At 45.1% G+C, this 144,179-nt stretch overlaps 3 protein-coding genes across 4 annotated transcripts; 2 read left to right on the forward strand and 1 right to left on the reverse strand.

Annotated features, from left to right (window-relative positions):
* Positions 1–3,628: 3,628 nt before the first annotated feature.
* On the reverse strand, positions 3,629–13,938 carry LOC118206670 (protein kish-A). Its single transcript, XM_035379634.1, has 4 exons — positions 13,854–13,938; positions 10,695–10,804; positions 6,601–6,635; positions 3,629–5,565 (listed from the first exon to the last, which is right to left on the reverse strand). The coding sequence occupies exons 1-4, from the start codon at positions 13,854–13,856 to the stop codon at positions 5,498–5,500; spliced, it is 216 nt and encodes a 71-aa protein (XP_035235525.1). The 5' UTR covers positions 13,857–13,938; the 3' UTR covers positions 3,629–5,497.
* Positions 13,939–14,027: 89 nt separating this feature from the next.
* LOC118206666 (DNA repair protein XRCC4-like) lies at positions 14,028–84,173 on the forward strand. Of its 2 annotated transcripts, none has more exons than XM_035379625.1 (8): positions 14,028–14,094; positions 21,073–21,236; positions 23,439–23,632; positions 53,500–53,666; positions 55,427–55,576; positions 57,799–57,908; positions 65,128–65,269; positions 83,452–84,173. In XM_035379625.1, exons 2-8 carry the CDS (start codon positions 21,098–21,100, stop codon positions 83,558–83,560), a joined length of 1,011 nt encoding a protein of 336 aa, XP_035235516.1. In that variant the 5' UTR covers positions 14,028–14,094; positions 21,073–21,097; the 3' UTR covers positions 83,561–84,173. The 2 variants fall into 2 exon arrangements, with proteins under 2 accessions (XP_035235516.1, XP_035235517.1); XM_035379626.1 differs by having other exon boundaries at positions 57,802–57,908.
* A 33,016-nt stretch (positions 84,174–117,189) lies between these two features.
* Positions 117,190–119,871, forward strand: LOC118237147. The gene is made up of 3 exons (XM_035435610.1): positions 117,190–117,918; positions 119,344–119,654; positions 119,860–119,871. Exons 1-3 carry the CDS (start codon positions 117,270–117,272, stop codon positions 119,869–119,871), a joined length of 972 nt encoding a protein of 323 aa, XP_035291501.1. The 5' UTR covers positions 117,190–117,269.
* Positions 119,872–144,179: the final 24,308 nt, after the last annotated feature.

Below are 144,179 nucleotides of genomic sequence, written 5' to 3' on the forward strand. Positions count from 1 at the left end.
TTAAAACAACCATGAAATTAACTATTTTCAGTTTCTTTAAGAAGAGAGGTCTGTTCATTTTAAGTTCTTCCAAGATTAGGCCCACTACTCTTGTTCTAGCTTTATAATCCTCTTCCATGTTTGTGTCACATCTAATTAGTACAAAGACAGTAACACGGTCCACTTTGGAGCAGATAGACCTGACAGGAGGACGAGTCTGCATCTTGTGTCTTCAGCCAGTATCTTCCCTCTTTAAGATAGAGGCCAACATCGGCCCCAGTGAACCTGTGAGATTCGGTATGCTGGGGGGTGGGGGGCTGTTTGTATCTGTGGCTGACTGATAATTGATGCATTAACCACAGGGCTTTGGTGATTGGTTATCTTGCAGGAATGTGACAATCTGGCCACGTTCAAAAATGGATGCAAACTTCTACATGAGTGACAATGTCAGTTACTGACAGAGGCAGAGTCAGGGTAACTCACCTTGATAGCCAACTGCAGGTTCTCGCCTTCACATGATTTATGATTCAAGCTGCATTTCACGTTAAGAAACAGAACTGGGCTGCTTTGCTTTCTCTGTTCATTAAAGAGCATCCTGTCCAGTTTTCCTCAGTGTTATCGGTAAGAGTGAATGGTACATCACTGTACAAGAAAGTACCCTTTTATCTCTTTAACAATGCCATTCTCAAGGATGCCATCTTGTCTGAAGACAGCTGTTGAGTGTTGATCTTCTTGGCGCTGAAAGAATTCCCATGCAGATAACCCTGGGCTCTACGAAAGCTCAGGAACATTACCTTAAAGGAATCCTACGGAAGCATCCGGATTGCAGAACAAAACCCCTCGACTCCTGCTTGTTAAGCACATCGAGTAGCTGCGGCGCATCACGCTGTCCTTTAAGTAAACGAACATTAAGAGCGGGAACGGCGGGGTTTCTCATCAACCGCCAGACTGTTGTTCCGGCCAAGAGCCCTGACTGGAAGCCATGATACACACCGAGTGATAACTCGACTGTGTAACTGCTGCCGAGGAAGCCCCTTGGCCCACATTTTTGTTTCCAGCGAATAAAATGTTCTCTGTATCCCGTGGAGAACATGGTTATTCTCACTGTCAGTAATCTGCCTGAGTTCTTTGCCTGTCTACTTCCTTTCTGCAATGACGGGTTGGTTTCCTACCAGGCTAAATACCTACCAGGTCTGGTAGTGAGATTCATTTTGGTTTTTCCTGCCCTGTAAATGGCAATGTTTGCATAAAAACTGCTTACTTGGTTGCACATAGCAGAAAAACAAAAATTAATATACAATTCATTCTTAAAAAATCCTAAACTCATTGTTAGTGATGCAACAAGTTCAACATACTACCTCCAGATCGTTCAGCTGTTATTCTACTGTATGGGAACACGAAAACTTAACTTTCATCTGCTGTCACACCGCTGTCACACTACTGCCCTCCGAGCAGTTAATATGCAAACAGTTATACTGGATTGGCACTCACAGAATTTAACTGAATTTGAATGAACTGTTCTACCACACTAACAATGGCATCCAACAGTTTAATTCTGTCATCACCATAGAATAAATGGGAAACAGATTTGAGTAGCTCACACAAGAGGACCATGGGAATGATTCCTTTCACTCCAGGCCATACGCCTGTACACAAGCATCATTGTTTCATCAGGACATCCAAGGCCAAGATTCAGTCAACATTCATCCTTAAATTTGATGTTGAACATTAAACTCAAGTTTTTTTATTTATATGAAAACCCATTATGTTGAAACAGAACAAAAAGCTAACTCCTGCAAACACTCAAGAGTTACAGACAGATGTTGCCTGCTGTATCCAGGCCAAAATCTGAGCCAGCAAAAATTTTAGTTGTATCGTTACCATCCCTTGCATTCTGAGGCACTTCCATCCAAAAGTATCCATTTGCTTCGATCACACCCTCATCCTGGATAAATTATATTCTCCATAGTAGTAATCTACACAGCTGTGCGCTTTACTGAGGCAATATAAATGAAGAACCTGACTCAAGGGTACAACTATAGCGGCCTATCAAGGATTCAAACCTGCAGTCCCTTGTGACTCCTGCAGTTTCACTTCCTTTAGCCTTTCAGACGCGTCTTGGGGACCTCGGTTCTGGCTGGGGAAGACTCCGTTTCTGCTTAATCATCGCGGCCCATTTCTAGATTTATGTCCAATGACGTCAGATCTCCTAACGTCCTTGCTGCGTTGTCTTCGGTGGCCGCTGTTCCCTGCCAAGATGGACAAATTCAATCTCCCTGGCAGGCTCTGGGCCACGTGTTAGCGAGAGAGCGGGCTCCCCGGGGGTCACGCAAATGGATTAAGGCCAAGAGCCGAGAGGGAAGAGGAGAGGACTGGAGAAGATTCTGTAATTCAATATAACCGGTGAAAGTGGGGTGGGGGGGGGTCGATGAAAACTCATAGAATTTACAGTCGCCTGCACCTTACAGAAAATGAAGTCATATAGCACATTTGCACGAATGTGACACTTTGCCAGTATGATGTTGGTGGAATTTTCATTTTCCGCCATTTTAGTCTCTGCTGTCCTTTTGTTTGACCTGGGGAGCCAGCCCGTGATCTTGTCGCAGCCTTCGCAACACCAATTTTAAAAAACCCATGGCGTCGGCCATGTTGGCTCCGCCCCTCGGACTAGTTTCCGCAGCCGAGATCCTGGGTGTCGACCCCACGCTCAGAAAGGCTGGAGCGGTTTCCACTGTACGAGCGCCCCACGAAGTTCCCGCCCTCCCTACGCGCCCTTGGCCTTTTCTTCACAATGGATCTCACTGTCACCGGACCATTCCCTCAGCCAGCTCACGAACGCTACACACAAAAGATGCCCTGATACTCTTTCCTGACCTTATGTCACCCCAACACCCCCATGATGGTGAGGGTGAGGAACCAGAATGGAACCAAACTGATCCCAGGTTTTCTTATGTCGCCCAAACCCAAACCCCTGACCCGCAACCACCTGTTTGGACTCACTCACACTGGGGGGAGGGGAGGGGGGGGGGGGGCAGGTGTACCGCGTCTGTGACCGCACACTAATTTACACCCTGTGCTCTGCAGTAAATCTGTTGTTGGCAGAAAGGAGTCGTTCGCACGGGGAGTGATTAGACAGACCTACGAGCGGCGGAGTATTCTCCACAGAAACGCTCCTGCGGCGCGGGTGTGCTTGAGCAAAGAAAGCAGCGAGGCAGTCTGACTCGCCCTCCAAGGCACCCGTTAACGGGCTTTAGTTTTAGGTGCTCCCTCCGGACATAACAGAGCTAGCTATCAAAAATGCTAAATCTGCAAAAAGGAACCAAAAACAGGTTAAGAAAAATGCAAACTAACGCCGTCCTGCCGAACACCTTCATATGCAAGTGACACGGCCACAATATAAAACTGAATCTCCCTGCAGTCTTCCGTCAGTTTTCATTATCAGACACAGAAACACTTGAGAACCAGAAAATGAAAGTATGTTCTTTCAATAAAGGATTCAGTTATCAGTGCAGAACTGTCATATTACTGTAATGATGGCAAAATATAACAATTCATATAAAGCAATTAAACTGATGCGTTTCAAAATATAATTGCTATTAATTATTTAAATAAACTTCTCCCTAGTACAGAAAACAAAGGATTAACTGAATGGTGATAAAAAAAGACCTTTATTAATAAATAAAGTTGACAACATTTTAAAAAGCACCCCGTTTTATACAGAAACATTGCTTTTCTCAAGAAAATCTGCTCAGTTTCTTTTTATAAAGGGCCTTGTTGTTTGAAACAGTTGCCAAAAATGGTCTTTCAAAATAAGCTTTTCATTTGTATATATCTTTATGGATACCACACAATAACAGATTAAAATTAGACGCAAACATACACTGTCAATGACAATGTTCCAGATTATATTTTTATGGCTCTTCTTATTTTAAAAGGCATAGACATCAGTAAGCTGTCTTAACATCTGTCTTCTGAGAACAGAACCTAAATGTACAAGCCTGTAAAAGCCAATTACAAAGCAGCTTCTGCTGTTTAAACCCCCCCCCCCCCCCAAAAAAAAAAACAACAACTAAGAAATAAACACATACAGATCATTAAATACAAAGATTCTCTTGTGTTCCCGGGCCAGATTTTCAAAAGAAAATAATCAAGCACTGGCATTAGCCTTTTGGGTTTCTCTCTTGTAAAAAATGTGTTTATACATCAGGCTTTAAATGACCCTCAGGGAAGTCCAACTGTGGGGTATGAAACATATGAAACAAATGTGCAAAGCATTCTGGGATTAAAGACTTGGACAACCAATCATTTTACAGTATGCATTACAAAAATGCCAAAAACGACGGACAGACACAGCAATACCTGAAGTGTTGTGGGTGTTGAAAAGACACACCCCACTCAAACACACTTAACCCTTTAAGGTGCAAGACCATAAATACACCGATCAGCCACAACATTAAAACCGCCTGCCTAATATTGTGTAGGTCCCCCTCGTGCCGCCAAAACAGCTCTGACCCATCGAGGCATGGGCTCCACAAGACCTCTGAAGGTCTCCTCTGATATCTAGCACCAAGACGTTAGCAGCAGATGCTTTAAGTCCTGTAAGTTGTGAGGTGGGGCCTCCATGGATCGGACTTGTTTTTCCAGCACATCCCACGGATGCTCGATCGGATTGAGATCTGGGGAATTTGGAGGCCAACGTAACACCTTGAACTCTTTGTCATGTTCCTCAAACCATTCCTGAACAATTTTTGCAGTGTGGCAGGGCGCATTACCCTGCTGAAAGAGGCCACTGCCACCAGGGAATACCGTTTCCATGAAGGGGTGTACTTGGTCTGCAACCATGTTTAGGTAGGTGGTACGGGTCAAAGTAGCATCCACATGAATGCCGTTTTGGTGATGCTCTGACCAGTCATCTAGCCATCACAATTTGGCCCTTGTCAAAGTCGCTCAGATCTTTACACTTGCCCATTTTTCCTGCTTCCAACACATCAACTTCAAGAACTAACTGTTCACTTGCTGCCTAATATATCCCACCCCTTGGCAGGTGCCGTTGTAACGAGATAATCAATGTTATTCACTTCACCTGTCAGTGGTTTTAATGTTGTGGCTGATCGGTGCATGTGGACAGAATGCTGACGTAACAATCACTACTGGTCAAAAGCAGTGAGGTTCTAGCATTAACATTGACTTGGAATTTAGAAAAAAAAAACCTTACAAAAAACCGACTCTTCAAATGGTAAGATGGACGATAATGTGAACGAGGGAGTGAGGCGAAACAGAGACGGAGATGGAAAACGCGGCCCCGCGTTTGGAGACGCGATCACCGAGGAACCCGTCGATGGACGCCACGCAGAGTACCCGACGCGCTGCCGGTCCGCGGCGCGTTGCCCCGGCGACGGCTCCGACGGTGACGCGCGGCGGAATGAGAAGCGCTCGCTCGACGGCGACGGTTTACATTTTTTCAGTCTCCGAGTTGGAAGTCTTCCGCTCGCACCGCCAAAGCGCTAGGCGCCCGTTGCTACGCGAACAAGATGCTGAACGCCATGATGATGCAGCAGCAGGCCACATACGGGCTTTTCCTTTCACCTGAAAAGGGGGGGGGTGGGGGGGGGGGCGGGGCGGGGGGGGGAGAAGCATTAATACACAGCACAACCGACCAACCAAAACGTCCGTATAATGTTTAATGATGTATTAGCACATGATATAGGCGAGTAAGCTTAAACTGAACATATGGTCGCTCCAAGAAGGGGAAAAAAAAAAAAAGTTTGCTTGGATATGCCAGGCGTTCATAAATCTACCTTGAGAGGACCGTTTAACTTATTATGTGTTGGCAGCGGCTGATCATGTATTTTCCCTCGGGCTCGTGTTTAAACATTTTCTTGACTCGTTTCCAGAGAACAAGAAATATAAATCCGAGCTCTTGAGTAGACACACGCTGTTAATGACAACGGCAGGACGAACTAGGGTTACTTTCCAGGACGCGGGGAAGCTGGGGGCTTTTTAAAAGCGCGGGTGGCGGGGAGGCGCATTTTCACACCGGGCCCCCGGGGGGCGCTCTGACTCCCCGCGTTCTGTTAAATGTCCGCGTTCCGAGTCGCGCAGCTTTCCCAGAGGAGTCGCTGCTCACGGCTTGGCACCCGGCTCAAACAGGGCCAGAGACACATCGGGGGCCTCTTGAACTTCACCGCAACGAGCGCTTAGCGCTTAGCGCACCGCAGCGAGACTCCTTCACGGAAAAACGTTGCCAATTGTTATTTCGCAAAATGTTCACTTTTATTATTTCCTGTGAGCAGGAGTATCTGGTAGAAGTAAACGAGCCGGCACACTGGCGGTAATTTTCACCAGCGAGCTTTCACAGACGGATCTGGACGACGAATTAGGAAAGACCCCACACGTACGCAATTCAAGACCGACATGGACACAGCGCGTGGATGTGCTGTGTGCAAGTGCATCATTTTTTGTGGTAAAAAATACAATGTATTCATTTTAAAAAAACATTTTTTTTAAAAATCTCAAAATGAAAAAAATAAAAAATCGACATGGGAGTGGTCAGTCGGCCACAGGTAGGAGGCCCGCGTCGCGCGGAAGTGACGCCGTCGCCGGGCAAACGGCGCGTCTTACCTATTCTGGCACATTTCCAGAAAATCCCCAGAACTCTGAAAAAGAGAGAGAGACAGTGAGAGAGAGAGAGAGAGAGAGACATGAGCATCCTAGATCAGCGCTTCTGCTCTGGGGAGCGTTGCAAACGCAGGCTCCAGCACGCCACATTTCACAGGGAGTCTCCAGGTATCGATGCTCAACGGCCGTTTTGATTTTATTGGCTCCTTTTCCGACGCCCCACTGCGCGCTGAATCACCACATTAAATGAGGCCCCGAGGGGCCCGGGGCTGCGTTCCCCCGCACTCCCATCAGCCCTTTGAGTCACGCCCCGAGGAGATGAGACCCCTCTCTCCGTCAGACCGTGCGCAGAGGGAGAGAGGGCTCAATTAAGCCCAGCAGAAGGCTGCTGTCAGAGTTAAACTGACTGGCCTTTCGCAGAACACCTCCTCTCAGTTACCGGAGTTACCGTCTGGGACGGGCTCTGCTCTTCAAGGAGGGATGAGCTAAGTGTGGATGAGGAAGAGTTTGCATTCACTCACTCGCACACATACCCACTCACCCACTTCCGCGCACACTCACTCACTCATACTCACTCACTCGCACACACACTCAAACACTCACACACACGCACTCACTCATTTGCACACACACTTACTCGTGCACACACTCACTTGCACACACGCACTCAATCACTTGCACACACACACACTCACTCACACACTCACGCGCGCACACACTCACTTGCGAGCACACACACACACACAAACTCACTCACACACACACTCAGTCACTCATTCACTCAGTCACACACACATACACTCACTTGCACGCTCACACTACCATGTATTCAAGCTGTATTTTTCCATAAGAAAGCAGCTGAGAAATCCCCGGCCCAAAGATGGTGCTTGTTGCTCTGTCACACGTCTGGGCTGAGGGGGGGGGGGGCAGCCTGGCCAGAGGGGGATGGTGGAGGGCTTTAAAAATAACCAGGTGTGGGAGAAGGGGCGGTGAAGGAGGAAGTGGCAGCAGCCTCCGCCAGGGCTCCATGGTCTGATAATGGATAGAAGGGGTCAAGGGGGAGAGAGAAAACTGGCCCGCAGGGGTCAGTATGGATAGGGCAGAAGGTGACCAGGGCCTGAGGAGAGCACTGGAACATACCTTATACAGCCCTCCAATTAACAACCAAGAATTTACTAAGTTCAGTCAACCTTTCTCCTTAACTTTAACTAAAAAACAAATGCATTTGCTGCTTTTTAAATGCCAAGCACAATTTTTATGAAGGCTAAACTTCCAAACTTACTTACTGAGATTCAAAGTTAAAGACAAATGGCCGATTCCTATGAGTCTGCTTGCATGATGCAAGTTAATGATATTGGTCTTTTGTGTTCAAATTTTGTAAAAATTATTTTTGTAAATGCATTCATCTTAAGAATAACTTTCATTTTCTTTCTTCCTTCAAAAATTCTTTGCCAGCTTAATGGGCAAGATATGGGCATTGTTGATGGTAAACACGTTTCCCTATTTACATAGTGTAATTTTGGCTGGCGATTTCATAACCATTATATGTTCAAAGCTGATCTGGTGATATGTGTTCAATGGTCTAATGCCATAGTAGGAGGGTAAATTCCTCTAGATGAGATAGGTGGATGGATAGATACATAGATAGAGACAGGCAGCCAGGCAGACAAACAGCAGTGGAAGGCTTTGTTATAAAATAGAGCAGTGATTAGCACCAATAAACTGTCTGTTTCTGGCAATGCTAGGCCATTATTCCTAAACGATCCAGACTCAAGCCAGAAGACTGCGACGTTCCCGGGAAGTGGCCGGGAAGCTCCTGCCCGGCCCCACGAGACGAGCAGACCGGAAAAGCCTTTGCTAGGCGCCGCATGTAAAAGGGACTATTTAAAGGGTTGCAGGAGAGAAAGGGCGGGTCTGCAAATAGACTCCTCCCACACGCGCTCGGTTGGCAGAGCTAAACGGCCACATTGTGCGTGTGCTGCTAGCGTGGGTACGCTACATTACATACACGAGCTGGGCCTGTCGGGCAGGGGGTTCAGCGGCTCGAGGGAGGGATTTGGGGGGCGGAGCAGTGCAGGAGGGGGTTTTGGGGGGGCACAGGGGGGAGGAGCAGTGCAGAAGGGGGTTTGGGGGGGGCACAGGGGGGAGGAGCAGTGCAGGAGGGGGTTTGGGGGGGGGGCACAGGGGGGAGGAGCAGTGCAGGGGGGGTTTGGGGGGGCACAGGGGGGAGGAGCAGTGCAGGAGGGGGTTTTGGGGGGGCACAGGGGGGAGGAGCAGTGCAGGAGGGGGTTTGGGGGGGGGGCACAGGGGGGAGGAGCAGTGCAGGGGGGGTTTGGGGGGGCGCAGGGGGGAGGAGCAGTGCAGGAGGGGGTTTGGGGAGGGCACAGGGGGGAGGAGCAGTGCAGGGGGGGTTTGGGGGGGTGCACAGGGGGGAGGAGCAGTGTAGGAGGGGTTTGGGGGGGCACAGGGGGGAGGAGCAGTGCAGGAGGGGGCTTTGGGGGGGCACAGGGGGGAGGAGCAGTGCAGGGGGGGTTTGGGGGGGCACAGGGGGGAGGAGCAGTGCAGGAGGGGGTTTGGGGGGGGCACAGGGGGGAGGAGCAGTGCAGGAGGGAAGCAGAGTGAGTGAGGAGGGGGCGGACAGCACAGCTGAAAGGGAAGCCCCCCCCCCCCCGGGTCCAGAGCTCCCGGATGAAGCCGAAGCAACAGACGACGCGCGCCCCCCCCCCCCCCCCTCCTCCTCCCCAGGACGCGCGCGCACGGCTCCCACATCCTGCCAGGCTGGCGGAGCGTGACGCGCACATCTGGAAAGCTCTCCTCGGCCGCAATTCAAACCCAGAAAGCTTTATTGTCCATTAAGTGGAACATCAGCTGTCAATCCAGGTGCCCGACAAAAAAAAAAAAACAGCGTTCAGGAGCTAAAACATTTTCCAATACCACCTGAACTACATTACAGCCTTGTAGCTTTGTCTCATTTTATTCCTTTTTCTTTTGATGTGATGCTAAACTGTTCTCACATAAAACCCTTGTATAAGCACAGGCTTTTGCCCCCTTACGAAGATTTAGCATACTCTCTAGATAGCAAACAGATGGCTCTAAATTCCCATAGTTATGCAATACAAGCATCACTTGGGTCTCCCAAGAAAATTCACTGAACATTCTCAACGTCTCCTCGGTACTTTTCAGAACACGTGACGTTGAGTAATGACTATAGTTTTGAATTTTTATTTTATTTTTTTATATTTCACGATGAGGGGTCTAAAAGCCATGTTTGAAACATTTTGCAATAAAGCTCGACAAGCTGCAACCCTCTCACACATGCGAACACTTTAGAAACATGGTACAAACGGACAAGAGCACAGTGACTGCGTGAGGGTTCTGCGTTTGGTCAGTGGGAGTCTTGCGCTGAATGTGCTGAGCTGTCAAATTCCACGGTGGAAGGGGGGTGAGGAACGATTTGTGTGTGCATGTGCACATGCATGTGTGTGTGTGTGCGCGTGCGTGTATGTGTGCATGGGGAGGGAAGGCATCCGTTGCAATTATGTAATACCCGTGATGTCACATGCTAAAGACGCGCTTCACAGCAGGGATGAGCAGGCATGACTCAAACTAGTCTGGAGCTACGGAGGTCATCGATACGGAGGTTTCTGCTTCTTTAACAGCACAGCGGCGGCGCTCGTTAGCATTATCGCGGCCAAACAGAACGAGACAAAATAAGAGCGCGAAAACGGCGCGCAAAATTAGCAGTTGCAGCTGACCGCTAGGTTACATTACATTACATTACAGGCATTTAGCAGACGCTCTTATCCAGAGCGACTTACACAACTTTTACATAGCATTTTACATTGTATCCATTTATACAGCTGGATATATACTGAAGCAGTGCAGGTTAAGTACCTTGCTCAAGGGTACAACGGCAGTGTCCTTACCAGGGAATCGAACCTACGACCTTTTGGTTACAAGCCCAGTTCCTTACCCACTGTGCTACACTCCGTCCTACCAGCTGGTCCCTGAAAAACGGCCCGTGCTCTACCGCGGCTCAGGCCAGCTCGCCTCTGGTTGCGGGTGTGGTGCGGGTGGCCTCTCGCGGCCGTACGTACCCTGTCTTGTTCTTGTCCAGCAGGCTGGGGGCCAGGGATCGGAGGTAGGCGCACGTGCAGATGAGGAGCAGGATAACCGTCAGCAGGCTCTGGAAGTTGAAAATGGCAGACTGCGAAAGAAGAAGAAGAAGAAGAAAACAAAAACACGTCATGTACGACAACAAAAAAAAAAAAAAAGAAGAGAAACCTTCCTTGGTACTTTCACTTAAGGCTGCGCATCTGAAAAGTCTGATCACAGCATTTCCTATGCAGGCCTAAGTGAAGTCAGCACTAAATTTGGTGATGCGATGCAGACCAAAGAAGTAAAAGTACCTCGTTGCCCATTTAAGCTGATCAAGGACAATCTCCCTACTGTGATCTCAAACCCGAACCTTCACCCGTATGCCAGAAAATAATGTCTTTGCGACACTGAGCTCATTAAAAAAGGCAACACATCCAAACTGCAAACTCGCACAAAGCGCTGATGGAGGCATAAAAGTGCATGCGATCTCTACAGTATGCACTCTGCCAAATTCGGTCCCCCTCCCCACAGAATACCCAGGTCAGCCATACTGGGACTAGATGAGGCAGTTTCCAGGGTATATTCAGGCTCCTAGGAGATGAAAGGGACTAGAGAACTACAGAACGAAACGTTTGGCTCTCTCGTTGTCTATGGTCGTCCCACCACCCACGTTAGTCTCACATGTAGCACGTGCAAAGTGAACCCACTCGTGACGGGATTGGGGGGTGGGGGGTATCTTTTCTGCTGACTTTACAGAATCTTTCTTCAGGTTTAGACCCACCAACTGCAAAGGCCATCACACGAAACGTCTCACGCAGCAACAGAACATCGGTGAGCGCTCCACTGACAGTTTACAGGATTGAATGTCTTTACGCTCTATATACACAAATCCGAGCAGCTGCAAAATGAATTAAGGGCCAGCAGAGTAGGTTAAAGCTTTTCTTTGCGTTGAGCGGTTTGAATTGATAGGTACATATTTAACCTCCATCGTCTCTCCAGCTTCGGGGGAACTGACATGTCACAGATGCAGATGGCAAACTGCAAATTCTGTTTCATATGTTCTCTATCTCTCTCTCTCTCCCTTCACGCTTTCCAGATGTTCTCCCTGGTGTTTGGATTGGATGACGCTGGCAGAGATGCAGCCTACAGCGACCGCTCACCGGGGGGGGTATGGGGTTGATGCTACCGACCTGCGTCACCGAGACCGCGTTGCAAACTCCAGGCTGACTTATGCATTCTTTACGACCAGAGTACAGGCGAGAGGAGCGAACGTTGCGTGAAAGGAGCGAGAGCTCGCGCGTCTCGGAGGGTGACGTCAGGCCCGCGAGGATTCGCAGAGACGGCTCTGAACTCGAAGAACGACGTGCTAAGTCACGACGGCAAGGGAGACACACAGCTGCTAATGGTAACGGCGAGAGAGGTGAAAGGTGGACTCCGTTTTCCCACATGGCAAACGGAGAGCATAAAATGCTAACTGCTAATGTCCAAGCTGCGGTTTCAGAAGAGCAGCCGGATTTGTAATTAGCCGCCCTTCTACCATATGTACAATTCATGTTACGTTGTATTCATAGGAAGGAAACTGTTGCGAACTCTGAATCGGGCAACACTAAATGTATGGTTGCAAAGCACTGAATTATCAACACTTTGTGGTAGGGTCACCTATTAGAGTCAATGGTATCGTTTCTATTAGTGGTTGGAGTTATGGTTCCTTTCAGGGACACAAATCATTTGACTCAGTTGCCTAAAAGGATTAATTCATGGATTTGTTCACCAGTTCCTTCACTGCTGTTGACCAGCCTCATGCGAACAAGAATGAGTTATACAGTTACTGGTTCTGACTTCAGCCCATTTCCAATACGAAGCCATTAGGGAGAAGGGAAAGTGAAAGCTTTATTGGAACAGAATCAGTTGAGAAATGCATACTGAAAACATAAACTGGTTCACATTTTATTTTGGCTACATTATGTCACACAATCAAAGAGTTGGACAAAGCTGTAAACCAATTGCTTTCAAACTGACTCAGACAAGCGTTCGTCACTGCGGGCGGCAGTGTAGTACAGTGGGTACAGGGCTTGTAACCTGAAGGTCATAGGTTCGATTCCCGGATTGGACACAGCCGTTGTATCCTTAAGCAATGTACTTGAAATGCATTGATGCGATATATATCCAGCTGTACAAATGGATGCTATGTAAATGCTATGTAAAATGCAAGTCGCGGATAAGACCGTCTGCTAAATGACTGTAATGTAATGCAATACGAAGACATTAGGGGGAGAAAGAGTGGTAGAACTGCAGCAAGTGCGGAACTCATCGCAAACCCAGTTCCTTACCGGACTCGTTCACCCCTGCAAACCGCAAAGGAACGAATCAAAAGATGGAGGCGAGTTAGTTTTTTTCGTCACTAACGAAGGCACATCCCTATTCTTTCAATGGAACCAATCGCATTGTCTTCTTGTATAGGGAATTTAGACAAAAAACAACAATCCAATGTTGCACAATACAGAACTTATGGTAAAAAATGATTAGCTATCAAATTGCTTCGCTAAGTTACCTATCCTGACAAATGAACATGTTAAGTAAACTTTGTAATACGAACACGAATAGCTAGCAAATGCCTTTGCTAGTTGCATGACATTAGCCATAGCTATATCCCTTCTAGCTATAGAATTTTATGTCGCAAGGTAGTTAACGTTAACGAACTACATAACCAGCAAAAAACCAGACAGGCAAACTTAGATATAGTGAGAAGAACTGGTTAGTTAGCACATAGTTAGTAACTACGTGTAACGGTTAGCTAGCAAGCTAATGGGATAGTTAGCTTACTCACTCTAAACTAAGACTAAAATCCATAGCTGGAGGGGCACAATGCAGAGTCTGCAATAATAAAATGAAAGTTTGCAGAATAAACAAACGGCAAACATACTAGCTAGATATAAAATACAAGTTTGAGCAAATGTTTGCTAGCTTGCTACTGCAGGAAAACGCATTCGATTCAGCTATAATTTACGACTTGGAAAGTTAACTATCTTTCCAACCGAAGATATTTACGATAATACACATTATGCTAGTTATTGGCGGGACATAACGCAGATAACCCAAAAGATGCAAATGCAGAACACCCGAGATAAAAACTGCAAATTGCTGTCAATTAATCTTACCATTGTTGTTGCACTTCTTCCTACAGCCACATCACATTTCCTGTTTGTCCCTGGAAATGACGCAAGAGCACTTCGGTCTATGATTGGTTTGTTTAGAGTACGCGCTAAAGAGACAATGACGAATCCATAGCTATTGCTATGCAATGTGACGAATTATATCCATAAAATTAATTGGTCGATTTTATTTAACGACGACACCTTTAGACTTTTTCAGGAATGCGGAAGCGCGTGCTGTTTTAAGGTAGGATAAATAATGTAACTGTTGGACAATCAATAGAAAAATGCAAAAATAAGCGATATGTACATTATACATTTATTAATTGTACAAATAGTTTATTATACACATGTAGCACCAAACAAACAACGTGCTAGTAGCTTCGTAGCTAATATCAAATATTAAATCAGGGTTAGCAACGACAGGAGGCTTGATACATGGAATTGTCATGACAGTACATTTAGTTTTTTTGGCGAGCTACGCTTATTACCGACAAGCATATACTGTAGCTCGAGTACTTGTTTATGACCAGGCAAGCTATCTAGCTAAGTGCAGAGGAACTTCAGTCTTTGATAAAAAAAAAAATAAAAAAAATTTACGCGCCCCCTCTCTTAGTTTATAAACACGTTGCACTCCATGCAACTGACACTGCAAAACATTTGGCAATAAAATGATAAATAATGTAGCAAAATACGATAAATAGAACAACAACAACAAATAATAATAATAAGAGGCAATACTTTTATTTTTTGTTTCGATTAAATTATGTGGACACCCATACTGCACATAATGTCAGTTTATTACTTTAATATTAGTTAATGTTTTCTAAAATGTGGCATGTATATAAACTAAAGGTACTTTTCTTCAGATACTTGAAACTTTTAAATCAGGCCGTTTTGGGTCCATTGTGGCTAAGGCGTTACGGAAAAACTTTCAATCAGATAACCAGACTCCAGACTCTTTTGTGCCCCATACACAGAAGGCATTCTTGTTATAATACAGAATGTTGGTAAAATGTTTTGAGCACTCTGGATTTTAATAATTACAAATAAATCGGTACTTTGTAAGGATCGTGGCCTTACACTTTGCCCGAACGGACTTTAAAAGCAGTCTGGGGAGGAAATGCTGTCTTGAGACTCCTCCAGATACAGTATGTACAGTATAATCTCACACTCCTTAAGTGCTTATGAACTGGGAGCTGTGAACACATTTGTGTTAATGTACTAAATCTCTGATGTATGCTTGAAGAAAAGTTTTCAGTTGACTGAGTTTTAGTTTATGAAGTGATCTTGTGAGTAACAAAACAGTACATTTTAAATGTAGTTTTTTTAAATAGGAAAACTTTAAATGTTAATAGGCAAAGAAAAAAAAGGATTTATTCTCCTCTACAGTCCAAGGAACAGCTAAATTTTAATCGAAAGGTATTAAAAACTTTTTTTTTTTTGCAGATTTAGCCTCCCATTGTTTGTGTCATGAAGACAGCAATGCTGTAAACTTGAAAGTGTTACATTTGTGCATTTCTAAATTGTAATGTCCACTTAAAGTGGGAGGAAAAGACTATTGCCATCCATCTCGTCCTGAGTGGCTCTGCTTCTTAACGTGCTTACTGCAAGGGCAGACAAAGCTCTACACCCTACACGTTTCTCAGTGAAGCTTGTGGTGTGTCATTATCTGACTCATACGGAGTCTACGGCAGTGGGACACGTTTGTCTTCAGACCTCTTATAAAGGGTTGACTTGGGTCAGCCAGGTCACTGCTCCTTGGTCACTGCTGAAAAACGCCCCCTAGCTGTTCATCAGGAGCCTACAGGCTACCATGTCAGCCAGAAGCAGGCCTCTTCATAGTGGTCATATGCTGTGTTATTTGTAGTGTGGAAAACAATCATTGGCTCAGGAGGAGAGCATCAGCACATCGTTTTGAGTCTAAATGAGTGAAAAAAGGTGGAGTGGGGTAAAACATTTTTCTAAAATGTCATCCTCCCAACATTTAAATTTCAATGAATATTAAAAAAAAAAAAAATCTGTATACTTTATTGTATATGCACTTATTTAGAGCAGCCAAATTTGTTAGCCTAATGCAAATTTAGCCCAATAGGTGCAATTGACAGAATTGGTAAGTAATGAAGTAATGTTCTGGAGACCATACGTGTGGAAATGTAGGTTTGTAGTTATTTTAATTTGAAGAGAACATAAGGTTTTTTCTTGCTGGTAATTGCAAATAATACATCCAGAACAGTCAGTGGTGGTTAAGGCCTGAGAGGATGAAGTTGTTGGATCTCACACAGCATTGGATGCCTAGCATATGAGTTACACACGGTAAGCAACGCCCACTCAGTGTCAGACCTGGGTTAAATACGTATTTGGATTCAAATAGCCTACTTTTCTGTGTTTTGTTGATCTGGCCTGGTGTAATTGAGCCTGCCAATATGACCAGAAGGTGGGGTTTGACACGTTTTGATTGGTTCCAGTACACCAGACAAGATCAGTAAAGTGTAGAAAAGTATTTGAATTCAAAACAAGTATGTATTTGACCCAGGTCTGCTCAGTATCAAAACCCCTCATCTTACTCACACTGGCTCTTCCTGAGAATGGCCTGGTAATGGCATGCAGCCAGTTCTTGAAATCATTAGAAAAACAAAAAAACATTGCTGGCATTAGGACTGCATGTGGCTCACTTGATGTCAGGATTGATGGCCTGTGTGCTTTAGCAAAGCGGGGGAGAGCCCAGGAAAAACACAATCATGTATAATTTACGGGGCAAACTGGAAAGCACTCAGTGAGATGATGTGAAAATGGACAGCTCATGCTGTGGGTAGAGTCTGGGTGTTGGTTTTAGTGATGATGTAATTCCTCGCGACAGAGAGACAGAGACAGGCGGGTTGTTATACGCACACAAGCGCATGCTGCGACAGGAACTGAGGGACCGAAGCATCCCGATATATCAAGAGGAACCAGCGCCGACATCTTGTTCTGAATGTTGAGTTTATTTTGTACGCGCGCTACGGGTACAGGGGTTTTAAAGTCTTTCCTCAGTACTTTTGATAGATGGTTCTACTTTGCCTCTAAAAAAACAAACTTTCTGTGAAGTGTCCAAATTTAGTGCCTTCTGAGTTCTTTTGCTGCCTTCAGATGAAATGTCTTCTTCCGTAGTAATCCGTATGTGCTATAGAACCTTAAAATTAAGCAAGTCTAATGCAATAAAATTAGGACTAATTAAGTAATGAAGAATAACACAGGGGGTAGGCCTCATCTTTTGCAACGAATTGGCCTTCTCTAGTGTGTTTAATTAGCTCACTACTACCCAGCTGTTATAATAATGGTTATTTTGTGGTCAGTCATGGAACTCAGCAGAGATCAAAGCTAACAGTAAGGAAAATTGGTGGGAGGTACCCATTATTGGCAATCGGGACTGTGTTGCCCCTGACGATGATGATGTATTGTGCTCTCTATGATGTCATCATTCTGCACTGAACTTTCTTCAGGTTCAGAAATGTTTAGAAGGTCCACATGGGCCTAATTGAGCTAGAATTACACAAGGAGTGGTAATGAAACCCCATGGTGTGTAATTATTCATTTGTGAATTGAAGATAACACAGAAACTGGGTTTAGCTTTTTAGCTGCAATTTAATAAATAAAAATAAACTAGCTTTGTAAACACGGTTATCTTACCCTTGTCGTGATTGCACATAAAAGGCTGCAGATTCTCTCCCGTACGTTCCTTGTAATTAGCCTAATTGGTTTGTGATTCGGTAAAAAGAGGTTTTATACTTACTCCATACTAAGTAAGTCCATACTTACTTAGCATGGAGCGGAATCAGAAGATATCGCCCGACAGGTATAGCTAACATGTTTCAGTGACGGGGCTATTAACTTCTAAGTGTCCCGGTTTTAAACGTGGTACTTGTTAAGCTCGGTACTTTGATGGCTGTCCCTTTCTCTGATGTCTCTGCCCACAGGCGAGTCACAGTTTATGAGGGTGAAGCATGCTGGGAATGCTTCTTAATTACTCCGCCATAGTCGCCACCCAGCGGAGGCCGCACCTATTATTAGGGAACCCGCAATCTCTGGAAACTCTGAATTAGTGGCCAGTGCTACTTATGGACTGACCAGAGTTTCTCACAGGTGTAAATCTTCCCTGTCGAGGCTGACCACTTGTTGAAGACCTGGCTCAATACGGAGGCCATCGCAGACAGGGATCCCCTGTAATTTGGGGGAATGTAAGCTTCCCCCCCCCCCCCACGAAATGGTGGCACTGTGGTCTGATTAATGTCGCGTAAGTGCAAGTGCTTTCCTTGATTGATTGATTTCATCAGTTAAAAATTTAATAAAATCCTTTTAACTGACAGAGGAATAATGCACCAACTTTGAAGGCTAAAATTGGGACTTCATTGTGCCTGAAGAGATGCCTGTCAGAGCGTGTCTCTGGCAGATAAAAGACAAAATGGGTGCGAGGAAAGTGGGTAAGGGGACGGTTTTAGCTGTGCCTAATCCGGGGAGTATGGCCTAATCTGGTCAGTGAGATACAACACGCCCCCCCTCCTGCTGATTCGTTATCTCTGTGCTGACCTCACAGGCCCAATTTAGAAGGTGGTGTTGCACCTTTCCTTATACTGTCACTTTTTTCTGCTTCACTCCCCTCCCCAAATCCTGAGACCTGACAGAAAGACAGTGGAGGCATGGAGATATCAGTAACCCCCCCCGCCCCCCCCCCCCCCCCCCCCCCCCCCCCCCCAAGCAAAAGTCTTCCCCCTGGGAAATGACACCTGTATGAAGGGGACAAGGTATAAGCCGTATTTGTGTTGTGGCAACAAATGGCTTTTTACCCATGCACTCCTCAGGCGTTGGAGGTGCCTGTGCCTGCAGGCGTTCCCGCGTCTGCGTCGCCGTCCGAGTTTACCCGAAGCCTGTCGTCAGGTCGGTGATTTACTCTCCGGGGCCTAATTCAGCAGTGGGGTAAATCAGCGCTCGCTGTGTCAGGTCCCCTGTCTGTTCTCAATGGGGCCAGCCTTTTCCCGCCCTTTTTCCCCACGGCTTGCTGTAGTGCACGGAGCTGTTTGTGCTGCTCGTATTGACCTGGTGGAAAAGGACAGCGGCCGCTGCAGCGCCCCCTTCCGGCGCCTGATCGATTCCGCTTTCTCTGAAGTGATCGGATTTGACGAGGTATGCCGCCATTGGTATGTCTTCAGTAATCTCAGCAATATCACTCCAGAGAAATTTTTACACAACCCCCTCAAAAAAAGACTCTGTTCTTATTGGAATGATAAAGCGAGAGTGAAATAAATATATGATGCATGCACACATGTGTTTGTACATATGTGTGGTAGTAGGAGTGGGGGGCCATAGAATGCAGGTGAGGAGCACAGGTGATTGAATAACCGTTCCCGCCTCCCCCCAACCCCAGGAGGACAGGACACCCCTCTAGACAGGACACCACGGGATTGCTTCGATTGACTTTGAAGCTGGCCCGTACCCCTCTCGAATGGGAATATCAGTTTAATTGGGGGCGAGCGTCTGTCATTACGGAGGGGTCACCATCCCGTGTGCAGATGTTAGAGCAGTTAATGAATAGGTCTGCTCTTTTATGGGGTCAGAGTTCAACCCCCCTCCCCCCTTCACCTCCACACCCATAGAGGGTCAGGTTTAATTTTCACGCGGGATGCCTGTCACTCCCGAATGATGCACGGAGCTCATTTTGAGTCACCTTGCCGTCCCCCTGTCTCTCTGATAGAGGTGACTTTCAGTTCGGAGTCTTAGCTGCTCTTACAGCTGGAATGGTTCATTTGAAGCCCCCCCTCCAACTGAGAATGGCTCAATTTAGGACCCCCCCCCCCGCCTCCCCCGTGTCCAGATGGTCCACTTTAGCTGTATGCCTTGGCTTCGTGGAATCACCTTGGTTTCATCATGCACTAATCCAAATAAAAGAGTGATTCATCTGTCCCCAGAGCAAATATTAATTGCACCATTTAATACAATTCACCTGCAAGTTGCATTTCAGTTATATTTCTTTTCAGCATATTGAAAATGCTATTTTTGGTATGTTGATGACAGGCTGTATTTATGTGTTAAATTGTTAGCATTGTCGTTTGTTAAACTACTATCAATGGGGGCATCATCCAGCTAAATAAGCTTCTGACCACAAGATTGAGTGCACTGGAACAGAAACATGTCCAGCTAGGTTTATTGCAAGATACAAAACTCCAGGCAAGGGGCCTGTAGAGAACTGCAGATTTTTATATGCACTCATTTGCTGATAGTTTTAAAGTTTTCACTCGGTGACGGTTTTTAGTGGAGACAAATTGTTCTCCGTGTGGGACTGCATGGGTCAGGATGCACTGTAATATCCCGATGGCCACGCTGTAATGTCCTGACAGCCGGCTATGATATCCCGACGGCTGGCTGTAATATCCCGACGGCCAGCTGGCTGCTTCCTGGAGGTATCTGATAAACCAGACTTGTATGTCCTGCATGTCCTGTAAGACTTTCTTTACCTGATCCACACTGCATGGCACTGCATTTAACACCAATCCTGTATGCCTGTGGGCTTGCTCTTACAATAAAATGTTTCTTTTTTCAAATGAAACGTTGTGTTCAATAAGCATCAAACCACTGGGAGTGAACTTCCCTTCATTTGTATTTTTCGCAATTTTTTTCCTGCGTCGTTTGTGCTCACTTTGTTTCAGCTGGTTATTTGCTTGGTTGATTTGTGTGCGGTCATGTGCATTCCTTTCCAGTTTCATTTTTTATAATTCGCTGATGAATATTTCTACTGATGGTCATAAACCTGAAACGAGTGAAAGGCTATGACACGCAGGTACACTGAGGTGGAGCTGTTTGCAGGTTTGGTTAAGCGCTGTGTCACGGGGTGTTCCGTTCACGTCTTCTCTTTTTCTGAAAAGGTCGCTGACCTGTGTATCCAAACATTCGCCAACACCAGCAAACGCTCCCATTAGGAACATATAAACCAGTCCACATATTGTTGGTTAGAACGCCGGTGTAGGGTACATGTTCTTCCATCCAGTATACAAGCCATTGTTCAGCGGTACTGTTAAAGGCAAGAAGGCGGATTAGAGGTTTTTTAATTAGCCTATAAAAGTGTACTATATTGTTAAATGCCAGTTATTGATGTATTGAAGACATATGCCTCATTGGAAGACGTGTTGCTTCAGTTCATCTTGAATGTTCCTTGACTGTGTGTGTGCGCGTGTGTTTGTGTTTCATGCTGCAGGTGAGCTGTCGGTGCATCGGGAGGGATGAGTGTAAGCGTGACACAGATCAGCGTGTCCTCAGAGTCCGGCGGAACCTTCTTCCTGAAGGTGGACTGGGTGGAGGATCTGGGGGCGGGTTTCACAGTCGCGCTCTGCGATGGCGAGTCAGCCTGGATGGGAGAAGGTGAGCTTGGCTGAGCTGCGGTTCTCCTGCTACACAGACCCAGTGTTCAAGAAAATGAATGCCAGTGCAGTTGATATCAGACTTAACCTGCAACTGCCAAGTACAGTCTGAAAGCCATACTAGTCACTGGGCTGGTTGTGAAGTGCTGTGTGACAACTTGTGTGATGTGTCCAAAATCAATCCCAGCTGAGCGTCTGTGTGTGTGTATGTGCACGTACGCATTTGTCTGTGTCTGTTTGTGTCTTATTGTGTGTGTGTGTGTGTGTGTGTATTTGTCTGTATATGTTCATCATATGTATAGCATGTATAGGTATGCATGCTGTGTGTTTAGTATGTTGTACCAAATGCTTTCCCTTGGTTTCATTTTCTAATCCTTACCTAAAGGTCAAGGGGTTGCAGGACTAATCTCCTGCTCCCGCCGCTATATAAAGATGTAACAGCTTCAGCTGTGGCTGAGGCTTTGCATGGGGGCCTTTTATCTGTGCTACCTGTAGCTCGCAGGTGCACGCGCGCCGCGGCTCGGCTGCGTGTTAGCAGGTGCTTAAATAGACACCTGGCCAGGGTAATCTGCCCGGTTCATCATCCCTGAAGAGGGGAGAGAGTGAGAGAGAGACCCTGATTCATGAGCTCTGTTCACTCTGGTGCTGGGGCCTACAGGTGTATTCACTGCTGCCACAGCACAGCACAGGGCTTTGTGTTTTAGAGCAGGGCTGGTAGGGGAGAGGAGTGCAGAGAGAAGGCAGCAGTGTGTGTGTGTGTGTGTGTGTGTGTGTGTGTGTGTGTCTGTGTCTGTCTCTGTCTGTCTGTGTGCATGCGTGCATGTGTGTGTTTCTGTCGGTCTGTGTGCGTGCGTGCATATGTGTGTGTGTGTGTGTGTGTGTGTTTGTGTGTGTGTGTTTCTGTCTGTCTGTCACTGTCTGTCTCTGAATACGTGCATGTGTGTGTGTGTGTGAGAGAACGAGGGATGGGCAAACTGATAAAAAGCCTAATCACAGGTCATGACATGTGCAGCCAGTACAAGACCATTTAAAAAATTTACAGCTGATTTGACCATATTTCTAATGGGCTGATTACACAGTTCTCTGAAGGATAATGACAGGTCTGTCATAGGACCCAGAGATCTGTGACTGTGCGTGAGGGCAAAGCTCACAGGTGCAGTGCTTGTGATTGGGGCAGAGCCATCACTCACACACACTTGAAACACCTGCGCGCATGCTAATCTCTGATTGGACGCTGATTGAGGACCACCTGTTCATCAATAGCGCTGGGCGTGCAGTTAATTTAGAGATTATTGGGAGCCCGAAGAGCAGCCTTGTGTGAATGGCTGCTATCAGGCCCAGATTTCCAGCATTGTTGCCATTGGCTTACTGCCATTGGTTGAGAGCTGCCTGCCAAAGTTGTTGTGTTGCAGCGCGCAGTAAACATACTCTGCTTTCAGGTTTGAGTCAACACTTGCACAAAATCATTTTTGAATATATTTGTCTCTGACTAATAATGTTTAATATGCTATGTGCTGGCTGTCTGGTATTTTATAACGGTTTGCATACTTGATCGCACAATTTTTTCCCCACACTAAGGACAATATCTTTCTACAGTATATGTAACATTCATATGTCACCTGGTGCACTCAGAAGTCATCAAACAGATGTCAAGGTGTATTCTCCCTGTTTTACTATTATCATGCAGTGGTGTTTGAACACAGAGTTGCAGGTACCACAATAGAAAACAGAATAATTCTTTAAATCAGTATTGCAGTATTTTCTCTGCAGCGCCTTTTACAATGAAAACAGGCTGTCACAGAGACTCTTAACAATAAAAAATGTCCAACTGTGCCTCCCAACAGTTATCCTCCCACCCCTTAAAATGGAATCTGTCTGAACAGGAAAATGGTGTGATGGAGCAATGACAGCTCAGAAAGCAAAAATATTGGGGGAAAATCAGGCCAGGGTTTGTGCTTCATCACAGGCTCTGTTTTGGGAGTGGGATAGTGTGTGTTGGGTGTGAAGAAGCATGTGTTGGGTATGAGGTAGCGTGTGTTTGGTGTGGGGTAGTATGTGTTTGGTGTGGGGTAACGTGATTTGGGTATGGGGTAGTGGCTATGGTTTGTCCATCACCGTGGGCTCTGTGTTGGGTATGGGGTAGTATAATTTGGGTATGGGGTATGGTTTGTCCTTCATCGTGGGCTCTGTTGGGATGGGGTAGTGTCGGAGGAGGAGGTGCAGCAGGAGGCAGAGGAGCTGGAGATGAGGAAGGAGAGCTACGTGAAGGAGCTGCAGCTGGCCCTGACTGGGGTGGGGCGGCCGGGCGGGGACTACATCTTCCAGCTCTCCCCCAGGAGCGCCCAGCGGGACCGCACCCGCCGTCTGACCTATGAGAAGGTGCAGCAGGACATCTCGGTGAGTGGCAGGGTCCCGTGGGCAAGGGATGGGCTTTGTGACCTCATCTCAGCTCAGAGGGCGGAGTCAATCATCACATTAAACCTCTGTGGTAATTAAATCTGTCACATTCACGTTCGTGAGAATCAAGTGACTCGGGAGGTGAAGTCACTCTGTGGTCCTGTGGTCACGGGTTTGTGCCTCAGGATCAGGCCACATTCCCCACAGTGGCCTTAATTTCACATTCATTCATCTCAACGACACAGCAAGTGCCCACACTGTACAAGAAACAACACTTGACAAGTGTTTTAGTCTTGTATTCAGACTTAAAATTGTATTTTTTTAAATTTTAAGTAGAAAATATTGCTTTGTTTAAAGTCACTTTTTGCTTGACTGGTGAAATTGTCTAACCTCATTGAGAAATCTGGAAATGAGTCAAACTGTCTCACCACTTTAGCCACCATTTTATGTTGTTCATCAAAAATGCAATAGAAATAAAATGTATAGTTTAAATATGAGATTAAAATAGTTGTAAAGACTGACTTACTTATTGGTTTGTGCAATACATGTTACCGTTATTAAGAGATGTCTATTTCATACACTTCAGCAGCTGTGCTCTTAATAATAACTGATAATTCCATATTCAGAAGTGTATGCGGATGAAAGAAGTGGCTTATTTGTCACGTGTGATGTGCAATCTTGCATGTGCTCCAAACGCACAGCTGAACTGAGCGCCACTGATGCAGTCTGGGAACTGCGCAAAAACTGATTCTCCAGAATCTAACAAAACACACGTTAATCTCTATTGCTTTAGTTTGTTTTCATTGATATTATCCTTTCCTGAATGTCTCTGGCATGCGCAGTAAGGAGAGGCCTGTTAAGTGACTATTAATAAAAGAGGAAACTCAAATTTAAGGGATCTTTTTGAAGGATTGCTTGGCAGATAACAGATACGGTTCTTTTTTTTTTTATTGGGTTCCCACAATAGCAACTCTTGGTCAAAACCCCCCTCCAGGGCCATTTTAAAGGAGGCCCAGATAAAGATCAGCTTTTGCTTCCTAGCTGGCTGATTTGAGCGGAGCCAGCTTTCGGCCTGGAGCCTGTGAGCGAGGAAACGGATCTCTGATCCGCTGTCTGGCCGGTGGACCTTGTTTCTGGTCATCACCTTTTGTTGAGTTTCTCCCTGAGCCTCCTTCAGCTTGGCAGTCGGTCTTCAGCAACATTTAGGCTAGGCCTGGATGCAAGAAATATTCGCTTTTAAGTCAGACTGAAAATAAATGCTAGCGTTAGTTTTCTTCACTATTTTTGAAGTTTTGACCAACAACTAAGTTCTAAAATTTTTTTTTTAAGTTTTCTTTTTAAAAAAAACTATCAGGACACAGCTTGCTTGTGTCCGTAAGTCAGACATAAGGACAAAGGTTGATTGGATGGAGGCTTTTTCGGCTTTGTGATTGCTGTTGATTTCACCATTAAGGCTTGTCCCTCTCTTTTCAACTTGTTCGGTTTGTAACATCCAAGTTTTCAGTGTTTTTTTTCTTTGTGTTGTCTCCATGCGTCCGCTGAACGGTGCAGATGAACAGAAAGCAGACTTTATAGCTATTCTGGCCAGCTTACAGCCTGAGGTGGAATTGCAGTCAATGATGCTTTTAATGAATAGAGGTGTCAGTGTATCATAGTGGTCAGGGAACTGGACTTAAAACTCAAAGCCTACTCTGCCTGCTCTGTATATGAACTTTTGCTAAGCGCTGAGGTATAAATGTTAATGGCGGGTACAATCCGAGAGCGTGTGTCAGAGACTCACTGGAGAGTCGCCGGGAAATATTCATAAAACTTTTTACGGCCGCACTCAGCCTAACACCTGCTTTCCTCCGTCTTTCCTCCTCTCCTGATGGAGAACATCACAAGGAAGCGGAGGAGTGGAACATAACCTGACAGAATGCTAATTCCAGGGTAGGAGAGGTGCTGACATAAAGTGAGCTTCCTCTGGACGAGAACACAAAGGGGAAAAAAGCAGGTGGGCCAGCTAAACCCGACATTAAAGTTTTATGAATACGACCACAGGCGTTGCGTTAGTCTACACAGTGCGTGCTTAAGTTCCGCAAGCTCAATAAGCAGGTGTTTAAGAACTCTTTCCTACAGGACCTTACTCATATGTCCAACAAATGTAACTGACTTTGGGTGAAGAGTTTTGATTTTAGTGCTTGGTTCTGTTCAGGGTTTAGGTCTGGTCTGACCGAATGTAAAGAAATTCAATGCAAAGGAATAATATATTGCGACTTCAGAGATATTAATTTTCAGTACTCTTATTCAGTTAGTTTTGCAGTTTCAGTGTGATGTCTTTAACCAGTTTGGTAATCTTTCTCACATGACACATATGATCTATTTCTAAAAGGAAAAAGACCCTTTTCCAGGCTAAACAAAATTATTATTTTTATTAGTAGTAGTTACTATAGCAGTAATTTAATCAACACTTGACTTAACTTTGACTAAATTAAATGCAGGTTTTAGACAAATGTCCTTAACTTTGAAACAATCACCAAAATGAACACTGAAAACTTCATTAATGAAAGAAAGAAATTCTTGGAGTCAAAATTAAGGAAAAATGTTGGTATTTTATATTTCATCACGATTAATGTTTTTAAGCTGTTTACATCGTATCTTTTCACATTTTATCTGTTTTCTCTGGCCCATTAAACAAAGAAAGCTCAGCAAACTCCAGAGCTCAGGCTTGTGTTTCTGCACTGGTAGTATGGAACTAGTAGTATGGCAGTGTGCACTGGAGTGCTCCTCATCTGTGATCAGCATGCTGTTCAGTCTCTGTGTGGAAGGCTTCCTCAGCTGTGATCAGCATGCATTTCCTCTGCCTCTGTGCTTCTGTCTGCTTCTGTGCTTCTGTCTGTAGGATAAGAGGTTTGGGATCCGCACAGTTCGGCTCCCGCAACGGGGGTGACGATAAAGAGGCTGGTGTCAGCAAATTTTCATGTGATGGACAGGCTGTGGGAGGGGGGGTGGGGGGTGGGGGGTAGGGGGCCAGTATTTGAGAGAGTCCTTTCTCCTGTGTCACCTGGGTGTGCGGTGGGGGGGGCAGGGGGTTGGGGGCAGCCCAACCAGTGTTTGAGAGAGTCCTTTCTCCTGTGTCACCTGGGTGTGCGTGGGGGGGGGGGGGGGGGGGGGTTGGGGGCAGCCCAACCAGTGTTTGAAGGAGCCCTTTCTCCTGTGTCACCTGGGTGGGGGTGGGGGGTGGGGGAGTGTAGTCCAGCCAGTATTTGAGAGAGCCCTTTCTCCTGTGTCACCTGGGTTGGGGGCAGCCAGCCAGAGTTTGACAGAGTCCTTTATTGTGTGTCACCTGGACACCGAGGACGGGATCCCGCCACCTGTCAGACATACAGGGCCCATTATGCCACCTGGAGAAGGAAACGCCCCTTCATTTTGGGATCCCACATCAGCGCTCCTTATCACAGACAATATACGGCTCCACATCTGCCAATCACCCAATTAGAGTATGTTAAGATGGATCCATTGGTTTGAGAACCATGAACCTTGTGTTTATTGTCCCCCAAAGTCCTGATTTAGCACAATTTTAAGGTCACAGATTTAGTGACCTTAATCCTGACACTGTACTATGGACATAAGCTCTTGTACTGATCTGGGATCAGTTTCTCTGATTATCTCCTAAGTATCCAGTTTTATTTCGTTTTCATTTTGTTGGGGAAATGGGCGCATTCACGTTGGTGAATGGACAACAGCACGCTGTACACATGACAATAGCATAGCCAAATGGCTGTGAGGAGCCATAAAGTTTTGTGTAAAAATAGCCACCTCTACAAAGGGCCTAGATAGGAGAGTGTGTCTGGATCAGACGGGGTAAGACCACCCCACAGGACCCTCAAGTGATAGCCCCCCCCCAAAGGGATATGCTTTTGTATCTAGCGAACAACTCCCCCACTGATTACCACCCATGGTCTGACTTCCATTTTAGAACTGGAACTACACGGAACTACCCTCACCCAAAATGAACCTCTGCCTCATTCTCTGCAGTTATTAAGAGAGGCACAAAACAGGACATTGGCGATTCTCGGGCCCTCATGTCAATGGGTCTTTGCAGTGAGGATTACAGCGGCTTCACGTTCCTGGTCCTCTCAGCTCGACCGTGGAGCGGAAGGACTCGGCTGTTCCCGCCTCCAGCGCTTCTTCCAATGGCTACCAGCCTCAGAAGTTCCCAGCCCGCATTCACCCAATCAGAAAACTGGCTCTGAGTGGAGTCCTTCCCACACCCGAATCTGGGTTTGTCTCGGAGAGCATAGCGACTTTAGTGGTTCCCTGAAAAACCTTGACCTGAGCAATTTCAAACCACTACCCCATCTGCCATTTTACATAATTACCCACTATTTCTCTTCCCCTTTCAGAATTTCTTTTGGAGAGCATGGTCAACAGTTGTAAACACTGCCATCAAAAAACATCAGCACTAGTGTACTTAAATAACAAAAGCTAGCTGAAATTGCAGTTACAATAAAAGCAAAGCAATAAAATAGCACAGAAAAACAACATAATAAAGAAACCAATACAGAAGAATACAAATGGCTGTGACAAATGGCATTTTGGTTTTATGGACGAAAGCAAAACAGCTGGGAGGGGACTAGGCCTTAACCACCACCACCACCACCACCACCACCATTATCATCTTGGTATCCACGGAGGCCCAGTAAGACCACCCTACTTCTGGGTGAGGTGTAAATTGAGGCCTTAGGCTTCTGGGTGTCCCAGGATGAATCTGCACTCACATTAACAGCCCACTGGAAATGCAGGATGCAGTACCCAGAGTTCTCTCTGAGATGCCATGGAAACAAACCTCAGTTGATTTGGTGGTTGTCTCCGTTTTCTTTTGTGAGTAAATTCAACCATAAAACCCTGCAGGCCTGTGTGTATGTATATATGTATGTGTTTGTGTTTGTGTGTTTGTGTGTGGTTGTGGGTGTGGGTGTGGGTGTGTGTGAGAAAGTTGTGCTTGTAGGAGCAACTAGTAAATTGCGTACTCCAGTTCTCTAGAGGGAAAGGCGACCTTGTAAAAAGTCTAATCACTAACAGGTCATGACGTACAAAGCAGCTACGAGAGCATTTTTATAATTCACTGCCGATTTGACCTTGTTCCTAAAGGGCTTATTACAATTTTCTCTGGTAATTAAAAGCAGATATGTCACATCTGTGCAATGTCCGTGAGCTATAAAATACATCATCATTTCTATAAAAATGAAATCTTTTGTCTCCTGGATCTTAAATGTCAGCCAAAAACTAAACAAAACCAAACAGAAAGAAGAAGAGAACAGAACCTGTGTTAATAATACGCTAAGTTGTGCTTGCTGTACCAGTGAAACCCTCTGACCCCAGGGTTGCGTATGGCTGTGTGATGCTCGTAACTGTGTACGGTTCCTGCACGTCACCAGTTCTTAGCGTTCCGACACAGTGCCACAGACCTCATTGCAATGAATGCGGGTTCCGCTTTGGCAGGGTTCACAGTGCAGTACATGCTGACGACATTAGGCAGGGCCCATTGGGGAATTAATTTTGGTGGAGATTCAGCTTGGTATGTAGAACCCACCCTGGGTGCTTTTCCAGCTGCTCTTGTACCCAGCTGTGTTGGCCTGTAGGGCAATTTGTTGTTGTTGTTGATGTCAGCGTATTCAAAGACAGGGATCTTCTCGCACTGCTGACTGTTGTCATTCTTGTTGTGGCCTGTGCTGGCCCCGAGGGCGCCACTGAGCAACATTGTGAATTCAGTGTTATACTCATTGGCCACAGCATATTAAATATGTGTCGTGTGCGTGTGTGAGAGCGAATAATATTGAATTTTGTTATTTTAGACTTAAGTATAATGAAAAGAAACATGTTCAGTCAAATGTGAATGTTCAGAAACTGGGAAAATAGGGTGCACGATAAAAATTTTTACTTTCTTGGGCACTGTTAGTGGAAAAAAACAGCAAAGACATTTGATAAATAAGTATATACGATAATCCAAATGTGTGTGCTTATTCCCTTTTCTGAGAGCTACATAAGCCATCCAGATCATCCTCTCTGATGCCCGGTATATTCAGTCCTCTTTAGAGCTGATGTCGATCGAGTCTCGGAGCCTAATCCGGATACTGTGGCCACTGAGAGACTTTTGTGAGCTAATGGTCCGTGTTTCTCCATCCTGCTGGCATCTGGCAGGGTGTCTGTGCAAATGCTACACAAATAAAGCCTGTGGGCCAACTGACAGTCCATCTTAGCCCCACGCAGGCCCTCAAAGAAACAGTGCAGCTGATGGCCATATCAGCCTCGAACCGAGGTCCTGACTCGTTGTGGTCATTAAGATCCCGTGGTGCTTATTGCAGTCAGAATGGGGAGGGGGCATCTCCAGTGTGCTGGCTCAATTCCAAACCAGATCAGTCTCAATCTGGCCACCTAATCATCTCCTAGTTTAATTGGCTTAATAACTCTTAATAACTCTCTCTCTCTCTCGCTCTCTCTCTCTCTATCTCTCTCTCTCTCTCCTCCTAGTGCAAAATATGACTGTTCTGCATTGCCCAGGTGGGCTCTACACACCTGTGGCAGCTGAGGTCATCCTCACCGTAAATGTCTTTTATATTGTGGAAGGTGCTATAAATCCATCATCATTAGACAAAATAAACAGAAAAATAGGGAATCATTTCATATCAAATGTTGCAGGTTTTAATTGCTGGATTGAGCAAGATTAATTGAGCAATTAATTACCTCAGTAAATATATAGCCATGGATGCAATATGTAAAATGCAAGCTTGTGTAAATCACTAAAATATGTATTTGTATGCACACAGACACATAGACACACACACAGAGCTAGAGTTTAGAGTCTATACAGAGAGGATTGTATGTGCACTAGAAGGCAGCAGAGAGAAAAAGACTGGGTTTTCACATCTTGTTGTTATAGACTAGTCCTTCAATGACCAGTCAGTCAGTCATATGATCCAGTCAGACTCCTCAGATGAGCACCTCTCCTGGTATTCTTGTATGGTGGTAGGGGTGCACATGCTGTAGCTTAGTGTTTAACAGGGGAGCCAAGACTAGATGAACACCTCTCCTGGTATTCTTGTATAGTGGTAGGGGTACACACACTGTGGCTTAGTATGTAACATGGGAGCCAAGACTCAGATGAGCACCTCTCCTGGTATTCTTGCATTGTTGTAGGGATTCACACGCTGTAGCTTAGTGTTTAACAGGGGAGCCAAGACTAGATGAACACCTCTCCTGGTATTCTTGTGTTGTGGTAGGGTTGCACACGCTGTAGCTTAGTGTGTTACAGGGGAGCCAAGAATCCTTCATCTCGGTCTCAGAGGGCATCGTGCCGTCTAATGCCAGGGCTTTCTTGTGCCAGGAAGCCCCCAGTTTGCTAGGACCGCACTGCCTGCAGAGACCAACCAGCCTGGTTCCTCCGCATTGTAAGATATCGCCCATTTACTGTAACTGAGCTTGGGCTAAACAACGAAGCCATAGAAACCAAAGACAAAAACGGAAACTCGAGAGGCAGAATTTTAAAAAATCATGAATATTTTTAGCACAGTTTCATCTCGGGACAAAACCATATTGCGAAGCAACGGTACCGTGATTTTCTTTCTCCTTGTTGGCGGTGAGCGGTGGTGGAAAACAGAAGGGCCGTGGGAGAAACTGCCAGTGTTTTGCCGACCCCAGCCCCTGTAAAAGTGGGCCCACATGCAGCCCACAGACTCATCCCCATTGGCTCTCTGGATGCGCTATAACGTCTCATCCACAATAGCAAATTGCTACCCTTATCTCACAATGTTAAATGCGCCCAAAGGCTGTAATGACTTCAGAATCAGAATATATGAGCAGAGGGCACCACTGCGTTAAATTTCACAGTTCAGCTCAAATCTTTAACAAGATTTGAAGTGCCGTTATTAACCGATTCAGAAAGTAATGTGCAGTAGGGGTTCTGATTTTACTGATTGCAGTTATCAGTGCTACAGGTGTTCATCTAAAGCAGAGCTACTCAGCTCCAGGTTTGCTCCACCTGAGGGTACACCGAACCAGATTGTTTCTCTGCACATCACATATCCCAATGGGAAACCCCGCCCACCCTCAGAGAAAAAAGAAGGCTAAAAACAGCTGTTGTATGTACCTCCTTCCTCCTGCGAAGCCGTCAGGAACGCCACAGGGCTCTTGGGGGGGGGGGGGGGGGGGTGAAAAGCATTAATGACGGCTTATGCTTATGTCGTTTAATTATGTTTATGGTCTCTGGTAGTTCAAATGAGACGTACCCTGGAGTGGAATGCTGCAGTGAATGGAAACCCGCCTTACCAGGTGGTGTCCGTGGTACATTGAGGTGAGAGGGAGGCATGTGAACACCCAGCATGCACTGCGGCAGGTTTTTCCCAGGAAGAGGTCAGGAAGTTAATGCCCAGCCACAATCCTTGGGATGCCGTCAGCTCCCAGTCACAAGATGCAAGCATGGAGGGCTGGGGTGTCTGCCGGTTTTTGTTTCCACCAATTACCCTCACTAAATTAGCTAATTGGCTCTGTACACCAACACTGGTTCACTCATAGATTAGATCACAGTAAAATGTTTCATATAGGGACACAAGAACAGTCTTTGGCTGTCATTCATGCGCTTATCCAGAAGTAGCTAAAATGTCAGATGGTGTGAACGCTAGGGCTAATTAAATAATTAATGCCAGAAGTTGGCATGATTTCCAAAAACGAATATGACTCTCGTTGCCTACCTCTGCTGTAGACAATGTAGAAACGTTTTAACGATCACTTCTAGTGAATGAAAATGTTATGAAATTAGTTTTTATCCAGTGAGCCAATCCGTTGTCCCCCAGGAACAGCAGCTCCGAGTATTTCATCCGTTCCGTTTGACTAAACTTCCCAGAATCCTCGGAGTCTCTGAAGAGAGAGCAGCTTCTAGCTCAACTGTCAGGCCCTTGTGTTTGATTTTGTCGTGAGTTGCTAAGTTACCGAGCAGGGAACATCGCTTCTGAAATGTACAATGAGCTTTTTAATAATTTAAGGACAGATTAACAGTCTTCGTAATGACATAATGACAAAATTGCCCATGCCAGAAAATGTAATAATAAAAATAAAAGAGACCACTGCATATTTTTGATATGAACCACATTCTTCTGGGAAATGTAGTTGATTGAGAAATAATCATCCGGAAATCGCCCTTTCAATGAATCATTAAGCAATTGGCACACATGCATTTAAACCACTGTTCAGGAAAATAGTACAATTAAATGTCTCAGTTTGTAAGCATAATAATCCATTGGATTAGGCCTTTCCTGAGATACGCAGTGACCCCAAATAGTACTTGTGGGAAATCAGTTTAATTTAGTCACAGCATAGAAGTCCCTTTGCTGGAATATTGCCTTCAAGCTTTGCAGGAGAAAGCTATGCACGGAGATTAGATTTCAAACATGATGGATGTGTTGTGTTGTTATTTTGACCCTTCCTACACTAGGAATGTGTTATTGCATGATATGTGCTGTTATTTGGATATATATAGAGCTGTTTTATTGCATTACCGGAGTCTTGTTTTCCTGGGAAAAAGGATATTATTTTTCCTGAGACATATGCAATATGACAAGTGTATATATATACTGTACACTGTAAGAGGGTTCCGTGTGCCTGAACTCCTCCATTATTGTAACCAATGAGAAGCTAACTGGGTTTTTAGCATCTGTAGAACAGTGCCTTCAGGCACGGTTTTGTCATTGTAATGCCAGCTCATGATTCTCCACTTTCTCCTCCAGTCCTACTTCTGTTCTTACTCACCGTGGACACGCACCTAAATCCGGGGCCTCCGTTGGTTGTGAATATCAGCCCACGAACAACGACGTGCTAAAAAGCACAGCATGCGTGCGGCAGGGCTGTTTCTGGGAGCCCTCCCACCCCTGGCGCGGCAACGATCAAAACTCGATGCAGATGTGGGCGGCTGCGTCGCCGTGGAAACGGCAGCGGTGGGGCGGCGGCGAGGGCTTCGCTTTCCTGCTCCCTCTCTCTCTCTCCGGCAGGGTGCCGTCTTGCTGCGTCTTGCGCCTCCGATTTCCCCGGCCGCCGCGGCCAATCGGAAGCCGGCTCTCTCCTTCCGCCTCCCGCCGGCGCGCTTTCCCTCAGACCCTCGCCCTCTCCTGTTCGCTGCGCTCTGAGCTGTTCTTTGCGTCTCCCTGACGTTTCTGACCCACTTTCTGCCGGGAGATCAGAAACGCGCCGTCGTGTCTGTAGACCTGTCCCCCCGGCACTGTGACGTCCTCTGTCGGTTTGCTCTCTCAGCAGTGTGGTCTGCTGCATTACATCATTATGCAGTTGGCCAGTCCCAGCGCTCCTTCTTAGTGCACTAGTTTCCCCCTTTTTAGCTTCACCCGTATATCCCATCCGTAGTGAGCTACTGCAGAGCTTAGCCTCTAATCCAAGGGTGTCCAGTCTTATATGAAAAGGGTCTGTGCAGGTTTTTTGGTTAACCCCAGCACTAAGGCACCTGATTCTACTTATCAAGGTTCTACTTGATTTAAGACCGTGATTGGTTAATTAACAGAATCAGGTGTCCTAACACTAACTGTTGGAGGAGGAAGTGGGTGACAGGGCAGGCCCTTGGGCCTTTGAATAAGAGTGAGAGAAGGTATTGGGTGTGAGGGCGTGCCCTTTGACCTTTGAATAAGGGTGAGAGGGGGAAGCTGTTTCCAGGGTGTGGCCTTTGAATAAGAGTGAGAAAAACGTACTGTTGACCTCACACACACACACACACACACACTGTAGCAGAGTGATGGAATTTATATTAGGAGGAAAGAGCTGGAAAAATGTGACCATTTCTCATCCGCAAATGATCTCCCGCAGCGGAGCCGGATGCCAGCGCCGCGTGACTTACCGCCAGGTTCTCTGCAGAATCCACCCCGAACTCCTGTTCAGATAAATATCCTCTCCGTCCGGGGCCTTTCATGGGCGAAACGTAGCCAAGACCTAATCACGCCGAAGCGGTCTGGAACATGTTCGCCCCCGCGTGGGTTCTTTATGATGTCACGCTAACGTACAGGGTGAGAACTCACACTCCTGTTTCACATCACGTCGATTTTTCTTCCCTCTTTGGTTTTGGGATGTATTGCAGTATAAAGCTCAGAATGTCTCTCATTTTTAGAAGGGCCCGCTGCTGTTTAAGGAGGCTCGCTAGCACGGCTCGGCCAGCAATGAGCACTGGCTTTTCACCCGGGGTGCATGGATCAACAGTCACATGGGGCACTTTGAGAGATCTTTGGATATAACCCATAACTCTTGTTGAGGGAGAGATGCTGCCAGGATGGGGTGGGGGGGAGGGGGGGCATATTTCTGGGTGATCTGATGTGACTCACCCCCCCCCCCCCCGCATCCTCTTCAACCCTCCTGACCCACAAGATTAGCGGCTCCTGGGCTGAGTTTCCAGTCTATCGCCACGACGCCTCTGCTGACGGCCTCCTGGATGGTTTCCTGGAACTGGCGGGTGCGAGTGGAAATTTTTTGGTCACGCATGGCATCCTGTACGTGTATCCACCGCTCAGAAGAGAGGATACATGCATATATACATGCACACACTTGTACGCGCATGGACGCAGGTGCACACACACTCATCCACACACACACACTCCTCAACACACTGCACGGCAGGGCAGCGATACATTACCAGCAGACTTTCTCCTGGGAAACTGAGGGTACCTTTTGAGGAGCTATCAAGTTTTCCTCAGAAGATTCATGGTGAAAGACTGAGATAGCCAACCTCCCGCTTTTCTCTACATTGCTGCCAGCAGCTCAAAGATACTAACAAAACCTTGTCCAACGGACTTTGTTTGATTTCCCCAAGAGCTTTTTCTTAAGATCCACACATCTCCTGGGGCAGCCTGGTCATAATCTCGCTTTCAGTTTAAAATCAATGGAACCCTTTTTCTTCTGAAGTGAGTGTACCTTGGCAGACTGCTGGTTGAAATGATGTCATAAGCTTGGTGCATTGTGGGTTTTTTGTCATTGTCGGCCTCCTGGGCAGGTAGCAAAAGCTGGATTGCTTCTGCCAGAAACAAGTGAAGGAGTGTAGAACCGGCATTGCAGCTCTGAAAATGCGATCATACGTTTCCTTCCCGTGAAAGTCTTTTTTATCCTTCTTCATATTTCTCGCTTTTTTTCCCTGATCACCGATATGCTAACACAGCAGTATGACCTCACGGAAGGTTATGGTGACCAGACAGGTTTATCACTGAATTTAATGGGGGCAGTCTGTGGTTGAGGAGTGACACTCCTTCAGTTAAATGCTAAAAGGGACTGTAAATATTTTAACAACAAAAGGCTTCATTTCTCTGTAATACAAATATTTTAAAGACACCGCAGCCTCAAAGCAGTTCTGAGTCCTATTTCTGCCTTGTTCTGTTGTGTGAGAAGAGAAAAGGGAGTCTTGTGCGAAAGCAATCCGCTGCCATTTTATATGTGAACTTTCAGCAAGAGCCTTGCGATGGTAATTTCAGTCAAAGAATGCCACACAGTTTACAGCAGCTAAGGAGGCCTTTCAGAGCCTCATTCCTTCCAGTGCCCACTATATCCTACAGAAAGAACAACTGTCTTTATTTTTCACACCTACCCCCCCCCCCCCCCCCCCCTCCCAGAAGCTGACCTTAAAGCCCCTGCCATGAATCTGCCCAGTGTCCCAGAAAGGCTCCACATCCTCCCCGATAAGGTGCCGCCTCAAATCTTGTTTCGGCTGTCGGAATGGCGTGGGACGCCCGTCCAACAAGTGACGCGGAGAGCAGGGCGGTCCTTTCGCACTTTCCCAGGAACCATGCTTCTTTCCCCTGCCAGTAACTACAGAACCTCCACCAGAGCGTAGGCGCCGTCCGTCGCTCGTTCTTTTCTAAACCCCGACCTTCAAGACGTGCGTCTTGTACTTCGTAGAGCAGTGGTAACCAACCATGTTCCTGGAGATCTACTGTCCTGTAGCACCAATCCTAACAAAGCACAGCTAGCGATCTCCTTGAGCTGCTGTTTAGTAGAATCAGGTGCGCCAAATTAGGGTTGAAATGAGAACCTACAGGGTGGTACATCTCCAGGAACAGGGCCGGTTATCACTGTCGTAGACTGACAGGCCAAAGTTGGCTTGCAGAGGGTCACGCATTCTCGCTTTAGTGTGATAAAAGAGAAAGAGAGGAATTTTCCTCCTGCTTCTCTGTGGATTTGCTGCCTCCTCTTCACGCTAATCTTAAACTGAGAGGTTTGCTGTTGCGCCGATGTAGCTGAAGGCAACTGGAGAAGGGTTGCGAAGTGGAAGCCTCGCGCTTTGACTTTAGCCACGGTGGCGCCCGACCCCTACCGCTCCTCATCTTTTCGGACGTTTTAAAGGGGGCTTATCTCACGCGAGGGTGTAGAGATGGAAGGGTCGCCACAGGCGGGTGACGCAGTGGGTTCTGATCACAAAAGGCCTGACGGTGGACCTCCTGTGCTTCGATTAGCGGAGCGTGCTCACGCTCAGTACCGTTTTTAACACACCGACGCACCGTGCTTCCCTGGTTTGTCCTTTTCCTCAGCAGAATGCATTGCAAACGGAGTACCCGGACGTGACCTTTCCTGTCGTTTGGCTGGCAAACCATAACCTGGATAAAGCGGCCTCATTAAAATCAAGGCAATAATAGCTGTATTTATATGTTCTAATAAGGAAATGCTAATGGTATTTGATTAGCTCATTTCACACTAAGCGTGACTAACCTTGAATTTGTGACTGTGCCTTTTTGCTAGTCAGATCATTTATAAGGATGGCTAATTAGATGGCTATGGAGATAAGTGATGAATGTAACAATGTACTGAGCTTATGTTGATGCTAATGGTCAGCCGAGTAGCATACCTCATTGTCTCACTGTGTAGATTTGACCCAACCTTAGGTGGCTTGTATGAAGTCCCAATCATTATCATAACCCCATCATTATGTGTGTTTTGCCCATCTACTGATTGGGCCCAGTGAATATTTTCTTCAGGCCATGTATTAACTCTTTAAGGTGTGAGATCACAGATATGTGATTAGAATGTTCTTAACTGAACATTCTAATGCTGATGTAACAATCACTACTGGTAATTGAATGCAACCGAGTTCTAGAACACTGACTTTTGAAAAACATTCCAAAAATCCTTCAAAGGGTTTATCGCCAGGCCAACCTCTTCATTTCTTGTAACCGATCACAGGGGCGAGTACACGAGGGGAAGAACAGATCCTCAAATCTTTTTGACCTCGAGGACACTGTGTCTTAAGCTGTTGGTGTCCCCCGAGGTTTAATGCCTGGCAATGATGCGATGGCGGCAGAACGGATGGTTGGCGGATCGGCGTGCTGGCGTCCTGCTCGCTGGCCAGCCATCGCCCACGTCTCGAAGGGATCTGACCTTTGATTTTATCAAACGGGAATGAGTCAAACGGGAAAGAAAGCAGAAAATCAGAGAGAGTTCTCTGTTTTCCCACAGCTCTTTTTGAACTTGCTCATCTGTTATCTGCACAGACATGACACGTTTAATGAGAAGCTTTCATCAAGACGCCTGTTTGCTTCTTCTCTGAGAAAACAAACGTGATGAAAGTGGGACAGAGAGAGTCAGAGGTCTCTCAATGGATTTGACCGACACATTGCCTTTTGCTGTGGGGAAACGTTGAAAGCTTTTGATCGGTTCAAACAAATCAGTGATTGGCACGCATACCTTAGTATTGTCAGCTTGGCGAGTGGTGGCGGGATGTATTTCCATTTGCACAGAGCTACCAGTGTGCCTCGTGATATTTTAAAATGTGATCGCTTTATGTGAGTTAGCATTATTAATGAATCTAGATCATATACGATAGATCACGCACCATGCATTCCCAGCTTTCATGTTTCCTGGCTTTGTATCACATTAATTATCCTGTGTTTTGCATGAAAAAAGCCTCCATTTAAAAAGGAAAAAAAACAGAATAATCTTGCGTTCAATTCATGCTTGATTATGAAATTTGGATAAGAGCATGAGATGTTATCCAGGTGATTGATTTTCACTCTTAATGCATCTGTATTGCACAATATATTTGTATTTGAAGTATGTGTATGTGTATTTGAAGCATTTGTATTTGAAGCATTTGAATTTGTATTTGAAGCATTTGCATTTGTATTTGAAGTATTTGTATATGTATTTTATGAGTGCAAATTCTGCAAGTACACAGAGAGTGGAACTCAGAGGGGAAACTGGGCTTGGGGCCACCTTAAGTTCTGGTATTGATTTAGGAGAGCCAGTGCTGGGCATACGCCCACATCAGCAAGAGGGGTGATGATGCACGCAGATGTGAACAGAGAAAGACATAACCGAGACTTTATCAAGTATGAAACGGCGTGAGTGTGATATTTCTGAACGCTGATAATCTCAGAGTGCAACTCACGCTTTGATCCGAGCCGTTTTGTTTCAAATAGGTTCAGCGTGTGTGAAACCGCACGTGGGCTTCAGGGCTTTGTTTTGTTTCGTGGCCTGATGCGATTGTTATGATATCGTTATTCCCTCCATAAACCGTCCCCCACAGCACTAATGACTTGAACCAATACATGAACCAAGAGGCCCTGTTTCAGGTTGACTCTGGCAGGCAGTAGTGTTGTGGCTGAAGGCTTCTTCCAGCAAAACATTAGGCAGAATTGCCTAATTGTCACATTTGTCTGTTGTGAAATATCAGTAGCAGAGAGGAGATTGCAGACAAATATGACACTTTTGCACTTTTTTCAGGATTAAGCAAGAGGTATATATCCTCATGCACTTGTTCACTCAAACTCACCCCCCACCCTCCACCCAGCCCACCCCTGCTCAACCTCCCTGAATTTGATTACAAACCCCCCACTGAGACCATAATTACTGTGGCAGTCCAACCAGTCACCACCAGCCTGCAAGAAAAAAGGATTGCTGATGCAGTTTTCCTGGAAGGGGCTTTGTGAGGGATGCAAATTGTGCTCTCACAGGAATGGCTGCAGTGACAGGTGACTCTGATTGGCTGTGATGTGGTGTCTGATTGGCCGTGATAGGGTGTCTCTGATTGTCCATGATGGGGTGTCCCTGATGGGGTGTCTCTGATTGGTCGTGATAGGATGTCTCTGATCAGCCATGATGGGATGACTCTGATTGGCTGTGATGGGGTGACTGACTGGTTCTGATGGGGTGACTGATTGACCATGATGGGGTGACTCTGATTGACCGTGACGGGGTGACTCTGATTGGCCATGATGGAATGGCTCTGATTGGTTGTGATGCCGAGAGTGCCTTCAGCAATAGATTATACCGACTTATTGCATTTTGCTGCGGGTGAAAACGGTGAAAGCTTTTGATCGGTTCAGACAAATCAGTGATTGACAGCTTATTGTGGCTCCACCCATTACAGGATTTATGAAACCTCACTCTCCCATCAGTGCCGGTATGTGATCTTTCTTAAACAGGGTGTGAACACGTTAAAAATTCAGTTAATTCCCCCACCCCCTGGAGTAATTGTTGCGAACGCTGCAGTTTCTTCCCCGTTCTCTGTGAATGGATTCGATCTTACCTGCGCAGCTACCATTAACACAGAGAACACTGTGCTAATTAGAGTAATTGATGTAATTACCGAGCTTTCACCGCCTTGGGACGGCTTTGCGCGTGAGGTACTGTGCGCGTCCTCGCGTCGTTCGCGGAGCGCATCGTCGGCTGGGAGAGGACCCGCTAATTGAAGCAGGCAGGAATGCCTGCTCGTCTTAAGCTGGGATGGCTTCTGACGGAGCTCCACACAGAACCTTGCCTGGAGAAGCATTCTTCTCTGCTGTGGAACACCTGCAGAGACCGTGCCCACTCTGTCATTAACTCTGTCTGCAGGGTTACCCACATCGTGATCAAAGGAGGCGTTGTCACAGCAACCAACGTCTGTATTCACTTCCCATTGATTCTCTTTTTTTTTGTCCTTCATGGAATGGGGACTCGACTTTATCACTACGAAATAAAATACTTTTATAGTTTTCTGCAATTCTGTCCCAGTTGTGTGGAACTGTTTAAGGCTTTGTTTATCAACTGTGCTGTTCATCCCTTAAGTTGTCAGTTAACTTGTTGACCCTTTCTTAGTAAGTGTCGGTGACCGTAACAGTGGGCAACCTAAGTTTAAGTTAATGGGAAAAAATGTGAGTACTGTGTTTATCTGTGTAACATCCTTCGCTGCTGTGTGCTTGCAGAGGTAAGAATAGGAAACGCAGGCCTGTGGTCGTGTCTGAGGACTGTCCCAGCATCCCCTGCAGCACAGCAGCAATGCGGCAGAGAGCGACGTGTAGCCGTAGCGATGCAGACAAAATGGAAAAGAGGAATTCCAGGAAGATCTGTCCGAAGAAGAAGGAAACAAATCTTTACATCATCTTTACTACTCTTCAGAAATTAATCTGGAGAAGGGGCGGGGGCTGTGGAGCAAGGAGTGGAAGCAGCTCAGCTCGGTAATATCACCAGTTCTCTTGGGAGATTTTGCTCGTCATCCTGTATTAGTTGTGTCGCGTTGCCGTGGAGCTCCAGCACTAATGACTTCTGGAGGTTTTCCTTCTCTGAGTGAACGCAGACCCGGGGTCCCGTCAGCGACAAATCGTTCTCCGCTCCATAACCATTCCTTTATGATTATGTTTTTTTTTTTTTTTCCTGTTTCATGGAAATGTTGAGCGCTCGCTGACACACATCGCAGCCAGCCTCTCCCCTAAGCGATTTCACAGCTCCTCGCTTAGTGCCGGCACCGAATTCATAGAAATCCCTCGCGGAAAAGACGGGCAGGGCGAGAGAGGAGTGACAGAAGAAGCGAGTGAGGAGAAAGGCAGAATTATCCCCACCAGAAATAGTCTTGATATTGATATCTCTCATATTAACACCAGACACCATGAGGGCTCGCTGGCCGTTTTAAACTTAAAGAAATAACTCGGCTGTGACCGCTTCATTACCCTACGGCCGCTGACAGGTGTGGGGCAGTTTCCCAGAATTCCTGGCCGCTCTGTGTTTCATCCTCTCCTGTGATTGGGTGGCTAGGCAGAGCTATAACGTTTTCATTGGCTATTGCCAATATACAGTATGGGGCCATCTTTAGGGGGCTCTGCTGATTTAGGACTTTTAAAGAATTTGAAGCTTGCTAGCATATACCATAGGAATACTGGCGCTCTTTTATTTTTTTGTGTGTCCATTCCTAAGGTCTTGCAGCTGCAGTTTGACATTTCCTCACAGTCTGGGGATTGGGCTTGGCATCTGTGTGCTAGGACAGCTGCTGTTTCTGCCCCTGCTGTTCTGGTCCTCTGTGTGTGTCTGCGTATGTGGCTGTGCTGTCTGTGCGAGCCTGGATGTGTGTGTGTGTGTGTGTGTGTATATGTGTGCCTTCATGTGTGTGTGAGAGATCGTTTGTATGTGTGTGTACTGTATGTGTGTGTGTGCATGCATGTGTGTGTGACAGAGAGAGAGTGTGTGTGGGTATGCTGTTCACGTGTGTATGTGTGTGCGTGTGTTTGTGTGTGTGCTCTATGCTGGTGAGTGTGTGTGTACTGTCTGTGTGTGTTGGTGTGTGTATGCTCTATGCTGGTGTGTGTGTACAGTACATGTGTTTGTGTGTGTATGCTCTATGCTGGCGTGTCTGTACTCTATGTGTGTTTAAGTGTATACTCTATGCTGGCGTGTGTGTACTGTATGTGTGTTTGCGTATGTATGTTCTATGCTGGTGTGTGTGTGTACTGTACGTGTGTTTGTGTGTATACTCTATGCTGGCGTGTGTGTACTGTATGTGTGTTTGCATACGTATGTTCTATGCTGGTGTGTGTGTGTACTGTACGTGTGTTTGTGTGTATACTCTATGCTGGCGTGTGTGTACTGTATGTGTGTTTGCATATGTATGTTGTATGCTGGCGTGTGCGTACTGTATGTGTGTTTGCATATGTATGTTCTATGCTGGTGTGTGTGTGTGTATACTCTATGCTGGCGTGTGTGTACTGTATGTGTGTTTGCATATGTATGCTCTATGATGGTGTGTGTTTTTGGCCGTAGTATTCTCTCCACTGTGTTGTGAGTCAGTGCACCTCCCCTGGCACAGGGGAAAGAACCAGGCAGGCTGTGATTGAGTGACTTTGTTTAAACAGGGTGGCTGTGTTTAAACTGGCAGAGCCCAAAGACTTCGCTTAATGGACTTTGTTTCTCAGTTTGTGTTGGTCTCCGTGGACACGCCGACTTCTCGCTGATTATTTTCCTTTGCGGTTACTTTGGCGGGGTGTGGCAGTGGTTGCGGTGGTGCCTTTTGGTTTTGGTCACGATGTATGTGTGTGCGTGTGTGCGTGCGCGTTTGTGTGTGGGGCAGTGAAATTTGGGCCAAGCTACGCTGGAGGACCTGGTCCCTCCCTGTTATTATGCGGTTGCCGCGGCGATGACACAATGCTTTCTGAAGTGAATCATCGGAGAGAGTTATGCGAAAGGACTGAGGAAAGCGGTCATTAGAAACGAGGTAATCAATGGGGGCCGTCCCATCAGACTTGAAATGCTAAAGGGGATCCTTCTGTTCTCTTGACCCCGGTGACAAAGCTCCAAGACCTCGCTTCAGGTTGCTTAGATTTTCAGAACGATGCAATGGGGTCATCACTAACCCTAAAGTGATGCTTTCTCACTGAAGGGAGGGGGCGGAGGACCAGAGGGCGAGCTGCGGCTTTATTTTGCGTCTGCGGGGTGAAATTTGGGCATGAATTAGCAGTGGTTTGTTTGACGTGGATGGACCGTCCTTCGGGAGTGCTTGTGCAGAGGTCGCGCTTGGCGTACAATCAGCTGATTATGGCGTCTGAAGGATGTCCTCTGGGCCTATGCAGGGGGGGACTGTTTTCCACACCAGCTGTCCCCCACCCCACCCCAATGCTTTCTCACACACGTGCGCACACACACATACATGCGCACGCGCGCACACACACACACGTGCGCTCGCGCACGCACACACGCATAGAGTTATGGTCCCCGAGCTCAAGGAAATGGAAACTAGTCAAAAGGATTTGGCAGATGCTATTACACAGAGTGACTCACAGAGATTACATTCTCTTATGTACGGTCCATTAAACAGCTGGATATTTTTTTTTGTCTGAAGCGGTTTGGGTTACGTCCCTTTCTCGAAGGTACAGCAGCAGCGCCTCACCGGGGACTCAAACCCACAACCTTGGAGTTACAAGCCGAGATCTACAGCCGTTATGCTGCTCTGCTGCCCCACTTCGTGCGTCAGCCAGGGCAATGAATCATGCATAAACTCAGTCAGTGATTTTGTAACAAGGAGCCCTGTGGGTGTCGAGCATAGATTATAAGTGGTGTGGTTTTATCATGCAGAGATATTATCATCACTTACAGGTGAAGCAGAGAGCTGGAAGGAACGCATCGCCAGAGATTATGCAGCCAGTGAGAATAGCAGCTCCGGTTAATATTGACCTATGATAGGATTCGGATGCATTATCGCTGTTAAGTTTCATGTGGATCAGCACTTTTTGTTCGCTATGTCATTCATAAATCTTTCTCTGAGTAGCATAAACAAAAATTGTTGACACTTTAAAAAATAGTTGCAGTTATTAATTATTTTTTATTTATTGTTAAAATAATTTGTGTTTGGGTGCTTATTCTTTAGCCAGTTCCTTTATGCGGAACAGCTGCTGGTAAAGCCATTAGGTGGAGGATTTTAGGCAAATTATTTGGAACGATGAAGGTTTCTGTTTCTGTCAGTCCATCGATCAAAACATAGATAATAGGGCGCATTTAAAAAAAAAATGATTGTAGGAAAGTAACAGTGAGTTGATTCACTGATCCCCAGGGGGTTCAGTCAGAGGAAGTCCTGGGATTGAGGAATTCCCCGATCCAGCAGCGTTCGATTGAGTCTGGCGGTTGAGCGACTGACCCAGGAGACACTGACGCGCTGGACGCGCTGGACGCGCTGGACGCGAACCTCCAGCTGCTTTTTGAGGCATCCGTAAGCTGCTCCTCGCGGAGGTTCGGAGGGAAGGTTTCCGTTCCCCCCCGCGGGAGTGCCGCACTCGGACATTCCTGGCGTGGTGCCGGGGAGTCGTAAACGCTAGCCTCGGGCCTGAAGAGAAGGAGCGCTCCGCTGGCTGCAGATGGTGCACTTGTTTTAGTGCTTTGTCTCTCTGACACGCCGTTATTGGGGCGACATAGCTCAGGAGGTAAGACCGATTGTCTGGCAGTCGGAGGGTTGCCGGTTCAAACCCCGCCCTGGGCATGTCGAAGTGTCCTTGAGCAAGACACCTAACCCCTATCCCCTAACTGCTCTGGCGAATGAGAGGCATCAATTGTAAAGCGCTTTGGATAAAAGCGCTATATAAATGCAGTCCATTTACCATTTATTGAATGGCTCACCACCAGATACGGCGCAACCGTTTCGGGCTTTCGTAGAACAGGGTCTGCAAACAGAATCCCTAACATGATGATACAATGAATTACCTTGATGACAAATGTCCTGAAAATAACTGCTGTTTTCTCTATTTTTTTTTGTGTGTGAACTGAAGGATAGTTGATTAAATGGTGACACTGTGATTGGAACAGTGGAACAATTTTCTTGGTCCTGCACACTCAGTAATGTCCAGGAATCCAGAAGTCTGTAATTTATGGTTTGTCTCCAAATAATGATACAAACACTTGCATGTGTATTAGCATTCGTAAGTGCTTGTGTTTGCGGTAATTAATGTTCATATGTCATATAGACACAGTTATGGGTTCGCATTAAATCAGCTCTGATGGGGAATTTTATCATTTTATTATGATACACAGTAATGCATATTTATCCCTTGTTCAGCAGTTGCTAGTACTAAGTTAATACTGAACATTCTACCTTGCTGGACACTTTTCTAGCCAACTGTTGGGCTGTTATCACCAGAGGTAAAGTTGGCACAGCTGACATTGTGAGCGGCTCGGGTAACAGAGCCAAAATGGAGTAGCCAGTCCGAAACGCTGAGGAGAAAACAGGTGTGCGGCCTGCCGGGACTGTCCGAGCCCCCTGCGAAAATGAGAGGCGTCTTACGGTGGCGTTTGAAGAGACTGGTTTATTACGGCGGGAGGTCGACCCCGCTGTGGCCCTGTGAGGATTTAGGGCCCGGCTGCCTTCTGGTCTCACAGACCGTGATTACGCCTTATTGCCGTCCCAACAAGGTGTACTCTGACCAGGAAACGTCTACATATTTCAGAATGACTCATAAACTCACATAATCACACATTTACTAATGTATGCACAAACACGCTCTACTTACCCACATATGTAAACATACGTGAACACGTAGGAATGTACACGTGCACACACACACACACACACACACACACACACACACACACACACAGCAGAGATGGAAGGAGAATTTTTCATTATAAACGCGTGGTGTTAGCCGTTAGCTGTGAGAGAAACAGTAGGAAATGGGTCTTTTCCCCCTCGTTCACAGTTGTTCCTAATTGTGGTTTAAGTTGGCTGTAATTTTCAGTCCCTGTTCTGAACAGGCTTTCTCCCATCCTCCTCTCGCTGGCTCTCTCTCTCTCTCTCTCACGCTTTCCTCCCACACTGGCCCACACAATCCTGTGGGTCTCCACCCCCATCCTCCCCTTTTCTGAAAACCGTGAGAGACAGGGGCCACGTTTCCAGAGCCAAAGAATGTTTTCTATCAGAATCATTGTAGCCTAAAATATCATAGTGTGCTTTGTGTATTGTTTCGTATGTGCCAAAGATGCAATGAGACTTCATTTACAAATGCCTGCCGTTCCAGATTTTAATGGTATTCACCACAAAAAAAGTTTTTAGCGAATACGTTTTTTTTTTAACAATTATTGTTGCAATTACACAATTAAAAACAGTACTTCATGTAAAAAACAGATACATTAAAAGAAAATAATCTTTGTGTTACCCCTAACCCATTGGAGGATTTTTTTGGGAAGTTTTTTTCAAAATTCTAGAACTCCATTGCTTTCAATTACCAGTAGTGATTGTGACATAAGCATTAGAATGTTCAGTTATGAACATTCTAATCACATGTTTATGATCTTATACTTTATGGGGTTAAGTATCCGTTCTTATGGTGGGTTTAGACACTAGGATACCTGGGCCGAAGGGGCTAGGCCAGCAGAGGGGATGGCGGAATGAGTTACAATGAAACCAAAAATGGGCGGAGTCACAATTAGCTGTCTGCCGATCAGCGTCTCATTTGAATCGATAAAATCGATTTTCCTCTTCACAACAAAGACACGACGATCGGTTTCATTCACTAAGTTGCTGCTGGCCTACGGCAGCTCCACCCCACCTTTGCCGTCGTGACCCATCATTCGTCCGCGGCTTAGAAGCCGTCCGAAATCCCGTCTGAGCACTCCTCCACAGTTTCTGTGAAGCTGCCAAGGTTCGTAACGTTAGGAGCTCATTTTCTCCAGGTAGCGTAAGCCTCTTCTTGTTCCACAGCGGGGGCTTAAGTGCTCCCAGTTTAATCGTCTTTTCATACACTGACGGCCCTCACTGCAGCGTGCCATAGCAAACAGAGGGGACTGCAGAACGGTGCTACGCGTGTTTACACAGATGGCCTGCGGGGGAGGGGGGGATTTTTTGGTCGGGACTCGCGGTGGAAACGGCATCCCGTCCCTCCGCCGGTGCCGATCCCTTTTTTTTAAGACCGTGCGTAACCTCGCACTCATTTTTTTATTGGATGATGGGTCATTTGGCCTGGCGGGAAACCGCACACCCCGGTAAACACCGTGTCGCGGTCCAACCGCGGTCGTTTCTTGAAATGTACCCGTTATAATAATTTTAATAATTTTAAGTTTAATTTTAAGTTCCACTTAAGCCGCTCAGCAAATCTAGTGAGAAAATAATAAGTAATATCTAGCATAGTAATAGTAATAGCATTTTAAGAAGTTGTCAACTTTGGTAACTCATGCATGCGCAATGCCTCATATTCATTTTATTATTATTCATTATATTTATTAGTATGTGGAAAATTTGTAAAAATATACTGGTACCCACGACTCAGTAGTTGAAGAACTCTACTCTAGTGGAACAAAATTCTTAAATTCTGAGGATGGTGAGCACAGAAAAACAGCTGCTGCCCTCCCTTACACTTGCAGTAGAGAGGATATCCGACTGTTTTAACGCTCAGACTTGGCAAGATGATGCAGGTAACCAAGCTGAATTATTGTGTGTAATTGTCGAGTCTCTTCAGCACTTCAGGATTCTGTGCTCTTGCCTCACTTGTGTGTGTTACTGGGGTGCCATTCAGGTTTGCCTGTCATCCACATGGTGCAGTAAAGCTGCTGGCTAGAGGTGGGAAGGAAAAGTCCTGCCACGCATTTCTTCTACCCATGAACCCAACCAGCTGATTTCACTAATTAGTTCTACCTCCTGGCTGAAGTATTGTGCTAACTGGCAAATCCAGGTGATTGGAACCAAATACTGGCGAGGACTTTTGCTTTCTGGACCTGGATTTTCCACCTCTGCTGCTGGCTCAGGAGAGCCTTTAGGAACAGAGGCTCTAGGAACAGCCTGAGCCCCACCTTTCGCCAGCCGCTCCGTGATGGCGAATTCTGGGCCTGTAGGGGACGAGGGCGGGGGGGGGGGGGGGGGGGGGGGGGGGGGGGGGGGGGGGGGGGGGGGGGGGGGGGGGGGGGGGGGGGGGGGGGGGGGGGGGGGGGGGGGGGGGGGGGGGGGGGGGGGGGGGAGGGGGGCGGCAGGACCTCTGGGGCCTGCGGAATCATTCCGCATCATATTCCAAATTCCATATTCCGGCCACGGAACGTTCCACAATGCGCACTCTGTCTGAAGGGCTTTCCTGGGTGCCACTGTCGGTCATCCCTGACCGCCAGTGTAAACGAGGCAGGCTGCCCTTGTTCTCTTAGAGCTTTGCTCTTTTTTATACCTCTTTCTCCTGTCGTGTTTCCAACATCTTGTGGAGAGAGGGAATTGATCTATTGTTCCTAATATATTATTATTATTATTATTATTATTATTAGAAAGGTGCTTTGGGATTCCGTTATTCCTAAACATCTAGAAATAATGTAGCTCAAGAAGCACTCTTAATTTAGGATCTTCCATGTCAATTAAGGCAGAAATGGGTGATGTTAAATCAGTAAGTTACTAAGTTACAAGCAGTCAGGTTCAACACGCTCTTCTCAACAGAAACATTTGTTTTCCCGTCAGTTTAATTCTGTTATGGAGATTGACGCCACTGCATACCAGAAGAACATCGCTTCAAACGTCTGTGTTATACTGGGTGTTTATGTTTTTCGTCTCCACACGTTGGCAGTCAAGCAGTTTTTAGATGTGCTCGTGATTTACGCGCAGTTGTATTACTCGAAGGAAGAGAAACGATTAGTGGAAAACTGCGATCATTCCGAGCGACTCTAATAAGCGACGAGCGCTCGGAGAATCTGGCAACCTTGCTGGTGAACTGGGTGTTCCCAGTGGTGAAGCTGAGAGAGAGTGCCGTATGTACCAATAAGAATTTATTATGCGGTTGATGTTGGTGTTATTGACTTTGATCTCATGCATATGGTTGCTTTGGCAACACTGCACCTATGTGTGGTGTCAAGAATTTGAATTTGAGAGGGAAAGAATGGGAGGGACGGGGAGAGGAGGAGTGAGTGTGTGAGGAACATAGAGAGTGGTGGGGAGAGAGAGAGAGAGAGAGAGAGAGAAAGAGAGATAGAGAAGTGGCAGAGAGCCGTGGTACCAGACAGGTACTTTCACACAAGGTGTTATGTGTGCTTTGGAGTGTGCTTGATGACTTCTGGTTTCGAACTCCCACCAGCCACTTGATGTGCCATTTTTGGCACAAAACCGTGATGTGATGAGCCACGTTGACAACAAACCCTGATTCATTTATTCAAACCGTGTTAACATATAGTCGGTATGCTTTTCTAAATTCCTCGTGTTGGTTGTCATTGATTTGTCATACCAACCGACTCTCAGAAAATAAATGAGCTTTTAGCCGTGCAGAGTTTAATCATGCTAACCTAACAATGCCCGTATTTATCATTTAGTCTCTTTGAAAGTTGAATTATAAAGAGGTTTTTTTGTGCGCTATGTTTTCTCTGGACTTTTTAACTTACTATTTAGGTTAGCGCCTGCGATGTAGTGAGCTTGAATTTGGAAAATAAGTAACTTGCCTCAAAATTACAAGCCATCACATGAAGGCTTGATCAGTCTGTTTTAAATGAGTCCCTTAAATTAAGGCTGTTATTACAAATCAGAATTAGACCTTGATTTTACTGTGCACAACATGACTAATTACGCACGATGCATTTAAAGCTGTTTGATGCTGCTCTCCCCATCTGCCACGTCTGTAACTGAACTGATGTGGCTTCAAACTGACGCTCGACTAAACAAGGACGTTCCGTTTGCCTAATACAAGTGCAAGTGCTCATGGGAAGGGTTTCTGCCTCTGCTTTCACCACCCTAACTGAACACTGCATGTTCCTCTGGGGGATTTGGGTTGATCTTCTCGATGGCATCAAACCGGAGACGGATGTGTACCTTCTAAGGCTAGCGGTGCTGTAGTATCAGGGACACAAGCGTGTTCAGAGCATCGGCGTTCAGGGCATCGGGCCTTCCTGTTAACAGACGGAGTCTGGCTGGGCTCAGTACCCCCCAGAGAGCCTCAGAGCACGACTTTCCCAGGAACACTGGGCTCTAAGGACCCCTCCTCTCCAGAGCCCCAGTTACGGGCTGCAGGAAGAGCACATAAAAAATTTACTAGGAATATCTTATGACATCGCTGCTGGAGAGACTCCACTGTGTAGGGCTGACTTCATTTCGGCCCGCTGAAAAACACGGTCTCTTACACGTGGAGGGCGGGGCCGAGAGAGGCGATGTCATTTCCTCTCTCTGGGAGACGGCGTAGAAAATGGCAAGATGGACTGAGGGACAGCACACTTGTGAACTTCTTTTTTTTCTCTTGCTCTCTTTTTCTCCCGCGTCTCGTTCCTCTGTTTCTCAGAGCCGAGTCTCTGCCCTTGAAGTGCTGCAGAAGACGAAGAGAATTCTGCCCTAAAGTCGTGTCCTAAAACAGCACACTTGCCTACTATTGAGTATACACAGCAGTGTAAGCGCGCTGATTTGGACACGACTCTGGAGAAACCGTAGTCTTGTTAGAAAACAGACAGCTGATGCACTCATTCATGATAGGCTGATTCCGTAACCAAGCCACACACAGGACCGCTCCAAATGCTGAGTTAATTTCATTGGCTCTTTAAGTAATTACTTCAGTGGTTATAAGAGCCTTGTTGTTTGGCTGACCGCTATATTTTGGTGAAAATTGCTCAAAGTTGGACAGAACTTTAAGTGGTCAGTTGTGTAAACAGGTTTGGTGGGTGCCGTCTCTATAAGAATCCATTTGGTGTGCACTGGAGAGACTTTGGGGGGGAAAGGGGGGGAGGGGGGAGGGTTCTGGATATCTGAGATCAGAGGTAAACAGGTAGTTTGAGGGACACAGTGGATCACTGTGTGTGTAGGGTTCATAACTCAAACCAGTAGTGACTGCCAGACTGTTGATATTCAAGTGGCATATTGGCGTAAGAGCTTGAGAAAAAAAAACGATTAGAACAGTACACAAAAACATCTACTTTGAAATGTCCAAAAATAAAGTGTTGGCCTGACATCATTGTGCGTTTAATACCATTTTGCCATTGAGTCAGACACTCGAGATTGGAGTAAACACCTTACGGGAAAGGGTGTAGAGTGTATGTGTGGGTGTGTGTGTGTGTGTGCGTGCCCGTGTGTTTGTGTGTGCATGCATGTGTGTGTGTCTATGTGTGCGTTTGTGTGTATGTCTGTGTGTGAGTGTGTGTGATGTATGTGTGTGTGTGGATTCGCGGGTGTGTGTGTGTGTGTGTGTGTGTGGTGGGTGTGTGTGTATATATGTGTGTGTGTACGTGTGTATGGGTATGTGTGTCTGTGTGTGTGTAAGTGTGGTGTATTTGTTTGTGTGTGTGTGTGTGTACGTGTGTGTCCCAGCATAGCATAGTGACTCCAGACTGCAGCTTTCTGGCCAGTGCAGCTCTTGAGATTGGCACCAGGCTTTATCATCCGCCGGCTTCCGAAGAGGGGGGTGAAAATCGAACCCTTTTTACCGCACGGGCCTGCCCCAGAGGCCGCCCCGGGTGCCCCAGCCCTCTATCTCCACGGGAACGGCTCGTCAGCGAAGCTTCAGCGCGGGCGGCGGCGGAGGGGTCGTCGTCGTATCCGTTGCCGTGGCGACTCTGCCCGGTGAGCGCTGAAAGCCACCTCGCCTTCCCGGACGATGGCGTGCCGAGCCGGGGGGGGGGGGGACAGGGGGCCGGACGGTCACGCGATAGCAGAACCTTCGCCCCCGCCGCCGACGCGGCGTCTCCATTAGCGACGGAGCGAGAGAGGAGCAGGGCTGGAGTGCGCTGGAGTCGCCTCTTCTCTCCGTGAGGGCCCTTTTGCGTTTGAAGGGGACTTGCAGCCCGGCGTCCTCAGATGGCCCGCTGAGGGGCTTGTGTGCATTGCTCCTCCGGAGCTATCGATCGGCTGTGTGTGCTGTTGGGCTGTTTGATGGTTCTCACCTTCTCGTGTGGTTTGTGTCAACATTAGTCAAGCAAACCTATGCATCAGTTTCAGTTGCATTCGTGTGTGTGTGTGTGTGTGTGTGTGTGTGTGTGTGTTTCTGCATGTATGCGTATTTGTTTGTGTGTGTGTGTATGTGTGCGTGTGTAAATGTGTGTTTCTGCTTGTGTGTGCGTGTGTGTATGTGTTTGTGCATGTGTGTGTATACCCATGTGCTTGGCCGAGCTCTCCCTCACACCTCCACCAGGATCATAAATTTTATAAGCGCTGTCGGATTGCGCGAAGCATTCGCAGTCTGGGCGCGCCGCGGCCCCTTAGCTGTAACCCCAAACCCTCGCCGTGTGCCAGAACCTCGAGTGTCAGAATAGGCAGGGTCCGCTGTGGATACTGTGCTCTGCGCTCTCCTGGACGGCTTCAACGGCAGACCAGCGACTCTCGTGTCACATTGGCATTGAGACGTCTGTCCGTGCTGCTGATAAACGTGAGTTACTGGCAGGAAGAGAAAGAGCTCGTATTGTTCCCGCGAAAGGTGATTGATTGTGGGGTGTGAGCTTCACTGTGTTGTCCAGACCCGTGGTCTTCAGGGACATGGACCCCGCCTGACCCCTCGTTCTCCATTTATCATTTCATTTCTTTTGCAGAAGAAGGTAGAAACTAGGAGGCATTTTTTTCCCTTAAGAGTGCAATTGACTGGTGCTCTTGTTTTTAGTTCGTGAGTTTCTGTTATGAGAGTTTGGAACCTATACACGCTGTTTTTTGCCGATTGTAATGGGTTGTTATTGTGAAATATACACTTGTTAAGTACACTTTCATGTTTGGACAAGCAAACATGCCAAGCGTGGTGTACAGGGCCAGAAGTTTATTGAATGCAGGACACGTTTTGATGATGTGCTTAAAGTTTCTAATTTCAACCAGACTGGAGAATTAATTCAGATATTTATAGCTGGGAGATAAATAGAAAACATTTTCATCTGTGAGTGATGTAGTTATTGAATGGTGGGAATTGAATGCTGTTTGAATTGTTCATTCTTTGTGTGCAGAAAGTAAATGCATCACCTTTTGCTTTAAGTAGTGATGCGTCATATTATGTTTTTTTTTGCTTCTTGGTTCTTGACTCACCTGTGCAGTTCATAAAGGCAAGTAATTTCCACCCACTTTTTCTTTCTCTCACTCTTCTCTCTCTTCTCCTCTTCCTAATTTTCTCTCATATACTCTTACTCTTACTCACTCTTATTCTTTCTCCCCCTTTCCCACACACTCTCTCCCTCTCTTTCTCTCTCTCTCTCTCTCTCTCTCTCTCTTTCTCTCTCTCTCTCTGTAGTTCAGGCTTGGATCAGTGGACCTGCTGCCCTGTCCAGAACCTGACCGGGTCATCAAAGAGCTCATTAGCTATGGGCTCCTGCACGGCAGTGAGCTCCAGGCCCAGAACCAGAACCTGCTGGAGGAGAACCAACGTCTGTGCTGCGAGCAGGACCGCATCACCACCGAGTACGGACCGCCGAGTGTGTGTGTCTGCATGTGTGTTTGTGTGTGTGCGCGTGTGTGTGTGCTCCCCCATTACATCTCCACCGAGGTAGAAAGGTAAAATTAGTGTGCAGCACATTTCTGGAACCTCTCTCTCCCTCTCCCTCTCCTTGATATGGGGTAGTGATATGCCTCGAAGCCCTGCCATGGACCATAGTCACGTTCCATCACTGTGGAGTTACACTCTGGGTGTAACCAGGTTGCTAAGGGGCGTCATATCCGTCAACATCGCAAACATACGCTGGCTCTGATCCCAGACCCGTGCTGTGAGCCAGCAGCCCTGTGTGGTATGGGGGGGCTCACTGCTCAGTCTGCCTGGTACCCCCTCCCCCACACCACCTACATATGCCCCTCTGTCCTTAGTCCATGGAACTTGCCCTACAAGTCCTCAGAAGTGACCCTGACCAGTGTCCCTCCCCAGTACCCCTCACCAGTGTGGCCCCCCTAGTGTCCCTCACCAGTGCCCATCACCAGTGTCCCTCACCAGTGTCCCTCACCAGTACCCCTCACCAGTATCCCTAACCAGTGCCCATCACCAGTGTCCCTCCCAATACCCCTCACCACTGTCCCTCACCAGTACCCCTAACCAGTGCCCCTCACCAGTGTCCCTCCCCAATACCCCTCACCACTGTCCCTCCCCAGTACCCTTCACCAGTACCCCTAACCAATGTCCCTCACCAGTACCCCCTGCTGGTAACCCTGTCACTGTCCCTCTAGCTGGCCCTTCTCACCCTGGGCCGTGTAGTCAGTTCTGTTTTGGCCACCGCTGCGCTCCCTACCCTCTCCAGCTGCGTGCTGTCAGGACGATCAACAATGACATCATCGACCCAGCCCGTGCGATGCTCGCCGGCCCCGCCCAGGCCCAGAACGAGAATTCACACTCCGCAGAAGGGGGGAGGGGCTCAGTTTTGTTTATTTTGCCGAGGGTTCAGACGCCGAACCACGCCAAGGGGGTCAGGCGGCTGCGCGGCTCACGTCTGGGCGGGGGTGGTGGGGGGGGGGTGGGCGGCGGCTTCCCGCGTGTTTCCCCTCGTTACGAGAGCGGGAGCAAACAGCCGCCATAACTGGACTCCCCTGACTCTTTCTCTCCCTTTCCCGTGCTGATTTCCCTTTCTGCTTCAAGCTTAATCATGTTTCTGTGACAGACTGGCTTTCTCTCTCGCTGTCGCCTTATTGCTGCTCACACTGGATGAAATGAAGGTTTTCAAGGAAGGCACAGTTACTGAATAGAGCAAGAAACTGAGCGATTTCCTGACTTTTAATAGGTTTAATAGGTTGGTATGTACCGTTGTTACTTTTTGTCCATATTTGGAATGTCTAGTCACATTTTAGGCCCGTCCAATAGGTTCAACATCAGTGTGGGAGAATTCTGTGAGAGAATCATCCAGAGCGTGCTCTCATCCACCAAAACGCCACCATGACCCCCACCCAAACACCATCAATCCCTTGAACCTGACCGCCACTGCTCTTCTGAGATTGGATTTTGTATTTTTTAAAGACACAGAAAACTGTGCTGTCCTGGCATTTTACTATAACACATGACAAAATCTACTTTGCTATCCTCCATATTTGTGCCCTTCTGATACATTGAACGTCATGCATTCCAGTTAAAGCTTTCAGCTGGTCCCTAGCCACTGGGTCTACTATGTTTCCCCAGAGAAGTGAGTTGCCAGTTGTCCTTCCTGGTTGAGTGTAGATAAATGGAGATGTCCCATTCCCCGCAGGCTGGAGAGGTACGTGCAGGGCAAGGAGAGCTTGGAGAGAGAGCTGTACACTCGCTTCGTTCTGCTGCTGAATGAAAAGAAGGCCAAGATCCGGGAACTGCAGGAGAGGCTAATACAGCTACAGGAGCAACGGGAAGAGAGAGAAAAGAGGTAACACACGCATGCACACACGCACGCACACACCCACACACACACACACGCACACACACACACACGTCCACACACTTACGCACACTTACACATACACACAAGCATGCACACACATGCACTTACACAAGCACACACGCTCACACACACACACACAAACATACACGCACTTATACATAATTATATACACACTCACACATGATTCATACTTATACACAAATACACACTCATCTATACACTCAGACACACGCACACGCACACACACACGCACGCACTTATACATACTTATATACACACTCACACATGCATTCATACTTATACACACATACACACTCATCTATACACTCAGACACACACACACACACACACACATACACACACACCTGTACACACACATGCACACATATGCTCATACCGAACCACACATACACTTGGGCGCAAGCTCAGATGCTTAGTCATGGCTTGCTAAAATGCATTTACACCATTAACTCAAAAGACCTGACTTTTCCCATGTTTTTAAATGTCCTCAGTGATCACATGGCTGTGGCCTTATGGGTGTTAATGATGACTTAAGGTCTGGGGCTTGCACTCAGGGTGTGTCAACTGCCAGGGAGAAGCTGAGGTGTGATTTTTAAAGAGGCAGTAGACATTTAAAACATGGTCAGTATTAGACTTAATATAGAGTAAGTTGTGTTAACAGTATAAAATAAATGCGTCTTACAAGGCCTTATGTAACTCTTAACATCTCTGAGGAGCGGCTTGTTATGTTACAGTGTCTGACATACATTTTACAGCTCGTTTTAAATATTTCCCTAAATAGAGATTTGTAAAATTGTTTCATTTTTAGACAGGGAATACCTTTCCTCATTCTTTACCAATTTACCAGTTGTCACTACCAATGGTGACATCATACTGTAGAAAGTAGCCATTATGGTGCAAAAAATAAATAAATAAAATAAATAATAATAATAATTTATTATTATTAAACCTTTATTTAACCAGGAAACACTCATTGAGTGTCCTGGCCTAGACAGGAAACAGCACATGTAACATGGTTGCATACTGACAATATTACAGAATACAAGGGGGAAAAAAACAGGACAAAGACAATGGGCCTCATTCACAAAACATGCGTATGAGCTCATTTGATTGTGAACTGTGTGTAATAACGTTCCCACGAACATTTCGGCATTCATCTTTTTTTTCTTGTCTGTAATTCTTCATGGCCGTTTCCTTATGCTAATCACATGAACAGGATTGCGCATAAAATTTACAAACAGCCAGCATTCATCATCTCATTCACCTGGGATACGCACAGAAACAGAGGGTCTGCACGTGCGTCACGAACGCCACATTGGTTTTTTTCGTTGGAACGTTATTAAGAACACAAGTAAGAATAATTTAAGAAAGGTTTTGTGAATGAGGCCCGATCAGTCCTTTTTAAAACCACAGGAAATGAAAAGCAAAGGACAGCGAGAGAAACCCCCAAGTAAAGATTCAAACGCAGATTGCGAATCGGGTCGGCGGTGAAGCTCGCAGCTCCTTAGCCAGCTACTCGGAGTGGCACAGCCGGTCCTCGAAGCGGAGCGCTCCGAAACCAAAACTGCGAGGACGCAGCCGAGCCGATTTCACGCGAGCGGCGGCCCCCGTGCGGCCAGGTCCAGCCCGCCAACGGAAGACAAATCTAATTACGATTCTCTCCGTTCAGCTGTGTTTATGTTTTCCATCCCTTAAAAAGAAGCAACTCTAGGGCGCGCAGGGCAGGCCACACCCGGTAACCTGGGAAAGGACGTTCAGAAGCTTCCAGAACAACAGCCGCGGGACTTTTCCAACACATGGTCGAGAGAGAAGATTCCCCCGTGCACCAGCGGAGTGCCTCTTCCTGGCTTTATACCTAAGATTTTTTATTTTAAAAGAAATGGAAAATAAATTAAATATGCCCTTTTAGCGGAAATCTGTTCAACCGCAAATTACGTTTTTTGAGGAGGAAACCTCAATGGCTGTTCGGTTGCGTTCAAGTGACAGAGGTTATTGCTGTGCTTGATTTAGAAATGTTGGTACCAGCCCCACTGGACGTAGCTTATTTCCTTGGTTGCTGCATTGGCTGTGTGTTGTGAACGGGTATTCTGTATAGCCGTAACTCGCAGCTGAAGTGCTCTGTGGAAATTCAGATACGGTCGCTTCGGTTTCTGCCGATTCTCATCTCTCTCCCTCCCTCCCTCTAGCAGCGAGGCGACCCCGGCGGCGGGGGCGGGCCCGGAGGGGGCCGAATTCGGGACGAGCTCAGACGAGGAGACGCAGGACCTGGCCCTGTCCCAGGTCTCGACGGTTCCCGGTACGATAGCTTCACCCGGCACTCCCACTCCCATTTTAAAAATAAAATCATTTCCATACGCACACGCGTGCACATATATGTACATGCGCGAGGGGAGACCGTAACAGGCTAGCATTAATGCTTTCCATGTGGGTATCCCGCTCATTACTCTGCAAATTACAAACAGCGGTTTAACCTGGGTTCTTTCAGGACAGCGTCCCAAACCTTTACCCGTGTCTCTTTGTCTCTTTTTTTTCCTTCCTCTGCTTTTTCCCCCCTGTGTCTGACCCATTCGTGTTGTTACAATGTTTGACTGCATTTATCAACGTGTAAGTGGCCCCTGGGGGGGTGTCTTTTGTCTGTTTTTCTATAAACGGCCAGGTTGCTAAATGGATGCGATGAGGCAACATTAAAACGCCGATGGCTCTTTCTCAAGCGTTCAGGCCACGCTTTCCTTCATGTACCGGGTTGAATTAACCGCTCCATTGCTTTGCATTGTGGGAAGACTCCGTGTAGTATTGTCATTCTGATGATGAGAGCATGCCACGTCCTCTCGTCTTAATGCTTTAATTCACACGGAAACGCCAAAACGCTGTAGGCCTGTCCCACTGCTTCCTCAGGCCTGCCTGAGCAAACCTTGGGACCCTTGACCTTTGACCTTTGCCCCAAAAAGCCTCTGTACCTATTTGATTTAAAATCAAGGCACCAAGCGATGCCAAGTGTGGTTCTATGAGGGAATTTAAGTATATATATATATGTTAAATATATAAGACTATATATGTCAAGACTAGGAGGGCCTTCGACCGCCTTTGTCCTTTTTATGCCTCACCCCCCTGACGCACTCTCGCTCACTCTCACTCAGTCTTCCCCTTACGCACAGCAGGGCGTAACGCGTGATGTCATCTCCGGGCCTCTCCTATTGTGCGCCGCGGCCCGGCGGCCGGAGGCGGGGACATCGTCCGCGCGTTTGGCGGAGCGACAGCCGCCCCGGCGCACGTCTTTACCGCCACAGCCCAGAAAATGACTCACAGCTGAGCTGCTCTGGAGGCGGGGTTACTGTACAGCCATCTACAGATCACACCTGCCCCCTGTTACCCAGTTGAATAAAAACGGAATAGAATCAGGGTTTTCTCCTGCCGTGAAATGAGTCTTTGGTGCTGCTCGTCATTGGGCTAATGCTCTCAGTCGCACATACCCCAAATTGCTTGCTCTGAACTATTTCCCGTTTTTTGTTTTTTCCCCTTTTCCATGTTTTTTTTTTTGGTCCTCTCAAATTTTGCTGTGATACACAGCACGGCAAAGATTTCTCTATGCAGGAAGAAGCCTGAGAATATAAAAGACGAGGACTTTGTTCATCCTTTATTAAAGCGTAGACTTTATTTATACTGAAGCCGATGTGTATCCCAGGCATCGGTTCCCATCATGCTTTGAGGTTACGGGGGGTGAGAAAGTAAAAATATGTAACGATGAAAAGCCCGTTTTGGGCTTGTCCCAGCATTTGCATGGTCTCTCCCCCCCCTCGCTGTCTCACAGCATGGCCGCCCAGCTCCTCTGGCATACATTCAGCACGTGTGCTTTTGATTAGCTGGATCAATTTATTGACCCCCCCCCCCCCCTTCCATCCCCTAGCAGCAGATGTTCGCTGCTGGAAATGACACGCGACCCCCCCCCCCCACCCCCCACCCCCCGGCCCGCCACCCCATGCTTGGGATTTTGTCCACTCTGACGCACTCCGAACGTCCCGCCCCCCCGTGTCCGTCATCTAGCTCATTACTATGCGCGGCGATGGTGGTGATGTCATCGCTGGCGGCCAGAGCGTGCTGCAGTGACTCTCCAGGAAAAAAACCTCCGTGGGAGATTTTTCTTTTTTCTCGTTTTTAAAAAATGATTTCATTTGGACGCAGTTACGTAAAATGCGCCGCTGTGACATCAGACAGTGCGCAGGCCCTGGTGGCTCACGATTCGCTCGCATCGTGGAGTGATAACGTGGGAGCCATCGGATCCCCTCTCTCTCTGCTCCAAACCCTGCACTGCAACGGCCCTCAGGCTGAATCCCTGCATGGGATCCCCGCTCTGTCCAGCCTCATATGCACACTCACACTTTCACAAGATGCGCGCGCATTGAGAGGACATGCACCAGAATGTGCGTCCAGGTGATGGCTTTGCACTAATGAGAATAGTTTAGTCACTTGGACTAAGCCTTTCAAATGCTTTTCACACTTATTTGAATTACTGCAGCAGTAACAGCAATGAGTACAGTACCAAATAAGTACAAATGCTGTAAAACAAAAGTAAATACATTGAACGTAAATAAATATATTATTTTATTAAATTACAGTATGATATATACATGTGTGCCTCTCCCTTTTGCTCATTGTAGCAGGAGGGCGGGGCCATGACCGATGACTGACAGGTGAGACTTTGGGGTTTTCCCCTTGTTCCTTCGCCGCCTTGGCCATGAGTCAGAGCTGCCGATCGTTAGCCACGCGTGTGTGTTTTTACACGCGTGACGTCATGAGAGAAGGTGTTTGCCAGAGTTAATCACGTCTGGCGCTGTACGGTGATTCACATTGAATACGTGTATTATGTTCAGTCTTATTTGGACTGATGACTGTGACACATGTAAGCTTGTTTATAGACAGTGTCCTACTGTCTAGACACCACCTTCTCCATCTGTGTGTGTGTGTGTGGGAGTCTCCTATGGGATCTATAGGGTGCAGTATTTAAACAAACCTTGGCGTACGTGCAGCGGCATCCAGTCTTTTCTGAAAATGGCTGACGCGGGAACGCTTTTATGTTTAGCCCAGGGCTACGACACCTGCTTCAGTGGATTAATTATCCATGATCTTCAGTCAAGGCCTCGATTGAGTGGAATCTGGCGTCGTAGCGCTGGGCTAAACCAGAAGCTTGCACCTGCACCGGTCCTAAATTTCGGATAAGATCGCACACCCCGATCGGGTCAGTTTTCGACCTGGATTTTTAAGCAGGGGATTCCCATCCCTGCAGGCGCCGGGGAAGTCAAACATGGGCGAGCGCGTGCAGACAGCCGTTTTAGCGACGCGAGCAGCTGTTTATGTTGTTGTTGCGCGTGGGAGGAGGTTACCAGCTGCGCATGCCGGAAAGGGGCCGTCATTCGCCAAAGGAAATCTCGCGGCGGCGATCACCGCGTCGAGTTTTCGCGGCCAGCCGCGCGATCGGTATCCGGGCGACGCTCGTTTCCGAGTTCACGGCGCTCGGTCTCGCTCGACGGCCCTTCGGCTCAGCCAGCTGGTCTACGCGGTCGGAGAGGTGTGGCGGGCTGGGGCGTACACGGCGGTTTGTCTACGCCCACGGCGGACAGCCCCGCCTGCCAGCGACTGCCGTCGGTCGGCGGGGTGTCCCCACCAACCCCGCCCAAATTCCACCCCCCACCCCCACACCCCCCTCGGCACGGAGCAAACCAAACCGATTGCGCCAATATTCCTGAGACGTGACGTCAGTTGTTTTCGGGGATACTCCGCCCCTGCCCCCTGCCCTTTCCGCGGTACGCAGGCAGATGTTTCTGGCGTCCGCCGCGCGGGCGCTGTGCGTCAGACACGTGAACGCCAAACCTGCTGCGCTGAAGAAGGGTCAGCCACCGGGACCCCGTTTGTTTTTTAAAAGCGCCCCACGGAACAGTTGTTTATTCCTGTGAAACAGAGCCTTGCTTTCTGTGTTCGTGGGGATTTCAGCCCTGGGACAGGGTGGAGAGGAGAAGGGAGGAGGGGAGCTGTGGGAAGGGGAGGAGGGGAGGGGAGGGGAGGGGGCCGGGGTGGGGGGTGGAGGGAGGTGCAGTGGACCGTGCCCTTATTTTCACACAGCTGGAATAAACGCCCCTCCCCTCCCATCCAGAGAGGGCTCTGTAGAGGGTTGTATGCGAGCTTGCCCCCCCCGTGTGTCTGTTCCGCCTGTCTGCACTCACATCGCTCTGAGCAAGGAGAGGAGCATTAGCCACATACCCTTCTGTCTCTGTCTGACTGTCTGTCTGTCCATCAAACTCTCCTGCAATCAATCAGTTGAACTTTATTTATAATAGTGCCATTCATAAGTAGGTTGTTACAGTGATCACACATGCTCCATGGGGGGAAATACGGTATATGGATACTGACAGTGAGCGAGGCTTAAAGCTTGTATCCACACCGCTCTGTAAAAATGAACAGGGATTGGTCCGGTCTGGGAAGAGGCCTGGACGGAAGGCTTCCCTAAAGCCTGCAGTCTTCTTCAGGTTGTCCTTTTAGAAAGCCCCCCGCCAATGACACAGTCGCCATAACAACAGCCAGTGGCCTACACTGAAGTCACTTGTTATGGGAGGGGTCTGGTGGACTAACAGTGAAAACTGCCGGTCCATCGGGCGAACGTCATGGAAGAGGTTTAAAGGGCCGGGTCAAGTATTAGGAGGTGGGTAGTAAGGTGAGGTCATGTTTTTTTTGTTTTAAGAGTAGAGTTGCCTCCATTATGTGCAGTTCTAGGACGGGGGAGTCCCTTAAACACCAGACTGGTCCCTGCCCTTTAATTCAGCCTTACCCCCCCCCCCCCCCCCCTTCCCCCTACACATGCCTACACGCACACACACACACACTTGCACACACGCACACATACAGGATTATTTGTTTTCTTTCTTTGTTAAAGGGAGGCAAGCCAGATGAGTTGAACATGGACCCAGGCCAGATGTTTCTCACAGGAAAGGAGTGCCAACATAAGTTTAGCATTGGAAATAGGAAATGCATTTGATCTGGATGCTGTTAGATTGTGGGAGGCAGGCAGTGCAAGCATTTGGAAGACATTAGGCCTCACTGTCTCACAGAGGGTCTGGAATACACTTATGGGTAGTATAGTGAAGTGGAAATGACCGTATGTTACATAGAGGTTGCTGGCTTAAATCCCAAAAGTTGCATTACCGTCGGACAGTTGAGCAGAGTACCTGAGTTGCTTCATTAACCCCTTTAACATTTTTGGAATGTTTTTTTTTTCAAAGTCACTGTTCTAGAACCACATTGCTTTCAATTACCAGTAGTGATTATAACATCAGAATTTAGAATGTTCAGTTTAGAGCATTCTAATCGCACATTTGTGATCTTACTTCTTAAAGGGTTAGATGTCCATCTGTTTAAGTGAGTTCCATGTATAAATAAATACGATTGTGTAAGTAGCTCTGCTAAATGCTATATGAATGTAATATGAATGTAAATATAAGATTTTCCCTATCTGCATTCCATGGTGCCTCTGGCTGCAGGCTGATGCTTTGGGTCTGGTCAGTCAGAGAGCAGGTGAGGGAGGGGGGCGGGGGGGTGGGGGGGGCAGATTAGATCAGCACGCGACCCTGCTGTTACACATATCAGCACCACCGACAGCTCCGAGCGTTTTAGATCTGTCTGTGTCTTCAGCTGCAGCACCTGGACTCTAAATGCAGTCTGATGTGAGGTGAGTTCAGAGGGGCTGGTGTGTGTGTGTGTGTGTGTGTGTACGTGCCTGCCTGCCTGCGTGCGTGTGCGTGTGCGTGTGTGTGTGTGTGTGTCTGCACAGATTTATTTGCCCTCCTTTTATAGATCTCAAGCCCTCGAAGTTATCTGGGGTCTCCCTCCTTAAGCTTCTCCAACTTCCTTGTAGATGAATGACTACCAAGGGATCAGAGGGGCGTGCACACGCACACACACACACCACACACACACATATACACGCGTGCTTGCACACACACACACTCATGGACACACACACACACGCTTGCTCAAGGGGCATGGCTGAATGAGGACTGCCAAAGATTAGCGCTGCTCAGTGTTAAGATCAGGACAAAGTCAAGCTTTGTGTCCTGGCTCACAGCGTTCTGTGCGGTTGAAAGTATTCGAGTATGGGAGTTGTCACGCTGAAATTGAGTAAGATCAGAACTTCCAGAAGGATCTAAATGTTCTTTTGGGTGTTGCGCGTATCGTAAGGTTCTCTCGGGTATTGCATGTATCATTCTAGTGTGGGAATTTTCAGAATGCACCCAGGGCAGCCATGTTTGAAATTCAGTCCCAGGTCAGTGAAATTTGAATTTTCTGTTCACATCGTGCTCCCCCTCGATACCTTTTTCTGGCAATACACTCAGGACCGGTCCTTTCCAGTGCATAAAACCCCGTTATAATGCTCTTATTCTGTACATCTGTCAGCAAGAGCTTGCCAGTGCTGTGACTGTGTTGAGTGAGAGCTCGCTTGGGCCAAAACCGCTACAATGCCGAAGCCTGTTCTCAATTGTGCAAATTGAGAACAGGCTGCTGCATGCGAACATATCTTCGATGTCATTCTCTTGATCCCCTTCTTGTCTTCGAAATCTGGACTACATGTTTTAGGGTGGTGATAATAGGCACAGATTTGGACGCCCGCTTTAGGGGTCCCTGTGCTATCCTGGAAGACGTGTTGTTACCAGCTGGTTTCGGCGCGTTGAAGTTTCGCCTTTTTTTTTTACCAAAACACTGAGCCTGAAAGTCTCTACCAGTTAGCCTTGTGAGAATCGCCTCAAAGTGTGCAGTCTGCATGGTTTCAGTTACACACAGCGTAATAGGATATTGCATATTCCACTTTATGGCTTTCTCAAGGGAGAATGTCAAGTTACATGTGTTTGGGAATATGGTCATTATAAAATTAACGGTCAGAGTTCTACACAGAGTGGATTACTGCAGTACATGGTCACATTTTACATACCATAATACAGCTGGATGTTCACTGAAGCCCAGCGATGCTGGGTTTCAAACATACAACCTTTTGGTTGAAGTTAATATCCCAAACTGCTACATCACAGTTCTACAATGACCTGCTGTTTCCGTATTGCAGACCCATAGTTTAGAGCAGGTTTTTGTTAGAGCCCAGCACTAAGACACCTGATTCTACTCATCAAGGTCTTGAATGAAGACCGTGATTAGTTGATTAGTAAAATCAAATGGTTTAGTGCTGGGCTAAAATAAAAAGCTGTGCCCATGTTGGCCTTTTTTGCGTAAAATTTGGACTTCTCTAGGTTAGAGGGAGCGTGCAGAGATCTCAAACTCCTGTCCTGGATACCTCAGTGCTGGGGTTCGGGGTGCTTCAGTTCCATTGTATGTATTTTAGCGATTGATTGGCTGAAGAGTCAACATGCCTACCAAATTAAAGACAGATACCTGCTGATTTCTGACCTCCCAGATTGGAGTTTGAGATCTTTGGAGTTAAGAATCAGTCAGCTTAGCGCTTACGTTGTGTGTCCCCTCTCTAGACGTGACCAGCCCATGCTCCATGGACGTCGACCTGAGCGACATCCCCGACGTGGCTCCCAACCGCAAGCGTCGCTGGCGCCATCTCCGCGAACTGGGGTCGGAGGTCACGAAGGGTTCCTGGGACCCGCGGCAGACTGGAAGGTGGGCTGCAGAGTGGGTGGTCTTCCATCGTAGTCGCCATCATCGATCATCATATTTATATGTAATCTGCTGAAAACGCAAACATGGGTTGAGAGTTAATGAGGAAGCACAAATCCTTGCAGATTTGGTTTCTGGAAATATGTTCCTGCTTCAGTCAGCTCTGTCATGTGTTGAGCTCGTGTGTGCTCCGGCCTTTTTGATCGAGGTGAACATCAAAGTTGGTTGTGAATCGCTGCCGGTCAAGGCACGACAAGGAAACAGGAAATGAGTTAGAGTCGAGCCACTCACGGGCTGTCGGAAACTTACGTGCACTCACAGTTGATTCGAGGAGACTGAAGGTTAGGAAAGCTGTTATGGAGACATTTTGGTGGCCTCGATTTGATGGGTTCCATGTGCGTCAAACCATGGTTCGGTTTCTTCGTACATTTTTCATGTTTGTTTTGGGGTCAGACAGACTTCAGAGGCCTTTCTTTGAATGGCTACTTCAATGATCTTGAATTACTGATTTTATCAGTTAATTTACCTTTTTGGGTAACGCCACACCCTGTACGAGTGTCACAGTTTCCACCACACCTCGTCATGAACGGACTTTTTTTTCCAGACGCATGTATTTTGAAATTGATCTCTTCTGGCAGCGCTGTTTTTACATCACTTGAGAAAAGAAACTGTTATTACACGGGAGACTAACTCATACACGATTCACTTAATTGGAACAGATCGATTTGTTTGTTAAGTGAGTTCCACTTGGTGTACTGACTCATCTCGCTTCTTGTCCAATAGTGAAGAGCCTCTAAGGGTATTTCAGTGAAATGTTTACAGCACTGGCCTCACGTGGCTGGGGCCCTGGGTTCGAATCTGGCTCTGACTGCGGTTTATTTGCGTTTCATTTGAGTTTCTCCCACTATCCAAGGACACAGAGCTGTAATGGGGGGGGGGTTTCTCCAAAATAGTGGAGGTGTACAGTACATAGAATACAAATCTGTGTGCTTCGCTCTTATTGCTCTTATCACTTCCTTTTTTCACAAGTCGCATCTCGTGATGATGTCACGGACGGGCAGCTCGCGGCACGTCCGCCCACGCGTCGATGGACGATGTTTACTAGCTCCTGTTGTTCACTCATTTGCACCATCAGATTGTCCATGCCACCCTCCCGCTCTCCAGATAACTTGATTTTTTTGCTGGCCCTCTCATTTCTCAGAACTAACAGCGCCGTTGTTTGGCCTGGAAATCGGGGGCTAGTTCATCCCCAGCCAGTCGCTCGGCCAGAAACTCTCCCTCTGAAGGAAAATAAAACTGACTGCAGATGAAGCTGTTGTATAATGTATTCCAGGAAAAGAGCCATGGATCCGTTTCGCCCTTTATGCTCAGTGCGCTGCTAAAGCTCATCTGTTTATTGTGCTACAACAGCCTCTCCTGATCTGTGGGTTACTGCTGGCCAGTGACCCTTCACCTACGAAGACAAAGTGTGATAGCCTGAGGCAAATCTGTCTATCTATCTATCTATCTATCTATCTATCTGTCTATCTATCTATCTATCTATCTATCTGTCTATCTATCTATCTATCTATCATCTATCTGTCTATCTGTCTGTCTGTCTGTCTGTCTCTTTATGTATCTGTCTGTCTGTCTCTCTCATAAGTTCCTCGAGCCGCGTACGGTCGTGACGAACGCGGACGAACGCGTTTCTTGCGGTCGGCCTGCGACGGCGACTTGCCTCCCTCGCGGCGTCTCTTGCGGAGCGTGTTCGGACGAGGGACTCGGAGAGGGCGGCTGGGACGCGGGAGCCAAAAGCATGGAAGCAATTTGAAAGGTTTACTTCACTCCTGACGGGCGCGCCAGGACCCCTGTTCCTCTCTCCCCTGCCCTGCCCTGCCCGGTCGGCCCCCTCCCGCTGAGAGGAGGGCGAAACGGCACCTTCGCCGGCACCTCCGTCAGCCTTGCGCTCAGACGGCGCCCGTTCATCACCGCTACGCTCGCTGTCCTGACGAGGTCAGCGCACGTCATCGCGTGCCCTTTGACCCAGCGCTAGGAGCCTTTACGTTTGTGAGGCGAATCGGGGACGGCAAAACAGAGTCACCCCGAATGGACTTGGGGTGAACACTGTGGTAACAGTGTGGATTTTGGGGTACCTGGTGTTACTTCATTGATTTGGGGTAACTCTAATTTAGGTAACTGTAGGAATTGTTGGGGTAACCCTGGGGTAACTGCGTGGATTTTTGGGGTAACTCTGCAGCAACTGTGTGGATTTTGCGGTAACTCCTGGGTGACTGCTGGGATTTTGGGGGAAACGCACAGCCCTTTTCACGGTGCGTTCTGAGGGCTGTCGGAGGGCGTGGGTTCGAGTCTTCAGCAGTCCGGAGTCTCCTACTTTCGTGCGAGCCTCGCTGTGTGGTGCGTTGTTCGGTCCTGAGACACGGCCACGTGCGATTGGCCCAGACAGCGCTGGGTGGAGTTGGCACGGGTTCCAGCAGCCAGTGAGTGATCAGCGGGGACGTGACCAGTGGACCCCACCCGAAACTCAAGATTTTTCCCCAAAGATGGAGAGCGGCCACCATATAAACTGCGAACTGTCTGTTTTTCATTTTTGTGTATCATTGGCTTTTGATACGCAAGTTTTTTGGATATCGTTTTTACTGTTTATGGGAACCCAGAACATCTCTGTAGCTAATAATGATTTCAGAACGTTTAGCATTGCTTGTTTTAGAGCCATTCATAGACCTGAATGGCTCTTGACAGTTGGAAGTTTCACCAAACCACAGTTTCATCACGACTGCTGAAACCTGGCCATAAAACAAGACTTTGTTCATGACTGACATAAACTGACACAAATATGGCACACAGATCATAGCAAACCTAATTTACATTACAGCACGTTTATTTGGCAGACGATTTTATCCAAAGCGACGTACAATAAGTGCATACTTAACATAATCCTGTTTAACTTGGCCTATAAAGTAGGTTTTTATTTGAAGCCTCAGTAAATATAATGTTTAAGTGAACAGGCATATATATATATATATATATATATATATATATATATATACATATAGTGGTATAACAATCATTTATCTTCTTCATGAACTAGCGGCGATAACTGCCATAAGCAATTATAATATCCGCTTCTTGCTTATTTTACTGCTAATTTGTGGTCAGAGAACATTTCTGTTTTTTGATCTGTAGTTTGTTTGAATGGGAAATCCCTTTGGGGCCTCATTAAATTTAAGTACTAATTTAAGGAGTTGGGGGTGGGGGGGGGGGGCATTGGAGTGTAGACTCTGCATGCTTTTCCCATAGATTTGTTACATACTAAATTTAAAACAGGTGTTCCTTCGTCCCAGTGTTGTGCCAGTGTGTAATGATGCGCTTCAACCCCCCCATCCCTCCCTTCACCTCCACGGTCCTGCCGTGTTAGAAGTGAGAAGCCCGCCTATCAGATCTGCTCTCTGTTGCTAGGGTAAATAAACGCTATCAGACTATTTATTAACAAAAGCTCACACTCGGAAGAAAGACAACGGGAGGAAAAAGAAACTAAACTCCCTGCAAAAACTCTTCTTGCTGTGCCATCCAGCCTGTTCCTGACTTCATTAAAATCCTTTAAACAGCACAGTGTGGGACTGTGAAGTGTCCACTGATTAGGTGTGAGACCGTAGCCACACTGTCCCCCAGTGAAAAGAGGACTTCATGTGACCCTGTTACATTTAACAGGAAGACAACTGAATCCCAAGGGTGCTGCAGTGTCTGTGGGTTTTTGTGGTTCCCTTTCAATCAGCTGCCAGTTAAGGCCTTGAGAACATCGTGTGTGGATTCCTTGGCAAATCAATGACTTAAATGAAACACTTGTGCCGAGAACACCCTGAAAAACCAGCTGATATCGTGGCCTTCCAGGATTGGAGTTTGACACCTGTGCCTTAGACCCAAAGGTGACCCCCTTCCAAACCCCCGTTTGTTCTTCAATGGGACACTTAGCTTGACGGGGTTCACTGTGGGTTCGGTATGTGGATCTTGATTAAATTCCTCTAGATGACATGTCATGGCACAGAGGGCATCATACTATGGGCAGGTGTAAGAACAGAGCCATGCTGCCCCCCCGCCCCTCCGACCTGAGGAGGTTGCATTCCTCTGAGACCCTCAGCTACTAACGGGGGGCCCCGGACCTAAGAGTAAACCACCACCCCCCCCCCCCTTTCCACTGTTATCACCTACCCATCAGACCCGCACCACTAAAGATCTATTCTTCAGCAGGACATTGAGGCTAATGGGGCTTCACTTTGAGTACAGCCCTCAGGGTGTGTCCTCACGTGACCTCTCTCGCCGGGGCAACCCCAGCCAATCGGGTGCCTTCTGCCCCCCTGTGCTGTTGACACCGTGGCAGTCACTCCCTGCTATGGGAGAGCGAACAGGTGACGCACCGGTTTGCCATGATTGGCTCGCAGGTAGATGCCATCTCCGCAGACTTTAAGCAGCTGTGAGAAGCTGAGATAAGATGGCCGCTCTGAGCCTGCTGTCTGGGCTGTGAACCCAAACACCTCCGCCGTGGGCCAAGCTGGCAGTCCTTCTCTAACCCCTCTGATGGACTAAGCCAGGGACAGTCACACTGACTGCCTTGAAAACATAAAACAAGCCCGCAGCAGGATGTGTTTCAGCGTGAGTGGGAGTCAGTTGAAGTCAGTGCTAGGGGGGGTGGGGCTGGGAATTTTAATTCGCCCATCGCTTGAATAAAAATGCCCAGCCCGCCTCCAAGCAAAAACCCTGCCCCACCCTCTTTCACGACACTCCACCCACCAACCAGTCAAAGCCCTGCTGCTGGAGACAGTGGTGCGGGTGCATCTGCAGTGACTGTCTCCATGGGAACGGCATTTGTGGAACCCTAAACAGAGTCTCGCAAGCCAGACTTGGCCCTTCTTATAAGTCCCCCTCCCTCTGTCCCCTGACCAGCAGCTAATTTCAGGGAGGGGTGGCTCGCCATCAGCAGAGGCCTGACACGTCTTATTTTCCTCTGGTTGGTCACCAGCTTTCTCGTGTAAGGTTGATCCATGGGTGGCAACTTCGTGCCCCTCATTTAGGACGTCTGTGATCATAGTGACTGTCGTCTGCCTCAGACCTGTGTTATTCCACTCCCCCCCCCCACCCCCCAGTCTGGCCTGGTCTACTTTCCTCTGGAATCTCACACTCGTCTGCCGTCGCAGGTAGGAGGAGTGACCGCACCGCACGGAACGCCCGGCGGTTCTGCGTGTTCTCGGACTCCGTTCAAGACAGGCGGCAGCAGAGGTCGGCCCGTGTGGACAGAAGTAGGGAGGGCAAGAGCCATTGTGAGGAATGAAAGGAAGAAAGGATGCAGGCGGAGGACAGGGAGGAACATGGAGGAATAGAGCGAGCAGGAGGGAGTTATGCCATCTCTGTGCGGGGCGTTCATTGAGATTGCAGCAGTTGTGGTCCCAGCTGCCTCAAGCCAGTAGCCCTTCCAAAGATAAAATGGCAGAACGCCGTCCCTGTAGATTCCTTTGTTTCATGCACCAAATGTTATTGGCTGCACGGGCAGCTTCACCATGTTTTTGGTTCATTTTCTGGAAACTGCAAGTCAGTAGTCTGTTCGGGTCCAGCTGACAGGGAAGTGAAAGGGATAAATGGTAGTGTGCTGGGCCCTCAAAATGGGGGTTCATGTGTTTCCTGAAACATCAGTCAGTGGGGTCACTGTAACCCCAGGCCTCTCGCCCCGAGGCTGGAGAGCTCCGAATATCAGGAATTTAATCTCAATCAGTCTCGTTTTCAGTTATTTATGGAAACTGAGCTGCCCCAGTAAAGCTGGCGATTCTCTCATACTCTGGCTGGTTGCATGAGCACCTCCCCCAACGTGTGTGTGGGTGTGTGCATGCGTTCATGTGTATGTGATCACCAACCTTGGGCTCAATGACACTCTAATCTGGTAAATTAAAAATATTTTGATTAATATATTCATATTCTTTCAATAATTTCAGTAATAAATTGAAACTGCCACTATCTCCAGATCTGTAACAGCAGCCAAGTTACAATATCCAAGAGTTAACACACACCAACAAATTTGATACAAGCTCTAAATGAAATGTCACATCACTTGGTTATCAGCATTCTTAGCTGATAACCAAGTGATGTGACATTTCATTTAGAGCATAAATGCGGACCAGTGACATTTCTGCGAAAAATTTGACCGCTCTTCTTCCTGGTATTACGATTCCACGTCTTTGACTTTGTCTTCATTGCACAAAAACTTTGGACCCCACAAATTGACATTTTCTTGCGTCCCACCCCAACCTGAAGATACGTCCCTAGAGAAACTTCCTGAGTGATCCGTCCGCTCGGCTTCTTAAGTTGGCTGGGCATTAATAATGAGGAAGGACTGTTGGCGTTGAGGGCGAATTGTTTGCGGTTTTGGTTTTCTTATGATTACTCCTAATGCCGCTGGCCTTCACGACAGAGAACTGAATCCATTGATTAAAGAAGCGTATTCCCCGTTTCACTTTCATGCATTAGAATTGACAAGATTCTTGAAACGGCACCAAGTTTACGCTGATGAAAGAGTTTTGCGTCTGTTTTTCTTTTTATTCCCGCCGTATTGTGAGGGGAGTTGTAATAGCCTGACAGATTAATAGATCATTTTATTGCGAGGTAGGAAGCAGACCTTGAAACAGATTTTTTTATTTATTATTCCTTTATAATCGGCGGACTATTGGGAAATTATTATTGCGTTTTATCACCTTGGAAACATGTTTTTCTTTTGGAGTCAAACTACGTTTTCAGGTCTTTTGCAGTTAATACACTGAAAAATATGTTTGTAATAGAATTACCACACTTTAGAATTTTTAAGAGTTGATTGTGAGATCTTTAAAAACATTCCTTTCTTCCCTATAAAATCAAAACAAAGAAAAACAAGGGAAGAGCCATGGGAACAGAAGACACAGTCAAAGCATTTGTACCTATCTGCATTGGCATTAGCAGGGTAAGGACGGGTTACCTGGGGCCTACCACATTAGTCCTGAGTGGTTAAAGTGGAGGAGGACGTCCTTTCTAACTGAGTGGTGGCTCTCCTCTCTCTACTAGCTTTATTGACCATTACTGAAGGGGGGGTGGAGTTCACTGTGGGTCATGCCATGTTTCACTCAGAGCTGCTTGATATTGTGGAAGTACACAAATAGAGAGGGTATCACTGTGCGGGCTTACCATATGGGGGGGGGGGTGACCTCAAAAAATATTAGAACAGAATTTCTGGGGAGGTGATGCCCAACGTGAGATCTTCTCATTGGGCCCAAAATCCCTCTTGGCGCCCCTGCTTACCCAACTCAGCAGGGAGGCTTCCTGACCTCTTCTGTCCCTCTCCACCGCTCCAGTGCTCCCTCCCTCCCACCCCCAGCCCCCACCTCGCCCAAAACCCCTCTTATTAACTACAAACTGGTGTACAGGCTTTCCAATTGTCAACTAAAATGACTGCTCACCTGAGTTATGTCGTATCTTCTCCCAGATAGCGATGCTTGAGCCAGAAGTAAATGGTAATAACCTTTAGCGATGACGGCTCAATCAGAGAACGCTTCTTCCAGAATGTTCCCACCCTTGCGCTGAGAGGATAATCAGAACAATCCCGTTACCCGGGAGGAAAATGACTAAAACCAACATCTGACTCAGCCTCTGCTGCCATCAAATAAAGCAAAAAATGATAGACCACAGATGGTAGCAGGGGTTGTGTTCTGTCAACGCTAGATATGATAGCTTTTCTGGCTTTAAACCTCTGGTTTAAACCTCTGGCTTAAAGGTATTAGAACTGCACTGGATTTGCTCCAGTGTCCACTGTTCATGTGCATTTATAGTATTACTTGTTCTTCAGGAACAAAATTTTCTTTCTTATGTATTATATACTAGTATTTATATTATTTTTTGCCCTTAAATCTGAATGAAAGGAGTGAATTTTCTCTCTCTCTCCCTCTCTCTCTCTCTCTCTCCCCCCCCACCTCTGCTATTGTAGATCTATTCTAATGCCTCTCACATTGTCAGTATTCATAGTTGATCTTGACAGAATGTTTTTCTTATGCTGCTGAGTTCTGGTACAGATCAGAGCTGAAGATTACAGATTAGACTGGGCTCTGTGTATGCTGCCAGTAGAATGGTGTGCAAGAGGGATCCGTCCACCTTCTGCACTCATACAATTATGCCAGGAAAAAAAAAGAGTCACTTAAGAATGTTTCAAAACACTGAGGCAATTGCTTTAAATGTTCACTTTCCAGATGGCTGAGCCTAACGGTAAATCACAGGGCGTTTGAAGGCTTTGGTTATTTGTTTCCCCGTCTTATGTGATGTTTCTGTTGTGGTCGCCTCATAACCGCAGAGAATGTCCCTGGGGGGATGTGGGCAGGGTAGGGGACAGTGCTCTGGGGAACCCTCTGGACATCAAGAGGACTCCGGGATGAGTCTCGGGGCGAGGCATCACCAATTATTGACCAGCGGGCTTCTTGTGAGCTGTCTGGTCTTTTCCGCTGTCCAGGTCAGCTGGCACTCTACAAGCTGAACACGGAAAGGTCTGGACCAATTATTCCTCCAAAGGTGGCCCGGGCAGTTGTATATTTAGGCTTTTTGCATGTGTCATTGATGAAACCTCCTCCGTTGGTCTTTGAGGTGGCTAGGTGCCCTCTAAAACACTTCCTGCTAGACCATAGTCCAGCAGTCATTGATTCAGACTGTACTTCCTGCACAGCCGGTGCAGGAGTTGTTATAACAGCCGTCAAAGTTTATGAAGCATTATAATATGCGGTACATAAGTTTCCATAATAAAAACAGTTCAATTTTTTTCCAGAAGTGCCTCCCTTTGTGTGGGATCTTAGCTTTCTGGTGTGATCGCGTGCAAGTTCAGTTTAAGATGATCCTATAGAGGCACAAAACCTGCAGCAAACATGTGGCTAATCTGGGACAGGTGCCATGCCTGGTTTTAGATCCTAGTGACATCTGGGCCCTTTTTTAACACGACAGGAGGCCTTCAATGAAGAGGATGCTGAGGAGCCCTGGCCTCGATTGAGGTTTTTGGCTTACACGCACCTTGTGTAACTCGAAGGACATTCTCCGCACCGAGAGCCGCACTTATGACCAGCGTCATTTCGCTGTCCTTCCAACCCTTAAAGGTTCCGAAAATGCATTGCATTTCACGCACTTTCTCAGATTTTATTAAACAACTGTAAATGTTGTCATCACCATTGCATTACAGAGACTCAGAGAAGGTGCCCCAGATGGATTATAAGGTCATGGGGACATTGTCTTTTGACGGTCAACTTAATATGTGTAGTAAAGTGGGGTTTACACCCTGAACTCCTTGGAGGATGGGTCTGGATGTCAGTCACGGTGGGGATAATTCACTGTTCTCCAGGCCCTCATGCTTTCCTTCTTTTCCATTTGTGTCCACCAATCCTGCCATCTTGTTTGGTTTAAGTTGCTCTTTGGGATTAACCACTCTTCCCTGTAGATACCTTACCGTCTTCAAAGTCCTACCCTGGAGTGGGGCAAAGAGGCAGAGTTTGGAGGCCCTGCCCTGAGGAAAGGACCCCCATACCTGCTGTCTGCCTTGCTCCCCTTTTTTCTCTTATTTCCACAGCAACAACGAGAGATCATGGGCACACTTCACACTGTCAATCAAGTTCAGTGTTATCTAAACTCCACCTCTACATCATTTGTGTCCCTTCTTCCTGAATGCAGGACTTTTTTACCCTACAGGCAGGCTTTTCTTTAATGAGTGATTTTGATATCCTATTCCGACACTGTGACCACTTATAAAGGTGCATTTTTTACAGCATGTTTAATTCCATTTACTTTCCCCTCTCGGAGAAAAATTAAGAGAAGAAATGGCAACACATTTACCCGCAAAATTCTGCGGATAGTCTGTGAAATCACATAATTCTTTCGCTGAAACTATTTCTTTGTGCTAGCCAGTAGGCATCTGTGCGCGTTCTTTCCAATTTTCCGAAGACTGTGCCAATCCCTTTCCCTAAATCCCTGCAAAAATGGCAGCCGTTAAACGGCCCACAATGTCAGACAAAATGAAATGTGCAACAAGGCGTACCTGAGCTTCGGGGGCCTAGTGCAACTAGCGCCAAGCTCTCGATGGATTCGGAAGAAGCAGCCAAGCCGTGTCTTGGCTTAAGCGCTATCTTTGAAAACTGGAGCTTTGCGGGGTTTCCCTTCTTAAAGACCTCGGGCCCTGGGTGTCTCAGAGACCTCTTTGTTAGCTCTGAGACTGAGAGAGGAGAGTCCGTCTATGCCGTACCTCCCTGCCCAGCCACACCCCTTTATGTCACCCCAGTAACAGCAGGGTTTCTGGAGGAGAGTAAGCCGACCCACGCGGCCTAATGACCGGCATGACTGTGACACGGTCTCGCTGAGGACGGGGCTCGTTAAAAAGTCTCATAATTACGGGCCGCTCTGCATGTGAGCCTCATGGGGATTCCCTCCTCCCCCCCTCGCACGCAACCACGTGCTCTGAACTCCTCCGTCCAGCGGTCCTTTTGTAGCCTCTTCTTTCTTCTCTTTCTCTCCCAGTCCGGAGAGGTGGTGATGATCGAGGGAACATTCCATTGCAGCGGTTATCTTATGTGACTTTGGGAGGGTGCACACTTAAGAAACACTTCTTAATTATAATTCATGCAGCCACAACCCCCCTAACCTCCCTCCCCCCCCCCCCCCCCCCCCCCCCCCCCCCCTTACCCCTTCTCGCTGTGCGGTCAACAAGTTAGACTGAAGTAATACTATGGTGAGCACCACACAGCAGGCTAATCTCAGGTGTCTGATCTGAGTCAGCATTGAGTAGCTCAGAGAATACCCTGCTGTCTAAAATCCCACCTCAGGCAACGTCCCATCACAAGGCTCTCCTCCCCCCAATCGGCACTCGCACACACAATCCAATCCGGACTGTGAGCTGAATCATTGCACTAAAAATATCATCATGACCCAACCTAACATCAGCTTGACCCAACCCAAGAGAACCCATTTAGACAAGAAAAAACTTCCATGGTCAGCACGCTGAAGAACATGCATGAAATATAAGACTTGTCGACAAACACAAAATAATTGAATTGAATTGAATTCAAGTTTGGGAACAGCGACAGAAACTTACCAGGGGTAGAAGAAAAAGAAACGTCATGTTCAATCACCGTCAGTGTGGCGTCATGTGAATTTCAATCAAAATTTTTATTGGAAAAAAAGTGATGTCATGTTGATCCATTCAGAACGTGGATGGTAAATGCCAACTCCAGTACATTTGACCATATAAATGCACCAGGGAGGGAAAGTGGGGTCATACTCAAAGGGTCCACTGGACCAGGCTTAGAAGTAGCGTTCTGATGTATTTCTTCATTTAAAAAGTGTATCATTCAGAGAAGTTCAGCTATGGAAGTGCCATTAGTAGCAGATGTGCGGTGTATAGTGCCCTATACTGCGTCATTGCCTTCTCTCAGTGAAGCAGCTACCATGTGCCCTTGGCATAATCTAGCATTCCCTGGTGACAAGTAAAGCCCTGAGTGTGAAATTGCATAATCTGGTCAACTGTATTTATGCCAACTGAAACGATCTCCCAGAAAGACCAACTCTAGCAACTCTAAGTTCAGTAGGCTTTGGCTGAACCCTGCCAGTGATTTACTGATTTGAACCAGCCATGGCACCTCACTGTATGGAGCAAGTTCATTTGATGATGTGTCTGTGATTCTTCCATCACTACTGTATAGTGACAAATACAAAAGCTGGGTTTAGTATGTGTCATGCACTGTTGATCATGGAAATGCATTATTGTATTGCCAACAGCAATTAAAAGCTGTAATGAGGGTGGCATTTTCCCCTCTTTGAATATTTGTTGTCAGCCAAATATTTTGTTGTTAGTCAAAATATTGTCTAGGCCACAGACTTCCAGAAAGTGCTTCTGCTTTGTTTGAGAGGGTTGTACTTTATTTTCATTTATATTCTTTTTATTTTTTATTAACAGACATCAAAGACATTAAATTAAACAATGATTACAGACTTCCCTCATAGGAAGTTAGAAACCAAAGATCTGTGACTTTTCTTAAACCTCAGAGGCAGAGAAATGACTAATTCTCTGGAATTGCAGCTCCAAAGACACTAAGCAGACTTCACATTTTCACAGGAAGGATCATTCATGTATATCACATACATATACACTAACCTCAATCATTCGTTCAGTCTCACATACTCACTTACTCGCTCAGTAGCTGCCTTATAGAAGCAGTAGTACCTTTATTTCGCCATTAGATGGCTAAATGGTACATATATACGTAATATATATCCAGTTACGGCCCCTCAACGGTTCCTGTTTGGTTTTTTTTTTTACTCAATGCAAATACTTAAAATGAAAGTATATGAAATGCATTCCTCACTTTAGTCGCTTTGATGCGCTGTATTTGCGCAGAAAGAGCAAATCCAGCATATGATTACTCCCCAGAAAAAGTTCTCGACTGTTTATAGTAAGAGACAAGATGCAGTCTATTTATGGTAAGAGACAAGAGACTAGCGATCAGCGCAAAACCTGTTTCTTATTATTCAAGACTTTGTTCTCAGATGAGAGAGATTTGAAACTCTGGCTACAATGAACGTGTTAATTTCCCTACTTCTGCGAGACTGGGAATCTACTCTGACACGCTTTTTAAGGGCTTTGTTTTAGAAGCTGCCGTGACATTAGGAGAATATTGGTCAAGGTCAGCCACAAGGACATTTGCAGCTATGGTGAATGGACCCTCTTTTTGATAAGTTGGGTCGCTTCACCTGTCACTTCTGAGTGACAGGTGTCTGGGCGTGATCTCCAAACCTAGTACAGCTGTCTGCATTAGTTTCCTCATACCGCTTTCTGACCAGGATCCTTTCACACTTAGATTTTCCCCCTGTTTTACAGTCATCTTTTTCACCCCTCAGCTGTGAAAGATGTCCCTGCACTCAGGGCTGGTGTGAGAAATGCTCCCATTAGGGGCCTCAGACATGAAGACAGACATGAATTCACTCACAGTTATTGATCACTGGCTATGGCTGCTAAACACGCTCCATCCTCCCAACCCTTTATGGTGTGGTTATGTGATTAGAATGTTCTTAACTGAACGTTCTAACGCTGATGTAACAATCACTACTGGTAATTAAATGCGATAGAGTTCTAGAACACTGACTTAGAATTTAGAAAAATCTTTCCAAAAAAAATCTACTCTTTGATGAGTTTCTTAACTCTGTTTCTTAACTCTGTTGATTTAGGTAGCGATGGAGGAGTGTGATGCACAGGATGTGGGAGTGCAGGGTAGGGGGGGCGTGGAGCAGATGCTTGTGGGACAGCTTCCGGAGTTGCCGGGTGGTTCTCACGGCCCGCGCATTTCTGTCTGCTGCCGTGTCTTCCGGATCGCATTGCAGGACGGCATGCAGCAGGGCCGTGAAACCAGACATCCAAACACCTCCAAACGCCCTTACAAGACGGGAGTGTCCCAGGCTGACTCTCTCACTCATTCACACATACTGCACACAGTCACTCACTCGTTTTCTCATTCACACATGCACAGGCACTCATTCACACATACACAGTCACTCAGTCACTTGTCTTTCACACATACACAGTCACTCACTCATTTTCTCATTCACACATACACAGTCACTCACTCATTTTCTCATTCACACATACACAGTTACTCACTCATTCTCTCATTCACACATACACAGTCACTCACTCATTTTCTCATTCACACATACACAGCTACTCACTCATTTTCTCATTCACACATACACAGTTACTCATTTTCTCATTCACACATACACAGTTACTCATTTTCTCATTCACACAGTCACTCATAATCACACACTGAGTGAGTAGCTCCCCCAGAGTAATAGTAGTACCTTTGTTTCACCATTAGATGGCTAAAAGGCATAAATACAAATTGCATATTCAATTACGTGGCCCCTTAACAGTGTATTTTTTTTTCTAACTATAAGCGCTTATAATGAAAGTATATCAAATGCATCCCTCATCTAAAATGACAGATTCTGTTGTATAAATTAGTGCTAGCTAATGTGCTGAAACAATGTGTCAACGTTAATGCGTCATAGTCCATTTTGCAGTCTGTGGAAAGTAAATGCAGCGTTGGCAGGCAATCTGAAGTGACAGCGAGGTCTTATGGGATACTACCACGCTGAGCAACACTGCCATTAATCAGTGTGCACAGGTGGTGGTGATCACACACTCAGGAATGTGTAAGTAATTTACTGAGATTCAGAAAGGACATCATGTTGGGTTGATGCGTCAGTTAAGCCAAATTGACTAATGTTTTAACTGTAGCAATTTCATCAAGGAAATCAGGTTGTCCAATATGTGTAAAACACTGAACCCCTGCTGAATTGAATTATATTAGCAGTGATCAATGCAACTATGTAAATGTGTGTTTTCCTTACCCTTCTTCAGTATAGGTTGACCTTCACCCTTTTCAGAGTTTTTATATCTCAGTAGTTTCAACAAATCATGTACACAACTTTCAGGAGTAGGTCCATTTCGTTAGATTTCAGTTTGAATTAAAATTTAAGCAGATACTTCCGGCTTGTCAAGACTAACAGAGGTAGCGCATCGACCACGGCTGTGATACACATGTGGAGTTGGTAAAACGACTAAATTGGGGAGAAAATGGGGAAAGAAAAAAAAATAATTAAGCAGATATGCAAATCCATTTGATTGGCTTTTTTGGCAGTTCAGTACCAGAGGGACCAATGCGGTTCTGGAATCCAGAAACACCCCTGAAAAACAAGCCCTCCCCTTTGCCAGCAACGCCGCATCTGTGCGTGAGTCAGCCACGAGCCCCCAGGGCGATCGCTGCGGAGACGCGTTTAATATCCGTCCCAAAGCCGCCAGCTAAAGCCGCTAGCTTTCCGTCGAACCGGGAGCTTGGCCTGGGTGGTCTGACTGTAGCTCTCTGGCTTTAGGGGATGATGGGTAAAATCAGACTAAATCTGTTTGAAAAGGAGCTGCTAAATCTTTGCCAACCAAGGGGATATTCTGGTGGAGTCCAGACATTTTCCCACATTAGAGGTGAGGTTTGAGACCTGTGGACATTAGCAGGTTTCCCAGCTGATGTTTGTTTGGAAGTAGTGGTATTCACAGCTGAAATGCCAATGCTAACGGCTAATGGATGATCAATTGCTTACCCGGCATCCTTATACTTCATTCTCACACCCAGAAGATTGCTCATACTCCACATAGCAATTTGGCTTTGACCTTTCACTCATGTTTAGTTGTCAAGGAGACGTTAACTTTTAAAGTTATGCGGTGATGTAGCTCTTTGAGCAATGTATCATGCCATATGCTGCAACATCTGTTATAAAAATTTAAATAACTGATTATATCTTTTAAAAAGTCAATGAAAGTTCAGTTAGAAGAAAACGTAACTTTTGTGACAAAATGTTGATGCTTTTCAAACTGGAGTGGTAGAAAATGAATGTGTCTTTATAACTTCTCTTTGTCAGGTAGCGCAGTTTGTCTGATAATATTATTTTATTTGAAAATAGGTTAAGGGGAGCAGAATGGTTAAAAAAAAAAGTTCAAAGAAAATAAAACAACAATATTACAAATGAACAGCTTTCCAAAAAATCATTAGTCGTGCAGTGAAGCAAATCCATTATTTGTATTTATGGAAGGGAATGTTTGGAACTCTGCCCGTAATCTAAGTTTGGTTTCTCTCTCCAAGCTGATGTCTTGCGTTCAGCGATGTTTTCCCTCGCTGAAGCGAACTTGAATCCTTTCTGAGAATCGTAAATCCCCCTTGTCCTTGCCAATAAGCGGGAGATTGAGGGCGCTTACATTTTATGAGATTCGCTGGTTTGAGTGGCGTGACGTGGGGCCAATGTTTACTGTGCTCTTTCGCCCTGCGATCAAACGACCGTCCGTTCGGATCTTAAGGGGCCCGGTTTTCAGTTTTTAATTTTTAAAAATAATTAAGTTCCCAGTGGTGCCGGGGGGCTTTTGATCGACCTTCATTTGCCTGATGCTTTTTTGAGACTTTAAGCTCGTAGCCGTGCGTAATCAACATCGGCCCTGGCTATTAAGGTTCATCCGGGGTGTTTTCGGAGCGGTTCTTGGGAATGTTTTCCGCGTGTTTTTCTGAAGGCGTACCGAGCATGTGCGCGCCCTCACGGGCCTCGCGGGACGCCGCGCATCTTGAGCCATAAGGTGGATCGGGGTGATAAAAAAAATTTAAAAAAATCCTTGTTACGTGCCTTGTTTCGATTACAAGCTCTGTTGATACTGGTCTTTTCAGGATTTGAACCACTCCTAGTTTGCATTACCCAAAGTAGATCAGTTGAGCTCTCATTTCATTCTAAATTTGTGGTAAAGTATACGTAAAGGGTGAGAAATCAACATCGGAAAGGCCATTCATCGACAGTCAGTACGCACTAACCACTCTTCTCAAATACTCACAGCACTGAGATGCTGAGATGTTCATGTTGCTTTTAGTTCCTCATGACAACCACACCAGCGACTCACGCCAGCAGTTATATTTGTAAGGCTATTTTTTTTTTTTTTTTTTTTTTTTTTTTTTAAATAAGAATGGAAAAAATATCCATTAGTACATGATTATCAATTGCAGGATCTGCTTGGCAGCTTAATAGAAGGAGGGAAAACAAGAGTGCTCTCTTTCAGAAACAGAAAGACAGCTGAGCCCTATTACCACACACCCACGTCAATGAGCAGCCCCACGCTACGGGGCAGACAGAGCCAGGCTTTGGCGTAAATTGGACAAAGTAAGGATGGGATGCCCTTCTTCCAGGAGCTGGGCCCCGGTTCTGCTGTCCCCAAGGGTCCAAACTCATGTGGCGGGGGTGGGCAGCTAAAGATTTTGGGTGCCTGGGGAGAACAGTGGTACCTGCGACTTATTACAGTTTAAAGTCAGTTTGGAGAAAGGGCATGCAACGCTTTTTAAGAAGAGTCCTCCGGGTACAAAGTTTTGCAATATTAATGTTACCCCCCATTGAGTTTGAGAGTCTTCACCACTATGACTTCAGCTGTTGTTCTCTCTTCGATCTCGTCTAGTCCGGGCTGAGTATATTCAGTAAGGAGGGAAAACAAGTAACAGACTCAGGGAATTTAATGACCTGCGCCCAGTTGCCCTAACATCTGTAGCGATGAAATGTTTTCAAAAGATTGTATTAAAACAACTTCTCTCTGAGGTTTCGCCTCATTTGGATCCAAACCAATTCGCCTACCGTCCAGAGAGAGGCGTTGAAGACGCACTACTGACTATGATTAATAACATCTATGAGCACCTTGAACAGACTCAAAATTGTATTTGTGGATTTTAGCAGTGCGTTCAATACCATCCAACCCCACCTGATGGGGTTGGATGGCAGCCCCATCAGGACACAGCACTGGTAGGGTTCCTAAAATTTGAATCACTTTAGAGTAGACCGTCGTATCCTCCATATGGTCTACAAATCTGTTTCGCAGAGCGTTCTGTCCTTCGGCCTGACCTGTACCTTCGGAAACATGTGCGTTCCAGATCATGCCAAACTGCAGCACATGATCAAGACAGCAAGTGGGATCATTGGGGTCAATCAGGCGTCTGCAGCAAAAGCTGTACAATGACCTTATTTCTTAAAAAAGGCCGATCAGATCCTCAATGATCCTACTCATCCTCTCCACCTGAAATTCTGAATGAGTAGCAGGTCAAACGGCAGAATCCTGCAGCAGAAAATTAGAACAATAAGGTACAGCAAATCATTTGTGCCTGCAGCAATTAGATTACTATAGATAGATGTGCACCTATATTACTAGGTTTAGGTATTTTGATTGTGTATACTGTATATTTAGATTGTATGTTGTATATGATCTATATTTTATATTGCTAGCATTGCACTGGATATTCTGTTGACGTGTGCGGATATGCGTGTGTGTGTGTGTGTGTGTGCGCACGCTTGTTAGTGTATGTACAGTGTACCTCTGTATTTTAAATGGGAATTAATTTTCCCTTGTGGGATAATAAAGTTCACCTTGCGCAGTCTTGGAGTCACATTGAATTAGGGCAATCCCCATTTCCCACGTTTTTATCAGATTTTATTAAATGACCTGTTTCCATGCGACAGCAACCATTATGGTCTGCAGAGGTGACAGATGGAGGTAATGAGGTCATAATGATTGACACAGAACTTTTTAATTCCAGGAAGGACGCCGCCCATGGGAAAGCGGAGGCCAATCAGGACACGGCTCAGGAGTCTGCAGATGTAGCCACGCCCGACCCTAAGACTGACAGTCTGTTTGAGGACTTCTAACCCCTCCCCCAGACATTCCCTGCAGGTGCTTTAAAAATGTGCGCTTATTCCTATTACTGGTGTGTGAATGTTCAACGTTACACTCAATGGTCCATCCAAAGCTATTAGAAAAACTTGACGTGTTGCGTAAAGATTATACGAAAACGAAACGTCTATTTGTGTAATTATTTTGATTTAAAACAAAATGACTGGGGTCCTGACCAGGAAGTGTTGGACTCCTGAAGTTTTACCAAAGGTTTATTTTTTTATTAGATTATTAAGGAATATTGGGGAACTGTTTTAATGTGACAGAAATATGTTTTTATTGATGACAAGATGCGTGGTGCAGCCATTAGGGCAGCTAGCTCTTGAGCCATAATGGAGTCCCCCGCATATTAGGGGGGGGGGGGGGTGGCGGGGGGGCGGGGTCACAGCACCATTTATCCCTCTCTATCTGTTTCCCTCTTTGCTCTCTCCCTGACTGAATAAAGTAAAAATGAAGTAAGATTATTCAATATTTGCTCATATATTTGTTATAATTAGTAATGTTTGATTTTGATACTTTCCAAAAAAAAAAATTGCTACTCATTTGATGAGTATGCCCTAAATAAAGTCTGTCGACGTGTTTATATTATTCTGTTTGATTTTATTATTTGTGCTTTATTGGTATTCATTGTTTTTTTTCGGGGGTTTTTTTTTTGTTTTTTTTTGCTTTTCTCATAGTTCACTCACTGATGAGTTACAGAGTCCATCCAAGTTTTACGTACCACACATAAACGCACACACGCAGGTGCACACACATGCAGGTGCACACACACACACACACACACACAGACACAAGGAAGCTAGAGTATATACAAAACAGTTGCCACTAGAGTGAAATATTTCATATTTAATAAATATTCAACTTTACTGAAGTGAATGTCAATTTCAACTGACAATTATATCAGTCAAATTAAACACTGTACCTGTTACATGCACTGCCCTAGTTTCAGTGTACGAGCTGACCGATGTAAAAAAAAAAAAAAAAAAATTTTGAAAAATTATTATTATTATTTTTTTACTTATCGGGATTTTAACATAGTACGTACATTCAGAAAATATATTTTCTCAGTAGATCTGTCATGGGCTCAGATGGTTTTGGGCACCTATTAGCCTATTAGGCTATAGCAGACTTTAATATATTATTTGGTGAATGGCTGCGTGAAAGACAGGACAGTTCTCTGTTTCATCTTAGCCAGGGAATCCAGCTGGCTGTTGAGTCAAAGTATCATAGCCCATTGGCCATGCAGATAGCCAATCAGGTGGTCAACTTGAAAGTAATAAAAAAGCTATTAGGAATTCCAGCTTGCAGGCGGGTGACTTCTCTCTGCATGTCCAGACAGAGAGGATGGCCATGCAGGTATCCCTCTTCTACGCTGCGGAGGGGCTGGGACAGTACTTGGAAGGGAGGCCTACAGCTGTCTTGGATGATGCAGTGTGATGTGTATGATGTGTGGAGCACTGCCACCCAGCTGTCCTTACTCAGAGGTGATGTAACATCGTTTAATGGCGAATGAACAACAACAATAAACCTAACAGCTGTCGGCCTTCACCCCGATAAAATTTGGGTCCAATCTGTGTGCTCGCTTTCCAGCGGGTGTTAAAGGTGCATTCGTTAGGCCCAACATGTGAAACTATACACTAATTTGGAGAACTATCATTAATACCTTAATACTAGTACTAAGAGTAATGCTAATAACTTACTTATACTACTGATGCTCTTATTATTATTTGTATTATTAATACTATTATTTTTTAATTTAATTTAATTTTTTAAATTTTATTTTAATTTTATTATGTTCCACTTGGAGAGTGGATGTTATTGTCTAAATTTATAAGCATTTATCCCGTTCCTAAAAATGGTGTGAAAAATAACGAATAATAAATTTGTCTGAACATATCTACTGCACCTTAAAAGGAAATGTATGTGTGTGTGTGAGTGTGTGAGAGAGATAGAGAGAGAGAGAGAGAGAGATTTCCTGCGGTGATGCACACCTATGCTCACTGCAGCATTTAGCTCCCAGGGGAAGAATAAAAAGGAATACACAAGCATCACTATGGCATGCGTCAAACTTAAAGTTCTTACCGACTAGAGAGTCTCAGTCAGTCAAACTGGTTGAAGAAAGGGTGTGACATGGGACGTTCTCAGATTTTCGGGTGCGGTTTTAATTAATATATGAGGTATATGTCGGTAATATCGTACTGTTCCATGAAGGATTCATAAAATTTCACAAAACGGGTTTTTTATGTTTGTGTTTAGACTCAGCCAATCCAAAATGTATGATTCACAGCAGTTGTCGTCATGTTTTTGTCCAAATCTGAAGAAATCGTAATTTTAATGACATAATTGAACCCCCAAATAGCAAAACAATATATAAATAACAAAACAATTAAACCAATAAATAAATAAAACAAAAATTACTGGACCTCTTTAATGAGATTGCATAATATTAATTAGTAGTTGACACTATGCCATGGGCATTTGGCGAACCGCAAAGCACCTGTTCGATGGTCAATTTATTTATTTTATTTTTTATTTGTTTTATTGCTTATTACACTAGGGAAAACTCCCTTGTTTGAATTCAGCTGAATGATTATCCTTCCAAATGCGCTTCATTTTTTAACTCGTGGGATTGAGGCTGCGTACCCTTTATCACCTTCGATTACAAAAAGAGAGAGAGAGATTGAAAGGTGAAGTTGGCTGCCAGGTTGTAAAGACTACTAACTGGTATTATCTTTCAGATGCTTTCCGACTGGGTGCACAACAACCCACCCAACCCCCCACCCAATCTCTTGTTTTCTTTCTTCTAACAATATCCCAGTGGTGGACATTGATAATCCTTATCTGACTGTTAACCAACTGTGGTCCGGTCTCTCCCCCCTGTGGAAATCGTTGGGAAAGTGACTCCACTGTCAGATGTCCCCCACGGGGCAGCGGTGGCCACTAAGACAGCTTAGTGAAATAGTAAATGGGAGTCATCCCGTATAAAAGTTTATGCGTCGCCCCTGGTCGTAGAGGCATACCATGTTCTATGTCTAGTTTAGCCAAAAGTTTTTATTTCATTTTATTTTGTATTTATTTTAATCTAGCTTAGTACACATTCTCACATCATGCAACAGTATTTGGGATAAATAGTTGTAGGTGTGTATTTTGCAGGAGCGGTATAATTTTCCCGTGGAAATGTCAACTGAATTGGCTGGAATATGCTGTTGCGCAAAGAGTTGATGTCATGGCATCTTGCTATGCATTGGAGTAGTTGCCAAATTTCTGCCCATGGCCGAGGAGTAAACTTTTAAAAAACAAGTTTTCGTGTTACCTTGCAGACGATGGATATTCTACAGGTTGTGTATACTAAAATATTTCAACATCTCCAGACCCGCTCCGTCATGCTTTCAGCGGCGCTCCTCGAGAGCGCAAAGGAGAGCGCTGTCCATCGCGCATCCTGAAAAGCATTTTCCGTCTCTTTTGGTTGCCTGACGTTCAGGAGCTATTCGCATTTATCCATTCTTGTGGATATTTTAATTGTTACAAATTTTATATTTGAATATAGTTCAGCAAAATGTAAGTTTAACGTTAAACATTCAATATGCTGCATGGATATTGCACTGAGGGGCTCTCCATCTAAAATTAAGCAATTAATGCCTCAAACTAAATATTAGACTCTGCCTGGATATGTCTAGAGTCCAACTATAAGTAAAAACTAACAGAAGATTTTGGATTGAAGAGCGCTGCGTTGTTTTAACGTGCATTTGTTTGTTAAAAGAAGCTGATTATTTCACAGAGGTTTTAATTATAGGCTGTCCCCCCATTCACTTTTAGGATGAGCACCGTGCCCCTCCTCTTTCACTGACGAAAGAATTGTGGGTGTAAATCGAATTTGAACTTGCAGTCGTGTAAAGTTTTTGTATCTTCTAGTTCGGATCAGTACAGACTGCAAACTGGAACCTGTGCGGCCGGAGCATCAAGAGAAGTTGAACCGCGCGCTCCAGGCAGGAGAACTGCTCGCCCTGCGCGTGGAGGACGGGACCCTGGGCTTTTGAATGTAAGGGCAGGCGGGCACTTTACTGGAATTCAGGGTTTACGATTTAAAGTTTGCCGGATCCTGATTTCTGGAATTACAAATCTGCCCAAGGTATTACTCTTATTTCCCCCCTTTTCTGGTTGTTTTTCGTTGTAATTGCATTGTCATCGGTGTGCTATTAAACATTGCCTACAAATAAAGGGAAAGCTAAAATGCAAACATGCAATATGTTTACACGTAGGATATTTGTGGTATATTTGTAATAAGTGGCAAATACCTGAAGTTGAAAAGACTCTCATTGCGTACAGGCTGGTGACCCTAAATGACCGGGGGATTTGAGGACACGCTTGGGCTAAAGTTTACATACATGCAATGTCTTAATTTTCTCTTTATTTATCTCTTTTTCATAGATTATCCAGCCTTTGCATTTTTTTAAAAGTTTGAATCGGCTGATGGATGCCAGTAGTCAGTTCCTAGAAATGTTCCTAGCTTTCCCGAGTTAGTCTTTAGAGGATAGAGCATCACATTAGCCTGACGCTACGAGGGTGTTTCCATTTGAGAATATGAAAGAAATATTCCCCGCCTAAATATAAAATAAAACTGTCTTTATTTTCATAAATACAATTTATTAAGCGGTCATTTAAATGACATGACGATTCTGTTTAGGAATCATAATTTGCTGCGTGGAAAAGCGGCGACTTTGTTCATTTAGGCTATATCACCAAGGGACAGTACGAAACTTTTCGTCCTAGTAGACTTCTTGGAAATAGATGTGATGCGTTTGATGATATTCTCAAAAAATAAATAAATAAATAAATAAATAAATAAAATAAATAATACATGTACAGAGGGAAACTTTAGACTTAATTGCATTCGTAATTCGTATTTGAATATGCCCTCTACAATTAAAATGTATATGCAGCACAAGAAGAAAAGCAGAGCGGGGAACCAACTGATGCTACAGTTGGACAGCGGACGCAATAAAATCTTGAAAATGAATAGCCTACGCCAGTAAGTATGCCGGTGGCATCGGGTGTGACTTTTGAATGTAGCGAAAGTTTGCAAGAAAACAAGAGTTTCAGAAATGCATGAACAGACTTTGGATGCCACACCTGCCATTTATCCCTGATTTATTTATTTATTTATCATTTGACATCTTTACATTGCAGTGACTGACATGTCCCATTCTGACATGTATGTGTGTGCGCACGCGCGTATGAGTGTACGCGCGCGTAAAAAATGGATATAATATCGATTCCATCTTATTGTGTACTATAGAAGCCTACTGTAAGTACTGATGCGTAACAGGTTGGAAAGTTCGACTAAGTCCAAGTGATATACATTGCTTAGGGTATGAGCATGGTTGTGAAAGGAGAGCTGTCCCGACTGTTCTTGTTATTTAACTACCGAATTACCTCAAATATCTTCCCTGGTTGCACGCTAGCCCAACGTATTTGTGCCGTTTTCTGGTTTGGATAAATAACCAATGGTTTATAACATTATGCATTTGTTGGCTATAGCTTTAATGGTGTCCCTTTCAAAAAACTATAATGAAAATGTTTGTATTAGAAAACTGCGATGCAGTGGCAAAACTGTGTATCCTGAACAAAAGTCACCGCTTATTCTTAGTAATGCCTTTATGAGTCGACATTGCCCCTTTAATCCGAATGATCTGAGATAAGGAAAGGAAAATAAACAACTGTCATCCGAGGGAATACCGAAGCTTTATCATTAGGGTTGGGTTACCGTATTAGAATGGTTGACAGATCAAAGCCTAGCGCGCCGCATCGAGGGAAGGAGGTGAGGTCTAGGCAATGAATGAGCGAACGGTGCCTGGGAATAACCCCGTAGACCACGTGGTTTAGGGGGTATTCCCGTTTCCTATATGTAGTAGGTTATAGTGCTCCAATAGATCCCACCAAGAAACTGTTATTTCAAAGCTTTGCAATGATTAAATTCCGCGATGCATGGATTTTCGATGTCTATTTAAGGGGTAATAGGCTATTGGCTATTCCTTATATTTCTGCTGGTAGATTTATTTTCTTAAGATCACAGCCGTTTATGTAAATTTACAGATGAGAAGGAGCAGGGAGGATAAGATGCAATATCTTGCCTCCTGTTTTAAAGATTCCCTGAAAAGCAGAAGTGGCTCATCTCTGTTTTTTACAGTGGATTTACATTTTTTGCTGCACCCCAAGCATCGATTCCCTTCTGTACTGTGCACTACTGTCTGCAGCCTCCCGAATATTCAAACACAATTCTGGGTCAAATATATTTTTGATGCATGCAGGCCTATCCCAAGCAGGAAAGATGTGCTCATTATTTAGATGTGCGCAAGTGAAGTTCAGAAGTGTCCCACCTTTGTCTCTCAAAACTATATCCGAAATCACAGGGAAAGGGGCAGAGGCTCCTCCCACTCACTGCTCACCCTCTCAGAGGAAGTTGCCAGCCTATCAAATGGGCCCCCAGATCAGAAGAGGACAGAACAGACAGAGTGTGACTAGCCAAACAAAGAGTTGCGGGGCATCGTCAATGAAAAGCGCCCTTTTCCCAGTAGACAATTCCCACGTACCAATGATTAATGTAAATGATCAACAGAGCATCCTGATCTCTTGCCTTTTGTAAAATGTGAGCTTATGCATGAATGAACAATGCCAGTGTTTTATGAGCACACGTTGATTTGCAGTGATGGATTTGGCGATGTTGTTGTTTTTCTCCGACAGAATGAAGATGATATTTAATATAAAACACATCCTGTGGTTGTCCTTCCTCTGCAACACGGCTGTTGGACTTGGTAAGATGCAAAATTCATCTTCAACTCACTGCAGTATGCACTCTCAATTTATAATGAATATGTGAGATGGCAAACCTACTGAAATACGTTCTTTAAAATTATGTGTGCAATGCTGTTTTATGAGCACATTACTACCGCAGTGCTAAAGAAAGGAGACTGCAAATCTTTCCTGTTCATGTGCAGTGTAGCTGCTCTGTAGATTTCCAGCTAACACATACAATGTTGCTGGAATATTTCTCAAAGGATAAGGGAACTGTGGTCTATATCAAATACACTTTTACAGCAAATTAAGTGTGTTGAGTTCCACAAAGCGCAGCCTATGTCTAAACAGAACGTGGTGATGGGATCGAGCTCCTTTCAGTTTTATTGCTTTTTGGTCACTACCTCAAACAGGTAGTTAGTTCCTGGGCGTGGTCTGATAAGGACATTTGGTGAATGTGTCCCGAGGGACAGCCCTGCAGCCCTGCCACATTCCAGATGCCTTCAACAAGTCGGTTGAATCAGCCTTTCAGGGAAAGGCAGTTTGAAATCCACCCCTTGGTGTCATGTCTGGTGTCATATGGTGTCATGTCTGGCACTGGGTCAGAGAAAGGAAGGCATTTCTGGTGTGGAGGCTATTGTGCAGCTCAGGGGCCCATGTTGTTGACTGTGGATGTGGCCAGGCCCTTCTCTCCCTAATGAGTAATGTCTGAGCTTTATGGTTGTAAGCTCTCCCAAAGCAGATGTGTTAAAAACAACCCATAACATGTCTTTTTTTTAACAGACCTCCTTGTCTAGTTAAGAGCAACACATTTTGTGTGAAAAAGCAAAAGAAAAAAAAGTGATGGGGACACTGTGCTGTAGGAGATTTGTTTTCACATGTGGGATTAAAATAAGTTTTTGACTATTATGCAGAGCAAACTGTTTACCAAAAGTAAATATGGAGAATTAGTAGGATGCTATCCAGGATACAGCCCCTTGTCCTTCTAGTTATAAGTCTTGTGAACTTACCATGACTTTTCAGCACTGACTGCTGTATTAATAGTGTGGTCAGCTTTACAGAATCATTCAGTAATTTAGTATTTATTTTAACCATAAAAAAGATTGTAAAAGTCTATATGTTTATTCCAATCAAGATGCCCCCCTTTCAAAACATAAACCATGTCTCTCTTGTTTGAGCAATAACTTTATTTATAGGAACATCTCAAACACTGTCTATTTGCCTTTATTTTATATGATTTCTGTATGATGTCATGGTCTGTAATTAAGTTCTACAGATCTCTTTTAAGCAAGAAGTTGCACAAGTAGGGATGACAGTGTAGTATAATGGTTAGGGGCCTGGGCTTGTAACTCAAAGGTTGGGAGTTTGCTCAAAGAACATCTGGTAAATGGTATAGGGTAGTTGTGAGTAGTGTCCTATAGAATATTAGTGTAAAGGGGTGATGCCCGTGTTCTTGCCCCTGCCAGCGGACCGGTTTGTGGTGATGCGGCCGGTCATCGGCTCTCTCTCGGGGAGGGTGGTCCTGCCCTGCCACTTCTCCACCATGCCCACGGTCGAGCCCGCCGTCAACAGCACCGCCACCCCGGACTACCTGCGCATCAAGTGGACCAAGATGGAGGACGGGGTGGAGAGCGTGGTGCTGGTGACCCAGAACGGGGTGATCAAGATCGGGCCGAGCTACAGGAACAGGGTGTCGGTGCCCAGCCACCCGGAGGACATCGGGGACGCCTCTCTGACCGTGGTCAAGCTGAGGGCCAGCGACGCGGGGACTTACCGCTGCGAGGTCATGTACGGAATCGAGGACACGCAGGACACCGTCTCTCTGGACGTCAGCGGTGAGTGCCTGCTTTCTCTCTCTCTCTCTCTCTTTCTTTCTCTCTCTCTCTCTTTTCTGTCTCTCTCCCCCTCTCTCTCTTTCTCTATCTCTCTCAGTCTCTCTCTTTCTCTGTTTCTTTTCTCTCTCTCTATCTGTCTCTGTCTCTCTCTCTCTCTGAGAGCACAAGACCTGTACTTCACTGCACTGGGGAGCTCTTTTTTCAGTTAATAATAATAATAATAATAATAATAATAATAATAATAATAATAATAATAATGATAGTTTATTGGGGCTCTTCTCTAACATTTGCACCAGTCTCTGGTCATGTATAAATAAAACGCTTAGAAAGGGAGAGTAGCGGAAAAGGTGAGGCTTCATTACTCAGAATTTGGCCGTGAGTATGAGTATGAATCTCGACTGCTTCTATTTAAATGGCCTCTCCAGTCTTTGCGATTCATCTTCATGAATGAATCATAAAGATCCGCTCATGTTAAAGCGTATAAACGTGGTTAGCGTATCGACTTGTGAACGGCGGCAGTCCCTGACAGAATGGCTTCGTGTTCAAAGGGTTTTTTATCTCAGTTTGTTTAAAGAAAACAGAGTGACTAACCCAGTGTGAGCAGACAGGAGCACTCGGAATTTCAAAGATTCAATAAAGCGGCGACAATGTATTTAGCACGGAGCGGCGATGGCACTGGGGCACCAGGGACGGGATGAATTGCCGTTTTGATGCGAATGAAGTCCTCCTCAGTGCCGTTCCGCAGAACGGTGGAATTCGCGTCGGGCTGCCATTTCAACCCGTCCCTGTTACCTGGGCGCTAGCGCTAGCGCTAGCTAAATAAACCCTTTTTGGCTCCATTGTTTATTGTGTCCTGTTTATTTCGAGTGTTCTGGCTTGCTTACATTGGAGCTGTCGCGTCTGGAGGTTTCCTGGGCAGCGCGTTTTTTTGGCACCGCGCGGTGTCACGCACCTGCAGCCGCGCTGAATTCTCCTTTTATAAAATGCAGAGCGTACGCCTGCTCAGCTTCAGGCTTTCTAGAGTTTTCTGTACAGTGCTGGTCATACAGCGAGCACAAAGCCATGTGTCTAATATGTCATGCTATGCACAGATGATCAATTTGCTTTAAAACCTTTAGAAAATAAAGATTCAATCCATTATTGGATGTAAACATTAACATGAATGCTTTAACATGAATTACATTAGCTTGATACATTTTAATTGTGATTGAATATCTTAGTTAATGTTGGGATGTTTTGCTTTCGGGTTGGATCATTTGTGATTCTTGGTACACAATGACACATATAATGAAGTTTTATCATTTGTTAGCTAATGCACAATTGAAATGCATATTATGAACAGACAAGGAGCCACACGCACACACATTTCATAGTGGGAAGGCCTGTATAAACGTGGCCATTAGTAGTTAAAGTATATTGGGCCGTTGCCTTCCTCTAAGTCCGGTGTGTCTGTGTGTGCGGGCAGGTGTTGTGTTTCACTATCGGGCGAGCGCTAGCCGGTACACGCTGGACTACCAGAGGGCCACCGAGGCCTGCGCCAGTGTAGGCGCCACCATCGCCACCCCGGGTCAGCTGAGGTCGGCCTACGAGGACGGCTTCGACCAGTGCGACGCTGGCTGGCTCGCGGACCAGTCAGTCAGGTGAGAAACATTCGCTCTGGGTTCACCTGTGGGATGCATCTGTAGTCGTGGAGCGTGGAAGAATCTGTGAATTTTTTTGAAGGACATAACTGAATGGGATGATGGCAAGATGGAGTGAAATAGTTGTCATGCTCTATAGCAAACAATTCTGGCTTAGAAGCAATCAGTATACCCTAGGTGCATATTTTAACTAAGTGTCTATGAGTTCACCAAACTGCATCAGTTCTGTCTGGCCATTATGACCTGTACCATTTTGAAAAGATTTATCTGGTAACTTTGAATATATTTCTCTTAATCCTAAACTTTGACTCAGAAAATTCTCATTTTTGGGAGGACCACAACCTGATACGGAATTTACGAATGAGCACGCCCTAGAAACATTTGTGAGCTATTCCACTCTTAACAAAGGGGAGTGATCACAATCTAAGCTCAGAGGTATTCCCTTATCAGTCCATTGATTTTATTGCTGTCATGAATTCCCCAGTCAAATTCCTTGTGCTTTTTGATAATCACCCTGAAAACCACCCCGAGCTACAAGAATAATTGTCTTAATTTACCCATGATTCAATGGAAATTAATCTATGCTAGTCAGATTTAAGATTAAGCCAAATTCAAAACAACTTTATACAACCAGTAACATTTGACAACGAACCAGGTCTGCCTTACTTTGCCTGTCATAGACTCCAGGCTGTGTTGGTGCAACTGGAACCAGAAGTGCACTGGACTTCAAATAAGCCCTGTATTTTGTCTGTGCACTGAGCACACTGTAGGCTGTGAGCCATGAGAACTGTCTTCCTCCTAGATATCCCATCACGAAAGCCAGGGCCGGTTGCTATGGGGACAAAAATTTAAAACCCGGCGTCAGAACGTATGGAATCCGGAACCCCACCGAGACCTACGACGTCTACTGCTATGTGGACAAGCTGGACGGTAAGGAAACAAATGGTGACTGGGTGGCTTGGGTTGGTCTTGGCTAACAGCATGAAAATAAACTCTGGGTACCTGAGATAAGCTCCAGGTTCTTCAAGCAACACACTTTTGGGAGAGGAAGAGAGATTGATTGAATGAAGAAAGCTGGTATACACAGTAATAAACCACCCGAGAAGTTAAGAGATTAAATCCTTTTCTCCTGTAGCTGTAAGACAAACTACCAGTCGCTGCATTTCAAATACGGAATTTATTACAAGAAACTAAACCTTTAAAAACCCCAAGCAAATACGAGACCTTAAAATGCTCTGGCTCAGTAAATGGACCGCTCAGTGTAGCTGATTGCTTATCTTTTTTTGCTTTTTTCCCCCCATGATTTCAACTCTGCAATATAAACTCTAAATCACTGAATTGGACGTATAGTCATTTGAGTTATACCTGAACGGATTAAAATCAGCTTTGTAGATGGGAGCTGACTGTGAGTGAAACCTTTATGGCCTCCGACGTCAGTTCCTGTTGAGCTGAAATGCGGGGAATAGCACTGCTGCCTGTTCTCAAGGGGCTGCACCTGTTTTCATGGCAAGTACACCTCCAAAAAATCCAATAGGAGGCTTTGAACCGGCAAACCCCTGGACTTTGCATTTCAGCCAAAAAATTAGGCCTACATGATAACAAATTCCAGAGAAACAAAGGTCAGGCACTGCTGGTAAGCTGGCACCCCTCTAACATCTGTTCTCTGTAAGTGAAACATCATGTAGATTCCACTTTTCTGGACCTCAAACAGCTTCCAGTCAGCCAAGATGTTCTTTAGTTCTTGGATGCTCGGCGGTCTAAGTTCTGCCACTAGCTTTGTACAAAGAGATAGTCTGTGCTTTGTTGGCGTTTGTCTGACAGTTCAGGGAACTGACTGTTCCCTTCATCTGATTGTAAAATGTTTTGTATTTATCAAATCATGCAAGGGATTTAGGCCTGTAATGGAAAGCAATGTTTTTTGCCCCGTGCACAACGCGGAAATAAACTCGATGTCCCCTTTTTTGGTTTTGCCAACATGGATGATGCTCATCTGTTTTCTCCTTGTGAGCAAATATGGGCAGTACTTGAGCGCTTTGCGAACCACTTTAACACGGAGGTCTGAATTGGACGCAGAGGCGCTCGGGTTAGACTGTTTTGCACAGAGTTCATGCAGCTAGGCTTCAAACTTGATAAATGATTAGTAAACGAGAGATTTTCCCTGGCACCAGCCATGCAGTGAAAACATACACACCCTTCTCTGCCTTATTATAATTAATATGTCTAGAGGCTGGTTTTCTGGGAATTCTGTTTGAGATGCTCAAAAGCGATGTCCATATCATCGGGCAGTAAATCTCCTCAACTCTACGGAGACTCTTCGGACTTTTAAAAAAGTTACACCCAAATATAAAAGAAATCTTTCTCTTTCTTGTTTATGCTCCTTATTCATTTTTAAAGTATGTTTCAGAGTTCAATAGATTGGGGGGGGGGGGGGGGGGGGGCTTAATTCTCTTTGAAAAAAAAGTGTTTATGAAGTGTATAATTAACAATTTAGAGACAAACCAGACAAACTGCAAACATTCACAAACACATTAAGAAAATGGACCATCTGAACGAGACTCAAACACTCACCATTTTTATAGAGCAGAAATGGCCTTTGTAAGTCTTCCAGCACACAGGGCTATATTGGAACGGTGCACAGTCAAAGTAAATCACACTGCTTGGGTAACTGTCCTCCAGTGCAGATCTCTCTGTTGCATAATTTCACTCTCTTAATCAGCTTATACAGTACAGAAATGGAATATGTGACAGTATTATTCAGTGCCCCCTACTTTTTATGCTTTTACAAGATGCCTTCCAGAACTTGAAATCAATAAATTGCGTAGAGAAATTATCACAGCGTGACAAAGTAAGCCACTTCTAGTGGTATGAAGACCCAGTTTAGATGAAACATCAAATAAAATATGTGGTTAATTGTCAAAACTGGTGTGAGGCTTTTGCGAAGACCATAATGGGCGGAGCTAAAGTGAGATGTCAACTTCTTGCTCATGAGCCAATCAAAAGGCTTTGCTGTCATTGATAAATGCATAACAAAAGGTGATGATTGCTCCAGATCAGTGAGTCACTGATAACATACTAATGCTAATGCTAATGTCCTGCCAACAATGCTTAAACTTCATTTGAAGGCCTTTGCGTTGTATGTATAACTCTATAGACCCTCAAACGTGTGTATGTCTGTTTGCGTGTTCAGGTGAGGTGTACTACGCGCCCGTCTCTCGTAAGATGACCCTGGAGGAGGCGCGGGAGGAGTGTGAGAGGAGGAGCTCCGCGCTGGCCACGCCCGGCCAGATGCACGCGGCCTGGAGGCAGGGGCTGGACCGCTGCGACTACGGCTGGCTGTCCGACGGCAGCGCCCGGCTCCCCGTCTCCCACCCCCGGAGGCAGTGCGGGGGCGGGCTGATCGGCGTCAGGACCATGTACCGCTACCGAAACCAGACGGGGTTCCCCGAGCCCACCTCGAAGCTGGGAGCCTACTGCTTCAGAGGTAACCCTTGGATGCAATCGTCATTCTCAGATCAGGAATGCTTTCGAATCAAACCCCAGTGCTTTTGCTGACCAGCCACACATCTAGAAGCACCTTTTCCTTTCTTTTTTTTGTTTCCAGCTTTTAATTATTATTATTATTATTATTATATATAATATTAATAACAACATTGATAATAGTCTGATTGTCTGCTGTGACACACACACATGGATCTCACCATTTGGGATGTATCTGGTGCAAGCTGAAAGCTTATGCAGGATATTGCTAATGAAATGATGGTATCTCCAGGTTAATAGAGGACTTTAATAAACTCTTTGTTGACATTATCTGCCAGGTCTCACAGAAGAGAAAGATTACGAGGAGGAAGTTGTTTATAACAAGTGCAATACAATGTTTATGCGTTCAGGAAAGTGACCTTCCGGAGGCCACATAGCCACTCCCCCCACACACAACTAGCCAATAAGAAATGTGGATACTGGGGATTGATTATCATGTTGTGCAACAGGTAGTGATGTGTTACATTTGCTAAAGGGATGAGGTTTAATCAAGGTTGCGCCTTGAGGTTTATAGGATACTTATAAACCTAAAGTTGCTCACATAATGTAAAATTTGTATTTACTGCTGATTTTGTGAATGAAACAATATGCTGATTACCTGTGTTTGGCATCAGTGCACAATATGGTCTCTCTGTATCTGTGAGGGTATTGTCTCTGTACCAGTGCAAAACTGTTGTATCAATACAAGGTGTGAACTCCCTGTCATTGTGTGGTCTCATCTCTGAGTCAGTGAGATTCCGTATCAGTGCAGAGTATGATTTCAGCTTGTGTGCTCAGCACTGTGTCTCTGTGTTAGCGCTGGATACAATTTTGCTCTTCATTAGTCTGGAGTACAGACTCACTAACCCTTGAGGTGTAAGATCACAAATGTGCAACTTGAATGCTCGTAACTGAACATTCTAATGCTGATGTAACAGTCACTACTGGTGATTGAAAGCAATAGAGTTCCAGAACTTAGAATTCTGAAAAAGAGCACTCCAATAAACCTACTCTTCAAAGGGTAAAATAAAGGAAGCAGTAATGAAGGAGGCCGTGGCTCAGAATCAATAGACGGCGGGACACGTGGCTCAGGCCGGGATGTCGATGATGTCACCTCTCTGGATGTTCAACCTCCCCACCTCCCTCCCAGCCTGAAGGCAAACGTTTCTCACACCACTGCACTCACTGCACTCAGGGCTTAACAGAAGCACTCACAACACTAACTTTAAGCCGTATTTCTCTGTGGAGGGGGGGGTTACCTTTTCTGTCCTGGCTCTCCTGCGTTCTTTAATTTTCTTATTTTCATTCTTTCCGATGGATGGGAAATAGACTTTCCTGCTTTATCAGAGGCCAGGAACCCTTTCGGGTTAGCGAGTGCTTCCCTGATCTCATTGTATCTCTTTGTGGTTTTTGGACTGTTTCCTTGGCAACAAAGTTATCCTTGGCCGACAGGAGAGAAGTCATATTTTAGGTCTCTTGTTGCAGAGGTTCCTGCTCTGTGCATTTCAATCAGCGTGTAATTTGTCATTATTGATTAATACTGTCTGGAAGTGCCTCAGATGAAGTTTCTTTTTTCTCATAGAGAACATTCTCCCCGAGGAAGAATCTATATGTGTTTTATCTAAATGTGGAAATACGATGAGAAAAAAATGAAATCATTCTGACCTTGGTTCTGCTATTGTCCAATTGTGGGGATTCATAGTATTTACTTGATAATGCAGTAGATAATTGTATGTGAAGGCCTGTGATTGGCCGTATGGTGTCCACTTGACAGCAAAGGCCATTCTTTTCATGGCAGTGATTTAAATAGCAGAATCTTTAGTGACCCAAACCTAGTATTGTGTACCTGTGCAGGGCATGGACAGGTTGTAGTACACAATGACATTATTGAGTAATGAATGAGTTCTGATTGGTCGGACAGCTCACTTCCTTGTTTTTTTCACTTGTAGGAGATAAAAAGTGCTAGGCTAGCATCCCTCCTGTTTTTTCCCAGATGTGTTTTTTTTCCCTCTGTCTCTGTGAATGACTGTGGAAGTGCTTTCAATATTGTTGTAGCCCCTCTGCCTGCTGACTTGATATAAGTCGAAGGCTCACAGTGAACTTTGACCCTGCCTTTCCTACCTTTGGACAGAGGGTTATTTGGTCTTCCCACCCCCATGATCCTCTGGGAGTCATCTGAATTAAGGTTGGCTGTGATAAAGGGAGGGTATAGAAAATCACTGAAGAAAAGTCGGTCTTACCTAGCATTTTAGTCTAGTAATGAGACTTAAAATCTTATTTTTTTTCTCTCAAGTAGAAAATATTTGCCTGCGTTAACTCACCATTTGCTTGACAAGGGCAATTGTCTCACCTCATTGGCAATATTTTTTGTCTCATTAAGCAAAATATTAATGAAAAATAAGATTTTAAAGTCTAAATATGAGACTAAAATACTTGTTGATGTTGACTTAGTTTTTGGTTTTTGCAGTGGAGGGTCATGTAAACTGCTTCCAGGACTTCCTGTCTGTCTTCCACACTACACTCTCCATCCTTCTCTTTCTGAGTACCCCATTACATTACGTGAAAAATTCTTCACCGTTTCTACTGACAAAAACAAATGCTGGTTTGTGAGGTAAGAGCAACAGAAAAGGGAAAGAGAGAGACCTCTTTTAAATGTACACTGGCCTGTGAGATTATGCATTTTATGAGCACTTAATAGATCAGAAATTTATTAGGAAAAATTTGCCTCATGTCTTACATCAGACGCAGTGGCTGAGCGAAGGAGAGCGTGTAACTGATGACTTGCAGCTGGGTGTGCTTAGGCAGCCAGCTGAGTCAGAGAGGATAGGCCTCACCCTCACCCTCACCCTCACCCTCACCTCACCTACTGTACGCTGTGTGTAATGTGGGAGGACGACAGCAACAGGACTTAGATCTTGCACAACTGCGGGCCTTCTGGGTGGCAGTGCGCGGAAAGGGCTGGACTCCTAACCACGGGGTTGCGGGATTCGATCCCAACTGGGGCACAGCCACTGTCTGATTCACGTCAAAACATATGCAGAACACTGTGTGACTAAATAATTTGCAGATGATCTAATGAGTTGACGTGAAGCAACATAAATGAATGTTAATGATATTATTAAACTGCAAATGATTATTTTTCTCACTGTTAAGAAAGTTATATATGACCATCTTGATTAATAAAAAGATATTTGAAAATTTCTGTTTGAAAGTTTCCATCTATAGTTGCCACATGCGTTTGTCATACGCCATTGAATGATGAAGACATACTCCTCAGTGAGAAAATATTCCTTAAATTACTGCCGTGGTAAACAACTGACATAATCATTTTCAGCATGGCCTCCCACAAAAGACAATTTTCACATCCTGTTTACCATAATTTGTTTTCCCCAGGACAATGGAGGAAAATTGGTCATTGATTAATAATGAATTTGACTCATGGAGTTGGTGAGGGTGGATGAAATAGTGTGAGCTGGTCATGTGACTTGGACCACACCAGGCCCCTTGTAAAAAAAAGTACTTAACTCTGAAATGGAAAGGCAGTGTGACTCAAATGCATGTTCAGATTTAATTTCTGCTGGGCATGTTGGGCTGTACCTCACTGAGAGACGGCACTCCCCATTGGAGGGGAAATCAGAGCTGGATGTGGGAACTCCCAGAAGTTATCCCGCCAGTGGATAATGGTTTCATAAAAGATATGCGGGGTGGCCTTAGTGGCACTACAGTTATGCAAATAATGCATGCAGTGCTGCCTCCACATTTAGTTTACAATCAGTCCTGACTGACTATTTATGTGTGTGTGTGTGTGTGTGTTCAGGAATACAACTATTGTCAGTATGAATGTAATAACTATTGAAAAACTACTGTATGAAGAAAGGTGAAACATATATGTACACACCTTGAGGTGCCAAACGTGGAGTTTGTGTGTATTTGCTTGAAAAAAATGTCTACTGTTAATAGAAGGTACAAGCAAGATAAAAATGTGTGCTTTTGTGTCAAAAACGGAAATGAAATAGTATCACCAAACTGCACTCTATCAATTTGTGCTGTTGCACAAAAACAGCTTCACTGATCGTTGTAACTCACTGACTGCTTTTTATGATTGCGGTTGGGGTATTTGGCGATATTAACGCATCGTGTTCTTTCTTATTACCTGCAGGTAGACAGCGAGTGAGCCAGACGTCCTGGGTTGATGTTTTTGTAAAGCGCATCACCTGTGCTTCTTCTGCGCCGCTGACAGTTAAACCTGCCACGACCTCCTTGGATTGGAGCACAGGAGCACCGGGTACCGAGCAACAGAGTCAGAGCCAATCGGAGGCTGCTGCCGAGGCAACACAGGGAGCTGCGTTAGCATCCGAACCCGAGTCAGCACAGCCCTCGCAGTCCCCGCCCTTTCACACGGAAGGGCCAGGAAGCCCACAGGGCGTCACCGTGGGAACCACCGAAGAGCCGCCCTCCATGTTCTCAGCCAGCATGGCCCCCCCACGGCGGAGAGTCACGGACGAGAGCGAGCTGATCACTCTGCTGCCCGCCACGGGCGCTACGGCCCTCTCGGACATTGCCGCGACCACGCCCACCGATGATGATTTTGACATCGAGACTTTTGTTGGACAGAGCACAAGCCAGGTGGAGCCAGTGATCAGGGGAGACTCCAAGCAGGAGGACAACGTCAGCGGCACTGAGAGCCCAGTCCGGTCCCCCACGGCGCTCCCACCGGCAGCGGGGGTTACGCTGGACACCGGCGCGGCCGGGGTCACCGGCGGTTCTCCCTCAACTGTCGCCGGTTCCCCTTCGTCGGTGGAGGAGGCCTTCCAGCACACCACGGCTCAGGTCCAGGACGGGATGAGGTACGGCGACGCCGCAACGCCGCAGCCTGAATCCGCCGACGAGGTTCTCGCGGTCTCTAGTGCCTCTTCCCTCAGCCCTTCTCGATCCACAGACGAGTCGTCAGAGCCTGGTTCCACTGAGAGCTCCGCCCCGGCGAGTACGCCTTCCCAGGAATCTGGAGCAGGGCCTGCTGACATCACTGCAGCCCAGCCTGTGGGCACCCAGGCAGGAGAGAGAGTCGCTGGACCCACAGGGCAAACAGGAACTCCAGAGGATTCCACCACATTTTCAGTGGGCATGGTGACGCCTTCCAGCTTAATCACCGGCGCTCCAAGTGCTCCGATTGCTGCACATGGGAAAACGTATGAAACTATAGTGGATGTTAGCATGATAGAGACGACTTCTGGTCTCGAAACTGAACCAGGACTTAGAGTCACAGGTTCTCCTGTGTCGGATGTGGCTAAGAGCTCCGTTCCCACTGGGGATGTTTCTGCAGTAGGTTCCACCATGGAGCCCATTGAGGAAGTGAGTGGAGCATCTTCAGCTGCATTACCTACCAGTACCACACCTGATTCTCTGAAACCTGAAGTCCCCACTCAGATTCCAACGGGACTCCAGTCTAGTGCCTTCCCCGACTACGACTTGGATCTGTCTGCGACATCCCCGCTGGATGAGTTAGGCACTGAAGGCTTAGTGAATGCTTTGCCGCCCAGCCCTGTCACCCCAGTGCAAAAGGAAGAGGACGATGAGAAAGGCTCTTCAGAGAGGACAGCTTCTGAGGTCTCATCAGAAGGCCCTGCGATGGAGACGGAGACAACCGTGGGTGCTGAGAGCGCCACATCAATAGAACAGAAAATGGACGTGGCTACGCCGGTCGCCTCAGTGAGAAAAACTACAGGCGCTGAAGAACTGCAAACCGCTTCCTCGCCTTCAGTGCCCGAGGTGACGGACGCGAGTGTGCCAGCAACCGCCAGCCCTGAGTCCGAGTCTGTCTTCACAGCAGCAAAGCCCATTCCTACAACGGAGTCCTTGCCACAATACTCTGGGGCTACCTCTGCAGACCAAGGAGAAGGGAAACCAGCCATTGTGTACAAGGAGGCCTCCACAACATCACAGCCAGAGGCAGCTGCGACACCCGCGACGATGCCCGGTACATCTGACACTCGTCTCGTGGTTTCCACGGCCACAGAGAGGCCCCCCGTCCTCACTGAGGGCGAGGCGGTCGAGGATGCCACAAAAGATGTGGTCAAAATGGAGGAGTCCACCACCAGCATCCCAGAGTGCACCGGCGAATTGATAGAGGGCACGCATGTGACGACCGAGATCGACAAGGAGGATTTTGTACCGGCTATTCCGGAAATCACATTACCTAGTGGGCTGCCAGTCCATGTGATCGTTGTCAATGTTCAAGACACTAATCAATCAGGTAAGCTCAATTTTTTTTTCTGTGTTAGTTAAATGTACCTGAATCTCTTGGCCTTTTTTGGTGTAATATAGGTACATTGGTTTGTGTAAACAGCAGCTGTGTTCCTATCCAGAGAATCATGTTTGGTATAATGTGTATCGCTTTGCTTCATTAGAGGTTGTCATAACCACATGTCACTGGGTCTGTATTCAAACTGATAGCTTTTAATTTCTGCCAAAGCATATTTTTTGGTAGTAAAATTTGTATATAGTAAAATTGTTTGCTTCCTTAATTATAACGATTAATGTAACTTGTGGCGTAGAAAATGAGATAAGTAAAGTTCAGTCAGGACGACTCCCCACCCCACCCCCAGTACATAGAAGCAGATCCAGAAGCTGGGGTGATGGAGGGTGAGTAATGATTTAATGGTTAGCACAGCAATTGTTTGAGCAGAAATTCTTGAAGCAGCAGAGCATGCAAAGAGCAGTGCAGGTAATGACTAGCACAGGAGCGGTCTGACTCTTGTTTTAAAAAGGGTGCTCCATTAGTGATGTGTGCATGTGATTGCTTGAGTATGAGAACATGTGGTTGCTGAGGCCGACCAATGGTTAGCTGCAGCTAGAGTTTCCTGACTGAACATATTCATTGAGTATTAAGGTGGTGAAACGCGCAAAAATGAGGAGTGCATTCCTTACCCTAGAGAAAAGTGTGTCAGACTTGCATCAAATAGGATTAGTGGTCATGTGCTGTCTGCATGAGATCCAGATGCCCTGACACTCCACTGAAAGTGTTGCATTGTCAATGGGGGGGGGGGGGGGGGGGGGGGGGTCGCTGTAATTGGGAAACTGATAATGAAATGATGAGCAAGTGCCTTCAAGTTACATTAGCAGCCTTTCTGTGTGATAAAGAGTTTATCTATGAACATCACTAATATTTAGACTGAACATGAAAAGGATTATGCTATATTCATTCATGTAAAGGGAATGACTGTGAATCAAAAACAGTTTTGCTGTATGTTAGAGATTTGCCTTTAGTGGAATAGTTTTAAATAATATTTGTTCTTTGGAAAACGTTTTTAACTGTGGGATCATACTGGAGCAGTATCTTTGTCTGTAAGCTATGGAAATAATTTAGTTACCCCCCTCTCAAACTGCAGTATATGAGGAGCAGATTGTTGTTTAACTCACATTTTTCCTGGCAAAAGAATATTCTGTTAATGTTCTTATTTTTAGAGATGAGTTTAAGAAAAATAGATTTTTTCAACACTGTTCAGCTAATCTTATAACATGCGGGTGAACCAAATTTAAATTGATGTAAAATTAAACACTAATTGAAATTGAGCTTTTGACATAGTCACACAAGTGCAGCTGAGCCCATGACTATATTGCAGCCCACACACAATGCGCTGAACAGCATGCTTGAGTGACAACGGAGGTCTGAGGCATATGCTAAGGGAAGCTGTGGCTGTCCAGGGTCCTGAAATAGGCTGCATTTTTTTTCCATACTGTGGAAATGTATAGTGAAATTCAAGCAGCTCTACACATTGACACATACAGTATGGTAACTTGCTAAGAGAAGTCTTATTCTTTTTATTGTATCGGTTTGTTTTTCTTCTTCTTTGGTACTTAGCTGGAACTCTCTGAACAGGAATATTTTTTCTTCATTAGACTATTAAAATGGAATTGATCTTTAATGGATGTGTGGAAATTTTGATTGTTATAAGATATTATACTAAAATTCTGCTCAAATATCACATCATTTTCATATATAGCTGCAAGTTATTTTTTTTGCTTACGGTCAGAAATCTTATTTGAACAGCATGTTGCCGTGTCTGGCATAGTCTTTCTTTAAATAATATTCAGGTGTTGCACAACAGTCTTCTCCACAGATCAGATTTATTATGGGAAGACTTTTCACAGTGGCATAAAGCTTTGATGACAAATACTATCTCTCTAGTTTCATTTTTAACAATCTGTTATGAACACAGTGCAGCAGCAATTGAGAGTGGATGGAATCATGTGATGATAAAAGGTATGAGCCTATAATTGTGGCCTTTCTTTAGCGGAATGGAATGAGACAGAAATGCACTCTGGAGAGTGCGAGCAGTAAAGTTGTATGATTTTGAAGTACGGTGGTTTTGATCGAAACATCGGCAGAGTGCACAAGTTTGCACCCGGGATGGGGCAGAGAAATCCAGGGCCCTTGAAAGCAGATTGTCAGAGTCAGGGCTGTAACTGTGGAATCAGGCTTGTTCTGAATGACCTAATTTTGTCTTGGCTATGGAATCTGTTTTTAATGGCAGCCCTTTCACTGAGAGAAACCTTGCTTTCCTGCTTATAATATCCAGACTTTCTAAGTGTAGGTAGTCCCAGGAAGCTGGCAATATGGACAGAAGTCATTTCTATAACTGCATTCAGTGACTATGCAGCGTCTGTTGTGAAAACTGCTTCAGTGTCCTACTTTTAATCCAGTAACTGTTGTGAAAACTGCTTCAGTGTCCTACTTTTAATGCAGTGACTGTTGTGAAAACTGCTTCAGTGACCTACTTTTAATGCAGTGACTGTTGTGAAAATGGATTTAGTGTCTTAATTTTAATGCAGTGACTGTTGTGAAAACTGCTTCAGTGTCTTAATTTTAATGCAGTGACTGTTGTGAAAACTGCTTCAGTGACCTACTTTTAATGCAGTGACTGTTGTTAAAACTGCTTCAGTGACCTACTTTTAATGCAGTGACTGTTGTGAAAATGGATTTAGTGACCTACTTTTACTGCAGTGGCTGTTCTGAAAACTGCCTAAAGTAGTCATTGTATGCGAAGGATTGTGCCAAAGTAATAAACATTCCTACATTAATTTAAATAACATGAATATGTCCCAAACATTATAGTATGCCTACCCTTACACATAAGCTGAGAATGCGCAGTTTAATCACGTGAATTGTTTGATTACAAATCAAAAATTGTGCAAAAAATGTCTTTGTCCAAAACATTAAGGAGCTCAGTGTATATAGGGTGATTGTTTCCATTTTGTAAAATAGGCTATATCGTTCCATATACTAACTGGCATATTTAATCTAAAGTAACATTTGACCATAAACTGCTAGCAGGCATCTTTTCATACCTATTTATTTGCAATTCTTTTATTAGAAATGTTTACTGACAAACTGCACAAACAAAAGGCAGGTAAACAAACTTTTTGCTTGGAGTACTGCAGTGTGCTCTGTGTTTTGCCCAGTGGGGGTGCGATTAAAAGGATTAAAAGGACTGAATCGCTTATGTTTGCAGTGGGACACTGTGAAGAAAAACAGAGCAGCATCCTTTTGTGTGCTTTTTGAGGGAACATTCTTTTTCAGACTCCCGGAGATGAACAAAGCCATTCCCAGGTCTGAATCATTCCACAAAGCCAATTCCCTCCAGCAGGGCTATTGTATCACGATTCCTTAGTCAGGCAAGTGGGCACTTTTTCACAGAATGGCTTCTAGGCAAATTGAAAACAAAAGCCTGGTTCTTACAAAATCCAAACTTTGATGCTTAATTTAACAGGCATGAGATTCTAAGAAACCACGTTATATCCAACCTGAAGAGTAAAAAACAATCCAAAAATATACGATAGACCAACTTAAGAGTATGGAGGCATTGGACCTCATTCGCAAAACCTTTATTAAATTACTCTTACTCACAAAACGTTTATAAAATTACTCTTCTTAAAAAAAAATGAAATTCATGACACATGCAGACCTTTGTTTTTGTGCATATCCCAGGTGTATGAGATGATGAGTGCTGGCTGTTTGTAAATTTTATGCACAATCTTGTTCATGTGATTTCCATACAGAAACAGCCATGAACAAATACAGATAAGAAAAAAAATCATGAATGCCGTAATGCTCTTGGAAATGTTCTTATACGCAGTTTACGATCAAATGTGCTCGTACACATGTTTTGTGAATAAGGCCCATTGTGTCTAGTTTAATTGATTTTTCACACTACATTTACAAACACTGAGGTTTCTTTCATTGAAATACATTTTTTAAACGTACTGCACTTTCAGATGGCAGCCACTGAATTATTAGTAACAATTACCAATGAATATAATTTTTTTATTAATCATTGTTATTATTTTGACCTACATTGCAGAAACCCGCTAATTTAAAGTTGTGATTTAATGCTGAAACTCATGTGGCTTGTGTGGAACTGGAAATTCCATTCCATTCTAATTTGGCAAAACAGGTTTTATTTATTTATTTATTTTATTTTATTTTTTTTCAGTTATATTTTCAGAGTCAGTCTTCACCTCGCATTTCCGCTGCAAGGCATCAGAGTCATTTGCGAGGGTCAGGACCGCGATTGTTTACACAGATGTAGACACAATAAGCTAAATCTCCTGGAGAGAGAACGAATTGCGACCATATTCTAGCAGCTGCCTGTTGATAGGCGAGTCTGGGGGCAGAAAAACACACCACGGCCTCTTCGGCCTGGTTATTTGCATTTCAGCAGGGAAGCCTACTCCTACTGTCCGGCCGCAATGACCCACGCGCCGGGACACCTTTCGGTTAATCGGTCAAAAGATTACAGCGCCTGACAGGTCTGAGAAGAGGGCTGTGGGAGTAGTTAAAGGGGCCTTCAGCTCCACAGAGGCGTTGCCTCAAGTGTCACTAACTAGTCCAATAAGGCTTGTTTACAAGCGACTGTTAGGTAAAGCCAACCCATTGCCTGTTACATGTGCAGCAGAATTAAGTAAGGAACAGTCTTTCACAGTTGAAGTGGAAACGTTGACTGTCTACGTTAAACGTTGTTGAAGATGATTTGTTTTTAGCTGTTGCGTCAAGCTTGGAGTGAAGGGCTAACGAATACAATGTGACCGCAGTACGGGCAGTGCAGTCTCTAGGGTGAATATCATTAGGTTGGTGCTGTAGTAATTGCGTGGTGCATACCGTATGTAGTAATAATTAATGTATGGAGGCTTTTATTTCTGTGCTGTTTGCCAAGCAGGATTAATTTTTTATCTGATGTTAAAGGCAGTCTCAGAAGCAGTCAGAGAGCTGGTATGCCCATGAGAAAATGGCAGGGATATGCATGCCTCTGTTTCAAGCACTCTTTAAATCTCCAAAGCATAACTTTTTAAGCTTCAAAAACAAACACCGTAGTAACTGATATAATTAAGTCGTGTTTGGTGCTCTGACACAGGTGGCTCACAGTGTCAGTGCAAGTAGCTACGTTTATTGATTCAGCTGCGGGTGTATACCCTACAAAACCACAATGTCCCAGAATTCCTCTCTGCGTCTGGCCTGGCTTCGAGAGTCCCGGCTCTTTTACCACTGCGAATACAGATGTCTGTTGGCCCTGGGAAGCGGGACGCCATGTTAAGCGTGATGTCAGCACAGGAGCAAGGTCTCCTCCGCCTCAGGCCTACCTCCTCTCCACGGCTGAGCACCTGCAGGATGCCTAGTGAGAATGAGGGATCATGGGTATTCTGGCGTATGCGGGCATTGCTTTTAGCGTCGTAGAGATTTTATGGATGAAATCCCCTGGAGCCTTGTGCTTCTAGGATAAGCCTCCGGAAAATATTGCGCTGTCGTTTGGGATTAGCGATATCCAGCAGGATTCAGTCTGATTTTTTTATAGAAAGAAAGCAGTAAGGGTTTTATTGAAATAGTGTGGTTTCAAGTATCCTCACTCAAATACTTTTTTATTTTTCAAGTTGGACAGCACTTTTACAAGTGTAAGATGTGAAGCGTAGTGTTCATGCTACCTTTGCATTTGATAAGATTAAATGGTTTGAGTCAAGAACTCTACATTTTCTCTTGATAATGGAGAAGCATTTTATCTAAAAAAAAAAAAAGTATAAATGTTGTGATATTCTAGAGAAAAGGTGCAGGTCCTTAATCTCATCACCGAATCCAGCCCAGTCCCCGAAAAAAAAAAAACAGCTTCTAAACATTTTGCAAACCCCAAAGCATAAACAAAACAACAAAAAATAATAACGGAGCAGTTTGCTCGTTCACGCATTCATGCACACGTGCAAGCAAACAACCGAACATTTATTTAAAAAAAAAAAATTAAAAAAAAACAGAAGAAAAAAAAAACAATGAATAACTGTTTGGGAGCTTGCTTCCTGTTGCTGTAGCTGAGGTAATGATTTGGAAACACAGAGCATTTATCACTGCCACACCGAGAGCCCTGGTCCCCCAGGAACACGCCCTGACGGCACCAGGTGCTTGGCCGGCAGCCAATCACGTGGGAGGACGATGACGGTCGTGACGATGAGGAGGGCTAGAGGTGAGGGAGTGGGTTCCCAGACCCCTGCCATCAGAAACAGGTGTCCGCATATGCGGAACTCCCTGACTCGCAGGTGTTTGGTCTCGGAGCTGCTAATCTTTCCAGTGGGAAATGACCGTGCTGGCTTCGGGGCTGGAAGTGGGGAGAGGGGTGCAGATGCGTTGCAGCTTGACGGAAGAGAAGCCAGGGCTCCCTTTATCCGTCTTGACTTCCTGCCACCCACCTTGGTGCCGTCCTTGTCCAGCTAGGGACCGGGGGTTTGGAACGAGCTGACTCACAACGCCTGCCTGCAGTTTCGAACACGGAGAAAATAATATCTTTATTTTTCAATCTTGCTCCACGGCGCGGGACGACGTTCGCGCTCTGCGCATGTTCGTCTCAGTGGAGAACCCTGGAGACCAGCAGCCCTTTTGACATGGAATAGCCTGTGCTGTTTGCTAAGTGCAAACAGAGCGGAATGTTTCTCTTAACTCTGACCCCTGCCTCAATGAGTGTGGCCATTCACCTGATTAAAAAAAAAAAGTAACTGCGATCACATGTTTTAACTCCAAGTTTCAGAGAGTTTCTGGCAAAGGTTCTGCAATACATACATACATATATATATATATATATATATATATATATATATATATATGTGTGTGTATGTGTGTGTGTTGCAGAATGATACTGACAGTTCAAAAAGTATATTCGTTTTCTTTAATAAAGATTCATGCACAAAGCCTTTCAGAGCCCCGCTCTATTTATTTATAAAAGAGCAAGAAATATGGCTCATATGCTAGTAAAGTCAGATGTAGTTAAAGAGAAAAAACAAGCTTTTATAACTGGTTGTTTCCCTTGCAGGAGCTGCGCATCTTGTAGTAATATGATGAAAGTAATATGATCATTTTGTGTGTCCCCAAACATCCAGATCTTATCAAATTAAATCTTGTATCACTTGCAGTACAAAAGGTGTAATGTACATGTTGAAGTGTCCCTGCCCCAAGGTGTATATAGGTAAAACTACACGTGCTTTAAAATGACTTGGGGAACATAAATTCTCTATAAGAAGATGTGATATCACCTCACCAGTGGCAAGGCACTTTATAGAACAGGAACACTCTATTAAAGACCTTCAATGTATGGGTATAGAAAAGGTAACGCCAGCCCGCAGGGGAGGTGACTTTGAGAAAAAACTACTCCAAAGAGAGGCCTTCCGGATGTACAGACTCAGATCTGTGTCACCAGGGGGCCTCAATGAGGAGCTGGACCTTATTCCTTTTCTTTAAATTTCTGTGTATGGCCTTTATGCCTGCTTTTTTGTTGATTTCGATTTTACAGTGTATAACCTGAATGCATTTGTGATTGAAGGGCGTGACTGGGCTCACGAGTGGCCACACAGATTTATGAACGGCTTCGTCTGATGTATTCTATTGTGGCCACTTGTGGATACATTCACCCCTCTACTATTCTCCTTGATTGCTCTTGTTAACCAATTTACCAATTATCTAATTGTCTCACTGTGATTGTCTCGCAGCCGTAATAAACAATTGTCTCATAATAATTGGCCAGCAGTCCTAATGAAAGGCAGCTGTTACCTGTTTATAAGAAGGTGGAATGTTTTAATTATTTACACTGAAGAAGGCAACATGCTGAAACGTTTGTGCATGAATCTGCATTAAAGGAGTACCATGGTGGTTGAACGTGACACTTCCCAGTTGTCTTCAGGCAACAACAAAACAAATGTGCATAATTTTTTTATTCTTCAGTCATTTCAATGTACTTTAAAACGTATTTTTCTAAGCCTAAATTTCCCACTATAGAAATTCACCCGAGCCGTCGGGCCGTGGTAATGAGAACTGTCAGTTAGCTATGATTGACAGACCGTGCCCCGTTACCATAGCTACCCCCATGATACGCGCTCTCTTTGGGAGACTGAATTTTCACAAGCTAGCTAGCTTAGTAGTATATCAGGTACCGATAGATAGCTAAGGTAAGGACGTTGACTTATATCCAATTATAATTTTTGCTATCTAGCTAGCCAAGTTAAGATAAAAGCACAACTATAACGTCCTCATAAAAGCAAACTAGCAAGCTAACTTTATCGATAACATTGCCTTATGAAAGCAAACCTCCTAGCTAGCTAACGTTAGCTAGCTAGCTAAATGAATATAACCAGAAATAATCTAAAGGCACTCTAATTTAAGTGAACCTAACATTAGTCAAATATTTGCATTGTCTGAACAGCAGGACGGTGTGTCCTGTCAGATTTCTTTACGGGGCGTGGAAATGGGAGTGGTTACTGTATTCGTGACATAGAAAAATGACAACTTTCTCAACCGGTTGAAAATAGGACGATGAATTTAAAACGCATATTTCTCCAAAAATACAGAACGGACATATTTAATACTTTGCACATTGTGTTTCTTCAATGCCTCTTGTGCAAATAGCACATAAAACCGAGAGAGTGTGAAAATCACCATGGTACTCCTTTAAAGAAAACTAATAAAAAATAAATAATGGCATTTTTTTAAAGCTTTGTAGCCATTTTTTTGAGTGCGAACCAATTTCTTTTCAATTGAAGTCATGTATGTAAATAAATACATTAGTAAAATTAAATATGCAAATAAATGCCAGATAGTCGGAAAAGTGAGGGAGGGTGGTATGAGAAAGAGTGGTGCAAAGATGAAAAGATGCATCTGTTTTAATTTCCTACATAGCGTTTTGCTAATTTCTTTGCTGTGTGTAGATTTGTGAACTTTAGGAAATTAATTCAGCTAAAAGAAACACAAATATTCACTCTTAAACTTCACTTTGTTAATTGGCAAAGTGAAACAGAATTTTCCCCCAAATGACACGTATATGAAGGCATAGATTTCCTTTCATTTGGATGAATGTACTTTCTAACGATTGAATGGAAATTGTATAGAGGTTTAAGCAAAAATTCACAATTTATGTCATGCTTGAATCTGTTACCATACAAGGCATTCAGTAATGCATCACTTTCTTCTCTTTGCAGTAGAAGAGGTTTTGGATAAACTGAATGAACAGGCCAACTTGGGTACTGAAGGATCTAAATACCCTGTTATCCCAGAATTTCTGGACAGGCCTATCCCTTCCCTTGAGGGTGAACCTACTGAGTCCAGCGGGGATGGTGATTTGTTCCCCTCCCCTGTCACCCCGACACTGAGTTTCATTAATGGGAATCACAAGGTCACTTTCGAACCTGATCACCAAGGGGGAAAGGAGGCGAGGGGAGATCAGTTTGAGAGCGCGTCACCAGCAGGGGTGGAACTGGGAGAGACTAAGGATTGGGCAGAAGAAACCACCATGTTTTCCACCACTGTGGAGGAGGGCTCAGGGCATGAAGGACACCTAGGGACTAATGACTGTGTGATTTTTGACACAACACTGTCCACAGATCTATCGGTGTCACCCAGTGAGGGTTTTCCTGAAGATACACCCCCCAGTAAACCAGAACCTATTGCCACATCCCCCACAGGGCTCGGAAGCACAGACACCTTACAAATTTCTGCAGATGCTGCCAGTGAGATAGAAGTATTCCCAACAGAAACAACCCTTTCTGTTTCAACTAAAGAGGAACCAGTGACAAGTATTTCTCCTGATTTGTCCACCGCAGAGACTCCATTGGCGAAAACTCAACACCAACAAAGCTCTGTTAAAACAAAACAAGATATGGCAACACCACTGGCACATGTAGAAAGCACAAGGACTAAAAAACCCACAAGTGCTCCAAGTGTAGATAGTAATACCACAACTGTAGTCTCCACGTTTACAGAACAGAGCTCCAGTGGTGAAACCCTTGAGATGTCTATCAAAGATTCAGCTGCAACAAAATCTTCTCTCCCATCGGTTCCATTCAAATCAGGGGTAATGACTACTGCGCAAACACATCATCAAAAAACTGAAGAAAGTGCAGTGTTGGAAACTTTATTAGAAAATGTAAGCACAGGGAAGCCATTTCTTTCAACTACTGCATATCAAGTCATTGCATCCACAGCCAAAGATTTTGGGTTTACCAAAGAGAGCACGGGTGATCTATCATCAGGCAGTGTAACAGAAAAGCCTATCTGGTCAAGCACAGCACATGAAGTAGAATCATACACACCCAGTAGGGACAAGACACAAGTGATGACAGGAAAAAGTGCAGTAACAGAACAGAAACAAATAACATCAGGTGTGGTCGCCAGTACCACTCTGTATACAGATGAGGAAGGATCAGAAGAGGAAACTGCCACCATACCCACAAAAGAACAAAAAGCTACAAAAGAATCTCTTGAGCAAATCACGGTGCAAACTGACAAAACAGAAATGAAAGTGGCTGTAACAAGTGCAGAATTATCCACAGGGGCCACACCATTCACTAATGAGACAGCTGTCACAAAAACTTCTCTGTCTATAAGCACATCTCAGTCAATAGAATTGTCCACAGAGGTGGGCAGTGGTGACATCACAGAAGAGCCAAAAGTAGAAAGTGACCACACCATTGATTTTACTTCAGAATCTGCTGTAACTGAAGCTCCTCTGGTGTCAAGTACAGTTAAAACAGATGGAACAATGACACCATCATCACTTGGAATGATTACCAGTTTCACTAGTTTGGAATCAACTATGGAACCTGACACAACTCAATATAAAGAAACAGTCAGCACTGTGCATCCTTCTGTGGGACCAAGCCTAGCTCTGAAAACAACCATCTCCCCTTTTACAGAAGAAGGCTCAGGAGATGAAACAACTGGAATGTTTACAGACAGATTAGCAGAAACAAAACCCCATGACTTGTCAGGCACAACTCACACAATTGAGACGTCCACAGATAAAAGTGTCATCACAGAAAAGACAACTGCAGCAAGAGATATAACAGAAGGCTTAGGAGATGAAACAACTGGAATGTTTACAGACAAAGCAGCAGTAACAAACCCACAGGACCTTTCCGCCACAACAAAAGAATCATATGAAAACATTACAGTGACAACTAATGAGACAGAAATAACAGAAGTTGAAAAGATATATGATGTTTCAAGTGAAGATTACTCCACACACATCACCCCATTTACAGAAGACCTTTCTGGGACAGAATCACCCCTCTCTCTAACCACAGCTAAGCTAGACTCTTCATCTGAGTCAACCAGTGGTGACATCCTGAAAACAATCACAGAAGATAGAAGCTCAGATGCTGAAAAACTTGAGGTTACTTCAGAATCTGCAGTAACTACAGCTCCTCTTCTGTCAAGCACATTACAAGCAATTGGGACAATGATTACATCATCCCCTGGTTTCATTATCAGCTACTTCACACAGACAATATCAAATGAAACAGATATGATTCAATTAAAGGAAACAGCCAGCAGTTTGCAGCCCTCTATTGGACCAAGTCTAGCTCAGAAAACTACAACCTCCCCCTTTACAGAAGAAGGCTCAGGAGATGAAACAACTGGAATGTTTCCAGACAGATCAGCAGTAACAAAACCCCACGACCTGTCCGGCACAACTCACACAATTGTGACGTCCACAGATAAGAGTATCATCATAGAAAAGACAACTGCAGCAATAGATGTAACAGAAGGCTCAGGAGATGAAACAACTGGAATATTTACAGACAGATCAGCAGTAACAAAACTCCACGACTTGTCGGGCGCAACTCACATAATTGAGACGTCCACAGATAAAAGTGTCATCACAGAAAAGACAACTGTAGCAATATATGTAACAGAAGGCTCAGGAGATGAAACAACTGGAATGTTTACAGACAGATCAGCAGTAACAAAACCCCACGACCTGTCCGGCACAACTCACACAGGGGAATCCTCCACAGATAGAAGTATCATCACAGAAATGCCAACTGCAGAAAGTGATGTAACAGAGAAGATAGAAGCAACTGCAGGTGTCATCTACAGTACAACTCCATACACAGACACGGAAGGGTCAGGAGAAGACATTACCATGACAGCTACAAAAGAATCTCTTGAGGAAATTACAGTGTCACCGGACAAAACAGAAATGAAAGAGGCTGTAACAACATTGGATGTCTCAAGTGCAGAATTATCCACAAGGACCACACCATTCACTAATGAAACTGCTGTCACAAAAGCATCTCTGTCTATTAGCACACCTCAGTCAATATCCTCAGAGTTAGGCAGTGGTGACATCACAGAAGAGCCAAAAGTAGAAAGTGACTTTACAGTAGCTGAGAGCTCTGGTGACCACACCATTGATTTTACTTCAGAATCTCCTGTAACTGAAGCTCCTCTTGTGTCAAGTGCAGTTAAAACAGACAGAACAATGACCCCATCATCACTTGGACTGATTACCAGTTTCACAAGTCTTGAATCAACTATGGAACCTGACACAACTCAATATAAAGAAACGGTCAGCACTGTGCATCCTTCTGTGGGACCAAGTCTAGCTCTGAAAACAACCATCTCCCCTTTTACAGAAGAAGGCTCAGGAGATGAAACAACTGGAATGTTTACAGACAGATCAGCAGTAACAAAACCCCACGACCTGTCCGGCACAACTCACACAGGGGAATCCTCCACAGATAGAAGTATCATCACAGAAATGCCAACTGCAGAAAGTGATGTATCAGAGAAGATAGAAGCAACTGCAGGTGTCATCTACAGTACAACTCCATACACAGACACGGAAGGGTCAGGAGAAGACATTACCATGACAGCTACAAAAGAATCTCTTGAGGAAATTACAGTGTCACCTGACAAAACAGAAATGAAAGAGGCTGTAACAACATTGGATGTCTCTAGTGCAGAATTATCCACACGAGCCACACCATTCACTAATGACACTGCCGTCACAAAAGCATCTCTATCTATTAGCACACCTCAGTCAATAGAATTTTCTTCTGAGGTGGGCAGTGGTGACATCACAGAAGAGCCAAAAGTAGAAAGTGACTTTACAGTAGCTGAGAGCTCTGGTGACCACACCATTGATTTTACTTCAGAATCTCCTGTAACTGAAGCTCCTCTGGTGTCAAGTGCAGTTAAAACAGACAGAACAATGACCCCATCATCACTTGGAATGATTACCAGTTTCACAAGTCTGGAATCAACTATGGAACCTGACACAACTCAATATAAAGAAACGGTCAGCACTGTGCATCCTTCTGTGGGACCAAGTCTAGCTCTGAAAACAACCATCTCCCCTTTTACAGAAGAAGGCTCAGGAGATGAAACAACTGCAATGTTTCCAGACAGATCAGCAGTAACAAAACCCCACTACCTGTCCGGCACAACTCACACAGGGGAATCCTTCACAGATAGAAGTATCATCACAGAAATGCCAACTGCAGAAATTGATGTAACAGAGAAGATAGAAGCAACTGCAGGTGTCATCTACAGTACAACTCCATACACAGACACGGAAGGGTCAGGAGAAGACATTACCATGACAGCTACAAAAGAATCTCTTGAGCAAAGCACAGTGTCCCCTGACAAAACAGAAATGAAAGAGGCTGTAACAACATTGGATGTCTCAAGTGCAGAATTATCCACAAGGACCACACCATTCACTAATGAAACTGCTGTCACAAAAGCATCTCTGTCTATTAGAACACCTCAGTCAATATCCTCAGAGTTAGGCAGTGGTGACATCACAGAAGAGCCAAAAGTAGAAAGTGACTTCACAGTAGCTGAGAGCTCTGGTGACCACACCATTGATTTTACTTCAGAATCTCCTGTAACTGAAGCTCCTCTTGTGTCAAGTGCAGTTAAAACAGACAGAACAATTACCCCATCATCACTTGGACTGATTACCAGTTTCACAAGTCTGGAATCAACTATGGAACCTGACACAACTCAATATAAAGAAACGGTCAGCACTGTGCATCCTTCTGTGGGACCAAGTCTAGCTTTGAAAACGACCATCTCCCCTTTTACAGAAGAAGGCTCAGGAGATGAAACAACTGGAATGTTTACAGACAGATCAGCAGTAACAAAACTCCACGACTTGTCCGGCGCAACTCACACAATTGAGACGTCCACAGATAAAAGTGTCATCACAGAAAAGACAACTGCAGCAATAGATGTAACAGAAGGCTCAGGAGATGAAACAACTGGAATGTTTACAGACAGATCAGCAGTAACAAAACTCCACGAACTGTCTGGCACAACTCACACAGGGGAATCCTCCACAGATAGAAGTATCATCACCGAAATGCCAACTGCAGAAAGTGATGTAACAGAGAAGATAGAAGCAACTGCAGGTATCATCTACAGTAAAACTCCATACACAGACACGGAAGGGTCAGGAGAAGACATTACCATGACAGCTGCAAAAGAATCTCTTGAGCAAAGCACAGTGTCCCCTGACAAAACAGAAATGAAAGAGGCTGTAACAACATTGGATGTCTCAAGTGCAGAATTATCCACAAGGACCACACCATTTACTAGTGAAACTGCTGTCACAAAAGGATCTCTGTCTATTAGCACACCTCAGTCAATATCCTCAGAGTTAGGCAGTGGTGACATCACAGAAGAGCCAAAAGTAGAAAGTGACTTTACAGTAGCTGAGAGCTCTGGTGACCACACCATTGATTTTACTTCAGAATCTGCTGTAACGGAAGCTCCTCTGGTGTCAAGTGCAGTTAAAACAGACGGAACAATGACCCCATCATCACTTGGACTGATTACCAGTTTCACAAGTCTTGAATCAACTATGAAACCTGACACAACTCAATATAAAGAAACAGTCAGCACTGTGCATCCTTCTGTGGGACCAAGTCTAGCTCTGAAAACAACCATCTCCCCTTTTACAGAAGAAGGCTCAGGAGATGAAACAACTGGAATGTTTCCAGACAGATCAGCAGTAACAAAACCCCACGCCCTGTCAGGCGCAACCCACACTGTAGTGACCCCCACAGTTAGTGGTGTCAGCCCAGAAAAGACAACTGCAGCAGGAGATATAACAGAAGGCTCAGGAGATGAAACAACTGGAATGTTTACAGACAGAGCAGCAGTAACAACCCCGCAGGACCTTTCCGCAACAACAATAGAATCATATGAAAACATTACAGTGACAACTAATGAGACAGAAATAACAGAAAGTGAAAAGACATATGATGTTTCAAGTGAAGATTACTCCACACACATCACCCCATTTACAGAAGACCTTTCTGGGACAGAATCACCCCTCTCTCTAACGACAGCTAAGCTAGACTCTTCATCTGAGTCAACCAGTGGTGACATCCTGAAAACAATCACAGAAGATAGAAGCCCAGGCGCTGAAAAACTTGAGGTTACTTCAGAATCTACTGTAACTACAGGTCCTCTTCTGTCAAGCACATTACAAGCAATTGGGACAATGATTACATCATCCTCTGGTTTCATTATCAGCTACTTCACACAGAAATTATCAAATGAAACAGACATGATTCAATTAAAAGAAACAGCCAGCAGTTTGCAGCCCTCTATTGGACCAAGTCTAGCTCAGAAAACTCAAACCTCCCCCTTTACAGAAGAAGGCTCAGGAGATGAAACAACTGGAATGTTTACAGACAGATCAGCAGTAACAAAACCCCACGACCTGTCCGGCACAACTCACACAGGGGAATCCTCCACAGATAGAAGTATCATCACAGAAATGCCAACTGCAGAAAGTGATGTAACAGAGAAGATAGAAGCAACTGCAGGTGTCATCTACAGTACAACTCCATACACAGACACGGAAGGGTCAGGAGAAGACATTACCATGACAGCTACAAAAGAATCTCTTGAGGAAATTACAGTGTCACCTGACAAAACAGAAATGAAAGAGGCTGTAACAACATTGGATGTCTCTAGTGCAGATTTATCCACACGAGCCACACCATTCACTAATGACACTGCCGTCACAAAAGCATCTCTATCTATTAGCACACCTCAGTCAATAGAATTTTCTTCTGAGGTGGGCAGTGGTGACATCACAGAAGAGCCAAAAGTAGAAAGTGCCTTTACAGTAGCTGAGAGCTCTGGTGACCACACCATTGATTTTACTTCAGAATCTGCTGTAACGGAAGCTCCTCTGGTGTCAAGTGCAGTTAAAACAGATGGAACAATGACCCCATCATCACTTGGAATGATTACCAGTTTCACAAGTCTTGAATCAACTGTGGAACCTGACACAACTCAATATAAAGAAACGGTCAGCACTGTGCATCCTTCTGTGGGACCAAGTCTAGCTTTGAAAACGACCATCTCCCCTTTTACAGAAGAAGGCTCAGGAGATGAAACAACTGGAATGTTTACAGACAGATCAGCAGTAACAAAACCCCATGACCTGTCTGGCGCAACTCACACAATTGAGACGTCCACAGATAAAAGTGTCATCACAGAAAAGATAACTGCAGCAATAGATGTAACAGAAGGCTCAGGAGATGAAACAACTGCAATGTTTCCAGACAGATCAGCAGTAACAAAACCCCACGACCTGTCCGGCACAACTCACACAGGGGAATCCTCCACAGATAGAAGTATCATCACAGAAATGCCAACTGCAGAAAGTGATGTATCAGAGAAGATAGAAGCAACTGCAGGTGTCATCTACAGTACAACTCCATACACAGACACGGATGGGTCAGGAGAAGACATCACCATGACAGCTACAAAAGAATCTCTTGAGGAAATTACAGTGTCACCTGACATAACAGAAATGAAAGAGGCTGTAACAACTTTGGATGACTCTAGTGCAGAATTATCCACACGAGCCACACCATTCACTAATGACACTGCCGTCACAAAAGCATCTCTATCTATTAGCACACCTCAGTCAATAGAATTTTCTTCTGAGGTGGGCAGTGGTGACATCACAGAAGAGCCAAAAGTAGAAAGTGACTTTACAGTAGCTGAGAGCTCTGGTGACCACACCATTGATTTTACTTCAGAATCTCCTGTAACTGAAGCTCCTCTGGTGTCAAGTGCAGTTAAAACAGACAGAACAATGACCCCATCATCACTTGGAATGATTACCAGTTTCACAAGTCTGGAATCAACTATGGAACCTGACACAACTCAATATAAAGAAACGGTCAGCACTGTGCATCCTTCTGTGGGACCAAGTCTAGCTCTGAAAACAACCATCTCCCCTTTTACAGAAGAAGGCTCAGGAGATGAAACAACTGCAATGTTTCCAGACAGATCAGCAGTAACAAAACCCCACGACCTGTCCGGCACAACTCACACAGGGGAATCCTCCACAGATAGAAGTATCATCACAGAAATGCCAACTGCAGAAAGTGATGTAACAGAGAAGATAGAAGCAACTGCAGGTGTCATCTACAGTACAACTCCATACACAGACACGGAAGGGTCAGGAGAAGACATTACCATGACAGCTACAAAAGAATCTCTTGAGCAAAGCACAGTGTCCCCTGACAAAACAGAAATGAAAGAGGCTGTAACAACATTGGATGTCTCAAGTGCAGAATTATCCACAAGGACCACACCATTCACTAATGAAACTGCTTTCACAAAAGCATCTCTGTCTATTAGCACACCTCAGTCAATATCCTCAGAGTTAGGCAGTGGTGACATCACAGAAGAGCCAAAAGTAGAAAGTGATTTTACAGTAGCTGAGACCTCTGGTGACCACACCATTGATTTTACTTCAGAATCTGCTGTAACGGAAGCTCCTCTGGTGTCAAGTGCAGTTAAAACAGATGGAACAATGACCCCATCATCACTTGGAATGATTACCAGTTTCACAAGTCTTGAATCAACTGTGGAACCTGACACAACTCAATATAAAGAAACGGTCAGCACTGTGCATCCTTCTGTGGGACCAAGTCTAGCTTTGAAAACGACCATCTCCCCTTTTACAGAAGAAGGCTCAGGAGATGAAACAACTGGAATGTTTCCAGACAGATCAGCAGTAACAAAACCCCATGACCTGTCTGGCGCAACTCACACAATTGAGACGTCCACAGATAAAAGTGTCATCACAGAAAAGATAACTGCAGCAATAGATGTAACAGAAGGCTCAGGAGATGAAACAACTGGAATGTTTACAGACAGATCAGCAGTAACAAAACCCCACGACCTGTCCGGCACAACTCACATAGGGGAATCCTCCACAGATAGAAGTATCATCACAGAAATGCCAACTGCAGAAAGTGATGTAACAGAGAAGATAGAAGCAACTGCAGGTGTCATCTACAGTACAACTCCATACACAGACACGGAAGGGTCAGGAGAAGACATTACCATGACAGCTACAAAAGAATCTCTTGAGGAAATTACAGTGTCACCGGACAAAACAGAAATGAAAGAGGCTGTAACAACATTGGATGTCTCAAGTGCAGAATTATCCACAAGGACCACACCATTCACTAATGAAACTGCTGTCACAAAAGCATCTCTGTCTATTAGCACACCTCAGTCAATATCCTCAGAGTTAGGCAGTGGTGACATCACAGAAGAGCCAAAAGTAGAAAGTGACTTTACAGTAGCTGAGAGCTCTGGTGACCACACCATTGATTTTACTTCAGAATCTCCTGTAACTGAAGCTCCTCTTGTGTCAAGTGCAGTTAAAACAGACAGAACAATGACCCCATCATCACTTGGACTGATTACCAGTTTCACAAGTCTTGAATCAACTATGGAACCTGACACAACTCAATATAAAGAAACGGTCAGCACTGTGCATCCTTCTGTGGGACCAAGTCTAGCTCTGAAAACAACCATCTCCCCTTTTACAGAAGAAGGCTCAGGAGATGAAACAACTGCAATGTTTCCAGACAGATCAGCAGTAACAAAACCCCACGACCTGTCCGGCACAACTCACACAGGGGAATCCTCCACAGATAGAAGTATCATCACAGAAATGCCAACTGCAGAAAGTGATGTATCAGAGAAGATAGAAGCAACTGCAGGTGTCATCTACAGTACAACTCCATACACAGACACGGAAGGGTCAGGAGAAGACATTACCATGACAGCTACAAAAGAATCTCTTGAGGAAATTACAGTGTCACCTGACAAAACAGAAATGAAAGAGGCTGTAACAACATTGGATGTCTCTAGTGCAGAATTATCCACACGAGCCACACCATTCACTAATGACACTGCCGTCACAAAAGCATCTCTATCTATTAGCACACCTCAGTCAATAGAATTTTCTTCTGAGGTGGGCAGTGGTGACATCACAGAAGAGCCAAAAGTAGAAAGTGACTTTACAGTAGCTGAGAGCTCTGGTGACCACACCATTGATTTTACTTCAGAATCTCCTGTAACTGAAGCTCCTCTGGTGTCAAGTGCAGTTAAAACAGACAGAACAATGACCCCATCATCACTTGGAATGATTACCAGTTTCACAAGTCTGGAATCAACTATGGAACCTGACACAACTCAATATAAAGAAACGGTCAGCACTGTGCATCCTTCTGTGGGACCAAGTCTTGCTCTGAAAACAACCATCTCCCCTTTTACAGAAGAAGGCTCAGGAGATGAAACAACTGCAATGTTTCCAGACAGATCAGCAGTAACAAAACCCCACGACCTGTCCGGCACAACTCACACAGGGGAATCCTCCACAGATAGAAGTATCATCACAGAAATGCCAACTGCAGAAAGTGATGTAACAGAGAAGATAGAAGCAACTGCAGGTGTCATCTACAGTACAACTCCATACGCAGACACGGAAGGGTCAGGAGAAGACATTACCATGACAGCTACAAAAGAATCTCTTGAGCAAAGCACAGTGTCCCCTGACAAAACAGAAATGAAAGAGGCTGTAACAACATTGGATGTCTCAAGTGCAGAATTATCCACAAGGACCACACCATTCACTAATGAAACTGCTTTCACAAAAGCATCTCTGTCTATTAGCACACCTAGGTCAATATCCTCAGAGTTAGGCAGTGGTGACATCACAGAAGAGCCAAAAGTAGAAAGTGATTTTACAGTAGCTGAGACCTCTGGTGACCACACCATTGATTTTACTTCAGAATCTGCTGTAACGGAAGCTCCTCTGGTGTCAAGTGCAGTTAAAACAGATGGAACAATGACCCCATCATCACTTGGAATGATTACCAGTTTCACAAGTCTTGAATCAACTGTGGAACCTGACACAACTCAATATAAAGAAACGGTCAGCACTGTGCATCCTTCTGTGGGACCAAGTCTAGCTTTGAAAACGACCATCTCCCCTTTTACAGAAGAAGGCTCAGGAGATGAAACAACTGGAATGTTTACAGACAGATCAGCAGTAACAAAACCCCATGACCTGTCTGGCGCAACTCACACAATTGAGACGTCCACAGATAAAAGTGTCATCACAGAAAAGATAACTGCAGCAATAGATGTAACAGAAGGCTCAGGAGATGAAACAACTGGAATGTTTACAGACAGATCAGCAGTAACAAAACCCCACGACCTGTCCGGCACAACTCACATAGGGGAATCCTCCACAGATAGAAGTATCTTCACAGAAATGCCAACTGCAGAAAGTGATGTAACAGAGAAGATAGAAGCAACTGCAGGTGTCATCTACAGTACAACTCCATACACAGACACGGAAGGGTCAGGAGAAGACATTACCATGACAGCTACAAAAGAATCTCTTGAGGAAATTACAGTGTCACCTGACAAAACAGAAATGAAAGAGGCTGTAACAACATTGGATGTCTCTAGTGCAGAATTATCCACACGAGCCACACCATTCACTAATGACACTGCCGTCACAAAAGCATCTCTATCTATTAGCACACCTCAGTCAATAGAATTTTCTTCTGAGGTGGGCAGTGGTGACATCACAGAAGAGCCAAAAGTAGAAAGTGACTTTACAGTAGCTGAGACCTCTGGTGACCACACCATTGATTTTACTTCAGAATCTGCTGTAACGGAAGCTCCTCTGGTGTCAAGTGCAGTTAAAACAGATGGAACAATGACCCCATCATCACTTGGAATGATTACCAGTTTCACAAGTCTTGAATCAACTGTGGAACCTGACACAACTCAATATAAAGAAACGGTCAGCACTGTGCATCCTTCTGTGGGACCAAGTCTAGCTTTGAAAACGACCATCTCCCCTTTTACAGAAGAAGGCTCAGGAGATGAAACAACTGGAATGTTTACAGACAGATCAGCAGTAACAAAACCCCATGACCTGTCTGGCGCAACTCACACAATTGAGACGTCCACAGATAAAAGTGTCATCACAGAAAAGATAACTGCAGCAATAGATGTAACAGAAGGCTCAGGAGATGAAACAACTGGAATGTTTACAGACAGATCAGCAGTAACAAAACCCCACGACCTGTCCGGCACAACTCACATAGGGGAATCCTCCACAGATAGAAGTATCTTCACAGAAATGCCAACTGCAGAAAGTGATGTAACAGAGAAGATAGAAGCAACTGCAGGTGTCATCTACAGTACAACTCCATACACAGACACGGAAGGGTCAGGAGAAGACATTACCATGACAGCTACAAAAGAATCTCTTGAGGAAATTACAGTGTCACCTGACAAAACAGAAATGAAAGAGGCTGTAACAACATTGGATGTCTCTAGTGCAGAATTATCCACACGAGCCACACCATTCACTAATGACACTGCCGTCACAAAAGCATCTCTATCTATTAGCACACCTCAGTCAATAGAATTTTCTTCTGAGGTGGGCAGTGGTGACATCACAGAAGAGCCAAAAGTAGAAAGTGACTTTACAGTAGCTGAGAGCTCTGGTGACCACACCATTGATTTTACTTCAGAATCTGCTGTAACGGAAGCTCCTCTGGTGTCAAGTGCAGTTAAAACAGATGGAACAATGACCCCATCATCACTTGGAATGATTACCAGTTTCACAAGTCTTGAATCAACTGTGGAACCTGACACAACTCAATATAAAGAAACGGTCAGCACTGTGCATCCTTCTGTGGGACCAAGTCTAGCTTTGAAAATGACCATCTCCCCTTTTACAGAAGAAGGCTCAGGAGATGAAACAACTGGAATGTTTACAGACAGATCAGCAGTAACAAAACCCCACGACCTGTCCGGCACAACTCACACAGGGGAATCCTCCACAGATAGAAGTATCATCACAGAAATGCCAACTGCAGAAAGTGATGTAACAGAGAAGATAGAAGCAACTGCAGGTGTCATCTACAGTACAACTCCATACACAGACACGGAAGGGTCAGGAGAAGACATTACCATGACAGCTACAAAAGAATCTCTTGTGGAAATTACAGTGTCACTGGACAAAACAGAAATGAAAGAGGCTGTAACAACATTGGATGTCTCAAGTGCAGAATTATCCACAAGGACCACACCATTCACTAATGAAACTGCTGTCACAAAAGCATCTCTGTCTATTAGCACACCTCAGTCAATATCCTCAGAGTTAGGCAGTGGTGACATCACAGAAGAGCCAAAAGTAGAAAGTGACTTTACAGTAGCTGAGAGCTCTGGTGACCACACCATTGATTTTACTTCAGAATCTCTTGTAACTGAAGCTCCTCTTGTGTCAAGTGCAGTTAAAACAGACAGAACAATGACCCCATCACCACTTGGAATGATTACCAGTTTCACAAGTCTTGAATCAACTGTGGAACCTGACACAACTCAATATAAAGAAACGGTCAGCACTGTGCATCCTTCTGTGGGACCAAGTCTAGCTTTGAAAACGACCATCTCCCCTTTTACAGAAGAAGGCTCAGGAGATGAAACAACTGGAATGTTTACAGACAGATCAGCAGTAACAAAACCCCATGACCTGTCTGGCGCAACTCACACAATTGAGACGTCCACAGATAAAAGTGTCATCACAGAAAAGATAACTGCAGCAATAGATGTAACAGAAGGCTCAGGAGATGAAACAACTGGAATGTTTACAGACAGATCAGCAGTAACAAAACCCCACGACCTGTCCGGCACAACTCACACAGGGGAATCCTCCACAGATAGAAGTATCATCACAGAAATGCCAACTGCAGAAAGTGATGTAACAGAGAAGATAGAAGCAACTGCAGGTGTCATCTACAGTACAACTCCATACACAGACACGGAAGGGTCAGGAGAAGACATTACCATGACAGCTACAAAAGAATCTCTTGAGCAAAGCACAGTGTCCCCTGACAAAACAGAAATGAAAGAGGCTGTAACAACATTGGATGTCTCAAGTGCAGAATTATCCACAAGGACCACACCATTCACTAATGAAACTTCTTTCACAAAAACATCTCTGTCTATTAGCACACCTCAGTCAGTATCCTCAGAGTTAGGCAGTGGTGACATCACAGAAGAGCCAAAAGTAGAAAGTGACTTTACAGTAGCTGAGAGCTCTGGTGACCACACCATTGATTTTACTTCAGAATCTGCTGTAACGGAAGCTCCTCTGGTGTCAAGTGCAGTTAATACAGATGGAACAATGACCCCGTCATCACTTGGAATGATTACCAGTTTCACAAGTCTTGAATCAACTGTGGAACCTGACACAACTCAATATAAAGAAACGGTCAGCACTGTGCATCCTTCTGTGGGACCAAGTCTAGCTTTGAAAACGACCATCTCCCCTTTTACAGAAGAAGGCTCAGGAGATGAAACAACTGGAATGTTTACAGACAGATCAGCAGTAACAAAACCCCATGACCTGTCTGGCGCAACTCACACAATTGAGACGTCCACAGATAAAAGTGTCATCACAGAAAAGATAACTGCAGCAATAGATGTAACAGAAGGCTCAGGAGATGAAACAACTGGAATGTTTACAGACAGATCAGCAGTAACAAAACCCCACGACCTGTCCGGCACAACTCACACAGGGGAATCCTCCACAGATAGAAGTATCATCACAGAAATGCCAACTGCAGAAAGTGATGTAACAGAGAAGATAGAAGCAACTGCAGGTGTCATCTACAGTACAACTCCATACACAGACACGGAAGGGTCAGGAGAAGACATTACCATGACAGCTACAAAAGAATCTCTTGAGCAAAGCACAGTGTCCCCTGACAAAACAGAAATGAAAGAGGCTGTAACAACATTGGATGTCTCAAGTGCAGAATTATCCACAAGGACCACACCATTCACTAATGAAACTTCTTTCACAAAAACATCTCTGTCTATTAGCACACCTCAGTCAGTATCCTCAGAGTTAGGCAGTGGTGACATCACAGAAGAGCCAAAAGTAGAAAGTGACTTTACAGTAGCTGAGAGCTCTGGTGACCACACCATTGATTTTACTTCAGAATCTGCTGTAACGGAAGCTCCTCTGGTGTCAAGTGCAGTTAAAACAGATGGAACAATGACCCCGTCATCACTTGGAATGATTACCAGTTTCACAAGTCTTGAATCAACTGTGGAACCTGACACAACTCAATATAAAGAAACGGTCAGCACTGTGCATCCTTCTGTGGGACCAAGTCTAGCTTTGAAAACGACCATCTCCCCTTTTACAGAAGAAGGCTCAGGAGATGAAACAACTGGAATGTTTACAGACAGATCAGCAGTAACAAAACCCCATGACCTGTCTGGCGCAACTCACACAATTGAGACGTCCACAGATAAAAGTGTCATCACAGAAAAGATAACTGCAGCAATAGATGTAACAGAAGGCTCAGGAGATGAAACAACTGGAATGTTTACAGACAGATCAGCAGTAACAAAACCCCACGACCTGTCCGGCACAACTCACACAGGGGAATCCTCCACAGATAGAAGTATCATCACAGAAATGCCAACTGCAGAAAGTGATGTAACAGAGAAGATAGAAGAAACTGCAGGTGTCATCTACAGTACAACTCCATACACAGACACGGAAGGGTCAGGAGAAGACATTACCATGACAGCTACAAAAGAATCTCTTGAGGAAATTACAGTGTCCCCGGACAAAACAGAAATGAAAGAGTCTGTAACAACATTGGATGTCTCAAGTGCAGAATTATCCACAAGGACCACACCATTCACTAATGAAACTGCTGTCACAAAAGCATCTCTGTCTATTAGCACACCTCAGTCAATATCCTCAGAGTTAGGCAGTGGTGACATCACAGAAGAGCCAAAAGTAGAAAGTGACTTTACAGTAGCTGAGAGCTCTGGTGACCACACCATTGATTTTACTTCAGAATCTCCTGTAACTGAAGCTCCTCTTGTGTCAAGTGCAGTTAAAACAGACAGAACAATGACCCCATCATCACTTGGACTGATTACCAGTTTCACAAGTCTGGAATCAACTATGGAACCTGACACAACTCAATATAAAGAAACGGTCAGCACTGTGCATCCTTCTGTGGGACCAAGTCTAGCTCTGAAAACAACCATCTCCCCTTTTACAGAAGAAGGCTCAGGAGATGAAACAACTGCAATGTTTCCAGACAGATCAGCAGTAACAAAACCCCATGACCTGTCCGGCACAACTCACACAGGGGAATCCTCCACAGATAGAAGTATCATCACAGAAATGACAACTGCAGAAAGTGATGTATCAGAGAAGATAGAAGCAACTGCAGGTGTCATCTACAGTACAACTCCATACACAGACACGGAAGGGTCAGGAGAAGACATTACCATGACAGCTACAAAAGAATCTCTTGAGGAAATTACAGTGTCACCTGACAAAACAGAAATGAAAGAGGCTGTAACAACATTGGATGTCTCTAGTGCAGAATTATCCACACGAGCCACACCATTCACTAATGACACTGCCGTCACAAAAGCATCTCTATCTATTAGCACACCTCAGTCAATAGAATTTTCTTCTGAGGTGGGCAGTGGTGACATCACAGAAGAGCCAAAAGTAGAAAGTGACTTTACAGTAGCTGAGAGCTCTGGTGACCACGCCATTGATTTTACTTCAGAATCTGCTGTAACGAAAGCTCCTCTGGTGTCAAGTGCAGTTAAAACAGACAGAACAATGACCCCATCATCACTTGGACTGATTACCAGTTTCACAAGTCTGGAATCAACTATGGAACCTGACACAACTCAATATAAAGAAACGGTCAGCACTGTGCATCCTTCTGTGGGACCAAGTCTAGCTCTGAAAACAACCATCTCCCCTTTTACAGAAGAAGGCTCAGGAGATGAAACAACTGCAATGTTTCCAGACAGATCAGCAGTAACAAAACCCCACGACCTGTCCGGCACAACTCACACAGGGGAATCCTCCACAGATAGAAGTATCATCACAGAAATGCCAACTCCAGAAAGTGATGTAACAGAGAAGATAGAAGCAACTGCAGGTGTCATCTACAGTACAACTCCATACACAGACACGGAAGGGTCAGGAGAAGACATTACCATGACAGCTACAAAAGAATCTCTTGAGGAAATTACAGTGTCCCCGGACAAAACAGAAATGAAAGAGGCTGTAACAACATTGGATGTCTCTAGTGCAGAATTATCCACAAGGACCACACCATTCACTAATGACACTGCCGTCACAAAAGCATCTCTATCTATTAGCACACCTCAGTCAGTATCCTCAGAGTTAGGCAGTGGTGACATCACAGAAGAGCCAAAAGTAGAAAGTGACTTTACAGTAGCTGAGAGCTCTGGTGACCACACCATTGATTTTACTTCAGAATCTGCTGTAACGGAAGCTCCTCTGGTGTCAAGTGCAGTTAAAACAGATGGAACAATGACCCCATCATCACTTGGAATGATTACCAGTTTCACAAGTCTTGAATCAACTGTGGAACCTGACACAACTCAATATAAAGAAACGGTCAGCACTGTGCATCCTTCTGTGGGACCAAGTCTAGCTTTGAAAACGACCATCTCCCCTTTTACAGAAGAAGGCTCAGGAGATGAAACAACTGGAATGTTTACAGACAGATCAGCAGTAACAAAACCCCATGACCTGTCTGGCGCAACTCACACAATTGAGACGTCCACAGATAAAAGTGTCATCACAGAAAAGATAACTGCAGCAATAGATGTAACAGAAGGCTCAGGAGATGAAACAACTGGAATGTTTACAGACAGATCAGCAGTAACAAAACCCCACGACCTGTCCGGCACAACTCACACAGGGGAATCCTCCACAGATAGAAGTATCATCACAGAAATGCCAACTGCAGAAAGTGATGTAACAGAGAAGATAGAAGCAACTGCAGGTGTCATCTACAGTACAACTCCATACACAGACACGGAAGGGTCAGGAGAAGACATTACCATGACAGCTACAAAAGAATCTCTTGAGGAAATTACAGTGTCCCCTGACAAAACAGAAATGAAAGAGTCTGTAACAACATTGGATGTCTCAAGTGCAGAATTATCCACAAGGACCACACCATTCACTAATGAAACTGCTGTCACAAAAGCATCTCTGTCTATTAGCACACCTCAGTCAATATCCTCAGAGTTAGGCAGTGGTGACATCACAGAAGAGCCAAAAGTAGAAAGTGACTTTACAGTAGCTGAGAGCTCTGGTGACCACACCATTGATTTTACTTCAGAATCTCCTGTAACTGAAGCTCCTCTTGTGTCAAGTGCAGTTAAAACAGACAGAACAATGACCCCATCATCACTTGGACTGATTACCAGTTTCACAAGTCTTGAATCAACTATGGAACCTGACACAACTCAATATAAAGAAACGGTCAGCACTGTGCATCCTTCTGTGGGACCAAGTCTAGCTCTGAAAACAACCATCTCCCCTTTTACAGAAGAAGGCTCAGGAGATGAAACAACTGGAATGTTTACAGACAGATCAGCAGTAACAAAACCCCACGACCTGTCCGGCACAACTCACACAGGGGAATCCTCCACAGATAGAAGTATCATCACAGAAATGCCAACTGCAGAAAGTGATGTATCAGAGAAGATAGAAGCAACTGCAGGTGTCATCTACAGTACAACTCCATACACAGACACGGAAGGGTCAGGAGAAGACATTACCAAGACAGCTACAAAAGAATCTCTTGAGGAAATTACAGTGTCACCTGACAAAACAGAAATGAAAGAGGCTGTAACAACATTGGATGTCTCTAGTGCAGAATTATCCACACGAGCCACACCATTCACTAATGACACTGCCGTCACAAAAGCATCTCTATCTATTAGCACATCTCAGTCAATAGAATTTTCTTCTGAGGTGGGCAGTGGTGACATCACAGAAGAGCCAAAAGTAGAAAGTGACTTTACAGTAGCTGAGAGCTCTGGTGACCACACCATTGATTTTACTTCAGAATCTCCTGTAACTGAAGCTCCTCTGGTGTCAAGTGCAGTTAAAACAGACAGAACAATGACCCCATCATCACTTGGAATGATTACCAGTTTCACAAGTCTGGAATCAATTATGGAACCTGACACAACTCAATATAAAGAAACGGTCAGCACTGTGCATCCTTCTGTGGGACCAAGTCTAGATCTGAAAACAACCATCTCCCCTTTTACAGAAGAAGGCTCAGGAGATGAAACAACTGCAATGTTTCCAGACAGATCAGCAGTAACAAAACCCCACAACCTGTCCAGCACAACTCACACAGGGGAATCCTCCACAGATAGAAGTATCATCACAGAAATGCCAACTGCAGAAAGTGATGTAACAGAGAAGATAGAAGCAACTGCAGGTGTCATCTACAGTACAACTCCATACACAGACACGGAAGGGTCAGGAGAAGACATTACCATGACAGCTACAAAAGAATCTCTTGAGCAAAGCACAGTGTCCCCTGACAAAACAGAAATGAAAGAGGCTGTAACAACATTGGATGTCTCAAGTGCAGAATTATCCACAAGGACCACACCATTCACTAATGAAACTGCTTTCACAAAAGCATCTCTGTCTATTAGCACACCTCAGTCAATATCCTCAGAGTTAGGCAGTGGTGACATCACAGAAGAGCCAAAAGTAGAAAGTGACTTTACAGTAGCTGAGAGCTCTGGTGACCACACCATTGATTTTACTTCAGAATCTGCTGTAACGGAAGCTCCTCTGGTGTCAAGTGCAGTTAAAACAGATGGAACAATGACCCCATCATCACTTGGAATGATTACCAGTTTCACAAGTCTTGAATCAACTGTGGAACCTGACACAACTCAATATAAAGAAACGGTCAGCACTGTGCATCCTTCTGTGGGACCAAGTCTAGCTTTGAAAACGACCATCTCCCCTTTTACAGAAGAAGGCTCAGGAGATGAAACAACTGCAATGTTTCCAGACAGATCAGCAGTAACAAAACCCCACGCCCTGTCAGGCGCAACCCACACTGTAGTGACCCCCACAGTTAGTGGTGTCAGCCCAGAAAAGACAACTGCAGCAGGAGATATAACAGAAGGCTCAGGAGATGAAACAACTGGAATGTTTACAGACAGAGCAGCAGTAACAACCCCGCAGGACCTTTCCGCAACAACAATAGAATCATATGAAAACATTACAGTGACAACTAATGAGACAGAAATAACAGAAAGTGAAAAGATATATGATGTTTCAAGTGAAGATTACTCCACACACATCACCCCATTTACAGAAGGCCTTTCTGGGACAGAATCACCCCTCTCTCTAACGACAGCTAAGCTAGACTCTTCATCTGAGTCAACCAGTGGTGACATCCTGAAAACAATCACAGAAGATAGAAGCCCAGGCGCTGAAAAACTTGAGGTTACTTCAGAATCTACTGTAACTACAGGTCCTCTTCTGTCAAGCACATTACAAGCAATTGGGACAATGATTACATCATCCTCTGGTTTCATTATCAGCTACTTCACACAGAAATTATCAAATGAAACAGACATGATTCAATTAAAAGAAACAGCCAGCAGTTTGCAGCCCTCTATTGGACCAAGTCTAGCTCAGAAAACTCAAACCTCCCCCTTTACAGAAGAAGGCTCAGGAGATGAAACAACTGGAATGTTTACAGACAGATCAGCAGTAACAAAACCCCACGACCTGTCCGGCACAACTCACATAGGGGAATCCTCCACAGATAGAAGTATCATCACAGAAATGCCAACTGCAGAAAGTGATGTATCAGAGAAGATAGAAGCAACTGCAGGTGTCATCTACAGTACAACTCCATACACAGACACGGAAGGGTCAGGAGAAGACATTACCATGACAGCTACAAAAGAATCTCTTGAGGAAATTACAGTGTCACCTGACAAAACAGAAATGAAAGAGGCTGTAACAACATTGGATGTCTCTAGTGCAGAATTATCCACACGAGCCACACCATTCACTAATGACACTGCCGTCACAAAAGCATCTCTGTCTATTAGCACACCTCAGTCAATATCCTCAGAGTTAGGCAGTGGTGACATCACAGAAGAGCCAAAAGTAGAAAGTGACTTTACAGTAGCTGAGAGCTCTGGTGACCACACCATTGATTTTACTTCAGAATCTCCTGTAACTGAAGCTCCTCTTGTGTCAAGTGCAGTTAAAACAGACAGAACAATGACCCCATCATCACTTGGACTGATTACCAGTTTCACAAGTCTGGAATCAACTATGGAACCTGACACAACTCAATATAAAGAAACGGTCAGCACTGTGCATCCTTCTGTGGGACCAAGTCTAGCTCTGAAAACAACCATCTCCCCTTTTACAGAAGAAGGCTCAGGAGATGAAACAACTGGAATGTTTACAGACAGATCAGCAGTATCAAAACCCCACGACCTGTCCGGCACAACTCACACAGGGGAATCCTCCACAGATAGAAGTATCTTCACAGAAATGCCAACTGCAGAAAGTGATGTAACAGAGAAGATAGAAGCAACTGCAGGTGTCATCTACAGTACAACTCCATACACAGACACGGAAGGGTCAGGAGAAGACATTACCATGACAGCTACAAAAGAATCTCTTGAGGAAATTACAGTGTCACCTGACAAAACAGAAATGAAAGAGGCTGTAACAACATTGGATGTCTCTAGTGCAGAATTATCCACACGAGCCACACCATTCACTAATGACACTGCCGTCACAAAAGCATCTCTATCTATTAGCACACCTCAGTCAATAGAATTTTCTTCTGAGGTGGGCAGTGGTGACATCACAGAAGAGCCAAAAGTAGAAAGTGACTTTACAGTAGCTGAGAGCTCTGGTGACCACACCATTGATTTTACTTCAGAATCTGCTGTAACGGAAGCTCCTCTGGTGTCAAGTGCAGTTAAAACAGATGGAACAATGACCCCATCATCACTTGGAATGATTACCAGTTTCACAAGTCTTGAATCAACTGTGGAACCTGACACAACTCAATATAAAGAAACGGTCAGCACTGTGCATCCTTCTGTGGGACCAAGTCTAGCTTTGAAAATGACCATCTCCCCTTTTACAGAAGAAGGCTCAGGAGATGAAACAACTGGAATGTTTACAGACAGATCAGCAGTAACAAAACCCCACGACCTGTCCGGCACAACTCACACAGGGGAATCCTCCACAGATAGAAGTATCATCACAGAAATGCCAACTGCAGAAAGTGATGTAACAGAGAAGATAGAAGCAACTGCAGGTGTCATCTACAGTACAACTCCATACACAGACACGGAAGGGTCAGGAGAAGACATTACCATGACAGCTACAAAAGAATCTCTTGTGGAAATTACAGTGTCACCGGACAAAACAGAAATGAAAGAGGCTGTAACAACATTGGATGTCTCAAGTGCAGAATTATCCACAAGGACCACACCATTCACTAATGAAACTGCTGTCACAAAAGCATCTCTGTCTATTAGCACACCTCAGTCAATATCCTCAGAGTTAGGCAGTGGTGACATCACAGAAGAGCCAAAAGTAGAAAGTGACTTTACAGTAGCTGAGAGCTCTGGTGACCACACCATTGATTTTACTTCAGAATCTCTTGTAACTGAAGCTCCTCTTGTGTCAAGTGCAGTTAAAACAGACAGAACAATGACCCCATCATCACTTGGACTGATTACCAGTTTCACAAGTCTGGAATCAACTATGGAACCTGACACAACTCAATATAAAGAAACAGTCAGCACTGTGCATCCTTCTGTGGGACCAAGTCTAGCTCTGAAAACAACCATCTCCCCTTTTACAGAAGAAGGCTCAGGAGATGAAACAACTGCAATGTTTCCAGACAGATCAGCAGTAACAAAACCCCACGACCTGTCCGGCACAACTCACACAGGGGAATCCTCCACAGATAGAAGTATCATCACAGAAATGACAACTGCAGAAAGTGATGTATCAGAGAAGATAGAAGCAACTGCAGGTGTCATCTACAGTACAACTCCATACACAGACACGGAAGGGTCAGGAGAAGACATTACCATGACAGCTACAAAAGAATCTCTTGAGGAAATTACAGTGTCACCTGACAAAACAGAAATGAAAGAGGCTGTAACAACATTGGATGTCTCTAGTGCAGAATTATCCACACGAGCCACACCATTCACTAATGACACTGCCGTCACAAAAGCATCTCTATCTATTAGCACACCTCAGTCAATAGAATTTTCTTCTGAGGTGGGCAGTGGTGACATCACAGAAGAGCCAAAAGTAGAAAGTGACTTTACAGTAGCTGAGAGCTCTGGTGACCACACCATTGATTTTACTTCAGAATCTGCTGTAACGAAAGCTCCTCTGGTGTCAAGTGCAGTTAAAACAGACAGAACAATGACCCCATCACCACTTGGAATGATTACCAGTTTCACAAGTCTGGAATCAACTATGGAACCTGACACAACTCAATATAAAGAAACGGTCAGCACTGTGCATCCTTCTGTGGGACCAAGTCTAGCTCTGAAAACAACCATCTCCCCTTTTACAGAAGAAGGCTCAGGAGATGAAACAACTGCAATGTTTCCAGACAGATCAGCAGTAACAAAACCCCACGACCTGTCCGGCACAACTCACACAGGGGAATCCTCCACAGATAGAAGTATCATCACAGAAATGCCAACTGCAGAAAGTGATGTAACAGAGAAGATAGAAGCAACTGCAGGTGTCATCTACAGTACAACTCCATACACAGACACGGAAGGGTCAGGAGAAGACATTACCATGACAGCTACAAAAGAATCTCTTGAGCAAAGCACAGTGTCCCCTGACAAAACAGAAATGAAAGAGGCTGTAACAACATTGGATGTCTCAAGTGCAGAATTATCCACAAGGACCACACCATTCACTAATGAAACTTCTTTCACAAAAACATCTCTGTCTATTAGCACACCTCAGTCAGTATCTTCAGAGTTAGGCAGTGGTGACATCACAGAAGAGCCAAAAGTAGAAAGTGACTTTACAGTAGCTGAGAGCTCTGGTGACCACACCATTGATTTTACTTCAGAATCTGCTGTAACGGAAGCTCCTCTGGTGTCAAGTGCAGTTAAAACAGATGGAACAATGACCCCGTCATCACTTGGAATGATTACCAGTTTCACAAGTCTTGAATCAACTGTGGAACCTGACACAACTCAATATAAAGAAACGGTCAGCACTGTGCATCCTTCTGTGGGACCAAGTCTAGCTTTGAAAACGACCATCTCCCCTTTTACAGAAGAAGGCTCAGGAGATGAAACAACTGGAATGTTTACAGACAGATCAGCAGTAACAAAACCCCATGACCTGTCTGGCGCAACTCACACAATTGAGACGTCCACAGATAAAAGTGTCATCACAGAAAAGATAACTGCAGCAATAGATGTAACAGAAGGCTCAGGAGATGAAACAACTGGAATGTTTACAGACAGATCAGCAGTAACAAAACCCCACGACCTGTCCGGCACAACTCACACAGGGGAATCCTCCACAGATAGAAGTATCATCACAGAAATGCCAACTGCAGAAAGTGATGTAACAGAGAAGATAGACGCAACTGCAGGTGTCATCTACAGTACAACTCCATACACAGACACGGAAGGGTCAGGAGAAGACATTACCATGACAGCTACAAAAGAATCTCTTGAGGAAATTACAGTGTCCCCGGACAAAACAGAAATGAAAGAGTCTGTAACAACATTGGATGTCTCAAGTGCAGAATTATCCACAAGGACCACACCATTCACTAATGAAACTGCTGTCACAAAAGCATCTCTGTCTATTAGCACACCTCAGTCAATATCCTCAGAGTTAGGCAGTGGTGACATCACAGAAGAGCCAAAAGTAGAAAGTGACTTTACAGTAGCTGAGAGCTCTGGTGACCACACCATTGATTTTACTTCAGAATCTCCTGTAACTGAAGCTCCTCTTGTGTCAAGTGCAGTTAAAACAGACAGAACAATGACCCCATCATCACTTGGACTGATTACCAGTTTCACAAGTCTGGAATCAACTATGGAACCTGACACAACTCAATATAAAGAAACGGTCAGCACTGTGCATCCTTCTGTGGGACCAAGTCTAGCTCTGAAAACAACCATCTCCCCTTTTACAGAAGAAGGCTCAGGAGATGAAACAACTGCAATGTTTCCAGACAGATCAGCAGTAACAAAACCCCATGACCTGTCCGGCACAACTCACACAGGGGAATCCTCCACAGATAGAAGTATCATCACAGAAATGACAACTGCAGAAAGTGATGTATCAGAGAAGATAGAAGCAACTGCAGGTGTCATCTACAGTACAACTCCATACACAGACACGGAAGGGTCAGGAGAAGACATTACCATGACAGCTACAAAAGAATCTCTTGAGGAAATTACAGTGTCACCTGACAAAACAGAAATGAAAGAGGCTGTAACAACATTGGATGTCTCTAGTGCAGAATTATCCACACGAGCCACACCATTCACTAATGACACTGCCGTCACAAAAGCATCTCTATCTATTAGCACACCTCAGTCAATAGAATTTTCTTCTGAGGTGGGCAGTGGTGACATCACAGAAGAGCCAAAAGTAGAAAGTGACTTTACAGTAGCTGAGAGCTCTGGTGACCACGCCATTGATTTTACTTCAGAATCTGCTGTAACGAAAGCTCCTCTGGTGTCAAGTGCAGTTAAAACAGACAGAACAATGACCCCATCATCACTTGGACTGATTACCAGTTTCACAAGTCTGGAATCAACTATGGAACCTGACACAACTCAATATAAAGAAACGGTCAGCACTGTGCATCCTTCTGTGGGACCAAGTCTAGCTCTGAAAACAACCATCTCCCCTTTTACAGAAGAAGGCTCAGGAGATGAAACAACTGCAATGTTTCCAGACAGATCAGCAGTAACAAAACCCCACGACCTGTCCGGCACAACTCACACAGGGGAATCCTCCACAGATAGAAGTATCATCACAGAAATGCCAACTGCAGAAAGTGATGTCACAGAGAAGATAGAAGCAACTGCAGGTGTCATCTACAGTACAACTCCATACACAGACACGGAAGGGTCAGGAGAAGACATTACCATGACAGCTACAAAAGAATCTCTTGAGGAAATTACAGTGTCCCCGGACAAAACAGAAATGAAAGAGGCTGTAACAACATTGGATGTCTCTAGTGCAGAATTATCCACACGAGCCACACCATTCACTAATGACACTGCCGTCACAAAAGCATCTCTATCTATTAGCACACCTCAGTCAATAGAATTTTCTTCTGAGGTGGGCAGTGGTGACATCACAGAAGAGCCAAAAGTAGAAAGTGACTTTACAGTAGCTGAGAGCTCTGGTGACCACACCATTGATTTTACTTCAGAATCTGCTGTAACGAAAGCTCCTCTGGTGTCAAGTGCAGTTAAAACAGACAGAACAATGACCCCATCACCACTTGGAATGATTACCAGTTTCACAAGTCTGGAATCAACTATGGAACCTGACACAACTCAATATAAAGAAACGGTCAGCACTGTGCATCCTTCTGTGGGACCAAGTCTAGCTCTGAAAACAACCATCTCCCCTTTTACAGAAGAAGGCTCAGGAGATGAAACAACTGCAATGTTTCCAGACAGATCAGCAGTAACAAAACCCCACGACCTGTCCGGCACAACTCACACAGGGGAATCCTCCACAGATAGAAGTATCATCACAGAAATGCCAACTGCAGAAAGTGATGTAACAGAGAAGATAGAAGCAACTGCAGGTGTCATCTACAGTACAACTCCATACACAGACACGGAAGGGTCAGGAGAAGACATTACCATGACAGCTACAAAAGAATCTCTTGAGGAAATTACAGTGTCCCCGGACAAAACAGAAATGAAAGAGTCTGTAACAACATTGGATGTCTCAAGTGCAGAATTATCCACAAGGACCACACCATTCACTAATGAAACTGCTGTCACAAAAGCATCTCTGTCTATTAGCACACCTCAGTCAATATCCTCAGAGTTAGGCAGTGGTGACATCACAGAAGAGCCAAAAGTAGAAAGTGACTTTACAGTAGCTGAGAGCTCTGGTGACCACACCATTGATTTTACTTCAGAATCTCCTGTAACTGAAGCTCCTCTTGTGTCAAGTGCAGTTAAAACAGACAGAACAATGACCCCATCATCACTTGGACTGATTACCAGTTTCACAAGTCTGGAATCAACTATGGAACCTGACACAACTCAATATAAAGAAACGGTCAGCACTGTGCATCCTTCTGTGGGACCAAGTCTAGCTCTGAAAACAACCATCTCCCCTTTTACAGAAGAAGGCTCAGGAGATGAAACAACTGGAATGTTTACAGACAGATCAGCAGTAACAAAACCCCATGACCTGTCTGGCGCAACTCACACAATTGAGACGTCCACAGATAAAAGTGTCATCACAGAAAAGATAACTGCAGCAATAGATGTAACAGAAGGCTCAGGAGATGAAACAACTGGAATGTTTACAGACAGATCAGCAGTAACAAAACCCCACGACCTGTCCGGCACAACTCACACAGGGGAATCCTCCACAGATAGAAGTATCATCACAGAAATGCCAACTGCAGAAAGTGATGTAACAGAGAAGATAGAAGCAACTGCAGGTGTCATCTACAGTACAACTCCATACACAGACACGGAAGGGTCAGGAGAAGACATTACCATGACAGCTACAAAAGAATCTCTTGAGCAAAGCACAGTGTCCCCTGACAAAACAGAAATGAAAGAGGCTGTAACAACATTGGATGTCTCAAGTGCAGAATTATCCACAAGGACCACACCATTCACTAATGAAACTTCTTTCACAAAAACATCTCTGTCTATTAGCACACCTCAGTCAGTATCTTCAGAGTTAGGCAGTGGTGACATCACAGAAGAGCCAAAAGTAGAAAGTGACTTTACAGTAGCTGAGAGCTCTGGTGACCACACCATTGATTTTACTTCAGAATCTGCTGTAACGGAAGCTCCTCTGGTGTCAAGTGCAGTTAAAACAGATGGAACAATGACCCCGTCATCACTTGGAATGATTACCAGTTTCACAAGTCTTGAATCAACTGTGGAACCTGACACAACTCAATATAAAGAAACGGTCAGCACTGTGCATCCTTCTGTGGGACCAAGTCTAGCTTTGAAAACGACCATCTCCCCTTTTACAGAAGAAGGCTCAGGAGATGAAACAACTGGAATGTTTACAGACAGATCAGCAGTAACAAAACCCCATGACCTGTCTGGCGCAACTCACACAATTGAGACGTCCACAGATAAAAGTGTCATCACAGAAAAGATAACTGCAGCAATAGATGTAACAGAAGGCTCAGGAGATGAAACAACTGGAATGTTTACAGACAGATCAGCAGTAACAAAACCCCACGACCTGTCCGGCACAACTCACACAGGGGAATCCTCCACAGATAGAAGTATCATCACAGAAATGCCAACTGCAGAAAGTGATGTAACAGAGAAGATAGAAGCAACTGCAGGTGTCATCTACAGTACAACTCCATACACAGACACGGAAGGGTCAGGAGAAGACATTACCATGACAGCTACAAAAGAATCTCTTGAGGAAATTACAGTGTCCCCGGACAAAACAGAAATGAAAGAGTCTGTAACAACATTGGATGTCTCAAGTGCAGAATTATCCACAAGGACCACACCATTCACTAATGAAACTGCTGTCACAAAAGCATCTCTGTCTATTAGCACACCTCAGTCAATATCCTCAGAGTTAGGCAGTGGTGACATCACAGAAGAGCCAAAAGTAGAAAGTGACTTTACAGTAGCTGAGAGCTCTGGTGACCACACCATTGATTTTACTTCAGAATCTCCTGTAACTGAAGCTCCTCTTGTGTCAAGTGCAGTTAAAACAGACAGAACAATGACCCCATCATCACTTGGACTGATTACCAGTTTCACAAGTCTGGAATCAACTATGGAACCTGACACAACTCAATATAAAGAAACGGTCAGCACTGTGCATCCTTCTGTGGGACCAAGTCTAGCTCTGAAAACAACCATCTCCCCTTTTACAGAAGAAGGCTCAGGAGATGAAACAACTGCAATGTTTCCAGACAGATCAGCAGTAACAAAACCCCATGACCTGTCCGGCACAACTCACACAGGGGAATCCTCCACAGATAGAAGTATCATCACAGAAATGACAACTGCAGAAAGTGATGTATCAGAGAAGATAGAAGCAACTGCAGGTGTCATCTACAGTACAACTCCATACACAGACACGGAAGGGTCAGGAGAAGACATTACCATGACAGCTACAAAAGAATCTCTTGAGGAAATTACAGTGTCACCTGACAAAACAGAAATGAAAGAGGCTGTAACAACATTGGATGTCTCTAGTGCAGAATTATCCACAAGGACCACACCATTCACTAATGAAACTGCTGTCACAAAAGCATCTCTGTCTATTAGCACACCTCAGTCAATATCCTCAGAGTTAGGCAGTGGTGACATCACAGAAGAGCCAAAAGTAGAAAGTGACTTTACAGTAGCTGAGAGCTCTGGTGACCACACCATTGATTTTACTTCAGAATCTCTTGTAACTGAAGCTCCTCTTGTGTCAAGTGCAGTTAAAACAGACAGAACAATGACCCCATCATCACTTGGACTGATTACCAGTTTCACAAGTCTGGAATCAACTATGGAACCTGACACAACTCAATATAAAGAAACAGTCAGCACTGTGCATCCTTCTGTGGGACCAAGTCTAGCTCTGAAAACAACCATCTCCCCTTTTACAGAAGAAGGCTCAGGAGATGAAACAACTGCAATGTTTCCAGACAGATCAGCAGTAACAAAACCCCACGACCTGTCCGGCACAACTCACACAGGGGAATCCTCCACAGATAGAAGTATCATCACAGAAATGACAACTGCAGAAAGTGATGTATCAGAGAAGATAGAAGCAACTGCAGGTGTCATCTACAGTACAACTCCATACACAGACACGGAAGGGTCAGGAGAAGACATTACCATGACAGCTACAAAAGAATCTCTTGAGGAAATTACAGTGTCACCTGACAAAACAGAAATGAAAGAGGCTGTAACAACATTGGATGTCTCTAGTGCAGAATTATCCACACGAGCCACACCATTCACTAATGACACTGCCGTCACAAAAGCATCTCTATCTATTAGCACACCTCAGTCAATAGAATTTTCTTCTGAGGTGGGCAGTGGTGACATCACAGAAGAGCCAAAAGTAGAAAGTGACTTTACAGTAGCTGAGAGCTCTGGTGACCACACCATTGATTTTACTTCAGAATCTGCTGTAACGAAAGCTCCTCTGGTGTCAAGTGCAGTTAAAACAGACAGAACAATGACCCCATCACCACTTGGAATGATTACCAGTTTCACAAGTCTGGAATCAACTATGGAACCTGACACAACTCAATATAAAGAAACGGTCAGCACTGTGCATCCTTCTGTGGGACCAAGTCTAGCTCTGAAAACAACCATCTCCCCTTTTACAGAAGAAGGCTCAGGAGATGAAACAACTGCAATGTTTCCAGACAGATCAGCAGTAACAAAACCCCACGACCTGTCCGGCACAACTCACACAGGGGAATCCTCCACAGATAGAAGTATCATCACAGAAATGCCAACTGCAGAAAGTGATGTAACAGAGAAGATAGAAGCAACTGCAGGTATCATCTACAGTACAACTCCATACACAGACACGGAAGGGTCAGGAGAAGACATTACCATGACAGCTACAAAAGAATCTCTTGAGCAAAGCACAGTGTCCCCTGACAAAACAGAAATGAAAGAGGCTGTAACAACATTGGATGTCTCAAGTGCAGAATTATCCACAAGGACCACACCATTCACTAATGAAACTTCTTTCACAAAAACATCTCTGTCTATTAGCACACCTCAGTCAGTATCTTCAGAGTTAGGCAGTGGTGACATCACAGAAGAGCCAAAAGTAGAAAGTGACTTTACAGTAGCTGAGAGCTCTGGTGACCACACCATTGATTTTACTTCAGAATCTGCTGTAACGGAAGCTCCTCTGGTGTCAAGTGCAGTTAAAACAGATGGAACAATGACCCCGTCATCACTTGGAATGATTACCAGTTTCACAAGTCTTGAATCAACTGTGGAACCTGACACA

The sequence above is a fragment of the Anguilla anguilla genome, chromosome 10 (genome assembly GCF_013347855.1).
Source record: "Anguilla anguilla isolate fAngAng1 chromosome 10, fAngAng1.pri, whole genome shotgun sequence".
NCBI classification, from domain to species: domain Eukaryota; kingdom Metazoa; phylum Chordata; class Actinopteri; order Anguilliformes; family Anguillidae; genus Anguilla; species Anguilla anguilla.

Excerpts from the sequence above, each read along its gene's own strand:
- LOC118206670 (XM_035379634.1), bottom strand. Across the intron at positions 6,636-10,694 it reads CTGGACAAGAACAAGACAGG|AGTTCTGGGGATTTTCTGGA; the intron begins GTACGTACGGCC and ends TCTCTTTTTCAG. Across the intron at positions 5,566-6,600 it reads CTGGAAATGTGCCAGAATAG|GTGAAAGGAAAAGCCCGTAT; the intron begins GTAAGACGCGCC and ends CCCCCTTTTCAG.
- LOC118206666 (XM_035379625.1), top strand. The coding sequence starts at position 21,098 with ATGAGTGTAAGCGTGACACAGATCAGCGTGTCCTCAGAGTCCGGCGGA. Across the intron at positions 21,237-23,438 it reads GTCAGCCTGGATGGGAGAAG|TGTCGGAGGAGGAGGTGCAG; the intron begins GTGAGCTTGGCT and ends GGGATGGGGTAG. Across the intron at positions 23,633-53,499 it reads AGGTGCAGCAGGACATCTCG|TTCAGGCTTGGATCAGTGGA; the intron begins GTGAGTGGCAGG and ends CTCTCTCTGTAG.
- LOC118237147 (XM_035435610.1), top strand. The coding sequence starts at position 117,270 with ATGACAGCTACAAAAGAATCTCTTGAGCAAAGCACAGTGTCCCCTGAC. Across the intron at positions 117,919-119,343 it reads AGCAATAGATGTAACAGAAG|GCTCAGGAGATGAAACAACT; the intron begins GCTCAGGAGATG and ends TTACAGAAGAAG.